We start from the raw sequence: 112,500 nt of genomic DNA on the forward strand, positions 1-112,500 counted from the left end.
CACACCACAGACAGACATACACACACCACAAAAACACCTCACACAAGACACACACAGACACACACACAGGGACACAGATGCACACACACACACACACACCCAAACACACACACAGAGATACACCTCACACACAAATTACGACACACATACAGACACACATAGACACATAACAGAGACACAGACACACAGACACATACCACACACACTCTGCAGATACACACGGACACTTAAGACATCATATTAAATCTTATTTTCTCTAAATTTCTGCAGACGATCAAACACGAGTTAAAAGTTGATGGTTTGATTCTTTATTAAACTGGTTCTGTTTTGGTTCCTTCTGGTTTTTAACGGTTCTTCTGTATTAAAACCTGTTTCTGTTTTTCTCCTCGCAGGCAGCTGGACTGTCTCCGTCAGCTGGTCGTTGTTCTGTGTGAACGCTCGCAGCTTCATGACTTAGTCCAGTTCTCCTACGTCAACCTGCACGATGAGGTAAAAACCGTCATGTGAAGAACAGCTTTATATTTACTTATATTTATTTTATTTGTAAACAGCTTTATATTTATATTTTTTTATATAATCCAGTTTTATATTCACCTCTTAATTATTTAAAGTGTAATAAAATCAACACAGTGATGAATATACTGAATATTATTAGTTTTCTATTCAATTCAACAATAAGTTAATTTATTAGTATTAATCTCTAATATTAGAAAAAAGTGTAATCATCATTAGCTGGACTCTGCTGTTTATTTTATATGTATTACTAGTACTTATTTATATTAAATACATTCAACCTATTGAGTCATTCCATTATTATATTATATTATTAACTGTAGTGTGTTTCAGTCTTTAGGAAAAGTGAGTTTAGAGAATTCAGTTTTATATTTTCTCTCGTTTTTTTTCAATTAGTAGTTTTTCCATTAGCAGCAGCTGTCACATGATCTGTTTAATTACATCAATTACATAATGTTAGATTATCAGCAATGCAAGCAGCTACTAAAATAGAGATAATAGGAGAGTGAAACGACTCATTATAGAGGTATTTTTCACCTAATTGTTACTCAACTCAACTTTATTTATAACGCACTTTAAAACAACCACAGCTGAAACAAGGTGCTGTACACAAATAAATAAAACAACACAGGAACATAAAACTATTAACAAGAAATAAATACTAAAATAATTGTTTATTGTTTTTAAAACTAAAACCAAACCATAAAACACTAAAACAGGAGCAAGAGTCTCATGCATGGTTGAAAGCCAAGGAATAAAAATGGGTTTTAAGACGAGTTTTAAAAATGGACAGTGAGGAGGCTCGTCTAATGTTTAAAGGAAGCTCGTTCCACAATTTAGGAGCGGCGACAGAAGTTACCGTCTCAGAGTGCGTCCACGTTCATGAAAAGCCTCAGATAAGAACACCAGAGTGTGAGGCTCCATTAAAGGGTTAATTACCTTTGATGTGTCTTTATCAGGTGGTGAATATCATCGAGTCTCGGGCCAGAGGTTTGGACCTGCTGGCTCACAACTACTACGAGCTGCTCTACGCTTTCCACATCAACAGACACAACTACAGGAAAGGTAATCTCACTCTATGTCTCCATAAAGTAGATTAAAACCAGCGTTGCTCTTTATTTAACCCTCCTGTTGTCCTCGAGTCAAGGAAGGAAGGGAGGAAGGAAGGAAAGAAGGGAGGAAGGGAGGGAGGGAGGGAGGGAGGAAGAAGGAAGGAATGGAGGGAGGAAGGAAGGAAAGGAGGGAGGAAGAAGGAACGAAGGAAAGGAGGGAGGAAGAAGGGAGGAAGGAAGGAAGGGAGGAAGAAGGAAGGAAGGAAGGAAGGGAGGGAGGGAGGGAGGAAGAAGGAAGGAAAGGAGGGAGGATGGAAGGGAGGAAGAAGGAAGGAAAGGAGGGAGGGAGGATGGAAGGGAGGAAGAAGGAAGGAAGGAAGGGAGGGAGGGAGGAAGGGAGGGAGGGAGGAAGGGAGGAAGGAAGGAAAGGAGGGAGGAAGGAAGGAAGGAAGGAAAGGAGGAAGGAAAGGAGGGAGGAAGAAGAAAGGAGGGAGGGAGGATGGAGGAAGGAAGGAAAGGAGGAAGGAAGGAAGGAAAGGAGGGAGGAAGAAGGAGGGAAAAAAGGAAGGGAGGGAGGGAGGAATAAGGAAGGAAGGAAGGGAGGAAGAAGGAGGGAAAGAAGGAAGGGAGGGAGGGAGGAATAAGGAAGGAAGGAAGGGAGGAAGAAGGAAGGAAAGAAGGAAGGGAGGGAGGAAGAAGGAAGGAAGGGAGGGAGGAAGGAAGGGAGGGAGGAAGAAGGAAGGAAAGGAGGGAGGAAGAAGGGAGGGAGGATGGAGGAAGGAAGGAAAGGAGGAAGGAAGGAAGGAAAGGAGGGAGGAAGAAGGAGGGAGGGAGGGAGGGAGGAAGGAAGGAAGGAAAGGAGGGAGGAAGGAAGGAAAGGAGGGAGGGAGGAAGGAAGGAAGGAAAGGAGGAAGAAGGAAGGAAAGGAGGGAGGGAGGAAGGAAGGAAAGGAGGAATAAGGAAGGAAGGAAAGGAGGGAGGAAGAAGGAAGGAAAGGAGGGAGGAAGAAGGGAGGGAGGATGGAAGGGAGGAAGAAGGAAGGAACGGAGGGAGGAAGGAAGGGAGGAAATAAGGAAGGAGAGAGGGAGGGAAAAGGAAAAGAGGAAAGAAGGAGAGAGGAAAGAAGGAAGGCAATGGCGAGGAAAGAGAGAGAAGGAGGGATGGAGGAACGAAGGAAGGAAGAGAGGGGGATGGAGGAAGGAAAGAAGGAGAGAAGGAGGGAGGGAGGAAGGACAGACGGAAGGAAGGAAGGGAGGAAAGAAGGAACAGTCAAAGCAGACGGGGTCAATTTGACCCGGGAGGACGACACGAAGGTTAAAGACCTGCATGACATCAGGAGGAATGCAACAAGTATATAAAGTTAAATCTGTCTAACTTATAAATATGTTAAATACACTTCCTGTGTGTGTTTGTGTAGCGGCGACGGTGATGTTTGAGTTCGGGATGCGTCTCGGTCGAGAGGTTCGGACTCTGCTCGGCCTCCAGAAGCAGGTGAACTGTTACCTGGCCTCCCTCAACTGTCTCCGTCTCATCAGACCAGAATACGCCTGGATCGTCCAGCCAACCTCAGGAGCTGTGGTACGCACACACACACACACACACACACACACACACACACACACACACACACACACACACACACACACACACACACACACACAGAGAAACACACAGAGACACACACACACACACACACACACACACACACACACACAGAGACACACACACATTTATATATTTATACACACACACATACACATACACATACACACACACACACACACACACACACACACACACATAGAGAAACAGACAAACGCCCACCAAAATACACACAGACAAACACACACACCAGATACACTCACCACAGACAAACACACACACACACACACACACACACACACACACACACAGAGAAACATAGACACACATGGACACACACACACACACCACAGACACACACACAGAGAAACATGGACACACACACACATCACAGATACATACACACACACACACACAGAAACATACACACATGGACACACACACACATCACAAATATACACACACACAGAGAAACATGGACACACACACACACACAGAGAGAAACATAGACACACATGGACACACACACACACATAGACACACACACACACACTCAGGACCTTTAAGTACAATTGAACTTTATTCTAAGTCTGGTTAAGGCTGGATGATGATGGACCAAACCTAATATCATGATATTTTTGACCAAATACTTGACGTGACTTTTCGTTTTGGTGCTTTCTTAAAATATTTACACATTGAGACTTTTTGATAAATAATCATCAGTAATATTATATATAATGAATAAGTGGATAAAAAAAAATAAAATAACAGCTTAAACAGTCTGATAAGTTCAGGAAGTTACATCACGTTACTGTAACTCAGCCTTTAAAATCAGGAAAATAAACACTTATGACATTGATATTACGATATCCAAATATCTATTCTCATATCATGATATCGATATAATATCAATATATTGCCCAGCTCTAAGTCTGATCATGTTTCTTGTGTTTTTGCTGCAGTACGAGCGTCCAGGAGTGTCTCCAAAGAGGAACGCTGAAGGAGATTTTGCTACTGAGCCAGGTGAGATCAGCAATCTTTATCGAAACTTTATCAGCAGCCGTCACTGCCGAGATGATACATATACATGCAAATGCACCAGCGCTTCAAGTAAATACATATAAATAAATAAATACCTAAGATACCACACATTACACATGTAAAAAGCATCAGCACTTTACCTTTTAAAAGCTGCTGTTTTTAGAAAGGTGTTAAATGTGTCTTTTGCTCGCATGTATGCTGAGTGTGTTTTATGGAAGTGACAATAAAACTGATTCTGATTCAGTTAATTGACATTGACAGTAATTATCAGGCAGGATGGAGACTTATTTCATCAGTGTGCTTCTTTTAATAAAGTTGTGAAGTGTCATTAAACCCATCGAGCAACTGTCCTCAGTCTCAATAGATCTTATGATTATTTAAATGTTAATTAAACTAAAACAATCCACAGTCAGCAGTTCTCCTGTTGTGGAGAGAGAGCTCCCTCTAGTGGGCGAGGATGTAATTGCACAGATTATCATACTATATATTATACAGCTTTAAAAAAAAAACTTTAAATACATAAAACATCTACAGCTGCAGGAATCAGTCTATTAATGAATCAATCAGCAGGAAAGATACTTAACCCTCCTGGAAGGGAAGGAGGGAAGGGAGGAAGGAAAGGGGGGAGGAAGAAAGCGAGGGAGGAAGGAAGGGAGGAAGGAAAGGAGGGAGGGAAAGGAAGGAAGGAAGGATGGAGCAAAGAAGGAAGGAAGGAAGGCAGGAGGGAGAAAAGAGGAAGGGAGGAAGGAAGAAAAGGATGACAGAGGAAAGAAGGAAGGGACGAAGGTAGGGAGGACGAAAGAAAGAGAGAGGGAGGAAGGAGGGAAGGAAAAGAGGGAGGGAGGAAGGAAGGGAGGAAAGGAAAGAAGGAAGGGGGGAAGGAAGGGAAGGAAAGGAAGGAGGGAAGGAAGGAAGGAAGGACACAGGAAAGAAGGAAGGAAGGAAGGCAGGAGGGAGAAAAGAAAAGAGGAAGGGAGGGAGGAAGGAAGAAAAGAAGGACAGAGGAAAGAAGGAAGGGACGAAGTTAGGGAGGAGGAAAGAAAGAGAGAAGGAAGGAGGAAGGAAGAAAGGAGTGAGGGAGGAAGGAAGGACAGAATGAATGAAGAAAGGGGGAAGGAGGAAGGAAAGAAGGAAGGGAGGAAAGAGAGAGGAAGGAAAGAAAGAGAGAAGGCGGGAGAGAGAGGGAGGAAAGACAGAAGGAATGAAGAAAGGGGGATGGAGGAATGAAAGAAGGAAGGGAGGAAGGAGAGAAGGAGGGAGGGAGGGAGGAAGGACAGACGGAAGGAAGGAAAGAGAGAAGGAAGGGAGGGAGGGAGGGAAGAAGGAACAGTCAAAACAGACGGGGTCAATTTGACCCGGGAGGACGACACAAAGGTTAAAGCTTTTTTCAAGGGTTGAGTTTATTTGTACGTTTGCTTTACAGAATATTAAACAAAAATAAAGACACATTTAAAACTAGAAACAATATAATATAAAAATTATCTCTAAGATCTTTAAACCAGGCCTGAAAGCAGCTGCCGTGTTTAACTCTGTTCGGTTTCCTCCTGCAGTGAAGCGTCAGGTCGACATCCTGGAGCTCAAAGACCTGGAGAAGGAGTACATGTTGGCCCGCAGCCGCCTCACGCTGGCTCAGCACCATCCTCCATCTGCTGCCATCGCTGGTACACACACGCCTCCTTTAACTGCAGTAACACCTCCTCCTTTAGCTTTTAATAACACCTCCTCCTTTAGCTTTAACACACACCTCCTTTAGCTTTAATAACACCTCCTCCTTTAGCTTTAATAACACCTCCTCCTTTACCTTTAACACACACCTCCTTTAGCTTTAACACACACCTCCTTTACCTTTAACACACGCCTCCTTTAGCTTTAATAACACACCTCCTTTAGCTTTAATAACACCTCCTCCTTTAGCTTTAACACACACCTCCTTTAGCTTTAATAACACCTCCTCCTTTAGCTTTAATAACACACCTCCTTTAGCTTTAATAACACCTCCTTTAGCTTTAATAACACCTCCTCCTTTACCTTTAACACACGCCTCCTTTATCTTTAATAACACCTCCTCCTTTAGCTTTAATAACACCTCCTCCTTTAACTTTAACACACGCCTCCTTTAGCTTTAATAACACCTCCTTTAGCTTTAATAACACTTCCTTTAGCTTTAATAACACCTCCTTTAACTTTAATAACACCGCCTCCTTTAGCTTTAATAACACCTCCTCCTTTAACTTTAACACACACCTCCTTTACCTTTAATAACACCTCCTCCTTTACCTTTAATAACACCTCCTCCTTTAGCTTTAATAACACCTCCTTTACCTTTAATAACACCTCCTTTAACCGTAGTAACACACACCTCCTTTAGCTTTAATAACACCTCCTTTACCTTTAATAACACCTCCTTTAACCGTAGTAACACACACCTCCTTTAGCTTTAATAACACCTCCTCCTTTAACTTTAACACACGCCTCCTTTAGCTTTAATAACACCTCCTTTAGCTTTAATAACACCTCCTTTAGCTTTAACACACGCCTCCTTTAGCTTTAATAACACCTCCTTTAGCTTTAACACACACCTCCTTTAGCTTTAATAACACTTCCTTTAGCTTTAACACACACCTCCTTTAGCTTTAACACACACCTCCTTTAACTTTAACACACGCCTCCTTTAGCTTTAACACACACCTCCTTTAGCTTTAATAACACCTCCTTTAGCTTTAATAACACCTCCTCCTTTAGCTTTAATAACACCTCCTTTAGCTTTAATAACACCTCCTTTAGCTTTAATAACACCACCTCCTTTAGCTTTAACACACGCCTCCTTTAGCTTTAACACACACGCCTCCTTTAGCTTTAACACACACCTCCTCCTTTAGCTTTAATAATAACACCTCCTTTAGCTTTAACACACACCTCCTTTAGCTTTAACACACACCTCCTTTAGCTTTAATAACACCTCCTTTAGCTTTAATAACACCTCCTTTAGCTTTAACACACACCTCCTTTAGCTTTAACACACACCTCCTTTAGCTTTAACACACACCTCCTTTAGCTTTAATAACACCTCCTTTAGCTTTAATAACACCTCCTTTAGCTTTAACACACACCTCCTTTAGCTTTAATAACACCTCCTCCTTTAGCTTTAACACACACCTCCTTTAGCTTTAATAACACCTCCTCCTTTAGCTTTAATAACACCTCCTCCTTTAGCTTTAACACACACCTCCTTTAGCTTTAACACACGCCTCCTTTAGCTTTAATAACACCTCCTCCTTTACCTTTAACACACTCCTCCTTTAGCTTTGATAAAACCACCTTCTTCACCTTTACCCTCTTTATCCCCTTTTCTTTACCCTCAGTAACATCTCATCATTTTATAATCAACTCTCCTCCTTTACCTTTAATAACTTTTACTTTCAACACCTCATTTACCTTCACTAACGCTACCTACTTCTACTTCAACACCTCTTTTATCTTAAATATCACCTCCTTTTAAATTAAACAAGCCTTCTGTACCTTCAACACCTCCTTTACCTTCAACACTACCTCCATTACCCTCAATAACACCTCCTCTTTTACCTTTAACAACTCTTTTACTTTCAATAACATCTTTCACCTTCAACTCTCCTCCTTTACCTTCAATATAATCTTCTCCTTTACCTTTAATAAGTCTTTTCCTTTCAACATCTCCTTTACTTTCAACACCGCCTCCTCCTTTACTTTCACCAACACCTCTTTCACCTTCGATAACTCCTCCTACTTCAACTTCAACACCCCCTTTTTCCTATCTTTAATAACACCCTTACTTTCCACACCTCCTTTACCTCGAACACCTCCTTTACCTTCAGTACCACTTTACCCTGTTAGCCGTAGCCGCTAACCCTCATGCTAACGGTCTATTTCCGTCCCTGCAGGCAGCGCCTCCGTGGTGGAGATGGTGGCCTTACTGGTCCAAACTGGACTGTTTGACTGCGCTCTGTCTCTCTGTCAGAGCTTCAAACTGTCGCTCACGTCCGTCTACGAGGGTTTGGCCTTCAAGTAAGTCGCTAATTACCGAAGTGTGAGACGTTTAAGGTTGTAAATGTTATGGTGAGGTATATTAACCTTCATGTCGTCCTCCCGGGTCAAATTGACCCCCTGTCTGTTTTGACTGTTCCTTCTTTCCTCCCTTCCTTCCTTCCTTCCTTCTGCCTGTCCTTCCTCCCTCCCTCCTTCTCTCTTTCTTTCCTCCCTTCCTCTCTCTTTCCTCCCTTCCTTCTTTCCTTCCTCCATCCCCCTTTCTTCCTTCCTTCCTCCCTCCCTCCTTCTCTCTTTCTTTCCTCCCCCCTACCTTCCTCCCTTCCTCTTTTCCTTCCTCCCTCCCTCCCTCCTTCCTTCCTTCCTTCTTTCCTCAGTCCTTCATTCCTTCCTTCTTTGCTTTCCTCCGTTCCTTCCTTCATTCCTTCCTTTCCTTCCTCCCTCCTGTCCTTCCTGTCCTTCCTTCTTTCCTTTCCTCCCTTCCTTCTTCCTTCCTTCCTCCCTTCCTTCCTTCCTTCCTTCCTTCTGTCTGTCCTTCCTCCCTCCCTCCTTCTCTCTTTCTTTCCTCCCTTCCTCTCTCTTTCCTCCCTTCCTTCTTTCCTTCCTCCATCCCCCTTTCTTCCTTCCTTCCTCCCTCCCTCCTTCTCTCTTTCTTTCCTCCCCCCTACCTTCCTCCCTTCCTCTTTTCCTTCCTCCCTCCCTCCTTCCTTCCTTCCTTCTTTCCTCAGTCCTTCATTCCTTCCTTCTTTGCTTTCTTCCGTTCCTTCCTTCATTCCTTCCTTTCCTTCCTCCCTCCTGTCCTTCCTGTCCTTCCTTCTTTCCTTTCCTCCCTTCCTTCTTCCTTCCTTCCTCCCTTCCTTCCTTCCTTCCTTCCTTCCTTCCTTCTGTCTGTCCTTCCTCCCTCCCTCCTTCTCTCTCTCTTTCCTCCCTTCCTTCTTTCCTTCCTCCATCCCCCTTTCTTCCTTCCTCCCTCCCTCCTTCTCTCTTTCTTCCCTCCCCCCTACCTTCCTCCCTTCCTCTTTTCCTTCTTCCCTCCCTCCCTCCTTCCTTCCTTCTTTCCTTCTTTCCTCAGTCCTTCATTCCTTACTTCTTTGCTTTCCTCCGTTCCTTCCTTCATTCCTTCCTTTCCTTCCTCCCTCCTGTCCTTCCTGTCCTTCCTTCTTTCCTTTCCTCCCTTCCTTCTTCCTTCTTTCCTCCTTTCCTTCCTTCTTCCTTCCTTCCTTCATTCCTTCCTTTCCTTCGTCCCTCCTGTCCTTCCTGTCCTTCCTTCTTTCCTTTCCTCCCTTCCTTCTTCCTTCCTTCCTCCTTTCCTTCCTCCTTCCTTCCTTCCTTCCTTGACTCGAGGACAACAGGAGGGTTAATGTAGTTTTATGGGTACGATATCCTATCATCTAACTGTCGTCTGTTGTTTCAGGTGCATTAAGCTTCAGTACGGAGGGGAGGAGTCTCAGAATGAAGCTTGGAGCTGGTTGGCTGCTAATCAGCTGTCGTCTGTCGTCAACACCAAAGAGTCCAGGTTAGATTCTCGTGATTTACTGGTTTTAGATTAATTGGACTCGTTATCTTGATAGCAGATAAGAATTTAGATGCTTGTGCCTAATAAGTAAACACATTCTTTAAAAATGACTTTTAGATATTGAACAAAAGTTAAATATAAAATCATAATCAGATCATAATTTTACTCAGATTTGCTCCATTAAACTAACCTGATAGTAGGACTGTGTAGAACGTTTCATATTTTGCTCTTTTATATCGTCTAATCACACTCTTAATGGCAGTATTTTCATCATTTAGAGTCTGTCCATCTTTCCTGTGGATCACATTGTTAAATTACTGAGTTAAGCTCCAGCGCTGTCTGTCTCGGCTGCACACACGGAGGACTCAGCTCCGCCCACGCTGAGACAGAGGAGAGAGGACAAGAGGAGCAGATAACGTTAGCCTCTGCTGCTGTTAGCTGTCTATTTCTGTATTAAAGAGCAGTATGGTTTACAGCAGGTGGAGCTAAGCCCTCAGTGTGTGCTACATTGTTATGTTACTGTAAGTGCAATAAAATCTACCAGAGGAAAAAACCAAGAAGAGTAATTTAATGGACAGACAACAGGTGAAATATTTATTCAATTAAAATGACCTATATCAGGATATGAGATTTTGGTCATATCGCCCAATCCTACCAGACAGGTGAAGATTAAACAGAGAGTTTGTCTTTGAGAGTCTCTGCTGTGTCACAACTTAATGTGTTCATGGTTAAAATAATTTGAATGAGGCAGAAGATCAATAAAAACACACAGATCAATAACAGTGATGAACCGTCCATGTTTAATCATCACAGACACAATTCTGAACATGAGTCTTCTTCTTCTTCTTCTTCTTCTTCTTCTTCTTCTTCTTCTTCTTCTTCTTCTTCTTCTTCTTCTTCTTCTTCTTCTTCTTCTTCTTCTTCTTCTTCTTCTTCTTCTTCTTCTTCTTCTTCTTCTTCTTCTTCTTCTTCTTCTTCTTCTTCTTCTTCTTCTTCTTCTTCTTCTTCTTCTTCTTCTTCTTCTTCTTCTTCTTCTTCTTCTTCTTCTTCTTCTTCTTCTTCTTCTTCTTCTTCTTCTTCTGTCCAGTGCGACAGACGAGGCGTGGCGTCTGCTGGCCTCCTACCTGGACAGGTATCCCTCCACCAACGGACAGCACCACCGCTGCGTCATCACCAAGCTGATGTCACACGGCGTCCCGCTGCCTGATTGGCTGATCACGTCTTACAAGGTGAGAGTTCGGCCAATAGGGTTCGATCGGGAGCAGAGGGGCAGGTTAACTGATTTATAACGTGTTGATTGATAAAATATTGATGTTTTAAATTGTTTTTAACATCACAGCAGTTTGTTTTTATTCAGATTATATGTTGTTTAAAAAAGAGAGAAACTGGCGCTAATGTTAAAGTGTATTTAAATCATTTTACAGAGAAATAAATAAATAAAGGGAGAATTTAAAGAATGAAAGTGAATCTAGTTTCTAGTCCATTAAAATATAAACACTTTATATAATACCTGTATAGATTGTTCTTCCCCTCTGAAGCATTAGTCAGTGTCTGGTTTATTTATTATTATTATTATTTAATGTATGAATGTAACAGGGAGTGGATGCGGCCGCTCTGCTGCGTCTCTACCTGAACTACGACCTGCTGGATGCAGCAGCTGAGCTGGTGATGGAGTACGTTGACGCTCTGCTGGGGAAAGGACACCAGTACTTTGGGATCGAGGTAAAAGATTCAATATACTGTGAATTACTTTTATCTGTAGTTTAAAAAAAAGTCTTAATTTAGGTTAAAAGGTTTTAGACGATGTTAAAAAGTGTTAAATTTCCAGTTTCCAGACGTTTCACATCTATGAACTATATAATCCTTTATAGTCTTTTTATTCTATTTATTTATGTTTGTTTTGATTATTTAAAATTCGGCTCTACTTAATGGTAATTTTATTATTATTATCATCCTTCTATAAGTTTTATCTTATTAGATTTTATTCATTTGTTTCTTTTGTCTTCGTAATCTCTTTTGTTTAGTTTAGCTTTTATTAAACTTTCCCTTTAATTTCATTTGTTTTGTCTTTTTAATTATTTTATTTTAACTTAACTTTTAATAAACTTTTTCTCTTATTCTTTTATTTTACTTTATTTAAAATGTTTATTCTATTTTTGTTATATTTGTTTTTATGTCCTACTTTATCATCTTCTGTCTTTTAATCTTTTTTTTAAACCTAGTTTTTAGTTTAGCTTTTTTATTTCATTTTACTTTTGTCTTTTTAATCTATTTTAACCTATTTTTTTTACTGTAACTTTTAAAACATGTTTTCTTATTTTCATCTATTTTTCTGATTTATTTTACTTTATTTAATTTATTTATTTGTTACATTTATATTTCATTTCCTATTGCGTGCATTTGTCTATATTTTTAGTTTTTTGCTTCATCATTTTTATTCCTTCTCTTCTCCTTATTCGTCCTTGGTCACCATTTTTATTCCTCCTTATTATCAGCTTGTCAACTGTGAAGCTCTTTAAACTACATTAACCTGAATGAAAGCTGCTGTATAAATAAATTAGATTAGATTTTAAACTGGTGTGACAGCAGACAGGAAGTAGTTTAATCCTGTATTTTAACCATGTGTGTATTTCTGTGTGTGTTTCTATCAGCGGCCTCTCTCTGCGACGTCAGCGTTGGTCTGGCTGCCGTACACGTCCATCGACCAGCTGCTGCAGGCGCTGAACGAGACGCAGACCAACACAGGCGTGAGTCATCATCCACACGTCCATCAATAAAGTCCAGAATCAATTAATCAATATATTTTTAGTCATTAGAAGAAAGCGACATGACGTACTTCTATATTTAATAAAGCCCAGTTACACTTTAACTGACTCCGCTCATTAAAAAAAGCCTCGTACATTTCACCTGGTTGATGAGTCAGTGTGCTGATTTATTGATCAGGCTGATATCAACTAATCACAGATCAATCAGTATCAGTGTTTCAGTCAGCTGACCAAAAACAGTGAATATTAAGTCTTATTTTTACTCTTTAAAATGTTCCAAACTGTTTTTAACTTGCTGATAAAAAAAGTCAGTGAAGAAGCTACTTCCTGTGTGGCTGCTTCACAATAAAAGCCAGTGCTGGTTTATCTACTTTAAGTATTTTATTGTGAAGCTGAAACAGGGGAATGATGGATTAGAGAAAAATTGGGATTTAAAAAACAGAAGTGAAGAAGCTACTTCCTGTGGCTGCTTCACAATAAAAGCCAGTGTTGGCATGTTCAGATGAGGTATTTTATTGTGAAGCCGAAGCAGGAAATGATGGATTAGAGAAGTATTAAGTAGGTAATTAAGTTGTATCATATTGTTCATGATGATTTTATACCAGTAAATTTATATTTTAAAGGGTTTAAAAAGCGTTCAGACGTCTGCTGTAACTTCCTGTTTTACACTTTTATTAACCATCCTGTTGTCCTCGAGTCAAGGAAGGAAGGGAGGAAAGAAAGAAGGAAGGAAGGAAAGGAGGGAGGAAGAAGAAAGGAAGGGAGGAAGGAAGAAGGAAGGAAGGAAAGGAGGGAGGAAGAAGGAAGAAAAGGAGGGAGGAAGGAAGGAAGGAAGGATGCAAGGGAGGAAGAAGGAAGGAAAGGAGGAAATAAGGAAGGAGAAAGGAAAAGAGGAAGGGAGGAAAGAAGGACAGAGGAAAGAAGGACAGAGGAAAGAAGGAAGGTAATAGCGAAGAAAGAAAGACAGAAGGAGGGAGGGAGGAAGGAAGGAAGAGAGGGGGATGGAGGAAGGGAAGAAGGAGAGAAGGAGGGAGGGAGGAAGGACAGACGGAAGGAAGGGAGGAAAGAAAGAGAAGGAGGAAAGAAGGAAGGAAGAGAGGGGGATGGAGGAAGGAAAGAAGGAGAGAAGGAGGGAGGAAGGAAAGAAAGAGAGAAGGATGAAAGAAGGAACAGTCAAAGCAGACGGGGTCAATTTGACCCGGGAGGACGACACAAAGACACAAAGGTTAATTAAAATTTTCTCTTTTCAGATTTACAACAAAGTTCGAGACAAACTGGACGATTATCACAAACTTGTGGATCAGACGAGCCGACGAAGACTTCAGACTCGTTAATAAGAAGAAGAAGAAAAAAAGAAACTGGACGTCCGGAGATCCACTTTTTTATTTTAAATGGAAGTTTTTGTCGTCAGGTGTAAAATCAATAAAGTGACTCATTATTAATGTAAATATTCAGCGATGTGCACGTGGTTAAAATATTAAAGAAAAAGGTGGATTTGTTTAGTTTTTATAAACATATTGTAATAAATCCTTTTTTGTACGGTTTTTCCAGCAAATTTGTTGTAAATTGTGATGAAATTAAACGTTTTTCCTTCATTTCTTTTGAGTCTGTCGTCACTTTAAAACATTTACTGAAACAATGTTTAATATTCACTGATTTCTACATGAGGAAGAAAATAACTGATATCTCAATTGTTTAATTATTGTTCTTAATTTAGTCATTTTATATAATTGATTTAATAATTAGGCCCTTCATTATTATCATTATTCCTGATTTAATCATTTGTGTTCTTTATTTGGTAATTTGGGCTCCTGATTTTAATTATTTTTGGTCTTAATTCAACCATTTGTATTTTTAATTTAATAATCAGCCCTTTTAATTTCGTTATTGTTCCAGATTTAATAATTCATGTTCTGTATTTAGTCATTTGTGCTTTCAATTTGATAATTTTTGCTCTTAATTTAGTCATTTTATATACTTGATTTAATAATTAGGCCCTTCATTTTCATCATTATTCCTGATTTAATCATTAATGTTCTTTATTTGGTCATTTTTGCTCCTGATTTAATTATTTTTGCTCTTAATTTAGTCATTTTATATACTTGATTTAATAATTAGGCCCTTCATTTTCATCATTATTCCTGATTTAATCATTAATGTTCTTTATTTGGTCATTTTTGCTCCTGATTTAATAATTTTTGCTCTTAATTTAACCAATTTCCATGTTTTTATTTAATAATCAGCCCTTTTAATTTCATCGTTATTGTTCCAGATTTAATAATTCATGTTCTGTATTTAGTCATTTGTGTTTTTGATTTAATTAGTCCTTCAATTTCATAGTTATTGTCCCTGATTTAAGTAATTTGCCACTTTTCCTCTTATAGAAGAGACCATATAATCATTTATTCAGATATTTCTCCTCTAATGTCAGATACTGATCCTAAGTGGATTCAAAGCTGCATGGATGAATTAAGAGAATATAAATGTAAATAATACATATATAACAGCAGGAGCATCATAGTGTTTGCATCCTTTATCCTATAAAATACCTTTAATGGATCTCTAATATAACAGTATTGTGTTTATAAGTATATCTACACATCTTCTTAGTCCAAGATCACAATAAAACTTGAGGACCAGAAACTACAGGAGGGTGAATTCAGCTAAATAAGGAGCACAAATCATTAATAAAGAGCATGAATTAGTTATTTTATTTCTCCGCAATCCCTCCTGGGCTCTGTTTTAAAAGTTTAATCTGTAGTATATTCACCTTCGAGACCTTTTTAAGTAGCTGTTGTGAAGCTTTTGAAACAGTTTAAACCTGTTTAGCCACAAATCTCACAATTAAGTCAACTGTGATGATTTCTACTTGGATTTGTTAAACAGTAACAGATGTAAAAGTCAGATCAACTTCCACTGAATTGAAATAATAATTAACACAAAGAGCTGAAGACTGAATGTAGATTGTGTCCTCCATCACTAACACTGATTTTGGCGATTTTTAAAGCTTCAAACACACAGAAGTGAGGAGTTTAATGCGTCTGAAAGTCTTAAATTAAGAGCTTTACGTCTATACATCTATTTGTCTTCTATTATCAACATTAAATCACTATGAGGCTGTTTTATACCTTTCAAACTGACTGGATCCACTCTCCTCCTTCTCTTCCTCCTCTTCACAGGTCAGGGTCTCTTCAGCAGGTGGATGCTTGTTGCCATGGAGACACACCGCCTCCTCCTCTGATCCAAACTGCTTCTCTTTCAAAAATGAAACCTGAAACATTTTCCTTTCAGTCTTTACAAATTACCTCTAAAAAAAATTAACTTTAAAAGGAAAAATTCAGCAGATTTTATGTTTGTTTGTAAAGAAATTCTCAACAATTAATCGATCTACTTAAAAATAACCCAAACCTTGATGATATATCTTATTCCTCTGTGCTGTAGACCTGCATCAGGGAACCACACTGCTGCTCTGGGCGACATATTCCTTCATTATGAGGAGTTTAGTTACTTTAGTTTGTTTAGAAACGGCTCCAAAAGCTAAAAAAACAATAACATTTTTACTCTCTATAAAGTATCTCTGTGTCAGGAAGAGGCCATTTAAACACTATATAAAAATAATGGACGTGGACTCGTTTTTTGAAGCCTTGAATTTTGACATTTTGACCGTCATCATGTTTTTTTTTTGGAGCCAGAATTGATGGGAAGTGTCCATATTTGGAGAGATGCTCGGAGGTGTGGAGCATCCAACTACAGCAGGTCACACACTGCTGTCAATCACAAGGTAGCAACGCCCTAAAGTATACGCTGCTTTATCGTCTATTTTACTTTAAATTGAACCATAATTTACTAAATGAACATCATATATTAAAAAAGACTTGAAACTAGAAATTGAAACCTCATTAGGAAACTGATGACTGAGGTAAATCAAGTTAGAAGTAGGCTAATTTTCTCATAAGACTTCAATACAAATATAATACAGAGGAGTTGCTGCCCCCTGCTGGCCATTAGAGAGAATGCAGGTTAAAGTCAACCTCCACATTCGCTTCACTTCTCAGACCAGGAGCAACCAGCTAAAGATCACCACACTAATACGAGGACGCTGTTCTCAATGATGATCATCAATTATGATACCAGCACCAATCCAAGTACCATTAAAGTGATTCTGACACCAACTGATTACTTCATTAGATTCCCATTAACACATTTAGGTCTCTGCCTTGTATCCGGTGTAACAGGTGTGTAGTGTAGACACACTTTAGAGCGTTTAGGTGGCATCTTGGCTGCTGAACTGTTAACTCAAATTCACCACGACTTCACCACCACAGACGGGTTGTAGCTGCTGTGGCAGTGGACCAATCACGTTGCATTAAATCCAAGAATACTTGTGTTGATTGGCTGTGAGCAAGTCCATAAGAATAGTCATATTTTCTAACTCTAGGTGCAAAAAGGATCGATTACTGATACCAAGACCTGATATTTTTTGCACAATGGAAAAACACCACGTACAAATCTCACAAGTGTTCCCCAAACTCTAGGATAACTGAGACAGACCTGCATCCTCACTCATGCTCGTTGGCCTCCGACTGACATAAAAATATTTTCCACAGAGTGAAAACTTGACGCTGTTATTAAGTCTTTGGATCCGTTTCTAAACAAACTGAAGTAACTGAACTCCTCGTGATGAAGGAACAACATGTCAGCCAGAGCAGCAGCAGCAGCGTGGCTCACTGATGGAGGTCTAAAGCACAGAGGGATAAGATATATCAGACTATGGATAAACACATAATACTTGGTAGTAGATCAGCTCGATGTTGGTTTGGATCTAAACATGAGATTTGTTGACAATTAGGGAAAAATATAGAAAATTGTCGGCAACATCCTTTAAACTCTGGTGTCCTGCAGGTATTTCTCACAAGACAAAAATCACCCCAAAAGCTTTTTACAAGTGCAAAAAAAAGAAGACTGCAGGCTGGATGAAAGAAGAGATTAGACGGGAGCTTGACGTCCTCATATTTAAAATGTTTCAGTCCAAACTTGAAGTAAAATAAACTAAAATGACTAAAAGGTCGCCTGTAGTCTGATTAATTGGTTTCCAGCACTCAACATTAAATGGTTTTGTTATATTCAGACACTTTCACACAGTGAGGAAGACCTCTGCTCTCTCTTTCTCTCTCACACACACCGACACACTCTAACACAATTAAAACCTGTGAGCAGTGCTTCCAAACTATAAAATTGGGGTTAATATGAGGTTAAATTTGTGTCATAATTGAACAAAATCTCCTAAAAAACTCAAACAAATAAATACATTTAAAAGTTAATAAAAACTAAACCAACTGTATCTACTAGCCCATTTCATTCCTATTTTTACTGATATACTGAATATACTGATATTGAGTATTTCACGTTGTAGTTATGTTTACAAGTATTGCCAAAAACAATAAAAAGTTACTATAAAATGATTTATTTATATTTAAATTTATACTTTTTTTTTTTTAATTAGTGGGAGATTTTTGTTCATAATGACACAAATTTAATCCAGTATCTTAATGAGGTAAATCTGATGCATGTGCACAGACTGAATCTGGTTTCACATGAATAACTTTCAGATTTTAAACCTTAATTAATTTAAACCTTAATTGTAAAAAAAAAAAATCCTGTTGACTCAATTATGTTTAGATATGAAAACTCAATTTAAAAGACTTTAAACTTGAAAATTCAGGTTACAAAAGATCAATCGATCAATCTTATCTTAAAGGAATCGATCAGATCTGTCCTGTCACCTGTTAAATAAATCATCATTTTAACTTTAACTTACATTTTGGACCTGAAATTGTGAAGAAAAAATTAATTTAAACTAGTTTTTCAACTTTTCTTTGCTTCCATACACTCAGTATTGATGTTGATCTATTAATTACATGAATAATCAATAATCTGCATAATTAAACAAAGCTTTATAAAGCAATTATATATATAAACTGTCCAGCTGGAGAAAAGCTTGTATTGATTGAAGCTAATCAAAGTTTATAATTATTTCTAATTAAAAGACCTGAAACCTTTGACAGATAGATGTCGATCAATACCGATTCTTCCGTCACACACACACACACACACACACACATACAGACGAAGAGTGAAGCGAGTCGTCTTCTCCACAGAGTACAAATAAAAACAGAACAGACATTTATTGTGCCAGAATCTACTGTACATAGTCAGAAACATAATGTAGTGTACCATGAACTTACAGCAGCATGTAGTGAATCATATAAAAAGAGCTAAATGGAATGCTTTGTTCAGTAATACTGATTTGTACCATATAAGGAGGAGAGGGAGGAATGCAGTCATCATCATCATCATCATCATCATAATCATCATCGTCATCATCATCATCTTCACCGCCACGCTCTGTGCGATGAAGAGGAGGTATCACGTCACCAGAGGAACAACAAACTGCTATACGTGTTCATCACCACAGAAGAAGAAGTCAGGTAACTCATTGTAAGACTTTTCTCGGGTTGAGTCTCTTCCTGTCGTCTCCGCTGTGGACAATTAAGTTCGGTACGTGAGAAAAAAAAAGCACGTGTGTGAGCAGGTGGGGGAGGGGCCGGGGGAGGAAGAGGAGGAGGAAGAGGAAGGGGGTCACACAGTGCTTTTGGTGGGCAGCTCCGTGCTGTTGTGCCGCGTCTTGCGTGACGTCCCGTCGTCTCGCGGCCGGGCCTTCTGCAGGTTGGACATGGCGGCGGTGCGCTCGATGTCGATGAGGGCGTAGAGCTCGGTGCGGCGGGTGGGGGTCGTGGGGGGCAGCGGGGATGTGGGGGTGCGCGGCGTGTGGGGGTTGCTGCCGTCCGACGCGCCTTTGTTGCCGCCGCTGTTGTCCATCTCCACCTCGATGTAGTTGAGCGTTTTGGGCGGCTCCGCGTGGCCCGGCAGAGCCGGCCGGCGGAAGTCAAAGTTGAAGATGGTGGGGCCCTCGGTGCGGCGGCGGGCCGTGTCGGGCCGGTGCGCGCTGAGCGGCGCCGTCGACACGTTCTCGGTGTTGACGTAGTTGTGCGAGCACTCGAGGGCGGCGGACAGCGGGTGGGAGTAGGAGTGGTGCAGCAGACTGTGCTGCTGGTGGTTGTAGCCGTTGAGCGACGGCGTTTTCAGGTTGCAGTTCTCCTCCTCCTCCGAGCTCGGCTTCCTCGCCTCCCACACCGGCGGCAGCGCCGGCAGGTTCTCGTAGTCCAGCAGGGCGGTGCGCCGCTGGGCCGAGTTGTTGACATTCTGCAGGTCGGGGGTGAGCGGGGGCGGGCGGTGGCGTCGAGGAGCCGTGGCCGGATTGGACGAGGAGCCGTTGGAGTGTAGGGGGGTCGGCTCGGCCTCGGCGGGGGCCTCCTCCGTGTGGCCGTTAGTCTCTCGGGGCTCCTCGACCTCGTGCGTCTCCAGCTGACGCTTTTCTTTCTCCTTCTCCATCAGCTGCCTCTGAACGGGGGTGGGGCCCAGCACGAAGCGCACGCCCTGCTGCTCCAGCAGCACCTGGGGCTCCGTCTGCGGGGGCAGGGCCGGCGGCTCGGTGCGGACCCTGGGAGGAGGCGGTGGGGTTGGCGGGCACTGACACTGGGGAGAGGTGGGACTCTCCAGCGGTGTGGTGACGGTCAGCGGGCTCGGCTGCTCCTCCAGGAGCCCCGTAGTGTTTACATAGGTGTGAACCTGAGGGGACAAAAACAGCATTAAATATATAATAATGGTACAATAACACTGTGATACTGTTACTACATGGAGATGAAAATACTACAATCAGTACTACAGTCAGAACTACTGTCTGTACTACATCTTACCGCTTCATCAGCCACCAGCAGAGGATGAGTGGACTCTTCTCCCACAGAGGGCAGACGGGTGCTCGCCACAGACGGGTGGCGGGTGGAGGGGTGAGACGGGGCCTCGCCCACAGAGGGGATCCGGGTCCCACCGTTTGGCACCGAGTACCCAAGAGCTACACACACACACACAAAGGGAGATACATGCGCTTTAATATCTGAAGTATTCATGTATAGATTGTGTGTATACCTGCAGGAACGTGTGTATACCTGCAGGAGTGTGTGTGAGGAGTGTGTGTGTGTATACCTGCAGGAGTGTGTATGAGGTGTGTGCATACTTGCAGGAGTGTGTGGGTGTATACCTGTGTGTGTGTATTTCTGCGGGAGTGTGTATGAAGTGTGTGTATACCTGTGTGTGTGTGTGTGGTGTGTATACCTGGAGGAGTGTGTGTGTGGTGTGTGTGTGTACCTGCAGCAGTGTGTGTAAGGTGTGTGTATATCTGCAGGAGTGTGTGTGAGGTGTGTATACCTGCAGGAGTGTGTATGAGGTGTGTGCATACTTGCAGGAGTGTGTGGGTGTATACCTGTGTGTGTGTATTTCTGCGGGAGTGTGTATGAAGTGTGTGTATACCTGTGTGTGTGTGTGTGGTGTGTATACCTGGAGGAGTGTGTGTGTGGTGTGTGTATACCTGGAGGAGTGTGTGTGTGGTGTGTGTGTGTACCTGCAGCAGTGTGTGTAAGGTGTGTGTATATCTGCAGGAGTGTGTGTGAGGTGTGTATACCTGCAGGAGTGTGTGTGAGGTGTGTATACCTGGAGGAGTGTGTGTGTGGTGTGTGTATACCTGGAGGAGTGTGTGGTGTGTGTGTGTACCTGCAGCAGTGTGTGTAAGGTGTGTGTATATCTGCAGGAGTGTGTGTGAGGTGTGTATACCTGCAGCAGTGTGTATGAGGTGTGTGTATACCTGCAGGAGTGTGGGTGAGGTGTGTGTATACCTGCAGGAGTGTGTATGAGGTGTGTGTATACCTGCAGGAGTGTATATGAGGTTTGTGTATACCTGAAGGAGTGTGTGTGAGGTGTGTGTATACCTGAAGGAGTGTGTGTGAGGTGTGTGTATACCTGAAGGAGTGTGTGTGTGTGTGTGTGAGGCGTGTAAGGTGTGTGTATACCTGCAGGAGTGTGTGTAAGGTGTGTGTGTACACCTGCAGGAGTGTGTGTGTGTGTGTGTGTGTGTGTATACCTGCAGGAGTGTGTGCGGCCTGGTGGTTGGGCTCCAGCACTGCTTCCTCCACCACGCTGATGCTGTGGCTGTGCATCACCTCCTGCAGCATGTTGAAAATCTCCTCGGCTCGGGAACATTTGAAGGCGAAGATACCTGAACACACCACAGACACAACAACACTCTTAACACTCTGCTCTATTACAATAACATGACAAACTTCTCTTAGATATACATCAATTACCAGAAACCATGAAGTTCACTCTGCAAACTAAAACCAGAGAAAACAGAGAACATGTTGAGGAGAAAGGAGGAGAGATACGAGCGTCTCTGAGAACTTTCTACACAATCAGTCAGAATGTGGCACAAAGCTGCTGAAAGGTGAGAGATGGAAACTCAACTACAGATTTATCGTCTAAAAAAAAAAACTCCACATGAACGTTTAATTACAGCACATAAAAATATAAAACTACAAATATATTTTAGTTGAAGTTATCTTTTAGACTCGGTTGTATTGCTGCTATAATGAAGAGTTAATAAACAGAAATCTAATGTATTTTAAACAGTTTAACAACTTTATTCTGTTTTTATATCAGATTAAATACATAATTCTGCATTTGTTGGCTTCTAAGGTTGCAAATAAAGTTGATTATTTTCGTTTTTAGTGCTAAAATGATGATTCGATAGAAAAAATCTCTACCAATTTTGATAATTAAATAGTTTTAAGTGTTCATAAAAGCAAAAAATTATGAAAGAAATGTGTCCAATATGATGATTTAATGCATTTCTGTTTTATATCATTATAAACAGATTTTTTGGTTCTGTTGGTGAAGATAAAAGATTTGAAGACAAAAACTCTGGACCTTAATACATTTTATGGCATTTAATACACTTTTTTTTTTTAAATTACAGATAAATTGATGATAATAATCATTAACCTCATCACTAATCTGTCAATTATTGTCTCAACTCATTTATAAAAAATTAAAAAATAGCGACGATGTCCTTTAACATTTTCTTAAACCCAACGTGACGCCTTCAAATTGATTTATTTGAGTTTTTTTTGTCAGAACAAAGCTCCAAAACTCAAAATATTCAGTCTAATTTTGTGTAAGACAAAAAAATACCCACAAATCTTCACATTTTTGACCGTTTTGCTTTAAGAATAAATTACTTAAATGTTTAATAACTTATTAAAATAGTTAATTTTCGACTGATCATTAAACTACATGGAAAAACACAGATCTTACCAATGTTAGATCTTCATTTTTAGCAATTTATAACCTTTAATTATAATAAATATTGAATTAAATTAAACCCTTTTCAACACTTAAAACACCAGAAATCATCATTACAGATCAAAACCATGCAGTGAATGATCAATAATGACGATAATAAGAAGCTATGTGAAGCTTCGGCTCCCCGTCAGACTGAGGGAAGAACTACCGAGGGGGAAAAAACTACAGTTACGGCAACACACGAGGGACAAACCAGGCGACTTCACACAAGGAGAAACAACACTAACTTTTACTTCCTGTCCCACCACACCAAATACACACACACACACCACTGTGATAATCAATACTGGACGTCTGATCACAGTATTGGCTGGTTGGGGGGAGGAAGGAGGGGGGACAGGAACACACGGAGACTTACCGAAGCCTCGGACCTACTGACCCCCTCCCAAACCCCCCACTGTCTGCACACCGTCCGTATGACAGCGTGGGATCAAAGCAGCAGAACCACAAACATGTCACATGACCTGCTCTCTAGCGCCACCAGCAGGTTTCAGCTCTGTATCTAATAACATCTCAACAGCTTTAAAAAAAAATGGTGATTAACTATTCCCCCCAAAGCCCAATGTGACACCTTCTTTAACCCTCACATACTGTTCAGGATCAAATTTGACCCTTAAAAAAAAATGTTTTAAAATTTGACAGCTGTAAAAACACCCTATACACATTTCTTTGTGCTAGACTTTTACCAATGTGACACACAGTGTAACAAAAATGGAAATAAAATGAATAATTTTTGTTCGGCGGATACACGTTTTTTTATGCAAACGTACAAATTTGACCTGTAAAAGTAAAAAATCTGCATTTAATTTTGTGCTTTCTGCTCGTCCAAACTCTCCATAAAAGACACAAAACCCTCATTTAAATACTGCTGTCTGCACCTGTTTTTATTAGTGCAGTTATTCTTAGTAGATCTCCTGCAAAACACACAATCTGTTGCCCTGCAGACACAATTTAGTACCTTTTATTTAGGATCTTAGTAAATCAGGCTCATAGTACACTGCATGCTTTCATACTACTATATTAAGTGTAAGTACAGAAGAAGAGATTTGAGACACAAGCTTCAGATTTTAGAGATATAAACGTCTGTCGATTTGTTGGAGTTGACGTATTAGTTTGAGGTGAACTAAGGTTTAACCCTCCTGTCGTCCTCTCGGGTCAAATTGACCCCATCTCTTTTGACTGTTCCTTCCTTCCTCCCTCCCTTCTTTAATTTTTTCCTTTGTTCTTCCCCTCCTTCCCTCTTTCTTTGCTCCATCCTCCTTCCATACTTCTATCCTCACTTCCTTCCATCCTTCCTTTCTTTCCTACCTTCCTTCCTCCTTTCCTTCTCTCCTTACTTCCTTCCTCTTTTCCTCCCTCCCACCCTCCGTACTCCTTTCCTTCCTCCCTCCCTCCCTCCTTACTCCTTTCCTTCCTTCCTTTCCTTCCTCCCTCCCTCCCTCCTTACTCCTTTCCTTCCTTCCTTCCTTCCTTTCATCCCTCCCTCCCTCCTTACTCCTTTCCTTCCTTCTTTCCTCCCTTCTTCATTGCTTCCTCCTGTCCTTCCTTGACCTGAGGACAACAGGAGGTTTAATATCTGTGTTCTCTAATATAAATATGTTAGTTTTGTATTTATCCAGAGTGAAACATCTCAACAACAGACGATGAATCCTACTGACTTTTCCTCTCGTAGTGGATGAAGCATTAACAACATGTTCTTATAGGATCGGATCTGCTACAAAGTGGAGCTCATAACCTCCAACATGTAGATGTAAATACACTAAAATGTGACAGTTTTGCATATTTATTAGATGAACTTGAGGTCAAGAACACCAGCGCAAGGTAAACTACCAAAAAAACCCATTTATTATATTATATTTGTCTATAATTGAGTCTTTACTAATAATAAAAATCTTTGAACCGTAAGCCCTTAGACTGTAAAATGAGTAATGCAAGTGCTTAATGATATTATATATTTAAAAAAATCAATCCACAACAACATTTATTCTTCTTCTTCATATTAATTTCAGGCCTGTTTATGTATAACTGTAACAACTATCCACTAAATGTTGACACTCTCGCTGACTTCCTGTTTTCTTTTGAATTTCGTTCTGCATGTTTCCAGCTGCCAAAACAGGCTGAGCAGAAGGATCATTTTGGATTACTTAACTTAACTTTGTGTATTTATATATTTTTTAAACACACAACAACAAAAACAACACCAAAGCAAATTCCTCTGATTCTGATTCAACAAACACATGAAACCAGAGCTGCTCAATCTGTGATAAAAACCACAGAACACGCTGCTGCTGCTCTGTGTAACATGTGAGTGAAAGCTACAGCCTTCATCATCATCATCATCATCTTCATCATCACCTCCCTCCTAACAGAATAAACTCGCAGGATAAAGCAGACAAGGACGTACCTTGGCCCGTCTGGCAGCGTCGGCCGCTCTCAAAGGAGAAGAGGTTGGAGTCGTAGCCATAGCGCCGTAGGCACAGGTAAGGCCACCTGACGTCGTCACGGCGATGGGTGTGGAGGACCAGCTCGGCATCGGTCAGCTCCATCACGCCAGAGCCCAGCTCGTTCCCATCGTCGTCCACGTTGATCACCTGGTTTAAAAAAAATAAATAAATCACAAAACGTTAAAACTGAAGCATTTACAATAAAATATTCTTAGTTTGAAACCCCAAACTTGACATTTCATCACCTTTTAAACTGATATGTTGGATTTATTTCCACATCCAGCAGTTTACTGATCAACATTATCATTCATTAGGAATCTTAAGTCCAATATTCACTCTCTTTTAGCTCTGTTTTTACTCTCTACCAACTCCTGAGGGAAATATCTGGAGCTCTTTAAGCTGCTAAATGCTCCACTATGTTCACCAGCTAGTCTACAGATAACTGCGTCTGTTTCAGCTGGTAGTGTACAGTGACTTTTATTCTGAAAACGATGCTATGAGAGCGCTGAGAATGAACCAAAACAGTAAAAGTTGCAGCCGGACAGCTAAACAATGAGCTGAAACTCAACTATAAAGCTCCGTAAAGCTGAGAGGAAGCTGCAGAGTCGCTGATAATTCTTTGTAGGTTCATCACTATGAGACACTAACACATTACACACTGATCATTATTATATCTGTTTATTTGTATGCATCATTTTTTAAAGGCCTATTATTTAGCTTGACTCGATGCTACAAACATTTAAACTAAACTAAACTTGAGCTGCAACTACTATTTTCATATATAATTAATTTGCTCTTTATTTTCTTTATTAATCATTTAGTCAATAAAATGCTTGGGGAAAAAATGGCATCCACAATTTTTCAGTATCCACATCGATGTCTTCAGTTTGATTGTTTTGTTCGACTAAATACTTATCAGAGAATTATCATCTCTGACAAATGAAAAAAACAGCAAATCAAAACCTCCAAGTAGCTGAAAACAGCAAATATTTGTTATTTCTGTGTAAAAAATTAAGAAAAAACTATTATTAGATAATAGTAGAATAGCAGTAGAATCACCAGGGGTTCAATAATAAGAATAAGAAATGTTCCTTTTAGGTCTTTTTTTAATGTAAAGGACTTTATTTATGTAATTTATTTTGTTGTAAAGCAGTATTATTATTATTCTATCCTTATTATTGTTATTCTATTAAAGTTTTTCAGCAGGCAGAATAGTAGAAGGATCACCAGCAACACAAGTAGTAACTGTATAATCGGTGTTAGACCTCCATTGGGCAGTCCAGCCCTTTTCATAATAGGCTCTCAAACTACAGACAGAAATAAAAATAACTCAAGATATTAAAAGGTTTTTAATAAAAGTGTCAAAGGCTTGCTGAAGCTAAATCTGAGCTGTAAGTTTTTTTGTAAACTTGTAAACAAAATTTTTTTTATTGTTACTAAAAGCCGAACTAGCAGCTGGAGTTGGAAACTAGCAATAGCGAGAGGACAACAAGGGTTAACTCAAAAATGAGGTATAATGTAAATTTAAATGAGGCCTATTGACCATCTTTTTTTCTTTTTAAATAAGCGGCAGAACTGAAATCAGCCCCAACTGTGAATATTTTTAAATCCAGGTTAAAAACACTTCTTTTCTCCTGTGCTTATGATTGAGCTCTTTATTTCAAAGCACTTTAACTTTTAATCTTTCATTTACACTCTATGTCCTTTTAATGATTTTAAATCAAATCATTATTTTATGCTGCAATCTTATTTTTAATGCTCTATTATAGTATTTTATTTCTCTCTCTTTCTATGTTTCTGTACTTTGTCTTTATTATTAGTGTGTGTGTGTGTGTGGGGGGGGGGGGGGGGGGTATGTATGTGTTGGATGATTGGGTTTTATTTTTATATCTCAAATTCCTTGTTTTTTCAATTTTTTCTGTTAAATGTTTGTTTTATGTAAAGCACATTGAGTTGCCACTGTGTATGAAATGCGCTATATAAATAAAACTGCCTTGCCTAAATAAGTGTAAAAGCTGTGGTAATAAGGCGGAGTGACGTTGGCTAAAAAGGTCTATCACAGAATTGGGTGATAATTTATATCTTATGTTTTATGAACAGTCAAACAAAAAGACGACAGGAGGGTTAACTTGTTTATAAGGAGTGGAAGTGATACTGTGTTCATTTACATTCTTCCTATTAAATAAAGTGAATAAAATAAATAAATACATAAGTTCAGTTCACAGATGAGTTATTGACAAGTTTAAAATCAGTCAATCGGATTAAATTATTACATATTTTCACCTTGTTTTTTGTAATTATTCAAGAAGACGACAACTTTTATTCTCTTGTGCTGTTTTTAATGTTTCTTTTGGCTTTGATTTGATTGGTAGAGTTTAAAAAAAGAAGAAGGTGTAAACAGTGGGACTAGAGGGACTTTACCAACACTGAATGGTTGTTATTTTGTTATTCATCTAAAATTTTGTTGTCATTTCTATTTTGTTATTTTTACCATGCTTGAATAAATAAACTAAACTATTCATTAAAATCTCTTTAAAAAAAAAAAAGGGAAAAAAAGAGGCAGAGACATGAACTCTTTCAACTCCTCTTTAACTGCGTGGGTGTTAAAAAAAAAAACAACAACCCACAGACATCGACTGAAGCAAAATGAGACAATAAGAAAACATTCATTCCTGTTGAGGTGAAGCGCCGTGAGACAAAAAAGAAAGAAAGAAAAAAAAAAAAACACTCGGGGGGGAGATTGAGAAAGAGTAACGAGCCGGGGTTTGTGAAACGCTCCCCGACCGCAGTCATTAGTGAATAATCCAGGGTGTGTGTTGACAGACTCCTCCTGACTCCGAGGTCGCTGTCGGGGCACGCTGAGGCACGAAACTCACCTTGAATTTACTTTGATGATTATCTGGAATTGACTCTTTCTCTGGACAGCTTAAACAGCTACCCATGGCTTCTTCAGAGCACCATCTGATGTCTGGGGGAGACAAACAAAGACAAACATGTAGAGAGCCCAGAGAAAACTTACACGACCGCTGATAGGGAAGCAAGTACGTGTGTGTGTGTGTGTGTGTGTGTGTGTGTGTGTGTGTGTGTGTGTGTGTGTACGTGTGTGTGTGTACGTGTGTGTGTGTGTGTGTGTGTACGTGTGTGTGTGTGTGTGTACGTGTGTGTGTGTGTGTGTGTGTGTGTGTGTGTGTACGTGTGTGTAGGTGTAGGTGTTTTTAGCTCACCTAGATCCTGCCTCCAGTAGCCCTGGTCCCATCCTCAGAGCCCGAGGGACACTCATGCTTTTGTTGCTCTGCACACATGAACTGCACTTCTAAAAACAAACAAACAAAATATTTTCATTATTGATTCATCTATTCATTCATTTCCTGATTGACAAATTCAATCATTCGAGGTGTAAAATGTCAGAAAATACTGAAAAATATGTGTAAAAGTGATGTATTTAACTCTTAAATATACTGTTCAGGGTGAAATTTGACCTATTTTTTACATGTAAGAACTTTAAAAACACCATATAAACATTTATTTTAACCAGACTTTTTCTAATGTGGACCACAGGATACAACTATGGAAATTAAAAGCTTCATTTTCTTATTTTTGTGCAGCTGATACACATTTTTATATATGCAAAAGTACAAATTTGACCTGTGTTATTTAAAAAAAAATCAAAAATCAGCATTAAAATATGTTGTATTCATCATATTCTATAAAATATTGATTGTGGATGTCTTTTTTCCCATAAAACTAATCAAACATGTAGTAATGACTGACGTGGAATTGGTGTAGAGACTATTTATGAGTCAGAATATGAACAGTATGTGAGGGTTAAATGTTTGTTTTCTCTAGAGAATATGAGTCAAACTGAGAGGACTTGTGAAATCTATAAACAGTTTGTATGTTCAGACAACATCCGGTACATTTACAAACACGTAAATATGTTTAGGAACGTATCAAATTATTATTTTAATTACTGATTAATCTAAAAGGTTATTTACTTGGTTAACTGATGAACCGTTTTGTCTTTAAAATGTCAGAAAATACTGAAAAATGTGCTTTTAAATATCTTTAAATGTCTTGTTTTGTCCGATCAAAAGACGAAACCCAAAACATTTTTTTATTATAATAAATGTATTGTCATATGACCAAAAACAGCTTCTTTCTTCACAGTAAAGAAGCTGGAAATAATGACTGTTTGGCTTTTTTTTTTTGCTAGAAATATGAGTCAAGCTCTAAACATGAGTGAGCAAGTGACTTGTGAAATCTACAGTTTGTATATTTGATGACATTTCAGCCTGCAGCAAACTTCATCAGTTACTGTCGGAGGTTGTTGGAGGGAAGCTGGTACATTTAGAAATGTACAAATGTGTGCGGGAACGCAACAACTTATTATTTTACTTATTGATTAATCTGAGGATCGTTTTCTTAATTTACTGATGGACTTTTTTGTCTATAAAATGTCAGAAAATACTGAAAAATATGAGTTATAATTTCAAAGGTTTGTTTAGTCCAATCAAAAGACTAAAACCCCCAAAATATTATATATTACAGTAAATTACATATGACAAATTATGATTTTAATTATTGATTAATCTGAGGAGTAAGGAACTGTTTTGTCTATAAAATGTCAGAAACAGTGAAAAATACTAACTAAACAAGTAATTTCCCAGAGTTAAAAACAGTGTTTTTGTTTGATCAACAGCTTTTAACACAAAGACATTCAATTTACTTTCATATTTGATAAAGAAAAGCATTAAATCATCAAATCTGATGAAGGTTTTTGGCGTATTTTCTTAAGAACTGAATACAATCATTATCGAAATAGTTGTTGATACATTTTCCATCAATCAAAAGGTGAAGTCTTCAATTTAGTTGTTTTTTCTAACCAGCAGTCAAAGTTAACGACATAAAAGACAAATAAATCTTCACATTTGAGAAACTCGGAACAGTTATTTTTAACTTTAAAAACGATCAAGACAATGAATCTATTATCAAAATAGTTGCAGAATAATTCTTAGTCGATTGGCCAATTGATGAATCATTGCAGCTCTAAATCTAATTAATGTAGTATAACATGTAATATAACTTGATAATTAACTCTTATGTCAATAACTGAGATAACGTTGAGAGACCTGCAGAAATGTTAAGATATAATAAGAGCAGAAGCTTCCTGACAATACGATGATACCCATTGGATAGTTAGAGATGTGTTTCTATGTGATGTTACGTCTGTCGGATGTCTTAAGTGTGGACGTACCTGCTTTAAACCAAACAATTTCCTACAAAGGATAAATAAAGTATCTATCTATGAACATGAGTGTGATAGATGATGACACTCTACCAGAAAGACTGTGTTTAAAAGGTATTTTAACCCGTGACTGATCAACTTGGCTTGATTAAACTTATAATGACCCCGGACCATCATTTATTTCAGACCCTGTAATGTGAACTTTATTTTCTCCTTTGGTTTACAAACTGAAGGAAAGTAGTGAAAATGTCAATAACAGCTTTGTTAAAGTCCAAGATAAAAGTCTTCAGACATCTTGTGAAGCAATACATAAGATACTATCATAGTTTACTACTACAACATAGTTCCTAGTTTCTAGCTTTGATACCAAGATAGAGCGACAGCAGGCAAATATTCACATCAGGAACCAGATCTGAAGCTCAGACCCGTCAATTTATGTTTCAATTTTCTACATTAAAAACATGACAATCCATTGTCAAAATAGTTGCCGATAAACCTTCTGTTGATCAACGGATTGTTTTAGGACTACAAATGTGGAAACTAAACAGCGTTAAAACTATGGATGGGCATCAAGAACCAGTAGTAAGTTGGTCCCAGTTCCTGACTGGTCAGTACTGGACTCACTGGTCAGACTGAAGACAATCTCTCATGTTTTGTTGTTAAAACTGGGTGGAAACCATTGGAGAGTTTTAAAAAACCTTGTATTAAAGAACCAATCCAAAGACTTTCATATTGAGGTGTAGGGGATAAGGAGAAGGTTAATTAGCAGCTGTTTCTAAATGCAACTACTGTGCATTTAGATCTCCGTTATCTGGTATCACAAGATTAGATTAGTACCGAAGTACTGAGAGCTTCCTAAACATAGCGTTAAAACTAAGGGATGGATATCAAGAACCTGACTGAACCGAACACTTTGCTCACAGAGGCTAAAGACAATCTCTCAGGTTTCATTGTTAAAACTTGGGGACTGTATAGCAGAACCAATCCAGGGTCTTTAGGGTGTTGAGATGGGGTGCAGGTTTATTAGCAGCTGTTTCTAAATGCATATACTACCATGCATTTAAAAATCCTCAGACTTTGGTAGGTGGAGATTTCTGATGTCTGGTATCGCAGGACTAGGTTAGTACCGAAACTGTACAAACACAGCGTTAAATTTAGGGATGGGTATCGAGTGCTGGTACTAAATTGGTACCAGTTCCTGACTGGCAGGATTTGACTAACAGGTCAGACTCTTAACACTTTGCTTATAGAGACTGAGAACAATCTCTCAGGAAACAACACGAGTTTTCACAAACCTGTATTGCAGAACCAGTCTAAAGTCTTTGTCTTTAGAGCAGCCCTTCATATTGGGACGATGACATGGGACGTAGGTGTGGTAGTGGTTGTATGTAAAAGCAACTACTACCGTGCATTTAAAAATCCCCAGACTTCAGTAGGCAGAGATTTACAAGGTCTGATATTACAAGGCTAGGTTAGTACTGGAAATACCAACAAGTTCTCGGACAAATACAGCGTTAAAACCAAGGATGAGAATCAAGAATCGGTGCTAAATTGGTCCTGACTGGTCAGTACTAGACTCACAGATCAATCTATAAACACTTCCTTCATAGAGAATGAGGACAATCTCTCAGGTTTTGTAGTTAAAACTGGGTAAAAACAATTACAACAAAGAGAGCTAAAAAACCCTGTATTGCAGAACCAATCCAAAGTCATTAGGGCGGCCCTTCATATTGGGGTGACGATACAGGGTCAAGGGTTGTAAGCGGCTATTTCTAAATGCAACTACCATGCATTTAAAAATCCTCTTACTTTGGTTGGCGGAGATTTACGATATCTGCTATTGCAAGGCTAGGCTAGTACTGAAAATACAAACAGGTTCCTGGACAAACACAGCGTTAAAACTCAAGATGGGTATCAAGAACCGGTGCTAAATTGGTACTGAGGGCACTAGGGGTCTAGGTTTGTCAGCGGCCGTTGTCGCCGCTATTTCTAAATGCTACAGTGCATTTAAAGATCTTCAAACTTCGGTAGACATAGATTTACAATGTTTGCTATCACGAGACTAGGTTAATACTGAAAATACTAACAGGTTCATGGGCAAACACAGCGTTAAAACTAGAGATGGGTATCAAGAACTGGTACTAAATTGGTACCGAGGGTCCTAGGGGTCTTAGTTTGAAAGAAAACAACAAAAAACAGACTTTGGTACATAGAGATTTTCGAGACTAGGTTAGTACCGAAAATACATTCACATTCCTGGAAAAACGGTGCTGCTATCGGCATTTATGTAACTTTAATTCATTCCAACATAGCTGGCTTAGGTGGTGGTAACGCACCTTAAAAAGCTGAAAAAATTCAAAGAAGATGATGACGACGCTACACTGCCGAGCCGACCAGGGTGAGTCATACATGGAGGCGGGAGAAGGAGATCAGCCCATAAGACCAGAGGCCTCGCCTGGGCTTGTCAGACCCTGAGATAACGTTATCTTCTACCTTCTGTTTAGAAATGATGAATTTACAGCTCACAGCAACTTACTGCGATACAGTCTCTGGTTTTGGTTTGATATCTAATGTCAGCAACACTAGGTATCAACCGCAAGTGACGTAGCATAGTTAGCATGTATTGGCTTGTTTCTAGTACGTGAATAACATCTATTTTTCTCCCAATTGGCTTTAATCGTAATAAAAACGTGTTGTTACTCACTCAGGACGAATTTACGTATGTTTGTAAATGAATAACTGTTAAATCAATCAATAAAAGGTTTGATAAGTATTGGTATCGAAAAAGCAGTTTCTGTATTGATAAAATCTTATTGATACTCATCCCTAGTTGTAGTTAAGTAGTTAATAGTTTAGTTTAAGAGTTGATTGAAGAGCTGCATATACCACTTATATCTCATTGTTAATAACTCTGTTCATTATTTTTCCTATTAATTGATTGGGTATTTAGCCAATAAAATGTTATATAACACTGAAAAATGTCTTCAGATGTTTTATTTTATTTGACCAACAGTCCGCATATTTAAGTAGGGTTGCAACTTATGATTATTTCCATTATTGATTTATTTATCGATGATGTTCTGCATCTCAATAAGTTGTTTGGTCCATAAAATGTCAGAAAACGGTGAACAATGTGGATCACGGTTTCCAAAAAACACAAAATGACATCCTCAAATGTTTATTGCCACAAAGGAATAAAGAAACCAGTAAATATTCACATTTGAGAAGCAAGGACCAAAGAATTTGGAAAAACAATAAATTGATTATTAAAATAGCTGGTGATTAATTTAACGGTTGGCAACAAATTGATTAATCGCTGCACCTCTAATGTTAAGATAATAATGTTAGACAACATATTAAACAACACAACATAACGGAGATATTAAATAAGCAGAGGATATTTGGAGGTTTTGATTGATAAACTATCAATTGTTGTCAAATCATTTTCTATTGATCAAAATTAATTAATATCAACCCCTGTTTGTATTGAAATACAACAAATCTGGAGCTGCAACGATGAGTCGATTTACAGAAAATTCATTCAGATCAGATTATTTTTCACAATTTAACATTTTATAAACAAAAAAATCATTGATTATGACAATAATTGTTAAGTGCAGAGACATTTCATTTTAATTGATGACTTGTATGAATTGTAGTATTATTAACTAATCTGTTGATTATAGAGCTGAAGTTATTAGTCAATTAATTGATGTGCAAATCTGAAAATTAATTGGTAATAAAACTAAACATTCACTGATTTCAGCTTCTAAAATTTGCTGTTTCTCTTTGTGTTAAGATTATTGTGAATGTAAAATCTGTGTTTTGGACTCAAAGAGACTTTAAAAAGAAGTAACTTTGGGTTCTGGGAAGTTGTTAAGGATGTTTTTTTCTCTATTTTCCAAAGCTTTGTAGACCAAAAAGCTTCATATAGAAAATAACTGTAATATTGATAATTAAAATAAGCATTAATTGCAGCACAAGTAGATTATTTAAATTAAACAACAACAGTCCAAAGACCAAAAAAGATACTCAGTGTATAAAACTGACATCAGAGGACACGTCATTTTCTCTTCAGTCACATATTGATTAATCAGCAGCAGTTTACTGACAGGCACAAACAATGAAAAAAACCTTCAGCTTTTTAAATATTTGAGATGTTTGTTTTTCTTTCAGCTCATGTGTCAGTTAAGTTTCAGGATTGTTGGACAGAATAAACAAACTATAAAGGGTGGTTTCACAATTTTTCCAAGTCTGTCTTAAAACAACAATCAGGAGCCAAAATGAACATGTTGTAATGATTCCTCCTGTTCATACTGACCATTAGAAGATCCCTTCATAATGCACTTATAATGTAAGTGATGGAAGACAAAATGAATCTGAAGCTAATATGAAGCTTCAGTCGTCCAAATAAGTCAAATCAAGTCTTCTATGTTTCAACGTTACAGTGTTTTTAGTACCAAAGTCCCTCTTTTTGTCCGGACTTGTAATCCGCAAATGTCTATGACTGGGTGATGAAGTTACACCATTGGTCAGCTGAGTGTTGCCACTTCCTGTATCTGCTTCAAATTAAAAGCCGTCATTTCAAATTAAAAGTCCATCTAACATGCTATTTTAGTGTACTAAAACAGTACGTTAGATTAAACTGTAGTATGAAACCAATAAATTGCAAACTATTTACGAAGATATATTACAGTATGCGTGTACTGGACACAACATCGACATTAACATCCCACAATGCAATGCAGTAGTGACGACAAAAACAACAAAACCATAACAGACAATGACGCACAGCGACGAAGGCTTAACATCAATAAAGCTTCAATTTAAGTGTAAGTTTATAGTTTTACTTCACTAGGCTCAATATATTCTTTTTAAATTAGTTCAGACATAATGGTTGGCACTGGTTACGTGCCTCTTAACTGGCAAGGAGGCTCTCAGGAAGTGACGAAAAGACACACAATACTGTTTATTTACACAAAACTATGTTGAACGATAGTACACATATTGAGTATATGTACTAACTAGTATAGTATGCAAATTTGGACAAAGTGATAGCATCTTTAGCTTCAGTGCTGTTATGTATTTCCCAATGGAGGACGAAGAGGAGAATGAATGAATTAAACCTCAAACTCCAAACACTGTTATGGAAAGTTTTTGCCCACTGATATCTAAACACACACACACACATACACACACACACACACACACACACACACACACATCTCTTCCCCATCTCTCTCTTTCCCCATACTGCTTCTTCTAGCTACTACGACCCACGAGCGGTCAAGTGTGGTTTTATATGACGGGTGAGGTTAGCTCGTCACCCCTAAAGTCACATTTGATTGGGCGATTATTTTTTTTTGTAAACACCCCTGAGTTCAAGATGAATCATCAAACTTTTGAAACCATTTTACAGGAAGAGGAAGGACAAGAATTCTGATGTAAAAAAAACACTTAAAAAATATATAAATATTTGACATATAATTGGCAAAAAAACAAGATAAGTAAACTGAAAAATGTGCATAGGGACACAGGATTAAGAAATAAGGAAGCGGGGCCATATAGTTTTCATTACAGTGGTTCTTTACAATCCCTCAAGTCCATCCACATACTAGGATTTGACTTGTTGTTTCTAAATTTCCACCACAGCTCAACAGGGAAACACAAAGAGGGAATCTGATGCTAAAAAGACTGTAAATGTGTCAGATATCCACTTGATATGACTAACTCACACTGATGAAGCTCAATAGAAGCTTCAGCATCTACTTTTAAATGTCCTCCATCACTTTACATTGAAAGCACATGTGAAGGAGGATCTTTTAATAGTCAGTATGAACAGGAGGAATAATTACAGCGAGGAAAAACATGTTTCACTGTTGATTTAAGACACTTGAAAAAAATTGTGAACTCATTCTTTAAAGTTTAAATAAGACTATGAGCTGTCAACAGTAAAAAAACAATGTGTTATTTTTCATATATTGCTTTTAGATTGTTTAAATTTGAGGAATAATGAGGTAAAACTATCCTCTATTGTACAAATACTGCACAAACACATAAGAAAAAAGTATTTTATGTATAAATTAAGTTTCTTTTTCAACCTTTTAGATGCATTTTTACACTAAATGACTATGTGGACATCACTTTACACTGAAAGCACATGTGAAGTAGGATCTTTAAATAGTCAGTATGAACAGGAGGAATGATTACAGCTTGGAGAAAAAAACATGTTTCACTGTTGATTTGAGCATCTGACTGTCGATTTAAGACACTTGGAAAATTGCGATCTCATCCTTTAAGATTTAAGTGACACTATAAGCTGTCAACAGTAAAAACTAACATGTTATTTAATTCATAAACTGCTTTGAGATTGTTTAAATTTGAGGAATGAGGTAAAACTATCCTCTATTGTACAAATACTGCACAAACACAGATAAGAGGAAGTATTTTGAGTATAAATACAGTTTCTTTTTCCACTTTTAGATGCATTTTTACACTAAAAACACAAGACTTTTAATAGTCAGTATGAACAGGAGGAATGATTACAGAGAGGAAAAACATGTTTCACTGTTGATTTGAGCATCTGACTGTTGATTTAAGACACTTGGAAAAAACTGTGAACTCATCCTTTAATATCTAGTAGCTCTAATAGTTGCCATACAGTTATGCCATATGATACACCAAATTATTACCTATTAGCTTAACCAGTTTTAATCACTAATATCATTTCAGGCTTGTTGAGCATGCCTTGTGATTGCAGGTTTAATTAAGTCTATGTGTGTGTGTGTGTGTGTGTGTGTGTGGGTGGACACACACACACACACACACACATTGGGGGCAGGGTAACTCTTTAGTTTTCACTATCACTTTCCAGTAACTAGTAAAAAGGTCCTTACACAGTGTGTGTGTGTGTGTGTGTGTGTGTGTGTGTGTGTGTGTGTGTGTGTGTGAGCAGTGTGTTTCCCCAGTTAACCATGTATGGGTGTTTACCAGGACGAGCTGCTCAGGGAGTCAAATAAACCCCCCCCCCACCCCCCCCCCAAAAAAAAGACACACACCAAAGGGAGCCGCTAACTAACTTATACAAGTTTGGACTAGTTAACTACAGCTGTGGCTTTAGTTTGGAGTAACTTTAACATTCATTCCTCTCTCTCTGTCCCTCTTTCAGTGTGGTGTGATAGTGTAATGGCAGCTAGTTAGCACAGAGAGCTAGCTGACCTCTCTCTCTCTCTATGTGTGTGTGTGTGTGTGTCTCTCTATGTGTGTGTCTCTGTGTCTCTATGTGTGTGTGTGTCTATGTGTGTCTCTCTCTCTCTCTCTCTGTGTGTGTCTCTATGTGTGTGTGTGTGTCTCTGTGTCTCTATGTGTGTGTGTCTATGTGTGTCTCTCTCTCTCTCTGTGTGTGTGTGTGTCTCTGTGTGTGTGTGTGTGTGTCTCTATGTGTGTGTCTCTGTGTCTCTATGTGTGTGTCTCTGTGTCTCTATGTGTGTGTGTCTATGTATGTCTCTCTCTCTCTTTCTATATGTGTGTGTCTCTGTCTCTCTTTCAGTGTGTCCCTCTCTCTCTATGAGTGTGTCTGTCTCTATGTGTGTGTGTGTGTGTGTGTGTCTGTCTCTGTGTGTGTGTCTGTCTTTCTCTCTCTTTCAGTGTGTCTATCTCTCTCTTTCAGTGTCTCTCTCGCTCTTTCAGTGTGGTGTGATAGTGTAATGGCAGCTAGTTAGCACAGAGAGCTAGCTGACCTCTCTCTCTCCCTAGCTACACTAATTAGCTCCTATGCTACCCCAGTTAGCACACACACACACACACACACACATATACACACACATACACACACTCACTCACTCTCCCTCTCTCTCTCTCTTTCTCACTTGTAATGTAAATAAACCACATATTTAAAGAAGCTATACTTACCGTTGGTGAATTAAAGCATCCAAACTTTTCCCGGACAGACGTTAAGTGAAGCGGCTCCTCTCTTTCTTTCTCTCTTTTTTCTTTCTCTCTCCTCCAAAAAAAAAAAGAAAAAAGAAAAGAAACGACGCTAGCTTTAGCTGCTACACCAGCAGATCCTCCATCTTTTCCTTTCCCCCTCTCTCTCTCACTCTCTCACTCTCTCTCTCTCTCTTTTTGCTGCTGCTGCTGCTGCTGCTACACAGAGCGCCAAAAAAAAACAATCACAACTTCTTTTCAAAGGTGTCTAACGCCGGTTTTAGCGTGAATTAAACGACAAAAAACGATTTAAATCCATCGGTAATCCTCCATGGTTTACTACTCGGTGTGCGATGTCGTCCTAACGCACTTTTTTCACCCTAAAATAAGCCTGTTTTGCTCGAGTCTCGCCGATGCTAAAATCTCTGCAACTTGGCTAAACTTCCGAGAGTTCAGCAGGCTCAATGTGGTGGCACGGCGCATGCGCAGCTGGTGTGGTTTTTTTTTTTTTTTTTTTTTGGGAGCAGCCAGCAGGGGCCTCTCCCTGCAGAGGGACACATAATGAATGACTAACACAGAAAACATAATTACTTGTTTTATTCAAACACCCACACACAAATGCGTCACGATATGTCACCATGCACACACACACACACACACACACACACACACACACACACACACACACACACACACACACACACAGCAGGGTTATTATTATAGTTTTGACATTTTTACATTATTTGTTTTTTTAGTTTTGCTCTTTTTTTAAATTTCAGTTTCGTTTTTAGTTAGTTTAACATGTGGTTAAGTAGTTTTAGTTTAGTTTTTATTTTGTGGAATTGACTAGTTTTGCTACACACACAATATAATATTCACATGAAGCCAAAAAAAGGCAAAAAAGAGTTAAACTGTTACAGAGAGGATGATTTTTCTTGTCTCTCACATTCCTTCACAGGGTTATTATAGCCTAGTTTTGAAATTTCCATTAGAAATGCTTCACGATATGTCACCATACACACACACACACAGCAGGATTATTATTATCGTTTTTGACATTATTTTTTTATTATCTAGTTTTGCTTTAAATTTGCTTTTTTTAATTTCAGTTAAGTTTTTAGTTAGTTTAAACATGTGATTAACCCATAAAGCATCAAATAATTGCCAGGAAATTAAAATTAATAAAAAAGACCTTCTGACAAGTAATTAAAAAAGATTAAATTAAATAATATTTTGCATCTATGAGTTTTGTTTTGTATCATATTTGATACACTGAGAATATTTTGCTATGTATTATTCATAGCATGATTTTTTTTAAACACACAAAAACACACCTTTTAAACTTTTTTATGCATGATAATAATATATAATGCATGAAATGAAATAAAATGAAAATATGATACACTTTAAGTAGTTTTAGTTTAGTTTTTATTCTGTGGAATTGACTAGTTTTGCTACACACACACAATATAATATTCACATGAAGCCAAAATAAAAAAGATTTAAAAAAAGACTAAAACTGTTACAGAGAGGAAGATTTTTCTTGTCTCTCACATTCCTTCACAGTGACTTTTACAGTCATGTTGCAGCAGGTATGCCTCCATTATGGATGAATAATCATAGAAATAACAGATTTCTACATCTTCTGCTGTGTTTCATCAACAATATGCTCCCCCCCCCCCTCTTTCAAAACATAATTGCACGGTTTAATGGATGAGTTCACAATTTTATTAAGTGTGTCTTAAAACTTTCCTCGCTGTAATAATTCCTCCTGTTCATACTGACTATTTAAATATGCCCTTTAAATGTGCTTTCAATCCAATTATTTAGTGCAAAAATGCATTTAAAAGTTGATTTGAAGCTTATATGAGGCTCCAGCAGTCTGAGTTATAGTCATAATACAGTGAAATCTGCCAAATTTGGACGACTGAAGCTTCATATTAGCTTCAGATAAACTTCACTATGCACTTATATTGTAAATTGCATTATTAAGGGATCTTAATATGGCCAGTTTGATCAGGAGGAAGAAATACATGTTCCTCTCTGCTGTTTTAAGCCATATTTGTAAAAGAAATTGTGAACACTTCCTTTAATTTTGTAGGAAAAAACCACATAATGCACACTTAAAATACACATTTATGATTTAATAAAATCCTTTTCTCTTTTGCTGATACAACAAATCTGTCACGGCTGCACAACGATACAACACTGAGGAGATTATTTAAAGGAAAAAATACAGTGGAGACCGTCAGGGTTTAAAACATCTGATGAAAGCTGTGTGGTTGTTAGTCTGATCCAACCACACAGTCACTATTACACTGTTAAACATTTAATAAATAATATCAAAGGGGTTTTTCTTTACAAATTTAGCTTTGCTTAAGTATTGAATGTTTAAAGGATGGGTTCATAATTGTTCAAGTCTGTCTTAAATTAACCCAAATGAACATTAAACCCTTTTTTTGCACCTTTTTTTTTGCTGTAATGATTCCTCCTGTTCATACTGAGGATTATAAGATCTCTTCATAATGCACTTATAATGTAAAGTGATGGAGGACTAAACCCACAGTCCTCCTTCTGTGCAAAAATACACTTCAGTGTTTTTATAAGCACCTGATTGTAGCTTGAAAACAGACTTGAAAAACTGTAAACCTGTCCTTTTTTTAAATCTACATAGTGAAATCATTAAGGCATGGATGGATTATGAGGGAGCAGGATGCATAAAACGTCTCTTTTTAGTGACATTTTGCAGGTGAAGCACACCTGTAAAGTGCTGCTGTTGGTTTAAAAAAACCTGCACCATGTTTTCCCACAGTGATACAAATATCATGCAAACCACTGCATAAACCTCAGATGAATATAAATCACAAGTCAGACTTATGATAATTCACCCTGAGGGGAACATGAACGTGTGAATAAAATTTTTATAACAAACCATTTGATAGTTGTTGAGATATTTCAAACATAGCTACAGGAGCATAAACTTTATGAGCTCTGGTATCTATAATATTAAATGATCTGTAGCTACACCTAATGAGTTGTTGCTTGCCCTCATGCAGGAGGAGGAGGAGGAGGTGGAGGAGGAGGAGGTGGAGGAGGAGGACAGGCAATAAAACTATTGTTGTGTCATATTACCTGAATGCTGAATACCGCAGAAATTAAATCTACGTTACATCACTTCCCAGCAACAACCTCCACAAAAAAAAACCAGTTTGAGCGAGGTGCAGCTTCTGCCTATCTGAGAGTGACTTTAACCATTAAAACATTCCTTTCTCTGTGCTAATACAAAACAAGGGCAGGCAGTAATTAACCCTTATAATGCAGCTTTTAATTGGTATAAAGTTTCTGCATGAATCCACAAGTTTGATACTAATTAGGCTTTTGGGGGCCCCTTATCCTGATCCTTATCCTGTGCCTTGGAGACCACCCCTCCCCCCCTTTTTTTTTAGAAATCCATCCATGCATTATGAATCACTTTCCAAAAAACGTTCACTACAGAATCTCATTTAATATTTTTTTTTTTATAATTTAACATAATTGCAGCGTGCACATACTGTATTAAAACTTCTAAACACAATGATCATACATAACTTAAAACAAGCAGCCGTTATATAGAAATATTAAAGCAAAATATATACAAAAACATACAGATATGATGTCAGTATATGTACACGTATGATGCATAAATAAATCATATAGTTTTTTTTCTCTATTTAGAAAATATCTGTAGATGAAAATATATAAACAGTGATAGAAAAATAAAGTTCCCTGTAGTGCTCAACATATCTTTCAGTAGTCAATACAATCTTTAACGTCTGGTGCACAGCGTCTCTGCGGGGCCCAAAACAACACAAACAAACACAGAGGATCAGTATGTTTGACGGGAAGATATTTAAAAAAAGCTAAATGTGTCTGAAAGTTAAAGGAGATAAAAGACAAGATTTAACCTTCCTGTCGTCCTCCCGGGTTAAATTGACCCCGTCTGTTTTGACTGTTCCTTCTTTCCTTCCTCCCTTCCTTCCTTCCGTCTGTCCTTCCTCCCTTCTTTCTTTCCTCTGTCCTTCTTTCCTCCCTTCCTTCCTTCCTTCCTTCCTCCTTTCCTTCCTTCTTCCTCCTTTCCTTCCTTCCTTCTTCTTTCTTTCCTTCCTCCCTCCTTTCCTTCCTTTCCTCCCTCCTTCCTCCCTCCTTTCCTTCCTCCCTCATTTCCTTCCTTCCCCCCTTCCATCCTCCCTCATTTCCTTCCTTCCTTCTTCCTCCCTTCCATCCTTACTCCCTCCTTCCCTTACTCCTCCCTCCTTTCCTTCCTCCCTCATTTCCTTCCTTCCCCCCTTCCATCCTCCCTCATTTCCTTCCTCCCTTCCATTCTTCCTCCCTCCCTTCCGTGAATCGAGGACAACAGGAGGGTTAAAAGAGATGTGGGTCTAAACTAGAGCAGGGAAACCTAATGATGAAGACGATGATGATGATGATGATGATGATGACGATGATGATGATGATGATGATGATGATGATGATGATGATGATGATGATGATGATGATGAAGAGAGTCGCTTACCTCTCTGGCCGGTGAAGTTCACATTTTCATAGATGGGGTAGAGGAGGTTCTCCTGCTCGCTGCGCAGCTTCCTCGCTCGCAGCACGTCGCGTACACACTGGTGAAGGTACGCATACTGACACTGAGAGGAAAGGATGAAGAAAAACAACATTACGACACATAAACAAACTATTTATTCTAGTTTATAAGACTACTTTACTACCTTTTAGAGGTAAATATTGTACTTCTTACTGCATTAAAGCTGCAACAATAAGTTAAGCTAATAAGATAGATAGATGTCTTTATTAATCCACAGAGACATTAAATTGTCATAGCAGTAATAAATAAAATACAATAAAAACAATAACAGAGATACATAAAGTGAAAAGTAGAGGTCCAGTTCATAGTTTCAATGTGTTAAAATGAGAGTTTGAATAAATAATAAATAGATAATGTGCAAAATAAGTCACACGAGTGTACAAACAGCACAGTGGTGATAATGATAAAATAACAATAACAGCAAAAATTCCTCGTATAAACGTAGTATGTATATAGTAATAGTGCCAGATGTGTATGTTTGTTTGTATAAGGTTTACAATATAATATATAAGACGTTTTTTATACATTAAGGTTCAATAATCTTCCTCCCAAAACGACTAAGAGATGACTTAGATTAGGGAAGAAAGAAGACAATAAAGTACCTTGTCTTTAATCTTTTATTTAATTTTTGCCTCTTTGGGCCTAAAACTGTGATTCATGTGAAACAATGTGAGTGGAAATGTTTCTTTGGTGGAACTGCAAACAACTCAGAGACGTCTGAATCATAATAAAGAGACATTAATACACACTGATTTTTTTTATAAGAGGACACAAGCCAAAGAGTCGGGAAGCAGTCGTTTGATTTTCTCAATGCAACATCATTTATAAGCTCATCATGATGCTGTTTTATGTTAAATTTTAATCTGAATTATAACCATTAATTTAAACTGTAAAAAAAAAAGTAGTGGAGTAGAAGTATAAAGTAGCATTTAATGAAAATACTGAAGTGCAAGTACCTTAAAATTGTACTTAAATACAGTTAATGTCCTTAGTTACTTTCTACCAGTGCTTGTAATATTGCTCCTGTATCACACACACACACACACACACACACACAAACACACACACACACACAAACACACACACACACGGCAAGTTTGTCTTTATATCTTTGTGAGGACATGATGCATCCCCCAGCTTTTTACCCTAAACTGAACCTAAACCCAATCTAACCTAACACTGGTTGTCAAATGATATCTGTCCTCTCAAAGGTAGAAAGACACACACACACACACACACACACACACACACACACACACACACACACAGTTGAGATATAACTGTGTAACTGTCAGCGTGGTCGGTCCTACCTCAGTCTGCACCATGTGCGATCGGTGGAGACGCAGGTCGAACACGGAGCCGTAGATGTCCAGCGAGTCCTTGGTGTCCATCTGCTGCAGCACACGATCCAGAACGATGAAGGTCCCTGTCCGACCCACACCGGCACTGAGACACACACGCACACACACACACACACACACACAGTTAAAAAACACTTCATTTAACACGTACAGATATTCAGCAGGAGTATGAAACTCTCCACCACTTTGCTCCAGACAGAAATATCTATTAGATGAACTCAGATTAAATTTAGTTCTGGCGTTAGTGTTTCTACCGAGGTTCAAAGGTCTCTCTCTCTCTCTCTCTCTCTCTCTCTCTCTCTCTCTCTCTCTCTCTCTCTCTCTCTTTCTCCCTCAACCCCACCTGGTCAAAGCAGATGGTCGCCCACCTAGAGTCCAATTCTGCTTGAGGTCTCTTCCTGTTAAAGGCGAGTTCAAATAATTGCTCATTGGGGAATGTTGAGGCTCTTTAAATTAAATTAAATTAAATTAAAATAAATTAACCCTCCTGTTGTCCTCGAGTCAAGGAAGGAAGCGAGGAAGAAGGAAGGAAGGGAGGAAGAAGGAAGGAAAGGAGGGAGGGAGGAAGGAGGGAAGGAAGGAAAGGAGGGAGGAAGGAAGAGAGGAAAGGAAGGGAGGAAGGAAAGGAAGGAAGGACTGAGGAAAGAAGGAAGGAAGGAAGGTAGGAGGGAGGGAGGGAGGGAGAAAGGAAAAGTTTGTCATGTTTCTACAGAGGTTCAAAGTTGTCCTGTGCAAACAAATTTCTTGAGAATTAAGAGGAAACAAGACACTGTGTAAAACTGCCATGTAAACTAACAAAGATGACATTTGCACTTTGTGTTTCTCACTGTTACAACACAGCTCGCTAAGGGAAAGGGAAGCAACATGAAACCAGATGTTACGGTTGAAATTAAAAATCATTTATTTCGACACATAATGGAGCAAGGCAAACTTAAAAAGAGGACTCTAAGCTAAACAAAGAAAACAACTCAAACTCATATGAGCAGTGTGTGTGTTTATTCCTCATTCCTCCTCCTTATTTCAAACGTTTCCTTATTAGAAACTCACAACATTCCTGGATAACGTAATAATCACATACTTTATGTTTATGTTCTGACCATCAGTTTTAATTATTTTGTGAATGGCTCTAAATACTACATTACCCATGATCCTCAGCTGCTGTTGTGATAGGGAAGTAGCCGATCACAGGTGTGTCTCAGAGCCGTTATGAATTCAAAATTCTTTGTTGTCGTGGTTGTAAACAAACTGCGTCACCATGGTTACCGGAATCACTGTGTACCTGCAGTGGACCACCGTGGGTCCGGATCCAGGAGTCCTGTTGACGTAGTCTCTGACGGTCCGGACGAACTGGATGAGGGACTGCGTGGTCTCCGGGACTCCGTGATCGGGCCACACGGTGTAGTGGAACTGACGGACCAGCCGGGTGAAGCTCAGCTGTTCTTCCTGATATACACACGCACACACACACACACACACACACACACACACACACACATGCACACACACACACACACACACAGAGTTTTTACTCTTCAATAACTAACTATAACACGACTATAATAACTTTTAAACTGTATTTAAATGTCCCTTTGTCCCTGTGTTTCTTTTGCGGTTTGTCTTTATGCTTTTAACGTGAGTCATAAAGCACTTTAAAATCGCCTTGTTGTTGAAATGCACTATACAAATAAACTTGCCTCGCCTCAATATAATGACGGCTTGTTCAGTGTGACTCATTGAAAACTGGATAATAAATGTTTGAACGATATAAAAACGAGTAAAAGATTTGGTTATTACGCTGCAGATCTTGAACTCTCTGATGGTCCACTCCGGCAGAACCGACTCCGACAGCATCTGGACGATCAGGTCTCCGTAGTACAGCGGGTCCTGGTCAAACGGCCAGTAGTGATCACACTTCACCTGAAGACAGAGAAGACATATATCTGAGTAACTACACTGGAAAAAGAGACATGAAACAATATTTACATAAAGTTTGGTACTTGAGAGAAAGAAAGAAGCAGAAATAATCATACTGACTGATCTGTTTTAAGTCAGGAAAGTTTTAGTACTGCAATACACTCATGTTTTAAAAGTTAAAATTTGGTGTCTTAACTTCACAAATACTCCAAAAACATGATGTGTTACATGTGGATTAAAATCTGCCAGTCTGCTAAAACACCAAAACTTTACAATTACTTGATTATTTGATGTTTTTTCTCCATTTAAGTCAAACTTAAACTGTCACTGTAAGTTATTTATATGGTATATATCAGATAATCTGCGTATGTCCAGTAATAAATACATTTAGCAGTTTAAAAGGGCAATATTATAAGCACATTTGCAGCTCTATATTCATATTCTGGGGCTCTACTGGAATATCTTTGCATTATGTCCAGTTAAAAACTCCTTATTTATCTTCTACTGGTCCTTTATGCAGCCCCTCAGTTCAGCCTCTGTCTATTAACAGGTTGTTTTAGCTCCTATCTCTTTAAGGCCCCGCCTCCCTGATGACCCACTCTGTTCTGATAGGTCCGTTTGTTTTGGGGACGACGTCAACAAACCATGCAACAAACTGTAGTAGCAGGATTTCACTACTTCTTCTTGTTCTTTACTCAAAAAAAACAACTTCTTAAATGCATCCATACAAGTTGGAGCCAAAATATGAGAGTTGATAATGTAAACAACACATGGAAGAACCTTAGCAACAACCTTAGCAACCAAGCCTACAGAACGGACAGCCATTTTTGGGTATGAACAATGAGCCCACGTCAGTTTTTTTGGCAACCTAGAAAAAACTGTTGCAAACGAAGCATCAGGGCAGGTGGAAACCCTGACTTCTGACTTGCAGGCAGCATTTCTTACTTTACATACGTTCACCTGACGTTTTGCAACCTTGACCATGTTTAGCACAGATATCCAACATCATAACAGCATATAAATAACAGTATATCATGAAAAAGCATCATATCTATGTCACTCTTTAAATACAATTTGGACAATTCAACATCATGTCTTTGTGCTCCATATATCTGAATTTCTTATTATGCATAAATATTGTAAATAATTTGAAGTGTCGTCTACATATTGATTGGCTCAACCTGAGATTTACTCCTAACAAATCACAAAAAGGCATAATTTGTCCTCTTTAAGGGTTTAAGTTGAAACTGCACAGTGTAAAGGGAGGAGAAGGAGAAGTATTACTCCTCTCATAATTTAATAACTAGTCAAAATGAGATGCTGCTCGTCCACCTACCCTGCCTTTCTCCACACACTGGGTCACCATGACGATGTTGTGGACGTTCTGCTCCCACACCATCTTCCAGAAGTCGTCTTTAGTTCCCGGCAGAGGACCCTGCGTGGCGATGTACTCCCGACGGAAGTTATTACCCTGAAAACACACAGAGACACATCGTTTTATTAGGCAAAAATGCCCAAAAATTGCCACTTCCAGTCTCTCAAATGTGAGGATTGAAAACGAGCATTTGTTCTCTTTCTTACATTTTATAGCTAACATGATTAACCAATTAATCAAAAAGTACAGTATTTCCCTCTGCAGTGGAGTAGAAGTGAGAAGTACCATGAAACTGAAATACTCAAGTTAAACACAAGTAACTCAAAACTGTATTTAAAGTCTGTGTAAAGTAAGAATAAATATGTGTTCTGAAAAAATCGCCAAATATATGAAATTAGGCTTCAAAGTTGTGTAAAAATCTGCCTCTGTCTCTGCTCCCAAACGCTGTGGGAGTGGCCGCCGAGTCAGCTGAAACCCCGCCCCCTACCAAGTGTCACCTGTCAATCAAAGTCACCACCTCTACCAGAAACATGGATGTCTGAGAGCTTTCTGCTGCTAACTCAGCTGCTAGCCCGGCGGATAGCTCAGCTGCTAGCTCAGCGGCTAGCTTGGCGGCTAACTCGGTGGCTAACTCGGCAGCTAGCTCGGCGGCTAACTCAGTGGCTAGCTTGGCAGCTAACTCGGTGGCTAACTCGGCGGCTAGCTCGGAGGCTAACTCAGCTAACTGGCTTAAAATATGCCATAAAATTGAAATACTCAAGTTAAGCACAAGTAACTCAAAACTGTTCTTAGGCTCAGTACTTGTACAGTAAATGTACTTCATTACATTTCAGATGTTTGGTCTGTGTGCAGATTGAGGATCTTACAGGAATGTAGCTGGCGTTGATGTAGTCGGAGCTCGGATCATCGTCCACGTATGACAGCTTCACCCGCGTCGAGTCATCTGAACAACAACAGAAACAGGCTGATGAACGACCACAGCTGTGTCCAAACATCTGCATTAAGAGGAAAATCTAAAGACTATAAAGATATGGATTTTTCAATACAATTATTTTACTTATAATTTACTTTAATGTAAAGTTGTGACTTCAGTAAGTTTGGACAAATTGTTACACCATCAGTAGTTCTCTTTCCTTCCTCTCCATTGTATTCACTTAACTGTTCATCTAGTAGTTCCTAATATTTTGTCAAGAGGGCAAAATACTAGGAACACTTTTCAAATTAATGAATAAATATATTATTCATTTCTTATTTTTCTTTATTTTGTTGCAGCCTTTCCATCTCTCATCATTCTTACTTCATGTATTTCTGTTTATTTACCTTTAATTTGATTTCATGCACAGCTGAAATAATGTTTGCATTTGCTTTAATGTGCAAAAACAAACAAATAAATAAATAGTAAGATAATGATAATAAAGAGAGCTCACTCACAGGGGAGGATGTTGTTGTATCGGTTCTTGCCGCGGTTCTCCGGCAGCAGAGCGGTGTCCAGCGGCTGGTTACGACCAACGTCCTTCAGATCCTGAGAGGAAAACAAGACGTCAGCATGCTGGAAATATCACGAGTCCTCACAATCAAAACTAAAGTCAAGGCTCTCTTTGATTTTTGTCATGTTTTATTCATTGATGTAGCTGTTTAATGATATATTCTGCACGTTTTATTAACATACAGGGACATTTTTACCAAAATCAACTTGAAAATGACCAAACTAGAGTTTCCACTTTAGTTTAGCACCAGATTATAGTAGTTCATTTCCTGCATGATCTAAAATAATACAAACATCTAAATTCGGTGAGTTTGAAAATACTGGAATCAGCCTAAAATGTTTAAATCTACAAAGCTCTGCCTCAGGGGTTAAATATCACATGCAAAGTTGTTTTCTTTAACATCACATGTTTAAAAGTTCACAAATCAAACCTCAGATTATCATTGATATATTAACCCTCCTGTTGTCCTCAAGTCAAGGAAGGAAGGAAGGAAGAAGGAAGGAAAGGAGGGAGGAAAGAAGGAGGGAAGGAAGGAAGGAAAGGAAAGAAGGAAGGGATGAAGGAAGGGAGGAAGGAAGAAGGAAGGGAAGGAGGTAGGAAAGAAGGAAGAAAGGAAGGAAGGTAGGTAGGTAGGAGGGAGGGAGGAAACAATGAAGGAGGAAGGGAGGGACAAAGGAAAAGAGGAAGGGAGGAAGGAAGGAGGGAGAAAGGAAAAGAGGAAGGGAGGAAGGAAAGAAAGAAGGACAGAGGAAAGACGGAAGGGAGGAAGGAAAGGAAGGAAGGAAGGAGGGAAGGAAAGACGGAGGGAGGGAGGAAGGAAGGAAGGAAAGAAGGAAGGGAGGAAGGAAAGGAAGGAAGGGAGGAAGGACAGCGGAAAGAAGGAAGGAAGGCAGGAGTGAGGGAGGAAAGAAGGAAGGAGGGAGGGAGGGAGGGAGGAAGGAAAGAAGGACAGAGGAAAGAAGGTAGGGGGGAGGAAAGAAAGAGAGAAGGAGGGAGGGAGGGAGGAAGGGAGGAAGGAAAAGAAGGAAGGAAAGAAGGAGGGAGGGAGGGAGGGAGGGAGAGAGGGAGGAAGGAAAAGAAAGGAAGGAAAGAAGGAGGGAGGGAGGGAAGGAGGGAGGGAGGAAGGACAGAAGGAAGGAAAAAAGGGGGATGGAGGAAGGAAAGAAGGAAGGGAGGAAAGAAGGAACAGTCAAAACAGACGGGGTCAATTTGACCCGGGAGGACGACACGAAGGTTAAAGTTGAATGTGAGTATGAACACTTTAACTATTATTTATCACAGCTGTTAAATGTTGTTCATCTTGTGTTTATCAGGCAGTAAATAAAACCTCCGGACTCACCTCGTACTCCTCTGACAGCAGGTAGTTGGAGTCGGCCTGCAGTTTGTTGTAATGAGACTCAAAGTTCGGGATTTTGACGGGACTGCAAAAAAAGAAACTGAATATTTACAACTTGTGCAAAACATTAAAAAAAAAGGAAGTGATGAAAAAAAAAAGATGTTTGGATTTGCTACCTTGAGATGCGACGGTTCCTGAGGAATAAACACAGAGATAAATATTAATAATCACTCATCAGTCAACAGATTGATTTATTGTGTTTTAAAGAAGCTGTTACATCAGATGATCTCCACCTGTACGACACGCACAGACACGCCTCGGCATGAGTCAGTGATTTGTTTCAAAGTTACAAAATCATTTAATGAGCTTTAAACTGCATCAGCCTGCAGGGAGAAAGGAGTGGTTAAAGGATGAGTTCACAGTTTTTTTCACAGTCTTAAAACAACAATCGGGAGCTTAAATTAATAATTGCATGTGTTTTTTCTTGCTGTAATCATTCCTCCTGTTCATACTGACTATTAAAAGATCTGCTTCATAATGCACGTCTCCTTCTGTGTAAACATGGATATAAAAGTTTGATGTGAAGCTAATATGAAGCTTCAGTCGTCCGAATGAGTGAAAGAAGGAAAGAGGAAGAAGAGGAGGAAGAAAGAACAAGAAGGAGGAAGATGAGGGAAGAAAGAATGAAAAAGAAAGAAGGAAAGAAAGAAAACCAAAGAAAGACAGAAGGTAAAAGAAAGAAAAAAACAAAGAAGGAAAAAAAAGAAAGAAATAGAAGGAAGAAGAGGAAGAAGAGGAAGAAAGAACAAGGAGGAAGATGAGGGAAGAAAGAATGACAAAGAAAGAGACAGAAGGAAGAAGAAAGAAAGAAAGAAAGAAAGAACAAGGAGTAAGATGAGGAAAGAAAGAAAACCAAAGAAAGACAGAAGGTAAAAGAAAGAAAAAAACAAAGAAGGAAAGAAAAAAGAAAGAAATAGGAGGAAGAAGAGGAAGAAAGAACAAGGAGGAAGATGAGGACAGAAAGAATGAAAAAGAAAGAAAGAAAGAAAGAAAGAAAGAAAGAAAGAAAGAAAGAATGAATGAAAAAGAAAGAAAGAAATAAAGACATACGGAGAAAGAAAGACAGAAAGAAAGAAAGAAAGATAGAAAAGAAAGAAAGAAAGAAAGAAAGAAAGACATACGGAGAAAGAAAGAAAGAAAGAAAGAAAGAAAGAATGAAAAAGAAAGAAAGAAATAAAGACATACGGAGAAAGAAAGAAAGAAAGAAAGAATGAAAAAGAAAGAAAGAAAGAAAGACATACGGAGAAATAAAAGAAAGAAAGAAGAGAAAGAAAGAACAAGGAGGAAGATGAGGACAGAAAGAATGAAAAAGAAAGAAAGAAATAAAGAAAGAATGAAAAAGAAAGAAAGAAAGAAAGACATACGGAGAAAGAAAGAAAGAAAGAAAGAAAGAAAGAAAGAAAGAAAGAAAGACATACATAGGTCATATGGACGCTTGACTGCTGTTAAAAAATTGTGAACTCATCCTTTAATAAACTGCCTGAACATTCAACACTGCTGCTGTGCTGGAAAATCAAACCAAACCGATCAATATATTAAACACTATATTGTTTTATATCATTCCTGTTTTACTTATTAATGATCGTACTGTTGAATAACTACTGTATTAATCTCAGTGTTACATTTACATCAGTGTTATTATTTATGTAACTGTAGAAATAAAGTATCAGCTTCAGTATTGAACTAATTATATGACAGTAAAAATGAAACCATAAAGCTCATTAATATGCTGTTGTAATATCAGCTATGAGGAGGTGCAATTTCATCCAAATGGCTCCATTAACCCTTGTGTTGTCCTCGAGTCAAGGAAGGAAGGGAGGAAGGAAGGATGGGAGGGAGGAAGAAGGAAGGAAAGGAGAGAGGGAGGAAGAAGAAAGGAAAGGAGGGAGGGAGGAAGGAAGGAAGAAGGAAGGAAAAGAGGAAGGAAGGGAGGGAGGAAGAAGGAAGGAAAGGAGGGAGGAAGGAGGAAGAAGGAAGGAATGGATGGAGGGAGGAAGGATGGAAGGGAGGAAGAAGGAAGGGAGGAAAGGAGGAAGAAGGAAGGAAATGAAGATGGAAGGAGGACAGGAGAGAGGATGGAAGGGAGGAAAGGAAAGAAGGAAGGGAGGAAGGAAAAGAAAAAATGAAGGATGGAGGAAAGAAGGACGGAGGCAAGGAAAGGAAGGAAGAAAGGGGGATGGAGAAAAGAGAGAAGGAGGGAGGGAGGAAGGACAGACGGAAGGAAGGAAGGAAGGGGGGAAAGAAGGAACAGTCAAAACAGACGGGGTCAATTTGACCCGGGAGGACGACAGGAGGGTTAAAAGTCTGCTTATTTAGCAATTAGCAGCTCCTGTTTGCAGTGTAGTCATGCATGTACAGACAACTATCTGCTGTTGACTGCTGAGTGTTGTGGATTGTTTGATTGATATTGATGTGGTGCTTTGCATTTAACTTGTACTGCCTGAGTCTGTATGTTTCCTCGCTGTATGTTGGCTGTTTTTGTGAGAAGGTGACATTCAATTTCCCCTCCAAGGGATTAATAAAGTACGTCTTATCTTATCGTATCTTATCTTATCACTGGATTACTGTGATACTAAATAAAACTTAACCCTTACATATTGTTCAGGGTCCAATTTGACCAATTCTTTACATTTGAGAGGTGTAAAATTCACCATAAAACATTTCTGTTTAGCCAGATGTGTCATAATGTGACTCACAGTATACAAAAATGGAAATAAAATGCATCATTTTTAAATTTTTTGTGCAGCTGATACACATTTTTATATATGTAAATGTACAAGTTTGATCTGTGTTTATTATAAAAAATTCTAACATGTTGTTTTATTCTTCATATTCTACAAAATGGACCATAAAATAGTGATTGTGAATGTCTTTTTTCCATAAGATTAATCAAACAGAAGGATTAATAAAACATTTATTAATGACTGATGGGGGAATTAATGAATGTGAATTGGTGGGGAGACTAATTATGAGTCAGAATTAAAAATGTGATAATTATCAGGCAAGTTTTGAAGCCTCTTATCAAATCACCACGCCTCCCCTACGGACACAAATACAGTCCACATGGAGCTTTAGTCTCATTATAAGTATCAGGATTAGTTTTATTATAAATAGTGGCAGTATTAGTCGTAGTAAAGTCATATTACGGTGTCAGTATTAGTGTAATTTTAGTGTTTTTCTCACCCTCTGACCCCCGCTTGAACTCCTGATGTGGGTCTCTCCCTCCTCAGACTCATCCTGACCGACGCTCTCTCCTGCACACTGATGAAAAAACACAGCAGCAGAGTTTTACACGCTTATTCACCAAGGACACACACACACACACACACACACACTAACACATATACACACACTCCACCCAGCAACACACACATGCTAACAAAGCACAGTTTACACTTTTCATTCATCCAGGATCTGTGGTGGAGTAGCAGGTTTTACAGCACCACCCTGCTGCACCTTCATATACTAACATACCGACATATACACTCAGTGAGCTCTTTATTAGGAACAGCTGTCCAATATAATACACATCAGCTCTGCTTTAAATTCTACTTTTATGAAGCTTTTTTTTGTTGTTGGCATCGTTAGAAAGGTGATAATTCTACTTTATGTTTATTATTTAGGTCACAGTAGATGTTAATGTACTGGAGTGTGTTATATTAAAAAGTGTTCCTAATATGTTGTTTTGTTGTAATACTCATTTCGGCCACTAGATGGCACAAGTGTACCACTATATCAGTTTGTTGTAAATAAGTAGGTAGATAGATAGATAGATAGATAGATAGATAGATAGATAGATAGATAGATAGATAGATAGATAGATAGATAGATAGATAGATAGATAGATAGATAGATAGATAGATAGATAGATAGATATACATTATAGAATATTTATATTTTATATTTAGTCATAGCCTCTTTTAAACATTAAAGTTAATGCTGATTTTGCTTTGTTTTAGGACAAAAAACTGAAGTATTAAATCATTAAAGAGCCAAAGAACCTGATTTAAATGAAGTTGGCCTTTTGATAAGGGAGCACATACAATAAATGCATAATATGTAATACTATTTAGATGTTCAGGTGATATTCAATGTGTAAATTGACACAAAAATGTGTCCATGCAATTTCAAAATGTTCTCAACTCCAGTAAAAAAAAACATTGCATTCGTCTCCTGGAGCTGAACAAAGAGGAAAAAGTGTAATTTTCTGATGTGATTGATGCTCAGTTCAAGTGTCATTTTTAGGAGAAAATCAACTGTAAATAATAATATAAATAAATAATTTTTTTAACAAGAAATTAAGCAAAATGGGATAGTTCAACAGTATAAAATATTCTCTTCTTCTCTTTCCTGCAGAGAGATGTTCATATTAAACATGAAGTTAAACCCTGACAGAGTTTACACAGAGTCAACAGACACTCTCTTATGTTTGTAGAAACTCACACTTTGCGTGATTTCTGCCTGCAGAGGAGCAGAACGCCGACTCCCACCACCACAGCGATCAGAAACAAGCCGGCACTGATTCCTTCGATCACACCGCTCAGAGGCTCTGCGGGAGAAAACACAAGAGAGAGTCAACGTTTATTCATTATTAACATTTTAATTATGTTTATTTATGTTTTTAGTAATTAGTTTGGGATGTTTCTTGTTCTCTGCTTTATGATAAATGAGGTTTTTTTTGTTCTCACCGGCCTCAGTGACCAGAGGAAGGGACAAGAATGTGTCGGTGTACAGAGGCGAGGAGACGACGAAGCTGTTTTTCTCTTCGTCAAACAGCTGAGTGAAAGCTCGGACGCTGATTCTGGAGGACAGAACAGAAAGAGACAGAAAGTGAGAGAGGGAGAGAGAGAGAGAGGTTAATGTTTTACATTCATTTCTGTCTCAAATGAAAGAAAAATGGACGAAATGTGAGGAAAGTTTGCTAAATATTCAAAATATATTAGCTATTAAACTGTAACCAAATTTTTTTCATTTGGAGCATATGTTTAATATACAGTGTTGGTTAGACTTAAACTACATGTAGTTGAATTACATAGCTTAACTACAATTTGCTGTAACTTGCTGGTAGTTAAACTACATTCATATTTTGTTCTGTGTCAAGTATTTCAACTACTTTTTGGGTCATTTTTTGTAGTTTAATTAATTACTCAATTTACAAACTACAATTTTGGCCAATAACATAAAATATTTTTATTAAAATAAGACCTATATAATATAAATGTTATTTTACCATTATTGTGCAGAACTCTCTTTGAATAAAGGCATGAATCATGTCATGACAACATTGTTGTTCAAGACACACCGATCTAGAATATATGTCTACCTCTTTGTATTTTTTATTACATTTTTTTTTGGACTGATTTACATTTCTGATGTGTGTATGTGTTTCTGTAGTGGGTATTGGGGTAGGATTTTCATTTTCTCTTTATATTACCCAACATGTCAATGGTGAACCTACAGTATGTTGACCAGCTTTTTTTCTTTAAAAAATAAAACTGACTTGAGAGGCATATTTCTGCTGGCGCAATTTGTTGTAGGCTATTATCCCATAAAGAATGATACATATGTCAACAGTTAAATACAATTTGGGCAATTTGGTCTTCATCAAGTGATTTTCAACATGTGACATTTGATTGTGTTCAATATCTCGTTGTCTACATATTGATTGGCTTCAACCAGGTAAAGTTTATACAGTAAATGGAGCATGCTGAATATCTAGATAAACAGAAAACAGACAAACATCTTCCTCCATCTTTTCTCCTTACCTGTAAGCAGTTTTCGGTTTGAGCGGTCCGTCACAGAACTGGTCCCTGCTCTCCGGGTCTTTGTGGTCACAGTTTCCTCCCAGCGAGTCCATGCCCGTCCCAACGCTGATGTCGAAGCTGTGAGGGCTGCTGTCGGTGCAGCGGCTCGGGAAGAAGCTGGTCTGGTAGGATTTTATGGAGCTGTTGGATTTATAGTCCAGGTAGGAGGGAAGAGGATGGTCCTGCTCCGGCTGCTCGTTCTCCACGTCTGCAGAGATCCAGAAATAAAACAGAATAAGAAGAAAGAAGAGAGAGATTACAGCAACTCTGAGGGTTTGTTACCACGTAGCTTGCTAAGGGGGAAAGGGAGGCAACATAAAACTAGATATTATGGGTTAAAGTTATTTATTAGCAGGTAGTTAGACGCAAATAATTATAATAATGATACACAATCGATGCTGCTTAAAGCAAAAATACAAATATAACCAAAAGAGGAACCCTAAACTGGAGCTAGAAAGCCATGAGTTTTATATAATGATCTCTTTTTTCTCACTTTATGTGATCTACTAAGAATAACTGTGTAAATGAAAACAGGTGCAACAGGTGCAGACAGTAGTATTTAAATGAGGGTTTTGTGTCTTTATGGAGAGTTTGGACGAGCAGAAAGCTGCAAGCTGCAAAATTAAATGTGATCAGGTTATAGTGGAAGAGGTTAACAGATATATTGAGTTATAACAAAAACTAATATTACCAGAAAAACCCACATATGGGAGAGTATTAGTGACAAAGTCAATGCTGTTAGTAAAACCACAAATATTCCACTTAAAACATATTAACACAGGTGGAAAAACTCTGTCCTGTGTGTATTCTGTCATTGCGCTTCCGTTTCCTCGTCTCCATAGTAACAGCCGGTTAATACCTGTCCTTCAAAGGTTTTATTTATAGACGCAGTTACCATCAGCAACATTACCTTCAGGTTTGGTAAATCATAATGCTTGTGCTAAATAACATATTTACATTTTCTCCTCCCTGTATTTTGCACACTGGGGTTAAAATGCCTCATATTGCATATTCATTAAGGCAAAGGTACTAAATGGACAGCACGTACTATCTTGCACATTTGAAAGATGCAAACCTCAGTGCGCTGCGTTAGTAGATCAGCTTACACATTTTCTTGCGGGTGAGGTCAAGTTTGCACACGTTTTTATAATGAGATGATCTTTACCCTCGGACTCGGTCATCACCACGGTGAAGAACCTGACGGCTCCGTTGCCGTCGCTGAACCAGCTGCAGTTGAAGCTGAAGGAGATGGAGGACTTGGTGACCACAGCGGACTTGTCATCGACACGAGTGCTGGGCCGGGGAGGTCCTGGTGGTGGAGTAACGGCAAAAACAGTTCAGACAATTTTACTATTTTAAGGAAAAGGAAATGACATAACGCCAGTAATTGAAACAGTCTACAGATAATATTATTGATGTTTTTTGTCCTTTAAAATTGACTTTGTGTCCCTAATCTGCACCGTGAGAACATTTCCTCTCATATTAATGTTTAGTTTTGTGAGTCAACATGTTTTTTAAACCTCTACAGATCTCATTCACACCTCATTTGTTCTGAACTTTTATTAAAAACATGTTAGAGACTCATTCTGTAAAGCTTCAAAAATGTCTCCAGCATGATCTCTGATGTCAGCAGTGATTTGTGTTGTTCTTCAGTTATACACTAAAGCACAACATGTATCTATAGCAACCATAGAACAACCTGTATCTATAGCAACCATAGAACAACCTGTATCAATAGCAACCATAGAACAACCTGTATCTATAGCAACCATAGAACAACCTGTATCTAAAGCAACCATAGAACAACCTGTATCTATAGCAACCATAGAACAACCTGTATCTATAGCAACCATAGAACAACCTGTATCTAAAGCAACAATAGAACAACCTGTATCTATAGCAACCATAGAACACTCTGATGGTCTGTCTGTGCATTACATACCTCATACAAGTGGTAAAGATTGACCTAAAAGTTAAATGGGTTCAATAGATTTAGTTTTTGACCAGAGGGTGGGTTAAGAAAGGGTTAAGAATGTTCATAATCTAATAATTGAACCATCATGTTGACCCTGGATCAGCTGCCTTCATGACTTACGGTCGATCATGGTGATCACGTTGTCTCGAGCCGCCTCGCTGGTGGTCGTGTCGGAGATGGCCTTCACGCAGACGGTGTAGTGCTTGTGTGGAACCAGGTTGGTGATGAGATAGGAGGTGGAGTGGCGGCCGGTGCTGCGCGAGTAGACCGGGGTGTCCTGGTGCAGACACTCGATGGAGTAGGAGTCGTAGTCGGCCTGCGGAGGCCCCCAGGAGCAGGAGATGGAGGTGGAGCTCTGAGGGCGGCAGTGGAGGTTGTGGACTCGCTCCGGCTCTACGGGAGGAGACGAGAATAGATACTGAGCTGTACTTTAAATCAGGATTAATGACAAACCGTCACAAACTGTTCATATTCTCCACCCTCGCAGTATGTTTTGGGTCATAAAAAACAGTCTATACCAAATGTTGAACCACAGATCTGTATAGAAAGCATCAATAGTCAATCTGACTTTTGGAGAAATAACAGCTACTATCACACAATATCATGTCCTATTTTACCTAAGACATGAAAATATAACATAGCAATAATGATTGAAATGTTATTTTATGTAAAGTGAAAATGAGCAGAACTTTATGGAACTGTGGGGTTTATTGTATAACCATTAGAGCCATCAGTCTTCACTGCTACATCATATGTCAATAGATACAGAGATAATTTGACCCAGAACCGCCTCAATGGACAACAAATTTCTAGTACCTTTACAAAAGTATAACATTTTAAGATATTTTCATTTTCATGCATTTTGAGCCACTTTAGGAAAAGTCATCAAATTTAAGAGAAAAGACATTTGTGGTGTTTTTACAATAATATATAAGACTATATAAGACTTTTTAATAATGTTTTATGTTTTCTGAATACAGGAGAAGAAATATAACCTTTGATATTTTACTTTATATGAATTACAGATCCTTCTGTCCTTCCTTCCTTCCTCCCTCCTTTCTTTCCTTCTTTCCTTCCTCCCTCCCTCCTACCTTCCTTCTTTCCTCTGTCCTTCTTTCCTCCCCCCTACCTACCTTCCTTCCTTCTTTCCTCCCTCCCTCCTACCTTCCTTCCTTCCTTCCTCCCTCCTTTCTTTCCTTCTTTCCTCCCTCCCTCCTACCTCCCTTCCTTACTTTCCTTTCCTCCCTCCCTTCCTCCCTCCTTTCCTTCCTTCTTCCTCCTTTCCTTCCTTCTTCCTCCTTTCCTTCCTTCTTCCTCCCTTACTTCCTTGACTCTAGGACAACAGGAGGGTTAAAAGGTCATAAGATACAACAATTGACAACTACTGGAAGATAATAAAGATAATATAATTTAAAGACACACTGGACACTGTTCTCGCTGCCACCTACTGGTTCGGATGCTGGTGTGGATGGGCAGACTGTAGGTTGGCGTGGCCCCGACGTCCGTGGCCCCGCTGACGGCTCGGAGGGTGAAGTTGTAGCGGCGTCCGGGGTACATCCCCTTCAGGATGCGGCTGCCGGAGGTGCGGCTGTGGTACGGGTTGATGACGGACAGCTGGTCCCGAGGAGTCCACTGCAGGTCGAAGTCGTCGTAGTCGGAGCCGACGGGGCCGCTCCAGGTGATCTCCAGCGAGGTGTTGGTCACGCCTCCGTACAAGAAGGAGGTCGGCGGTCTGGGAGCTGAAGAGAGAGAGAAAAGAGAGAGAGGAGAACATTTTAGCTGCTGATTTTCTACACAGATTTTTCTATTACACTATTATTCTCAATGTTGATTAATGAGTCAGTGTGCCTCTCTCTCCTCTCTCCTTCTCTCTCTCTCTCTCTCTCTCTCTCTCTCTCTCTCTCTCTCTCTCTCTCTCCCTCCTCTCTCTCTCTTTCTCTCCCAACCGGTCGACGTAGATGTCGCCCACCTAGAGTCTGGTTCTGCTGTGCTCATGTGGGAATGTCAGGTTTCTTTATATTAAATTAAATTAAAGAGTATAGTCCAGACCTGCTCTACGTGTAAAGTGCCTTGAGATGACTTCTGATGTGATTTGGCGCTTTATAAATAAAGACTGAAGATTAACTGATTGATTAAGATTACTAAATATTACATATAAATCCTATGAAACAAGATCAAAAAGTCTAACACCTGTCTAAAAAACAAAGTTATATTGAAGTTGAAGTCTTGATCCTTTAGATTTTCTTGAAATTTTTATTTTATTTATCAACATTTTCTCTGGACTTCTGCACTAACATTAATGATTCCATGTTGTGAAATAATAAAACACAAAACCTTATAAGGAGGGTGAATATTTTCCTCACTGTATATCTATATATATATAATATATATAATATAATAAATATAACACTGAGTGGGGTACTTTTACTTAATTAAGAGTTAAAATGCAGAATTTCTACTTTTAAATAGTATTTTTATAGAATGGTAATGATACTTTTACTTAAGTGCAACGTTTATGCATTAGGTTTATTTATTGTACATATTATTTGTTTATAGTATGTATTATTATTTTACATTTAATATATTATTTTAATTCCCGATTAATCTATCAAATATGGTACTGATTATTTGCTTGATCTATAAAATGTCAGAAAATTGTGAAAAAGTTCCCAAAGTCCAAAGTTTTGTCTTTAAATGTCTGATTTTGTCGAGCCAATAATCCCAAACCCCAAAATATTCAATTTACTGTGATGGAAGATTAAGACAACCAGCTGGAACTATTCAATTATCTGATTTAATTTCCTCCTGACTACTGGATTAATTACCAGTAATCAACAGAAACGTCTCTTCTGATTGGTTTCTAACTAACGAGCTGCTCATCATGTGTTAATCTTTTATTTCGGGGCCGTTTGTAAGCGACACTGATCCGTCCTGCAGCTGCGTCTCACCCGTCCTGCCCTGCGTGCTCGCTCTGTTGGCGAGCTCTCCGCTGAGAGTCAGCACCGCGGCTCGGTACAGACGCCCGGGTACGAGGTCGCGGAAGACGAACTCGGTGACCTCTGACCCCAGCTGCTCCTCGGCCTGCTGCGAGCCGTTGGGGTTGTAGAGAGACAACAGGTAGCCGCTCAGATCGCCGCCGGCTCGATCCCAGTTCACCCACAGAGCGTCAGACTGGTTTCCACTCTGAGCCTTCAGAAATAAAACGGCTGCTGGGACTGAAGAGGAAAACAATCAGATGGTTTTATTAGAGATTGTTTCTGTGGAAATACGACTATAAATACATAAACATGACAACACAATGTAAAAACACATTTCTTTAGTCTATATTATTATATTATATTATATTATATTATATTATATTATATTATATTATATTATATTATATTATATTATATTATATTATATTATATTATTTCTTTTGTACAGTATTAAATACAAAGTTTGACATTTGATGTATAATAATAATGATACTGAGAAAAAGAAGAAGAAGAAGAAGAAGGAGGAGGAGGAGGAGGAGGAGAAGGAGAAAAAAGAGAAGATGAAGAAGAAGGAGAAGGAGGAGAAGAAGTTAAAGGAGGAGAAGGAGGAGAAAGAGAAGATAAAGAAGAAGAAGAAGAAGAAGAAGAAGAAGGAGGAGGAGGAGAAGAAGTTAAAGGAGGAGAAGGAGAAGAAAGAGAAGTTAAGAAGAAGAAGAAGAAGAAGGAGGAGGAGGAGGAGAATAAGTTAAAGGAGGAGAAGGAGAAGAAAGAGAAGATAAAGAAGAAGAAGAAGGAGGAGAAGGAGAAGCAGAATGAGGAGGGGGAGGAGGAGAAGAAGTTAAAAGAGGAGAAGGAGAAGAAAGAGAAGATAAAGAAGAAGAAGAAGAAGGAGGAGAAGAAGAAGAAAGAGAAGATAAAGAAGAAGAAGGAGGAGAAGAAGGAGGAAAAGGAGAAACAGGAGGAGAAGGAGAAGAAGGAGTTAAAGAAGAAGTAGGAAAAGGAGAAGAAGGAGGAAAAGGAGAAACAGGAGGAGGAGAGGAAGAAGAAGAAGAAGAAGAAGAGTTTACATTTTTACACTACAGTGAATAAAATATATAAACAATTAAAGATTAAATAACTTGTACTTGTACTTTTAATTAAATTATTTGAATATGAGCAAATTAAGTGGCATTCTCCTTTAAACACCTCCAGATTATTGCAGTCATTATATATCCCCGCTCCTCACCTGTCCGAGCCCAGATGGAGGAGTCGTTGGTCTGCTCCCCGCTGCGGGTCAGTAGCACCACCTTATACGGAGCTCCGGGTCGGAGGCCCTGGAAGGAGCACTGCTGGCTGCTGGACGGGGCGCGGCGTCGGTCCTGCAGCGTGTCGTCGCTGTTGTATAGGACGATCTCGTAGGACTCGAACTCGCCCTCCGGTGGAGACCAGTGGAAGGACAGGCTGCTGGTGGTGTTGCTTTGAATGGACAGATCAGTGACGGCTGCAGGATCTGATGGAGACAGGAAGGAGAAGAAAGAGGAGTAAACATCTCTTTAATTTTTATTCATTCAGAGTTTCTCCTGTTAAAGTAGGGGCAACTAAATATTAAAGGGCAGGGTCACAATTTTTCAAGTCTGTCTTAAAGCAACAGTCAGGAGCCCAATTAAGATTGAAACCTGTTTTTCTTGATGGAGGACTAAACCCACAGTCCTCCTTCTGTGCTAAAAAAATGTATTTAAAAGTTGATCTGAAGCTAATATGAAGCTTCAGTCGTCCAAATGAGTCAAATCTTCATCTTCTATGTTTCAGCGTTACAGTGTTTTTAAAGAAAGAAAAAGAAAGAAAGAAAGAAAGAAAGAAAAAAGTAAGAAACAAACAAACAAACAAACAAACAAAGAAATAAAGACAGAAAGAAATGAGGAAGATTAGGAAACAAAGATAAAACAAACAAACAAACAAACAAAGAAGGAAAAAGAAAGAAAATGAAAGAAAATGAAAGAAATGAAGAAGGAAAGAAAGAACAACAAACAAAGGTAAAAAGAAAGAAAGAAAAAAGTAAGAAACAAACAAACAAACAAACAAAGACAGAAATAAAGGAGGAAGATGAGGAAAGAAAGAAAAAAGAAACAAAACAAAGGAGGAAAAAGAAAGAAGGAAAGAAAGAAAGAAAAAAGTAAGAAACAAACAAACAAACAAAAAACAAAGAGAAAGAAAGAAAGAAAGAAAGAAAGAAAGAAAGAAAGAAAGAAAGAAAGAAAGAAAGAAAGACTCTTGCCCTCTTTGTGTTACTATGGTTACACCACAGCTCAACAGGGAAACACTAAGAGGGAATCTGATGCTAAAAAGACTGTAAATGTGTCAGATATCACTTGATATGACTAACTCACAGTGATGAAGCTCAATAGAAGCTGATCATCTACTTTATAATGATTTAGTCCTCCATCACTTTACATTGAAAGCACATTAGAAGGTTTTAATAGTCAGTATGAACAGGAGGAATGATTACAGAGAGGAAAACCTCTTTCTGTACTGTGTTATATTTTACTTCTATGTTTAATAAGGTCTGAAGACGACTACAATGTCCTGATTATGGATCCATTAATGCTTTAAGAAGAATAACATGATTTACTTTAGTTTACTGCTTAATTCAGATTTGTTATATTTCCCTTGTATTATGACTTTTTCATGAATATAAATTAACCCATTGTGATATTTTCTCAACCTCATTCAGTTTCAGACTTGGCTAAACTTCGCACACTGTCCGTCTGACTAAGAAACAGGAAGTCTTACATGTGCGAGCCACAGCGCTGACCCCCTGACTGTGGACTCCTCCGCTGGTGGTCTGGACCAGGATGCGGTACTTCTTTCCAGGGGTGAGACCGTTGAATATGTGCTTGGTGCTCCCGGAGGGTTGGGAGGAGTTTGTCACCAGACTGCCTCTGTCGTCCAGAACCTGCAGGTCGTATCCGTCGGACACGCCCAGAGCTTCCTGCCAGCTCACCTGCAGGCTGCTGGTGGAGTGCATGTTCTCCACCTGCAGCGCCGTCACTGCTGAAGGGACTGAGCAGGAAATAAACAAGAGAAAAACAGTCAGGAGGAGAAAGAAGTTCTGATGCACAAACCTTTTCTCTAATCATTGATTTTTGATTGATACAGGAGATAAAACTACACACTAAGTTTATTTATAGCTCACAAGACTAAACGGTGGAAACACCTGATTTCATCTTTAATAGAGTTTGATTTGATAAACTTTTGTGTTTTAAAATATTAATAGATATATATTAGATTGCTTAGATAGATTAATGAGTATGGCCTAAACCTACTCTATGTGAAAAGTGCATTGAGATAACTTTGGTTGTGATTTGGTGCAAAATAAATAAAACTGAGTTGAACTGAATTAAATGTTTCAGTCTATATAATAATGCAAAATATTCCAGTTTCTCAGAGCTTCAAGTGACGTCTTCAAATATGGTTTTGTCTGACAGTCCAAATCAGTCCAAATCTCACAAAAATACAGTTTATAATGATAAAAAAAAAAAATTAGAAGAAAGAAAAGCAGTAAATCATCACATTGGAGAAACTGGAAATGCTGAAAATTACTAAAACAATTAATTGATGATCAGAACAGCTGCAGATAAATGTTCTCATAACTAATCACTGCAGCTCTAATGTGATGCATTTTCCTCAGTAAAACAAAGAAAAGTAGTCCAGTACTTGAGTAAATGTACTTTTTTAAACGTTTAGTAACTTTCCACCTGTGCAAGCATAACTATCAGCTGAATGTTGAAGTGCAATTCCTTTTACGGCCACTAGATGTCACTAAATCAGTGTTTCTTTGTATTTGACTGTTACAGTATTTCTTCTTCACTTTCAAGTTTCTTTTGAAAGACAAATAAAGTGAATAAAGTAAACTGATCTTTATCTTTAACAACTCAATTATTAATGAGTCTGTTTAGAAGGTTTCAGTTAACTGAGGGACAAAAAATCCTGCAGAGAGAAACACTGAACACTGGGGCTGAAATTAGTCAATAATCAATTAGTAAATAAAGAGAAAATGAATCAGAAACTGTTTTGATAATGGATTAAGCCTTAGATATTTAAGCAAGAATGCCAGATATATCCTTAGGTCATCTTCCTCAATGTTGAATATTTTCTGCTTTTCTGTTTCATTTCAATTTAAACTGAAAATGTCAGTTTGGGCATTTTTTCTCTCTTATAGGCAAAGTAACTGTATGTCAGAGATGGAAAGTAACCAAGTACATTTACTCAAGTACTGTCCCTAAGTACAATTTTAAGGCACTCAATTATTTCCATTCTCTGCTACTTTATACTTCTACTCGACTACATTTCAGAAGCAAATAATACACTTTATACTCCACTAGCTGCTCACACTCTTCTGAGTTTTAATCAGGGCACTAACATATAAGTTACACTCTTTAAAAATGTTCTTTAAGATACAAATATGTAGTTTGTTGTTGTTGTTTTTTTCTCTTGTAGACAAATTGACTATATGTCCAAGATGTAAAGTAACCAATACAATTTCGAGGTACTTGTATTCAGGTATTTGAGTATTTCCATACTACTCTACTAAATTTCAGAGGCAAAAAATGTACTTTATACTCCACTAGAAGCGTAAACTGCTTTAATTAGAGCACTTCAGTAAAAGTTACACTCTTAAAAAATGTTCTTTAACCTTTGTGTCGTCTTCCCGGGTCAAATTGATCCCGTCTGTTTAGACTGTTCCTTCTTTCCTCCCTTCCTTCCTTCCGTCTGTCCTTCCTCCCTCCCTCCTTCCTTCCTTCTGTCCTTCCTTCCTCCCTCCCTCCTTCTTTCCTTCCCTCATTCCTTTCCTTCCTTCCTCCCTCCCTCCTTCTCTCTTTCTTTCCTACCTCCTACCTTCCTCCCTCCCTTCTACCTTCCTTCCTTCCTTCTTTCCTCTGTCCTTCCTTCCTTCCTTTCCTTCCTCCCTTCCTCCCTTCCTTCTTTCCTCCCTCCTTTCTACCTTCCTTCCTTCCTTCCTTTCCTCCCTTCCTTCCTTCCTTTCCTTCCCTTCCTTCCTTCCTCCCGCCTTTCCTTCCTCCCTTCCTTCTTTCCTTTCCTCCATCCCTTCCTTCCTCCCTTCCTTCCTTGACTCGAGGACAACAGGAGGGTTAAGATATAAATATGTAGTTTGTTGGGATTTTTTACATTAATTTTTCTCTTATAGACAAATTGACTATATGTCCAAGATGGAAAGTAACCAATAAGTAAGTAGCCAAAACAATATTGAGGTACTTGTACTCAGGTATTTGAGTATTTGACCACTTTATACTCCACTAGCCATGTCCGCTCCTTTATGTGACACCTCAGTAAAAGTAAAAACATTCTTTAACATATAAATATGAAGTATGTTTGATGTTTTTCTGACCTGTGCGTGCGCTGGCCGTGCTGTTGTTAACCAGCTCTCCGCTGACCGACTGCACCGTGACGCTGTACAGTTGGCCGGGCTGCAGGGAGCCGAAGCTCACCTGGTTGACGTGTTTGAGGACGGCACGGACATCCAGCTGCCGGTTCTCTCTGAACAGGAACACAGAGTATTCGTCCACGTCGCCCTGACCCGGCGTCCAGCTCACCTTCAGACTGCCGCTGTCACCGCTGTTACTCACGTCGATGTTCTTCACTTTACTGGGAACTGAGGAGGGAAAAGACACATAACAGCAGCAGCATGTTTAGTGTTTTTAACCTACACTACTTTATTTTCTATTATCAAGATGTTGAAGCAGGAGGTTCTTCTTAACCCTCCTGTCGTCCTCCCGGGTCAAATTGACCCCATCTCTTTTGACTGTTCCTTCCTTCCTTCTTTCCTCCCTCCCTTCCTTCTCTCCTTACTTCCTTCCTCTTTTCCTCCCTCCCTCCCTCCTTTCCTTCCTTCCTTCCTTGCTCTTTCCTCCTTTCCTTCCTCCCTTCCTTCTCTCCTTACTTCCTTCCTCTTTTCCTCCCTCCCTCCCTCCCTCCCTCCTTTCCTTCCTTCCTTCCTTCCTTCCTTCCTCCCTTCTTCTTTTCCTCCCTCCCTCCCTCCTTACTCCTTTCCTTCCTTTCTTCCTTCCTTCCTTCCTTCCTTCCTTCCTTCCTTCCTTCCTTCCTTCCTTCCTCCCTCCCTCCCTCCCTCCCTCCCTCCTTACTCCTTTCCTTCCTTCCTTCCTCCTTACTCTTTTCCTTCCTTCCTTCCTCCCTCCCTCTTACTCCTTTCCTTCCTTCCTTCCTACCTTCCTTCCTTACTCCCTCCCTCCTTACTCCTTTCCTTCATCCCTTCCTTCCTTGACCCGAGGACAACAGGAGGGTTAAATATATCCTCCTTGATCCTCAACACTTCAACAGTTCAGGAAAAAGTAAAATGTTTTCCTCACAGTTTTCCCAATAAAAAGGTAGCATACATTTCAATTAATCAACACTACTGCAATGTATATCGCTGGGTCAAAATGTTCCAACAGTTAAAGGATGAGTTCTCAATGTTTCAAGTGTCTTAAAACAACAGTCAGGAGCCCAACTGAACATTAAAGCAGTTTTTTCTTGCTGTAATGATTCCTCCTGTTCATACTGACCATTAGAAGATCCCTTCATAATGTTTATAATGGAAGTGATGGAGGACTAAATCCACAGTCCTCCATCTGTGTAAATTTAAAAGTTGATCTGAAGCTAATATGAAGCTTCAGTTTTATCCAAATGAGTCAAATCTTCATCTTCTATGATTCAACGTTACAGTGTTTTTAGTACCAAAGTCTTTTTGTTACTATGGTTACATCACAGCTCAACAGGGAAACACTAAGGGAATCTGATGCTAAAAAGACTGTAAATGTGTCAGATATCACTTGATGTGACTAACTCACACTGATGAAGCTCAATAGAAGCTGATCATCTACTTTATAATGACTGTGTGGACACACTGTGGATTTAGTCCTCCATCATTTTATATTGAAAGCACATTTGAAGGGGATCTTTTAATAGTCAGTATGAACAGGAGGAATCATTACAGAGAAGAAAACAATCTCTTTCACTGTTCATATGGACGCCTGACTCCTGCTTTAAGATGCACAAAAAATAGTGAACACATCCTTTAATAAAGAATTAAGAAAACCTGGACACTTGAGATATGTGGAGCCCCCAAAATCCTGAAAGATGATGTTTTGAATCTCGTGTGCAGGAGATAAAAATGAAGATGATAAAAAATTATGATCTTTTTAGACTGTGGGAGCTCCTTAGAAACATCTGCTCCAACTTTCAGTATCTCCTGATCCCAGTTTGTCTGACCTGTGCGTCCCTCTATAAACTGGGCCTTCTGGTTGGGGCCACTGAAGGTTGACACAAGGATCTTGTAGAGGCGTCCGGGCGTGAGCGACGACAGGACGCACTCTCCCTCACTGCTGCCCAGCGTCATTGGGGGAAACACCTTCATGTCATTGAACAGCAGCTGAACCTCGTAGTGATCCACGTCACCCGGAGCCGCCAACCACGTCACCCGCAGGTCCTCGGTGCCCCGACTGGCAAGAGACAAGGATCGCACCACGGCCGGGACTGCAGGATGGACAACAGACGGTCTGAGTTAGTCAGGATATCTCTAAAAGTTACTGGTAATCATTTATTTATTTATCAGAACAGGAGACCAAGTTTGTGCTCTTTGTGACTGATGTGAGGAATGACCGACACATCTGGATGAAAGCTGACAAAAACTGTCAACTTTGCCACCAAGTTTAATTCTGAATTGGTTAAAAGGTCTTGAAAACTTTCTCAGGCCTGAAAATGTGAACTAACTGGAATAACTACCTTTTTTTTTTTGGTTAAATCCACTTAAAGCTGTAAGCAGTGTTGGGGAGTAACTAGTAACACTTAGAGGTGTTATATATAATTTAATTAGAAAATACTGTAAATGTAACTGACAGCACATCTTATTTCTCTATTTGCTTGTACTATGGATGCCTTAAACCAAATTCACCATTATGCTTTGCTCATTTGATGTTGATCTGCATTCAAGGAAAACTAACATGTCATTAATTTACAGTTACTGATGAAAATTTTGATGATTACAAAGGAGGTTACATCCGAAGTCAGACCTTTAAGATTTTATTCAGGAGGGTTTTTTCCTAATTTTTTAATATTTAACATGTTACTGAATACATATATTGATGTTTTTAATTCTTTAAAATCAATATTTTGTTATATTTAGTAAATAAATCATGAGGTGGGCTTATTTGGAGCCAGGCAGGGAGTTCTGGTCTTCTGAAATGAGGCCAACGCGGAAGTAACTTAAAACTGCATTCTATCAAAAGGCCACCAGGGGGCGACCCTTTTGGTGTCAAAAGGACTTCCGTCTCTATACAAGTCAATGGAGAATTCACCAACTTCTCACTTGATTTCTAACCTCAGTAAACGTTTTCAAAATGTGTTTATGGTCTCAATCGCTAGTTTAAAGCCTTCTTCAATGCAGTATGATGTTCATTTGGGACATTTTGGCCTCCCTGATTTTATATTTGACGATAAAGCAGGGTATGCATTAGGGCGTGGCTACGTCGTGATTGACAGGTTGATTGGTTCACAGGTTCAGGAGGGCGCCTCATGCTCCTCCTGATGCCCATATAAGTAGAATCCGTGTTTTTATTTTTCCCAGCATGCACCTGAAATTTTCAAGATGGCGCTGCTCAGATCCGATACTATTGGCCTCCGAGCAGCAGTCCACAAACCAATGGGTGACGTCACGGATGTTACGTCCATTTCTTATATACAGTCTATGTTTGGAGCACACATGGGCTTAAATGCCTCTTTATTCATCAAATATCTTTATTTTATATTCCAAAATCTACATGAACTAATGAATACATTTTCAAATGAGAGATAAATCTTGCTTTATAAAATATTAACATTTTAACACGGCAACTGTAAGAATGTTAAAACTGTTAAACAAGTGAAAGAAAAGGACTCAGTGATTGTTATAATTGGACATGGGTGAAAGCTGCTACACAAATGAACTTTATCGTCATTATTATAATTATTGAGCCTCAGGAGTGAAACAGGAAAGTTCTCATGCATCAGCCAGAGGTCAGAGGTCACTCACAGGTTTGTCCGTGCGTGGAGGCGCTGGTCTCGTACTTCCCGCTCCAGGTGCTCACCAGCACCGTGTAGAGTCTGCCGGGAACCAGGCCGGTGAACACGCACTCGTTCTGCGTCTTCAGAACCGTCTTGTTCTGCAGGAAGGTGTTGTTGTGTTTGATGAACACCTGGTACACGTCGAAGTCTCCGGCCGCGTGGCGCCAGTACACCTTCAGGTAGTCGTCACGAGCTGCGTGGGTTGCTGTGGGGTTCTGCACCTTCGACGGCTCTGAGGAAGGACAGATGAGGCTAGTGAATACTTCTGTTAAATCATGATATTCTTTAAAGTCCGTGTAAAGTAAGAATAAATATGTGTTCTGAGTTTGACATACCACAGAAAAGTGTGTTGCTAACCACCCTGCCAAATTTGAATGATTAAAAAAATCGCCAAATGAAATTAGGCTTCTGCTCCCAAACGCTGAAACCCCGCCCCCTACCGAGTGTCACCTGTCAATCAAAGTCACCACCTCTACCAGAAACATGGACGCTACGTCTGAGAGCTTTCTGCCGCTAGCTCGGCGACTAGCTCAGCTAACTGGCTAACTGTAGACTGTAGTAGTAGTAGCGTTAGATGTAGTAACAATAACTCGCCACTAGGCAGGTTAACCACTGAGGAGAGCGGACTCTCGGTCTTATATAGTAGGGGAGGGACCACAGTCACGCGGGTACGCCTCTGCGTCACGGGGTAGCCCTTTTTTGCAGGCTCAGAAAATCAGGAAAAATGAGAGGGTGAGAAACAGTTCAAGGCTCTATCTCCACAAATCAGTACTGCATAGTTATCAGCCTTTTCACATGTTTTCTGTAACCATTTTCCAACATGTATAATATGTTTAGAAGTAAATCAATGAATTGACTTTACACAGACTTTAAACATCTTCCCAGCTCAGCTCATGGAGGGATTCTTTTACTGACTGTATTTATCTTCCTTTTTATTTTTTTTAATTCTATATTTTATCGCAATTTCATGCTTGTGATTATTGTTGGTTTTACTGATTCATGTTTTGAGGTTTTATAATCTTAATTGCCTGTTGTAGTTTTATCAGAACTAATCAATTTAGCTCTTTTTATATTTTACTTGATTTTATGGAGAGCACTTAGTAGCATTATTTTGAAAAGTGGCATATAAATAAAAAGTATTACAACCTCTTGACTTTGTACTACATTGTAAATCTCTCTAAGAGAGAAGTCAAGAAGTTGTGATATTTAGCACAACACTCCAATATCATTTTTATTGGTAGTAGTAGTAGTAGTATTAGTATTAGCAGTAATAGTAGTAGTAGTAATAGTATTAGTAGTAGTATTGTTATTATTATTCTGTCACTGAGAATAATAATAACAATATTACTAACAAGCTAGAGCATGTTAGTGGCGTTTATGTCCATATTTGGAATAAAACATGAACTGATGACCAGGTTTATAGAAACTGTGTGAACTCTACTCTTCATGTGATGACTCTAGGTTTTAACAGTAACTGGGTTGGCCTTCCTCTACTTCCCTCTTCCCAGATTTCCTGGATCGTCTGTCACCTCCCACATCACTAAGGGGATTGCTGTCATCTGTTGGGAACCTTTATAAACTGGGTGACTCCAAGATGGCTTCCTCTCTCTCTCTCTCTCTCTCTCTCTCTCTCTCTCTCTCTCTCTCTCTCTCTCTCTCTCTCTCTCTCTCTCTCTCTCTCTCTCTCTCCTGCAAGGCTGGTGTCTTTCATGCACTCCATTTTGGGGGCTTTTTTTGGGAGCAAGTATCTGATGAACTCACGTGTTCTCTCCTGGATGAAGGTGTGGTTTTCATAGTTGCCGCTGCGTGAGGTGATGGAGATGTTGTAGAGACGTCCAGACACCAGAGAGTTAAAAACACACTCGGGGCTGGATTTAGAAACAGCCAGAGATTGAACCGTCTTCTCTTTGTCTCTCAGTGTCACCAAGTAACCGTCGATGTCACCTGGAGCCGGACGCCACGACACGCTGAGGAAGTCCATACGGCCGTTATTACTGACCGTTACCTCACCCACTGCAGCTGGGACTGAGAGAGAGGGGTGATAAAAAGACAAAGAGGGGAAGGTCAGACTTGTCTTAAAACATTACAGATTCATTATTATACAATAATGCAGAGTAACTCCTTCTTTGGGTAAATCAACCCAAAAAACAAGATTTTTTTCTTCAGATTACAGATTATTTTAATTTTCGTAGCTTCAAACTCACAAAAAAAGTGTTGTTTTTTTTCCTCCAACTGAAGATAAGATAAGATAAGATAAGATGAGATGAGATATTCTTTTATTAGTCCCACGGTGGGTAAGTTTACATTATTGCATCAGCGAAGTGGACAATAAAAAATAGAAGGGCATCAATAAAAATAATAAATTACAAAAAATAATAAATAAGTACAAGAGCAATAAAAACAATAGTAGTAAATAAATATAGTAAAAATAATAGTAACATTAGTAACATTACTGAATAACACATTTATAATGTTACAATAGTATTAATATTATAATGGTAGTAGTAATAGTTGTAATGTTATAATCATAGTATAATACTATAGTACTAAATTCACATTATTATCACATTATTCATCCCTCTTTGCAGTCAAACATACTGTCGACTATTCTCCGACATTATAAAGTCGCAAATTTACGAGAAAAAAAACGTGGGAAAAAAAAGGTGTTTTATTCTTCCGAGCGGTCACGTTGCCTCACTTTGCAACACTGGAGAGACGTCGCTTGTTGTGCATTATGCTGCCGTGGAAGAACTGATCAAATTGTACTTTTCAGTTGGGTTTAGCAATAAAGAGATACTTGTGTAACCGAGTGTTATAGACACCCATACTTACATAGGTTATAAAATACAAAACACGGAGGCTCTGCTGCTTGAACAGGACGCCCACACATTTATTACTCTTCACTTTACTTTACTCTGATCAATCGTCAATCGCTGTGCATCCACATACACTCACTTCCGATCTACTCCTTCACTGTGTGAATGCTTCATCGGAAGAAACATAAATTGACTCTAAGCCATTCGGATTTTGAGAAGACATTGTAAGAAGAAAAAAAACATACAATGTGAGAGAATATCTGAGTTTATTTCTCATAAATTTGAAGGAGTAGAATAAAAGTGAGTATGTGGATGTGCAGCAATTGAGTTCATGTTTTTAAGTTAGATAGGAAGCAGGCTTTAGCAGGGAACTTAATGTGGGTCTTTGTGTAGCAGGATGCAATCAGGCTCAGTGTGACCATCAAGAGCATCAAGTAAACAAGCTAACGAGGGTCCAAAGTGACATTTACAGGTGTGTTTATGTTCTGTTTATTGTGTTGCAGCTGAGCAACGAATTATCTCTCCTGTTAACACTTTCCCCCCTGAAAGGTTGAGATTCAGAACAAGACGTGTGTTCATGTTTTTAAGTCAGATAAGAAGCAGACGTTAGCACAGGGAACTTAATGCGGGTCGTTGTGTAGCAGGATGCGGTCAGGCTCAGTGTGACTGCGTGTTTCTGCTCATAATACAACAACGTGTTATCGCTTTATGCATGAATCTATTTCCTGTGTTGAAATAAGGACTCCAGCTACATAAGCAGATGATGTAATGGTATTTCACTCATATATTGTTAAGCATTTTTTAGAGACTAGAGACATTTTTTGGCTTGAAATCCAGCATTACATCATATTTTCTGTCACCTTTTTAAACATCCTCAGAGACTATACACACACACACACACACACACACACACACACACACACACACACACACACACACACACACATACACACACACACACACATATATATATATTTAGATATTGTTCCAAATGGTTTCCAACAGCAGTATTCTAGCTGGAATTCAACAATGACCCTCTTCCTCCTCTTCCTCCTCTTCCTCTCTCCTGACAGGAAGTCTTTATACACAGACCTTGACATGTTCTTTTGTCGTTGTTGTCTTGTGTTCGGCACTTCCTGAAAATTCCTGTCAAATTCCTGCCTCATCAGATAAGAGCGAGGTTTCAATAATATCCTGCTGTTACTTAGTTTGTCACACACACACACACACACACACACACACACACACACACACACACACACACACACACACACACACACACACACACTGATGGACTTTTGTCTCAGTCAGAAAAAACACAATGACATATTTTACTATTGTTTGTTGTTACTATGTGTGATTATGAAACTCTGCTGGCGATGTGACAAAAAAGCAATTGTCACCGTAATCACCGGCTCTGATAACACAAAAGGATATTTACTGATCCTGTCAAATATTAGCTTCAAAACACTTCAACACACAACTTTTTAAATAAATAAATAAATGTTATTGTCACTTCCAGCATATACTCGGCACCGAAGCAAAATGCGGTTCTCGACCGATTAGTTATTTTCCACATTTAAAAACAGACAACAAAGACATTTAGAATATAAAAATGTATGTAATCTGCACTCTAAGAATTCAAATGATATAAGCGTGAATTTTACCCCCCTTTATATATTCTGCACCTCTGAACAGGTACATCTTAAAATACATATGACACCAAACACACCGTTTTAAGTTTTTAGTGCTGCTTTTCTGTCATTTAACTGGCCAGAACCATCTATCTATCTATCTATCTATCTATCTATCTATCTATCTATCTATCTATCTATCTATCTATCTATCTATCTATCTATCTATCTATCTATCTATCTATCTATCTATCTATCTATCTATCTATCCATCTATCCATCTATGTATCTATCTATCTATCTATCTATCTATCTATCTATCTATCTATCTATCTATCTATCTATCTATCCATCTATCCATCTATGTATCTATCTATCTATCTATCTATCTATCTATCTATCTATCTATCTATCTATCTATCTATCTATCTATCTATCTATCTATCCATCAATCCATCTATCCATCTATCCATCTATCCATCCATCCATCCATCCATCCATCTATCGATCTATATTCTGCATTATTTATCCTCACACATAAGCTGAGGCTAATTTCGGGGCAATTTTGCTTAAAAAAATGCTTCAATTATTCAGTTATCAAGAGTTGCAGATCAGTTTTCTGTGGACTGACTAATTGATTAATTGCTGCAGCTCTTATATTGTACTATAGTTATGAGTGTAGTAGTTTTTACATTGAGGTTTACTGCCTTACTGTATGATTGATGCTCAATTTTATTGGAATATTACCAGATTTTACCCCAAAAAGTGCTGAATCTGTAATAAGACCGACTTGACAAACTTCCATCAGATTAAAATAAAGGCAAGCAGGTCAGACTGTATATAATAATAATAATAATGGATCCTCCTCCATCTTACCAGTGCGTCCCTCTGCGACGGTCTGCCTGGAGGAGCGTCCTGCTCTCACAGTGGTTAACACCACCCTGTAGAGGGCGCCGGGCCTCAGACTGTGGAAGCTGAGGCTGGTGGTGTTGGCCGCCACGCTCTCGTTCTTGATGACGCTGCTGTCGTGGACCAGCAGGACGCGGTACGAGTCCAGATCCCCCGAGGCTCGTTCCCACTGCGTGTGGAGGCTGTCGATGCTGCCGCCGTTAGAAACCTGCAGCTGGGTGACCTGAGCCGGAGCTGAGAGGACACACAGAAGAGACGAAGACGCTCACACACTGACTCCATATTTGTTTTGTAGTGTTTCTGCAATCAAACTACGTCTACAAGAGGGATAAAGCTGGGTGCTGTGTAGCTCCTGCTAAGTTAACCCTCACATACTGTTCATATTCTGACTCATAATTAGTCTCCACACCAATTCACATTCATAAATTCACCATCAGTCATTAATACATGTTTGATTAATCTTATAGAAAAAAAATCATCCACAATCTAGGAGACCATTTTTGTAAAATATGATGCATACATGTTTGAATGGTGTTTTTTTAATTCTGTACATTGAACATTACTTTTTATTGCATTGTTATATCCTGTCTGGGTCTGGTATCCTTCTGATTGTGTAATGTATTGTGCTGTGTGTGTTGTCTCTTCTATTTGTATTTTATCTATTTATTTATTTATTTATTAGGGACTACGGATGCAAATTAGCAGCTAATAATCCGGCATGTTTACAGAGATGTTTAGATATCGATGTTCATTAATGTGCACTGTCCCTATGCATTTATTATTATTTATTATTATTATTACATTTGCATATATAAAAATGTGTATAAGCTGCACAAAAAAAGATGTATTTTATTTCTATTTTTGTATATTGTGGGTCATATTATGAAAGAATCCAGCTAAAAGAAAATGTGTATAGGGCGTTTTTTATTTGTAAAAATTGAACCCTAATTTAACCCTAAACAGTCTGTAAGGGTTTAAGATCCCTCCAGACATGTACTAAAGGATTTAGCTGTCTATTTTCTATATTTTTCATATTAACAAAGTCATCTGCAGAGCCAAACCAACAATGAACTGATCCTACAAGTATTGTGTGTGTATCCAAAGCCTGATTCCTCTGTGCTGCATAGACCTGTGCAACATATCACAACCTCTTGGCTTTGCACTACGTTGTAAATCTCTCTAAGAGCCTCAATACAAAGTCAAGATGAAGCACAACAAGCTAATGCAGCTCTGTAATCAGAATGGTAAATGGACTGCATGTATTCTGAGTTTTTCTAGTCTTCCAACCAAGCCACATTGACCCATTCACACACGTTCATATGCTGTTGGCAGGGGCAACCACGCAGGATGCAAACCTGCTTATCAGGAGGAAACTAACATTCACACACCAATATGGAACAATATGGGGCCCAAGTATACTTAAACATGTGGACTGGAGACACCGATCTTCTAATTAGTGGACAAGCTTGACTTCCTGCCCTTTACACGTGTTCCTGCACATGCTCAGTGACGTCTGCCTTACACATAACTGCTCTCAAGAGACTGAATCGTGGTGGCTGTTATTAGTCTTTGGAGCCGTTTCTAAACAAACTAACATGACCAAAGTCTTCATAATGAAGGAACATGTCATCCAGTGCAGCGGTGTGGCTCATTAATGTGTTTTTAATAGTTTTTAGACAACAATGGTGGTTTATAACATAGGGGAATAAGATTTATCAGGGTTTGGATGCACACACAGAATACTTATTAATATATCAGTTCATTGCTGGTTTGACTCTGCACATTAGATTTGTTGACTATTTAAGAAATATAAAAATTACCAGTCTCGATATGTGAGAGTGATATTAGTATCCTTTATAATGGGAAATGTAATTTTACATGGTAATACTGACAAATACCATGATGTCGTACATTTTCTGGAAAATCAATTGAAAAGGTTGATGGAAAATAAACCTAAAAAAATATGTAAATGTAATATTAATTTAATATATTAAAGTGTAATTCAAAAAATAATTTAAGTCCTTATGGGTTTTAATTGGCTCCTCCTGCATATGTATTTTTTGTTATTAGTTATGGTTGTCTTTTTTTTTAATCTCAAAAACTTTTTTTTCCTCTTTATGTGCAAATAAACTAAACTAAACTTAATAAAAATGTGTATTGTATCATGTGCATGTATTCATGTCACCTAGTAATATAAAACACTAACAAACTGTGAAACAAACAAATAGTGAACACAGTAAATAAATAAATAAATCTTACTGGTCCATCCGTTCACGGAGGCAGAGCTGTTCAGGTTGCCGCTGTTGGTCACCACGGTAACGGTGTATCGGCGTCCCGAGGCGAGGATGTTGAAGGTGCACTCTCTGGCCTCCCAGGGGAGCATCCTCTGAGACAAGACGGAGGCCGAGTCCACCAGTCTGAGGACCACCGTGTAGCCGTCCCACTCGCCAGGCGGTCGGTTCCACAGGACGCTCAGCGTGGATTCATCAGAGTGACGGACGAGCAGCTGCTGGACGGGCCGAGGGGCTGCAGGCGGGCGGGGAGGGGGTAACAAGTACAGCTGTCAGGTACATTTTTATAAAACTTAATACTTCCACTAAACTACAATACATTAAGAGTATATAAAGTAGTTAAAATCAGCTGCTTATAATGCTGCCTATACTTTACTGCATCAGGTTTAATGATGCAGAATGAGTCCTTTCACTTTTGATACTTAAAGTACATTTTGCTGATAATATTTCACTACTTATACACAAAGGGAAACTGCAGGTATTTCCCACCTCGGCATGTGTGTTTCCAGCTGTTCTGTGTGAAAAAAGGTAGTATAAGTCATTTCCCCTCTCCAAAAGGAACTCTGTTAAATCTAATAAACTGACTCAAGTGATGTCACACGATTCCAGTGATGTCACATGACTCGAGTGATGTCACATGATTCCGTTTTGGTGTGAAATGTAAAGAAATATGGAGGTGTGGAGTTAGAAAGAAGTGAAGTTACCAGACCTGTGTAGCTCCTTATCGCTGCTGGAGGCTAAACGTTTCAGGCTACATTAGCTGCTACTAGCATAACACACCCCAATCTCCAGTTGCATTGTGGGTAATGTAGGCACCATGTTTTGCAATGGAGGAGAATGTGTGTAAATAAAAAATCTGCATCATTCTTTAAAAAAAAACTGTTCCTGACTCTTACAAAGTTATAGTTTGAGTATTTTGGGGAATATTTTAAATGCAGTATTTTGTGGTTTTGATATTTTTTCTGAAGTAAAGATCTGAATATTTCTTCCAGCATCGATAAGAGAGCAGAAAGAGGACACAAAAAAGGGTTATCAGGGTGCAAAGGCAAACTTATTTTTATCTGATATTATTTCCTGCCTTTAAAAAGATGCAAGTGAGGGTTAAAGGTCGGATTATCAGCAGTAATTTAAAGTGACCACCCTTCACTAAATCTCTTATTATCTCACTGCTGACATTACGAGGTGAAACCAAAGAACGTGTGTGAAGGTAAACTAACCCAGCCGTCCCTGGCAGTGCGCCGTGCTCCTCAGATCGCCGCTGTGAACGGTGACGTCGGCCCCGTAGAGGCGTCCAGGCACCAGGCCGAGGTCCAGGACGGAGAACGTGTACTGTGTGTTCAGTTTACTGATCGTATCGTTCATCACAACCACAGAGCCGTTCATCAGCAGCAAGCTGTAGGTGTCCCAGTCGCCTCTGGGATGTGACCAGGTGACCCTCAGCACTCTTCTGTCACCGGACATGGAGAGAGCCGCCGCCCGGTCCGGGACTGAAACAGAACAGGAGGGAGGAGAGGAGTGATGAGAACCACCAACGGAAAAATGTGTCAAAAAACTGGCATCAAATGCAGAACTATTATATAATAATCATTCTTTGTTCAGACAGTCACACAGATTTAAATAGTTATTCTACCAGTTTTAGATTTTATTTTATTAATATAAACGTATGTTTACAGCATCTAGCATTTGAGAAGAGAAGAAATAAAGTTTTGTAGAAACAGAAATGTTCATCATACTCAAAGAAAGGCATGAAAATAGGCTTTTTTTAAGGTAAACAGTGAAGAAGAACGAAACACAACTGTCACTTGGAAACGATTAAAACTCTCTACAGCAAAGAGAAAATCACAGTTAAGTTTCTTTATCAACCTGCTCTATTCTTTTAGCTCTATTTGTTTGCACTAACTAAACATTTAAAAATGTTTAAATGATGAGAAACAAACTAAACACTTGTAGCAGCCAACGTGCCTCCAAAACAAGACGTATCCATTATGAATATTCATGAAAACATGATGACTAATTTAACAATACACTGTACTCAATATCTTTAGTTATTTACAAATGATATATGGTTAAATATTTTCATATTAAATACATGAAGATATAGATATAGAGTGCAGATTGGTGACATTTAAGAGTGAAATCAAACATTTTAATCAACAGTTTCAGGCCAACTTTTAATACTAAATACTGGATAATTCAACAAAACTTGATGTTAATGCACCTGCTTAATTTTTCTGTCACTTTGGTTCATGGCTATAAATACTACATTACCCATAAACCTCAGCTGTAGTTGCTGAATTCATCTAATTGTTCATCCAATCCTGAAAGATTAGAAATAACTTCACGTCTATAAAACATCATGAAGACCTGCTCGTCCTCTGAGCTGCAGACACTAACCTGTCCTCCTGCTGGTCCTGGTCTCTGTGGTTTTCTCTCCAGCTGTGGTGCTGACAGACAGCTGGTATCTGCGACCGGGAGTCAGTCCCTGGAACAACACCTGGGTGATGTTGGGCGTCAGGCGGAGCTGCTGAGGAGCCGATCCCACAGCCGACAGGGTCACCAGGTAAACGTCGACGCCCCCTTCAGGTGGCAGCCAGGACGCCTGCAGAGTGTCTGAGCTGCCGTTGTTGTCCAGCTTCAAATCTGAGACCATCGCTGGGACTGAAGACGGAGCATAAAGACAGAGTTTATCTCTCATGAACAATGTAGACACAAGCCATGAAAGAATTATGTGTCTTTTAGCCTAAATTGAAGATATCAGTTTTACCTTAAATTTGCATGATTTATACAACATTAATTAAATCAGAGTTAAAATTAGGAACCTATTTCATTAAAGATCCTATACAGACGTTTAGAAACATCTGCTTTGAATAATCATTTGTGTCCAATTTGATGTGATGATAAGTTTCAAATCCTTAAAATTCGAAGTTTAAAATCTTCCTTCTCATTCATGTTAAAATATGTAAATATTGTTTAAGTTTAAAGTTTTTTCTGCTGCACACAACATGAATAAAGGGTATAAGTTGTAAACTGGAACCTTGCAGATACATTGGGATGTTAAATCAACCAGAATAAAAAACTGACATTGTACATTTCTGCAAACCATGGATGCATTGAATATCTGTGTTTCAATATTGGCCATCATCAGTTGAATAATGATGTTTTATGATGTGGCAAAGCTGTGGTTGATGTATGATGAGGTTTAGGCACAAAAATCACTTGGTTAGCGTTAGTGAAAGATCATAGATTGGATAAAAAAAATTAAAACAAATAGAAACGGCTGCAAAAGTCCCGCTATTTCTAAAAACAGCTCACTAAAAACACCAGATTTTGTCGGTCGAAACAGGAAAACATAAAGTAGTCTCATGGTGGTGTCGAACAGAGCTCTCTGCTGCTTTGATGTTTCTCCAACTGTCCCTCTAACTAAGATACTAGCCAACCATCCGACTCCTCCTCCTGCTAATAAGAAAGTCAGCTCATATAGATTTAATCTGAACGTCACTTTAAATGTTGATATGCTACGTATTAAAAGTATTGAAACATAGAGATTCAACATATACTTGAGATTGAAGGTGAACATCTTTCAGCAGATGAATGTATCAGGAATCAGCCTTTGACTCAGACTCTGAATTACTTTTATATTTGGGTCATAGCTAATAAAACAATATAATTTGATCTCAGTAGAACATTGTGGGAACTAAAGAGTCATTAGAGTAGAAGCTCGGCGCTCCAGAGGTATTAAACTGATAGTGCTCTTGGGTGGGAGAGTTTTTAGATGAGGCGACCAGCTGCTGGCAGAGGAAGGGTGGAGAAAATCCTAAAATATCCTGGAAAGAACAGCGGTGTGACTCTGCTGCTGCTGCTGCTGCTGCTGCGACAGAGCAGACAGCGAAACAAAGAACTGAAAAAAGAAACCATCAGCATGTTTCTCTTTTTAAAAAAGGACTTTAAAATGACTGATTTACCGAGTTAATTCACTTTAATGCTGTGCAGAACTACAGGTTCTTAACATTGCATATTGGAGATGTTCCACTTTCTTCACCACATAACCGACTGAACTTAATATTAACTTGATAATGTTACATTATTTTAGCTTTTTTATAAACGTGGCCGTGCTGTCTGCATGTTTTCACAGTTTCTCAGCTGTTTTTGTTGCTGCTTCTTGCCTTTTTCTCAGTGGATTGTATTTTAATTAAGTCCATAAATCTAGATAAAACTTTAATGAATGCAAGATGCTTCTTCTTATCTGTTGAGCAACAAGTCAAACAACTAAATCAATGTATGATGTGTGCCGTATATCTCACAATAGGAGAGCCCTTAAGGGTTTGACTGGTTCCTCCTGTACATTTCTCTTTTGTTAGTTATTGTTCTCTTTTCCTAATCTCAGTGTTCTGCATGCACTATGTATATTCCTTGTATTATGCATTTATTTGCTCTTATCTGCAATAAATTTGATTTAATATATAAAATATGATTGGCTGGTGGAGGAGATAGTTTTATTAATCAGGGTGTGATTCCGAAGATGCTCCTTAAACAAGACTTTGCATTAAAACTGTTGTTAGTTAATTAATCATGTCTGAAAGAGGCTAAAAAGCTCTGAAGCTGCAGGGTTGATCTACCTGTCACAGCCTGTTTGTATGTGGAGCTCTGCAGGCCGACCGCCTCTGTTACCACGGTGACGGTGTACAGGGTCCCGGGCTGCAGGCTGTCCAGCACAGCAGAGGTCACAGTGTTTTCTAGAGTGACGTTACTTATCAGAACCCCGCTCTGATCCGTCAGCAGAACCCTGATCCGCTCCGTCCTGCCTGGACCGACCTGCCAGGAGACTGTGAGGCTGTGTGGGGAGGAGGACGCCACCTGCAGGCCGCTGACAGAGGAGGGAGCTGCAGGGGGGGACACAGGAGAGAGACTTGAAACTACAGGTGTGAAAGAGACCTGAAACTAGAGACATCTAAAAACTACAGATATGAAAGAGGTCTGAAACTAGAGACGCCTAAAAGCTACAGGTGTGAAACAGACCTGCAACTACAGGTGTGAAAGATACCTGAAACTAGGGACACCTAAAAATTACAGGTGTTAAAGAGACCTGAATTTACAGATGTGAAATAGACATGGAAAGACATGTGAATGATACCTGCAACTACAGGTGTAAAAGACGCCTGAAACTAGATACACCTAAAAACTACAGATGTGAAAGAGACCTGAAACTACAGGTGTAAAAGAGGCCTGAAACTACAGGTGTGAAAGAGACCTGAAACTACAGGTGTGAAAGAGACCTGAAACTACAGATATCTAAAAACTACAGATGTGAAAGAGACCTGAAACTACAGGTGTAAAAGAGGCCTGAAACTACAGGTGTGAAAGAGACCTGAAACTAGAGATATCTAAAAACTACAGGTGTGAAAGAGACCTGGAACTACAGGTGTGAAATAGACCTGAAACTACAGGTGTAAAAGAGGCCTGAAACTACAGGTGTGAAAGAGACCTGAAACTACAGGTGTGAAAGACACCTGAAACTACAGGTGTGAAAGAGACCTGGAACTACAGATATGAAAAAGGCATGAAACTAGAAACACCTAAAAACTGCAGGTGTGAAAGATACCTGCAACTACAGGTCTCTATCACACTTGTAGTTTCAAGTGTGTGATAGACACCAGAAACTACAACTGTGACACAGACCTAGAAAGACATGTGAATGATACATCAAACTACAGGTGTAAAAGAGGCCTGAAACTACAGAGACATAAAAACTATATGTGTGACAAAGACCTGAAACAACAGGTATGAAAGAGACCTGAAACTACAGGAGAGGTACAGATTTGAAACCAAAGGTGTGAAAGAAGCCTGAAACTTAAGGTGTGAAAGATCCCTAAAAACTACCAGTGTGAAAGAGAGGTGAACAAGACTTGAAACAACAGGTGTGAAAGAGACCTGAAACTCTTATGAGTCTCTAACCAGCTCCTCACCTGTAGCTGCTGTGGTGAGGACAGGTGGAGCGCTCTTGTTCCCGGCAGTAGCCACCACACTTATAGTGTACAGAGTCCCGGGGACGAGGGAGGTGAAGCCCGTCTGAGGGGCTGCGCTGCCCATGATCCGAGTGCTGCGGCCGGATCCAGAACTGGTGTCCTTCAGAGTGACGTCATACCAGTCCACATGACCTGGCGAACGAGTCCAGGACATCCGCAGACCCGAGGAACCGGTCTGGACCACAGACAGCCTCTTTTGCTGAACCGGGTCCATCTGGATTTCCAGCTGAGTCGGACCAACAGGGTCTAAGAGAGGAGACAAGTGTTTAGAGTTCAGATGGACCTCCAGACTGTTTGACTAGGTCCGTTAATCTGCCAATAATATGAAGACTTTCATTTTTAAGAGTTTCTACCTTTTAAAAGTCTTTATGAGTTAATTTTGTGGTTCTGAATCATTGTAATTCTAGTTCTGAAATGATTAATTAACCCAATCACTGAATAATTGGAGTAATTTATCAAATATAAAACACCAAATTGCTACTGTTAACATCTTCCGAAATGTGAGAACTTGCAGCTTTTATCTTTTTAAATCATTGTTAGTCAAAAAAACAAACTGGTCTCTGAGAAAAAGTCACTTTCTCTTGACATTTCATCACCTAAACAATCAATTGGAACAAAATAACCACAAGATAACTACGTAGAAAACTTTCCTATTTAAGATGATGCAATCAGCTGCAGTGTTTAAATGTGGATTCTGCAGAGTTGTTGAACACCGCTTGCAGCAACGTCAACGGACAATAAAAACTTAACTTTACCGAATACAATAAACAATGAAAAATGTTCTTCTTGAACGAGTTTCAAGAATTTACAAGTTGGTTTTCAAACCGTACGGATATACGTGGAAAACAATGGAAGTCGAGAGGGATGTAAATCAATCTGCAAACTTCATACAGTCTTGTTAAAACAGGCGCAGTTTTTTTTCCCATCACCTGAACTAATGGACACCTTGTTCCATGTTTTACTCTCAGCACCTCCTTTGTTCCTCAACATGTTACAGGTCTGTGTGTGTGTGTGTGTGTGTGTGTGTGTGTGTGTGTGTGTGTGTGTGTGTGTGTGTGTGTATGTGTATCCTGTCTTTGTACCAACAGCAGCAGCAGCGGAGATGGAAAAGCTTGATAGGATTGTTTTAGCTGCATTTTCTTTGGTAGATCTGGACAGGAAAAAGTGCAAAAAAAAAAAAAAAGAGAAGGGGTGGGGCAGGACGAGGCTAACTGCCCCCCCCCCCCCCCCCCCCCCCCCACACTCAGTCCTGAACTCTGACTCTCTCATAATAATGGTTTCCTCTCTAAGGAGACTTCGTTGTTTCCTGAGAACACACACACACACACACACACACACACACACACACACACACACACACACACACACACACACACACACACACACACACACACACATTCAACTCACTAATGGAGACTTTCAATACAAACTAATTTGTTCCTTGATGAAAAACCAAAACTGTCACATCTACTCTGACCGCTGATAACAAAGTACAACGTAACTGTTTACATTTATTTAAATACAATGCTGAAGTACAGTTTTTTGTGGTAGTTGTACTTTACTTGAGCTTTTACACTTGTACATTTTGTCCTTTTACACTGGTACATTTATTGGACAGCTGTAGGTATTAGGTTACACTTGAACCAGAGGTATGTGGTTTTTTTTGGTCACTTTTGTCGAGTCTTTCATACTGTGTGTGCCATGTTGAAGACAAATTAAGCTTAGCGAAAGTTCAGTCAGAAGACTCTAAAACATACAGGCATAACTGGTAACTTCTGCCTCCTTCAAGCATGCTCATCTATTACCTAGATTTCTATGTCTAGGGCACTTCATCCTTAGCCTATCATCCTGTAGCGGTCCGTTTAAATATGCCTCTCTCCCTTTGCTTCAGTCCTGTCATACAGCTGTTCCTGCGCCCCACCACCTCCCCATCTCCGCCATTCTCTACAGGATCTGCAGTCTATTCCCATCTGCCATCTTCTCTTCAGTCTCATCAGCAATCACCACCACCAGTGTCTTCCTTCTCTCCTTCTTCCATCCCCCTTTCGTCCTTCCTTCTGTCCTTTCCTTCCTCCCTCCCTCTTTCTTTCCTTCCCTCCTTTCCTTCCTTCCTCCCTCCTTCTTTCCTTCTCTCCTTTCCTTCCTTCCTCCCTTCCTTCTTTCCTCCCTCCCTCCTTCTCTCTTTCTTTCCTCCCCCCTACCTTCCTCCGTTCCTTCTTTCCTCTGTCCTTCTTTCCTTCCTTCTTCCTTTCCTCTTTTCCTTTCTCCCTCCCTCCTTCCTTTTTTCCTCCCTCCCTCCTACCTTCCTTCCTTCTTTCCTCCGTCCTTCCTTCCTTTCCTTTCCTCCCTTCCTTCCCTCCTCCCTCCCTTCTTCCTTTCCTTCCTTCTTCTTCCCTCCATTCCTTCCTTCCCTTCCTTCCATCCTTCCCTCCTCCCTCTCTCCTTCCTTTCCTTCCTTCTTCTTCCCTCCATTCCTTCCTTCCCTTCCTTCCATCCTTCCTTCCTTCCTTCTTCCTCCCTTCCTTCCTTAACTCGAAGACAACATCTTTGCTTCAGTCCTGTCATACAGCTGTTCCTGCGCCCCACCACCTCCCCATCTCCGCCATTCTCTACAGGATCTGCAGTCTATTCCCATCTGCCATCTTCTCTTCAGTCTCATCAGCAATCACCACCACCAGTGTCTTCCTTCTCTCCTTCTTCCATCCCCCTTCCTCCCTTCCTTATTTCCTCCCTCCCTCCTTCTCTCTTTCTTTCCTCCCCCCTACCTTCCTCCCTTCCTTCTTTCCTCTGTCCTTCTTTCCTTCCTTCTTCCTTTCCTCTTTTCCTTTCTCCCTCCCTCCTTCCGTTTTTCCTCCCTCCCTCCTACCTTCCTTCCTTCTTTCCTCCGTCCTTCCTTCCTTTCCTTTCCTCCCTTCCTTCCCTCCTCCCTCCCTCCTTCCTTTCCTTCCTTCTTCTTCCCTCCATTCCTTCCTTCATCCCTTCCTTCCTTCTTCCTCCCTTCCTTCCTTAACTCGAAGACAACATCTTTGCTTCAGTCCTGTCATACGGCTGTTCCTGCGCCCCACCACCTCCCCATCTCCGCCATTCTCTACAGGATCTGCAGTCTATTCCCATCTGCCATCTTCTCTTCAGTCTCATCAGCAATCACCACCACCAGTGTCTGGACTTCATGGGGGATCTACATATATATGCAGCCGTTCAGAGATGATTCCTCATGGAGTTCAAGCACCAACGACTTTGTCATTTACTAAGATTTTGTTCATTACATATTTACAATAAATATCTTTCTATTCACTTGTCTCTCCTGATTGAACTACTTCCATATTGCACACAATCATTTTATGTCTCATGAAAATGTGATTTAAATTCTTGCTATTTCTATTTTCAAACATAGTAAGAAACCTACTGCACATATTATTTTTTTTCTATTTTTTTTTACCTGTTAAAGGTGTTTTTTGGAGGCATTAAGGAGGTGTTCTTCATTTGAATTGAGGGGCTATGGATCATAAAGTATTCAATAGTTCAATTTAGATCATTTAGATATTCAATTACTTCAAGATACAAGTATTTATAGCTATTATTTGTTTCCAACGCCTTCCCAGAAGGGTGGAGGAACATATGAGTGTGATGATGACGTGTCCTCATATATTTAGCCTCATAATGTAACTGACTAATATTTTCCATTATTATCAAATGTTGTCAACAGATTAAATTACTAAAAGGCATCTTAAGAAATTTGATGAAGTTTAACATTCAAATTCAGTTTAGATGTTAATGCATCAGTTCAAATAATCTAACAGTATCACATATATTTATATCAGACTCTAAAATGAGTACGATTGCTTTTAAATGCAGGACAGGGGGAAATGCCCCCCCGCCTTTGGAACTCTCTCCCACCAGACATTCACACTTCTGACTCTGTTTCCACCTTTAAATCCCGCCTGAAAACGCACCTATTCAGAGTGGCATACTCTGTCTCACACTAACTATGCAATCACGTTCTTGTTTATTTGTTGCACTGATGCACTTTATAGTCACATTCATATTTATTCCTTTATCTTTGCACTAAATGTTACCTGATTTATATTGTTTGATGTACTGTTGTCGTGTTTTATGTGCTTTGTAAGGTGTCCTTGAGTGCTTTGAAAGGCGCCTTTAAATAAAATGCATTATCATTATTATTATTTATTACTTGTAATGAAGAATTTTATTTATTTTACAATGTGAAAAGTTATTATTCTCATATTAGTTATTAATATCATCCTGATTTATTATCCACATTATAAGTTATTATTCTCATCTGACTCATTCTAACCACAATTTATTATTCTCATAAAAAGTTATTCTTCTCATCAGAGTCATTACTTATTATTTTTATCCTTCTGAACGCATCACTAATATGATGACCTGATAATGAACCAGGCGTTAGTAATAAAATCTGTCATTACTAGAGACAGTTATGATCTAAACTTTCTCCTCTTAAGAGTGGAATAATAATCTTCACCTCACCTTTTATGAGCGAAGACAATGTGAAATCTCAGAATCAGATTTTTTAATCTCTGAATCCTATAAAAACAAACGGTGTGTGAAAGGCCTCCTGCATCCGTCGCTACGGAGGAACAATGTGTAACGGGAAGTGGCTCAGAGGAGTCTGGAAACAAACACTTGAGATTAGATGAACGGCATTGTTAGTGAGCTCTGTGTTCAGGACGCTCTGACAAACCTGCGGCCACAAACATAAAACCTCTGCTGGCAGCGAGCAGACGACGCAGCAGCCTTGACTTTGTGCTTTGTTACAGAGAGAAGGAGGCAGGATGGAGAGGAAGTCCAGCGCTGCTCTCACTGAACCTTTTCAGGGTTTTATCATCAGATATGAAACAGCATCTTTAAATTAAGCTTTGGTGGCTTATTCTTATTCCTGCATTACTGTAAACTCCTGTCCACTTCCACTTATAGTTTCCTTCCTCATTCATTATGTGTCACTAAACTAAAACTAACTAAAGTTCATTTAACAACATACTGATAGAACATAGACAGGTTAATTACATAATACAATATAAAGGCAGTAATAATGATAATAATTCATGTGTGCTTGCCTCTGTTCTGCTTATATCCCGACATACAGCCACATATAAAGAGGAAGCTGTGTATGTAATTATTATCCCTATAAACACTATAATTACATATTATATGTGATGTGAAGCTGAATAACATTGTAAATGAAGTTTTACTTAGTCTGTGGCTCATATTAATGTTTCTATCACATGTTGTTCAGATTGTAAAACACTTGATTTAATGAGGCCGCTGTCATTTCTTATTCATGCTGCACAGTTTGTGATGACACACAATAGTTTAGATTAACTCCTATGCAATTTAAATTAAGCACCTTTTTCATATCAATGCATGAGAATATAGAGTATCACTTACTGTTATAACTATTTTTATTGTTGCTTAATCTGCTGATTACTTGTAACACCAGAAAACTGTGAAAAATATCTGTTAAAATTTTCTAGAGCTCAATGAGATGTCATCAAATGTCGTCATCAAAATGTCTTCACCACAAAATCTTCAGCTACTATCATGTAAGTCCAAGAAAAAGCTGCAAAAGATCCCATTTCAGCAGCTTGACCTAATAAATGTTTAGTATTTGCTTGAAAAATCACTTACATGATTATTCGACTATCAAAATGGTTGCCAATTAATTGTTGATTAATTAGTTTAGTCAGCTTGCAGCTCTAGTTGTTCAAGATGGGAACATGTGACATTTCCAACATACTGTGTCAAAGTCGTTGAGGGTGTGGATTTAAATGTCCAATTGTATTTATCACACGTGTGTTTTATATGTGTGATAAGACTGAAAGCTCTGGAACAGCTGCTAAATGGACCCTGTGGTGGACATTGTTTTGTTACATCAACAAGAATGATTTTTTGATCTCAACTTTTAATCCAACATAGACCAAAAATCTCAAAAATTTCAATTTGAACATCTGCACTTACATGACTGAGTCTACCTGCTGAGGAAGATCATGTGATTGAAAGCTCCAGACCTGCTACTAATGGACCTTACAGTGAAATCATTTTCTCAACTGCATCAAAGCTATTTTTTCATGTGCAGCTTCCTCAAATCAGAGGACATTTTGTGTTTTTTTGTTTAATCAGCTGAAACAATATAACCCATAATTCATAAAATTGGGCTTATAATGAGGTAATTGCATTAAATTTTATAATTAAAATATTATTAATAAAGCTTAAACTGTAAAAACTTAAATCTTCCAATACTGTAGATCAACTGCAGCTGTAAACTTTTACAGACTTTGGTAGATAATTAAGGATAATTAAACTATCATTAACACAAATTTGCTTCATTTCATGTCAGTTTTTAACTTTTCTTATTGTGTCATTTCAGCTTTTAATTTTAACTGTCAAAACTTTTCCAAAAATCTGCCAATAGATTCCCAATACTGTAGATCAATTGCAGCTGTAAACGGTGGCAGATAATTAAGGATAATTAAACTATCTTTAACTATCCTGATATTTGTTTCATTAAGTCAGTTTTTAATTTTCTTATTGTGTCATTTGAGCATTTTTAAAAGTCTCATAATCTCCTCATCACTGCAGATACATCAAATATCAAGTTTACAGAATAAATCAGCCATCAGGTAAAATAAATCCTGCAGGTTGGTTCTTACCTGTGCGCACTGAGGCGTTGCTCGTCTCTCCATCCTTCTTGGAAATCGCCACTAGACGGTACAAAGTCCCGGGTGCCAGATCCGTGATGTGACACGTGAAGGTGTGACTGAACTCTCCACGCGGCTCACAGTCGGCGCCATCAGCCTGGATCTTCTCCTCGGTGAACAAGGTGAAGTTACAGAGCAGAGCTGATGTGCTTAAAGTCACAACAGCTGAATCCGAGTCTGCGCTGATTCGTGTGAAGTTCGCAGAGCAGCGTGCAGCCTCGGTAGTCTGAACCTAAAAAGACGTAAAGACAATGAATCAGTGACAACCTGTATGAGCTAATCGATGTTTTTTTTAATTTTTTTTAATTTTTTTTTAAAGAGACTCAGACCCTTTAACTCACTTCCTTCACACTCCAAAATAAACCGAGTATGAAATAACTTGTGGCGCACGCTCATTTAAATCCGTCCATTCAGTTAGTAAGAAACACAAAGGTGAAGATATTCCAGGTTTAGTTGACATAACGAGGATGTAAAGTTGGGGGGAAAAAATGTGCCAGTATTAATGCACTAATGAGCCACACGGGAAGAGCGCGCGACAGTTTGGTCCGGTCCAGTCTCCATCCACATCCACAGCTACATCTTCATCCCTCCCAACCTGCAGCATCACCACGTTGGATTGATAGGTTTACATCCGCTCCGGTGACAGAATCAAACACAAATTTCATCAATTTTCATCAGCCTCACAGTCAGTTTGCGTCTCTTTTCTCTTTCACGGATAATCGATCTGTAAACTTTCACTGAACTGAAACAGAAGCAGGCGGGCTCTCTCTGCTCGCAGCACCCCGCCCTCCCTTCCTTCCTGCCTGCCTCAGACTTTCTCTGATGACCTTTAGCATCAAACTGGAGCTCCATGCATCAGAGCATAATGTACTGTTGTTATTAAAGTTGAATGAGAGTTATCCAACCAGGAAGAGGCTTCCGGTACAAAGGAAAAAGCTCTAACAATAGATTAGTGAACATTCATTTGGAGAAAGAATCTCATCAAAGAGCAAAGGACATGGACGCTCATTAAAAGGCTTGATTAGTATCAGTGTGTCAACATGAACTGAAGAAATCTAACCTTTAGTTTCTCCAGACTGTTTGTATAATCTCACACTGATAGAAGAGGTATTCAGATCTGTAAAAATACTCTTAAAGTCCTTTTAGCATTCAAGAAGCTCAGTGTCGATTCAGTTGTTTTACATATATGCTATATATATGCTATATAAGTATTTTTTAGAATTTCCAAACCTTTCTATTCCTTCTGTAACTGACTCTATTGTCTCCTTGAACCCAATTTCAAGAGTTTCATTTCAACTATTTACATAGAGATAGATTCTATCAATCCTGAATCTCTTAAAGTCCGTGTAAAGTAAAAATAAATATGTGTTCTGAGTTTGACAAACCACAGAAAAGTGTGTTGTTAACCACCCTGCCAAATTTGAATGATTAAAAAAATTGCCAAATATATTAAATTAGGCTTCAAAGTTGTGTAAAAGTCTGCCTATTTCTCTTCTCCTAAACGCTGTGGGAGTGGCCGCCGAGTCCGCTGAAGCCCCGCCCCCTACCAAGTGTCACCTGTCAATCAAAGTCACCACCTCTACCAGAAACATGGACGCTAGGCCTGAGAGCTTTCTGCTGCTAACTCAGCTGCTAACTCGGAAGCTAACTCAGCTAACTGGCTAACTGTAGACTGTAGTAGTAGTAGTGTGCGCTGAATGTACTTATACCTCTACAGCAGCATGGGCGGGTTTATGCTCCGGTGTGTAACCGTGCCATTGGTTTTCAGACCCGCCCATTAAATCCAGACACAGAAATCTTGAAACACAGTTTGTGAAGCCTAGCTCCATAATTCAAATCTAAATGGTTGAAACGCTTTTTACACCTTTTTTAGAAATTTACATTTATGACCTATTTAATGTGTTTAGAAGAAAATGTCTGAATTCACTTTACACAGTCTTTAACGATCTTAAGTTTGCTTGGGAGCAGGACCTGGGGGTGGAGCTGTCAGTTGGGACCTGGGAGACTGTATTGGGGCTACTGTAGTCCACACCTGCTCAATATGTGCCAGGCATAGCCTTATACAGTGCAAGATTTTACATCGTGTCCATTATACAAATACTAGATTGGCGAGGATATTTCCTGGTACAAGCGACGCATGTCATCCCTGTACACAATCACCCACTGATCTGCTCCACATGTTTTGGACCTGTCCTTGCTTATTTGAATTTTGGAGGGACATTTTTAAATCCTTTAGGGACATATCCGGGGTGGACATCCCTCCCGATCCAATTATAGCCCTGTTTGGTGCTCCCCCTAGGACTAACACTCCCTTGTATCTTAATCGAATTATGTCATTTACTTCTCTTTTAGCTAGACGTCTAATACTTCTAAAATGGAAAGACGTACTGCCACCCTCCCATAGTAGGTGGATCAGGGATGTGCTATATTATGTCAAGCTGGAGAAGATCAGGGTGTTGATTTACATGTTTGATCTGTTTATTTTTTTTCAAAGAAAAAAGAAAAAACTAGTTTACTCTGCAGATTTCACTTCTGCCATTCACTGCTGCAGCTGACAAGTCAGTGTTCCTGATTTTGGACAGTATTAAAAGGGGATATATGCACATTTCCATGTCTATTTTTATGTTCTGGGGCTCTACTGGAATATTTTTTTTTTGTTGTTGTTGCTTTTTCATAACATAGAGAACAAAATAGACAAAGTGACACAATAAAACAAAGCAAACTAAAATAATGAAAAACAAAACCAACACAGTAAAGATGCACATGCATGTCAATCCGTGCAATGACTGAAATCTCCAGAAGTGAATTGAGCACCAGGCATCAAGTCTAACTAAGACTAAGACAAGGAAGGTCAGGAGAGGAAATTAACCTGGTGGATTACAGCATGTTACAATGCGATGCAATACAGCATAATGCAGTATAGTCCAATTGAATTAGGTCCCAGTGAGACACTCCTCCAACTTGATTGCAGTTTGAGGTGTCCTATCAACAGTTTTACAGATGTCTCTTTTACAATGGAGGACTATGGGGAAAATGCATTTTTGCTGCAATACCACAAGTGACCACCGGGGGAAAACTGGCAGCTCTTATTGTACATCCATGCTGTTCGTAGGCATGCACACTCATTGGCATGGTATAAAAACATTAGACATTAAGTGTTCATAAGTTGAAACCTGTGTTTATGATTTCTACAAATGTTAACCTGAACTTTCACCGTGTTTAACAAAGATATCCAACATCATACCATTATATAAAGAACAAGAAATCACACAAAACGTAATATGGCCCCTTTAAGGAGTCTCAGCTGGCTCTCAATCATACATACAGTAAACCATGATGCTGCATTGTTATTTTTGTGTTCTCCGTTTAGCTTTGCTGCTGTTGCTTCTCATATTCAATATGTGAGGAGTTTGAATTATTGGTGGTTAAGGCTGCAACTCACAATTATCTTCATTATGTTGATTATTTTCTCGACTAATCATTTAGTTGTTCAGTCTGTAAAATGTCAGAAAATGGTGAAAAATGTCCATCATTGTTCCCCAAGTCCAATATGATGACCTCAAATGTCTTGTTTTGTCCCGTCTAACTATCCACAACCCAAAGATGATCAGGTTTACTGTTATAGAGGACTAAAGAAAACAGAAACTAACCACATTTAAGAAGCTGGAACTTCATAAACTGAATATATGTTTTCATATTTGAGCCATAATACCTTTGTGTTAGTCGGGGTGTGGGAACCTTGATTCTACAATAATAACTGGTGAATCATATCTTTTATCAGATGGTGAGAATGGAGAGATGACAGGAAAGGAGGGACTTGGCCTGGTGACGTTTGGGTTCATGGTCGGTATCTTAACCTCTGAGCCACAGTGACGCTTCGCAGTCTGGAAAACTGTGATCAACCTTCACAGATGGTTGATGTATTTCTGTCAGATTGTCTTTAAATGATTGATGATAATAGTTATTTTCTAAGTGCTTTATTTACATACATGGAGTTAAAATAAATTAATAAAAATAGAATTAATAAAAATAATCATTATATCATAATGACAATCATATGATCATCATCATAGTTGTAGTTCTCCTTCACTCCACCTGAACGCAGATCTGTTTATCACAGTTTCCTCTGATGATTCGTCATGTCTGTAATTTTCCACCAGGCATCGTCATATTTAAAGCATAATATCAAACTATTCAGACAGATGAAGATAACCACGTCCCTGTTTTTAATCTGACTGAGTCTCTGACTCTAAGTGTTTCCTGCCAGTCTCACTATTGTACACATCAAACAAAGGTAGACAAAAGCAAATACAAATTATTTAAAGAAAGAAACAAAGGGAAACATGTTAAATATTTAAATTTGTGCTGTTTAGGTGAGAAGAAAAGTTTTTGTCAAAGTTTAAACTGGACTAAAATATTTAATTCTGACAGGAAACAAAAAGCAAATCTGTTGGTTTAAAAGATAACTCTGCATTGATTTATGTTTCAGACACTGAGAGCAGCCACAACATTACATTCATTTAGTTTTTTGAATTCTTTCCCTCCTTTGTTCCTTCAGTCTGCACAGTATCACTGACAAACCTCTTCCACATATAAACACTGATTTCTTTAAACTGCTTGTACATTCTTGTAAAGCATCTTTGATGTTAGTCACAGGTTTCTGAAGCTTTGAAGTGTGCTTCCTGTTCACCGCTCGCTGCTATTTCTGTGATTTACCGAAACTATTCAATCATAATTTACCTACAGGAAGTCTGGGTGACTGATATCAGCCTGTTACAGTAATGAAGCTACAATGTGGACAGAGGTGGTGTAAAGGTTAGAGAAGTGAGCCTGTGACCGGATAAATGTGGGTGGGGAAAGTAAAAAAGCAGAGGTTAAACCTCAGTCATTAGCACCACCCTCGAGCCCTCGAGCAAGGCCCTGAACCCAAAACCACTTCCAGGTTTGAATGTGTGCAACTGTGTCAATGTGATCCTGAAAAAAGACGCTTCCTGCAAGATAAGGTTAAAAAAAAAAAAAAACTTCTCTTCAAACTTTTAATGGACCAACGATCCCAAAACTAAACACTGAGACACATCAGCAGAAGTGAAAATGCCTTACTGACATTATAATTGTGATGTGAGACAAATAAACAAGTGAAATATTAGTACTAATAGTATTAGTACTCTTTAATTAGGAAAATTTAAACCTTTTTATATTTTTGGAACATGCCTACATTATTTTGGGTTTAGCACTCCACTGAGAATCCCTTTGTTGAGGCACAACCTCCATCTCCAGTTCATTACCTATTGACACTCAGACACTCAACCTTCTTGAATAAATATATTAAATATTACTTTGACCAAACAGAGAAGTTAACACACACTCACAAATACACCAAATACACACACCCCCTCATCTATTTACATAACACCTTTCTAGTCTTCTGACCACTCAAAGTGCTCAAAGTGATACTGATACCAACTGAGTACTTCATTCAATACGGGTTATTACACATTTAGTGCTCTTGTTTTTATCTGGTGTAACAGGCGTGTAGTGTAGACACACTTTAGAGCGTTTAGGTGGCATCTTGGCTGCTGAACTGCTAAGCGCGCTAACTCAAATAGACCTTGACTTCACCACAACAGACGGGTTGTAGCTGCTGTGGCAGTGGGCCAATCACATGTCGCATTAAATTGAAGAATGCTTGCGTTGATTGTCTGTGAACAAGTCCACAAATAGTCATATTTTCTACTTCTGAGTGCAAAAAGGACAAATGTAAATGTAAAGTAACAGGTGTACTTACAGGTGTGGTGGTGGTTAATTCTGATGTTGTGGTCGACAGGGTAGTTGTTGTAGTTGGAGGCAGAGGTGTGGTGGTGGTTGCTGTTGTCGTCGTTGTTGTACTGGTTGTGGTGGTTGGAGTGGTAGCTTCTGTGGTTTGGATAGTAGTCGTGACATATTTGGTGGTAGTTGGGGTGGTTATGATTGGAGTTGGGGTGGTTATGGCTGGAGTTGGGGTTGTTATGGCTGGAGTTGGGGTGGTTATGGCTGGAGTTGGGGTTGTTATGGCTGGAGTTGGGGTGGTTATGGCTGGAGTTGGGGTGGTTATGGCTGGAGTTGGGGTGGTTATGGTTGGAGTTGTGGTTGTTATGGCTGGAGTTGGGGTGGTTATGGCTGGAGTTGGGGTTGTTATGGCTGGAGTTGGGGTGGTTATGGCTGGAGTTGGGATTGTTATGGCTGGAGTTGGGGTGGTTATGGTCTGCGTGGTTGTCATGGTTGGCGTTTCAGTGGTAGTTGGTGCAGTTGTGGTGGTGGTTACAGATGTGGTTACAGGTCTGGTTGTCGGTGCGTCTGTTGGCGTCGTGGTTGGGTCTGTTGGAGTTGTGTTGGGGGCTTTTGGCGTTGAGGTGGTGATCCTCTCTGAATCAGTCGAGGATGTTGGTAGAGCATTTTGAATCGTGGCGCTCTCTGAGATGCTTTGATGAACTGTAGAGATTGTCATAATGGTCGAAATACCCGCAGGTGAAGTTTGGGAAGTCGTAGTCAGCGGACGAGGGGTGGATGGCTGAGACGTCTCCATGGATGATGTAGATTCAACCGTGGAAGGTCCTGGAGCAGTTGTAGGGGGTGCAACAGTGGTGGATGCAGGTGGAAAGTCGGTCATAATGTGTTTCACCTTTTCATCAGTAGTTGAACGAGTTGTAGAAGTTGAGGTTTGGTCAGAAACAGCAGATACACCAACAGTGGCATCGGAGGACGTAGACGAGACCTCCGAAATAGACAGAACGTCTGTGTTGCTGCTTGTGTTCATGTGTGAGGAATCTGTGGAGGGAACCAGAGTCACAGCTGCAGTTTCTGTTTCAGGCTCAGGTCCAGCAGCAGAAGAAGAGGTGGAGGAGGAGGAGGAAGAATAAGAAGAGGAAGAGGATGACGAAGAGAAGGAGGTGGAGGTGGAAATGTCTTGTTGTCCTGATGGCGTCTTGGATTCAGTTCCGACCTGAGGGACATTTCTAGCTGACGCACTCTCCAATACGTCCGTGGATCCTGGATCAGTTGTGAACTCAGTCGTACTTGATGAGACAATATGGCTGCTGTTCAACCCTGAGTGCTCCGTGACTGAAGACGAACCGTCAGGGTTAAAATCTGCCGTTACGGACCTCCGGGTCCGAGGTTTGTTGATGTCATTTATATACGACGAAGTTCCATTAGTTATTGAGCTGTGGACCTTTGAGGTTGTGACTTGTCTGGTGGTCCTGTGTGTTTTTACTGTGTTTGATAAATGTTCGTTAATGACAGTTATGGTGGGACTTCTGATGGCGTACACGGTGCTGGTGACTCCCAGAGGTTTATGTGTGGATACGTGGAAACTGTCAGAGGCCAAAGTTGTTTCTGAAAAATAATCAGAAAGGAATCTGAGTGATGTGAAAAACAAAAGACAAAATATGGATTGTTTCACAAAAAAAATTGAACGAACGATTTAAAAAAGTACAATTTATGTGTTTTAAACTCTTTTCCATATAACAGAATATAACCGCTAGTCATTGAATTGCTGTTCATGTTCTACACTTTTGACATGTTTTATGATTGTGTTTTTACCATATATCAATCCCAGAAACAATAATAGCAGTTTCTCAAGTGGTATTTAAAGGATCAGTCAAGTGTTTTATATTTTTCTTTTTATTACACTCCAAAATATTCAGTTTAATTTCATATATGACAAAGAAAAGCATCAAATAGTCACATTTGACAGTGAAATGTTGGTATTTGTCCTAAAAAATTATAATTATTCAATGTTCAAGATAGCTGGCCATTAATTTTCTGACTATTAACTAATACATTTAATTATTAAAGCTCTACACACTATACTTTGTTCAGTTCTATGTTGGTTTGGGATCATTGATTTTAGATTAACTCTCAGCCTAGTGGGGAAGATCGAATGAATGATTGCAGATTCAAATAACTAAAGTGGAGAAAAAAAGGTTGATTCTAAGATCTTTGACCTTTTTTGGATCAATTAGGTGTTTTGGATGTCACCTTTTATCTTGCAGCAGTATCTCCGGAGGCCATCACATTGTACAAAAAATTTAGGACCTTCTGTGGTAATGTTGGCTGAGATGCTCTCGGCCTTGAGCGGCTTCAACAGGAAGAACACTGCTGATGTTTTTCCTGCTTTAGTGACTCAGTGAACTAACGGCTCCGACAATGTCAGAGGTCAGGATGAGGAGTGGAGGAGCTTGTAAGTCAACAGGACTTCTCTCTTTTCTCTCTCTCCCTCTTTTATTTTATTATTTCTTTTTAAATCTGCATAAATAAAACTATAAAACATGATATGAAAGGATTGTACTGGACAAAAACACAAATAGGTTTATGAAGGCATCTAACAACACAGAAGTCAAACAATTGCTTTTTTGTCCGAATTGTAAGCTAAATGAGTATTACATCATTAATACTGAGTTATTTATTTTAGGGTTATTTTTACAACCATTAAATAAATAAATAAGTACTGGAAACAGCACACAGTCACAGTCAGAGTGACTAGGAGAAGGTGGATGGGGGATTATGTTGATACAGGGTAATTACACACCTAAATCTGTTTTCTTACACTTTACACATAATCTCATAGGTCTACGTTGGCATATGATGGTAATACAGCTGATTTAACATGCACATTGGGTGTAAAAACTACATTTCTGCTCAAAATGACCTTATTTCTGTCTGATTGGTTTGGAAATTCAGTTCAGCCAATTTCTCTTATCGTGTCGTAAAAGACAAAACTCTGAGGTCTATTTCACATCAGCTGCTGTTAAGTATAAATACCACAACAATGACTAACTGTTAGGCTCAGTTTGTGCCCCTCACATACTGCTGATGGTTCGTTAAAAAGCCTGATAAGAGACAGCAAGAGAGGGAACGTTGAGCTACTCAGAAAATAGGTTAGACAAATAACCCAAAGATTTATTCCTTTTCTGTGGCAGTAAATGCAACACATGTGCTCACTGATAACAAACTGTGCTATATCCAGTGTTAACATGATAAACAGCAGGGCTATGGCTATGTACAGACACACTCACACCAGAGAGCCTCTCATAGCAGAGTCGCTAGCTCAGCTATAACACAGGTATATAACATAGGTATCAGAAACTTGATGGTCAAAGCTCCAGAGGCTCATCTGTGTTTCCAGCACAGACACAGAGGGTCTGATTTACTAAAGATTTGCATGTGTAAAAACGTGTGCAAACTTGACATCACCCGCAAGAAAATGTGCAAGCTGATCTACTAACAGGACACACTGAGGCTTACGTCTTTCAAATGTGCAACAAAATACGCACTGTCCATTTAGTACATTTGCCATAATGAATATGCAATATGGGCCATTGTAACCCCAGTGTGCAAAATATAAAGAGGAGAAAATCCATTATGTTATTTAGCACATGCATTGTGATTTACCAAACCTAAAGGTAATTTTGGTGGCGGCAAACTGCGTCTATAAATAATGCGTTTGAAGGGCAGGTATTAACCGGCTGTTACTGTGGAGTGGAAGAGACGGAGACACAATGACAGAATACAGAGAGAACAGGTTTTTTCCACCTGTGTAAATATTTTTGGAGTGGAATATTTTTGGTTTTACTTACAGCATTGATTTTGTCACAAATATTCTCCCATATGGAGGTTTTTCTGGTAATATTTTTTTAGCTATATCTCAATATGTTTGTTGCCCTCTTCCACTAGAACCTCTGATTCCATGGGATCACATTTCATTTTGCCCTTGCAGGATTTAAATACTGCTGTCTGCTCCTGTTGTCATTTGCACAGTTATTCTTAGTAGATCACACACAAAACGCACAGCACACACAATTTAGTACCCTTTATTTGGGATCTTAGTAAATCAGGCCCAGAGAGTCTAACAGCAGCTGCTCATGGCAGATTAGCTCTGACTATCAGCTCTTTATGTATTCATGCTAAACTCAGCGTCACACACTACATAACCACAAGGCCACGCCCTGTACAGTCGACCTATGCAAGTGAGAGGGAGGGAGCTAGCAGAGTGTGGCTGTGTAGTTACCCTATAAATGTATATAAAAGTTTAGAGTTATAAGTTTTGGTTTTCTTGGTCAACATCACACCTATAATGCTGCCGTAATCTCTCACCTGTCTCAGGACATAAAGACGATATCAGCTTGTTCCCTCCTGAGTCCACCTCATATCGGCTCCAGTCTGAAGAGTTCGGCTTTTCTCTCATCGCCACGCGGGCCCCCTGTTTCTTCAGGTACATCTGCGTCTCAGCCAATCCGAACGTTCGCGTCGTGCTGTTGCATTTCCATGCTGGAGCCACACTACAGGGCCTCAGGTTGACCAGGCGGGCGTGGACGGGTAAGCGGGGGCTCGGATCCGCCCAAAGACACAGAGAAGACTTAGTGTTGATCAATCTGGCTCCGTCCAACCACGTCCACTGCTGTGCGGGGTTAGTGATGTCACACTGACCCAGTATGACCATCTGTTTGTAGGTGAGCAGACATAACTTCTTCGGGTTCAGTACGACGAGGAAACTCGCTAAAGAGACAGAAGATCACATCAAAGTCAGTGACAAAACATTTAGAGGACTAGTGTGTAAGATTTTGAGGCACTTAGCATTCAAGTTAAACATGAGAGACCCTCGCTAGAGCCGTTATGTGGTTTATCCCCTCTGGGCTACTGTAGAAACATGGCAGTGCAAGATGGCAGACTCCATGGGAGAGGACCTGCTCCCAATATAGATATAAAGTGCTCATTTGGAGGTAGCAAAAACACAACAATTCTTATTATACACTAATTAAAACTTATTTATGAATATTATATTCCATTTCTGTCAAGTCCATTCTTTTTAGATGTCTATATACTTGTTCTGGTTTTGGAAAGACTTTGTCTTTTTTCCTTCTTTACCTTTTTTTGTTTTAAATTTAGACTCAGTATTATTGACATAACTTTATTTAGTCTGTCCGTTGAGATGATTGGGGGCGAATCCATAAAGTGAAAATGTCTAATAAATGAATCTGTATGTTTTTACCATTTGTGGTCATGTAGAAAATGTGTTTTTGTTTGTGTGAACTGAAGATATTGTGCCTTATTTCATTTTAAAGTCCTTTCTCTGTGTTGGTACATTGGCGGCTTCGAGTTTTCTACATAACAGTTGTGTAGCCTGCATACTGGACCACGATTGGCTCCGATTTTGTCGTAATGTCAAATGATATCACAAATCGTGCTCGTAAGTACACGCCGTTAACTCAGATTTAATGTTGGCGCACAGAAACTTTCCTCCTTCAGCAGATGGATGTGAAAAACAATCTGCACATTAATCATTCGGCACAAAGACGAAAACAATATTGAACTGAAGGAACAGGAAGAAAAACATGTTTTTAACTCAAGTTTTCTGGTGATAATTATGAAATTTGGTGTAAGAGGCCAAACTATATGCTCTACGCTATAGGCTATAAGTTATATGTTTGAGTTCAGTGGTTGTGTTGAGTTTAAAAGCAGTTGAAAAACAAAGCAGCTCCATATAAACTTAAGTCAATTTGAACGTATTGTATGCTTTCCTGTGATTTTCCACTAAAATAAACATCCTTTCTGGGAACCTTCCTAAGAGTTTACAGTCATGGTTGGTAAAGGAAACTGACAGAGCATTACCAGAAATACATTACAAATAAATAAACACATTTTAGTCACTGAGCAGCACACTCTCCATAATCATAGAGGTGAATATTGATGTTTTAATTTTAGTTGCTCACGGATAAAAAGTCGCAGGGCATTAATAATAAAGTGTAGTCAATAAGTTCATGTTTGTTTCCAACAGTTTTCACCAACGTTTTAACCAGTTTCCTCTTTTTACTCCTTTCATTGTCATCTTTTTTAAAAAATCACTTTAGTTTCAACTTTCATCTTATATTTAAATATTCTGCACTTCCTGTTTGAATACCATCACTTTCTGTTTGATTAAAACTCAGAATTCTTCATGTTTTTAACTTTCATTTTTCACATCACAGGACCAAAAGACAAACCTGTGGCTGCCTGCGTTATTCTGACGCTTATTTAAATTTAAACAGTCAAGACATTTTATAGTAGGTGCCACTTATAGTTTCAGCACATTTAGCTGTCCTGTACTCAGTGGAAGAAGAAGTACTCAGATATTTGAGTAAAAGCAGAATAAAGTATGTTTGAAGTAAGTTAGAAGTCCTGAATTCAAACTTTCATTTGAATAAATGTGCACAAGTTTTATGAGCAAGACTAAAGCAATAGAAGTGATCATTATTACTGGTATTTCAGTGTTGTATCTGGTCAAAGTGAAGCAATGTTAAAAATGTTTAATGATATTAAGAAGAACAATAATGATAAGAACACCCATCTGTTTTCTTATGCAGCATTTTCATAGTCTAACTCTGTTTTTATTAACTAAAAACAGAGTAATACTGTTGTGTTTTTATGATTTATATCCAAATATTGTTTGTTTTATCCCACAATTATTGAATTTTGTTTCTTTTTTTAATGTACTCTATATAAATTGACTTTATTCACACAGCACCATTTAAAAACAAGGTTTTACGATAAAAAAAACAGTGAATAAAGTCAAAAACATATCAGACAATCATATAATACATCATATATTATACATGAATCATTGAGTTTTGAAGTAAAATCTTAATCTGCAGAGTCCTCAGTAACCACACCTGCTAAATGACAGTACTTGAATACATGTACTCAGTTACTTTACAGCACATTTTGTATTATTTTTCAGATTTTAAACCAAATGAGTGTCTAATAACTGTTAATCTATTACATAATCCAATCATAATTCCTTCATTAAACCTTACATACTGTTCATATCATATCCTCAATGAAGCTGTTCTTATATATACAGACAGAGTGTATTCTATTCATTTAAGGAGTAAAGTCATTCACCATCACTATATTATGATCCAGTAGAGCATTTTATAGAATATCAAGAATACAGCATGTTTGATTGGTGATTTGTTTTGTTTTTTAAATAAATGCAGGTCAAATTGGTACAATAGTATATACAAAAATGTGTATTAGCTGCACAAAAATAGAAAATAATGCATTTTATTTACATTTTTGTGTATTTTTTGTTGCATTAGGAAAAGTCCAGCTAATGAAAATGTGTATACAGTGTTTTTACAGCTCAGGAATGTAGAAATAGGTCAAATTTGACCCTGAGCTGTATGTTGGAGTTTATAACAAACATCACCATATACGGCCTCTTCATTACACACATATGAATTATTACTTTAAATGTTTACAGTGGTTTTACTTAGTTACTGGTTTTACTTTGATGGTAATTCACACCACAGATGTAAGTTTGTTTCAGGATGATGACACACACACACACACATACACACGCACACACACACACACGAGTACACTGCTTCGTATACAGTCAATGTTAGAGCGAACTGTGTCTTTGTTTGTCTTCTTTCAGTCTGAATCTGTCCACGATAAACAACCAGCAGTACTTACATGCACAGCCGAGTCTCAAAAGTAGAAATAAAACCAAAATCAGGGCGTCCATGTTTCTCTGCTGCTGTTTGGTGCGTCTGCCAGTTTCAGATGAGCAGAGTAAGAGTGTGTGGAAGGGAAGTGCGTCTTTAGGGGGAGGAAAAAGTCAGCCAGCAGCGCTTCCTTCTATTCAATTGTTCTGCAGGTTTCATAGTGAAGGAGAGCGTGGTGACCAGCGTGGAAATCCTCTTCTCTCGGAAATACCACAGTACATCCCAGATGTTCAGTTTGTTCTGATTGAAGCTGCTGCAGAGAACATTCAGTAAGAAGAGACATAAACAGCACAGATGCTTTGAGGTTGAGGTGAAAATAGACAATTATCAGACTTATAGATAAAATAATACACAGAGAGCATATGATCATGGTCTCATGCCTTGTTTTATTAGCATTTAATCTCACATATGAAAATCAAAGCCAGTTTATTTACAGTTACATTGACAATTATAACATCAATCACAATCACAACATTTAATACAAGCTTTATAACTCAATATATTGTGGTTATAAGCAGATATAAGAACATTTTAAGTGTGTTTTATAATGTATAATATTTGTAAGAAAAGTATAACTTATCCTGTGAAGACAATGGGCATGCAACAGAACAACATTAAACACAACAAACTAATAATAAAACCAGATACATAAGAGAAAATAAAGAAATAAAAACACCCCCGCACATGTGTATATTTCTTGAATATATGTTAATACTTAAACGGCTATTTATTTGGATGCACTGAGTGTACGTGTGTGTATATGTATGTGCATGCACGTGTGTATGTATGTATGTGTATATGTAGGTAGATGTATGTGGGTATGTACATATTATTATTATTATGTTTATTTATTTTCTTTATTGCTGAGATTGTTGGGGGATGTTTCTTTGTTATGTTTGTTTTCATCTTGGAAAAATTAATAAACACCCCCAAAGTAAAAGATAAAAACAGTCAAAACAAACCTTAATGTGTGAAGAATGTACGAGTAGAAACTCACTCATTACATGCAAAAAAACCCCAAACAACAGAACATCACAATATTACTTATATTGCCTCTGAATGTACAACATTTTGATTAACGTTCACAAACAAAAAACTACTAACAGTTTAGATTAAAGCTCCAATGATTAGTCGATTAGTTGCTGACTATTAAAGGAGCAGTGTGTAATATTCAAGGGGATCTATTGGCAGAAATGTAATGTAATATTCATAAGTATAAAATCAACTGATAATTAGAATCATTGTGTTTTCGTCACCTTAGAATAAACCTTTATATCTACATTAAGGGCAGGTCCTCTTCCGCAGAGTCCACCATGTTTCTACAGTAGCCCAGAAAGGACAAAACAAACACCGACTCTAAAGAGGGTCTTTCGTGTTTTTTGTGTCTTTTCACGGCCATCATAGGTTCTCCTACACACTAGGAGGGGTGGGGTTCAATCTGCATACTCACCACTAGATGCCACTAAAACTTACACACTGGTTCTTTAAGTAAATCGCCAACTATTGTGATAATTAATTAATTGTTTGGAGTTATATCTCTTCTGAAATGTGAATATTTTAAGTTTTCTTTAATCTCCTATGACAAAAAACTCTGGGTTGAGGACTAATGGTCGGGAGAAAACAGCAATCCGAAGCGTTGGGAAACACTGATTGATATATTTCTCCATTTTCTGATATTTTATAGACAGAACAACTTATTGACTTATTGAGAAAAGAATCAACAGATTACACAACAATAAAAATAATGATTAGTTGCAGCATCTTTAAGCAACGTCTCATTATAAATCAAACATTTGAATACAATAACAAGTTATCATCGTTGGTTTTTACATAGAAGTCTGAAAGGGACGTGTTTCCTGCAGGCAGCTGCTTCTGTAGAAATGAAAAACACCCAAATGTTAACAAGATAACGAACTTAATCAACACAAAATATTTGAAGAATCCAGTTTTCCATTTGTTTTGTGCTCATTGTTCAAAGCTTCACATTCACTTTCTCTCTCATGGCTTCTGAGGATTTGAGAGTTGTTTGTTGGCTGCAAAGTTTGCGATCGAGGAAATGAAGCATCTGTTTTTGTATTTAGTATAAACTTTGCTCTTGAAAGGAAAAAGCAAGAAAATCATCAGTGTCAGCAGAGGCCTTTATATTCACACAATCTCAGTTTCCTGCTCTTATCTTCAGGCACTCTGCTCCTTGTGTGGCGTTAAATCAACCCTCAACTCTCCCCCTCCTCCTCCTCCTCCTCCTTGTCCTCACCCCCTGCTCTGCTCTGACATCCTGTCCTGGTCAGGAGGAAGACAAGGAAGAGGAGGAAGAACAGAGAAAGGAGAGCTCTCACATAGCGGAACATCTCCTCCACCCATCCACATCCTGACTGCAACCTTCACACAGCTCTGACACACACCGGCCGTCACCGCAGTTACTCTGCAGTTGGTATTACTCAGGTTGGTTTGTGTGTTTTCTGACCCAGAGTAAAGCATACACACTCAATAGGTTAACTCTGGTCCAGACCACATAACAATAACTGCTCTAAATGCTCCAAAAACCTGACCCTGTATTAACTGCAACAGCAATTTTGAGTGTAATATTAAGGGGAATCGTGCAATATTGATGGCAGCGAGTGGAATGTCTTGTGTGTGTTTGTGTGTGTGTGTGTGTGTTTGTGTGTGTGTGTGTGTGTGTGTGTGTGTGTGTGTGTGTGTGTATTATGTTTTTTTAGTTAGTTTTAGTACTAATTACTCATTTATTTCATCCTTTTATGAACACCTTTCTTTTTTACCTATGGTACCATGAGGATTCATTTCAATTTCGTTGTCATGACGATAAAGACTATTCCATTCTAAAATCTAACCTCCCAACGCTTTTGAGTGACACGTCGCTGAGCTGTCATCAACCACACTAGTCACCACAGTTTAAAGTATGTTGAGGAATGCAGCTGATGAGGTAAAATGTCTTGTTTAACACTTGCTGATAAAAAGTAATAAGGTTTGATAGTGAAATACATGCATTTAAGCACGAGTTGACAAGTTGAGAAATACTCGTTCAGTTTGCCTGGGTGAAGCACAAAGCCGTAATAAAGAGGGGGAATGTCACTAATGCCAAAAATGCACAAAATGTCTCAATACTCTGTCAGAATAATTGTAAAATCAAACATTGAAGAACTCACTAAACTAACAAACACTCTTATAACAGTGCTTTGACCTGATCAGTCGCACCTTTTTATATTCTCAAGTTTAGAGACGTGGTTTCACAGCAAAGGCGTCACATCTCCTGTTTATACAGAAACACTGTTTGTGTGCAGAGTTAAGGAGTTTTTGTTCTAGGTACATCAGGGGCACCGGATTGTGTGGCGGCCAAAAAAATGCCTGTGTATCTGTGTGTGTGTGTGTGTGTGAGTGTGTGTTTGGTTCTGTCATAAGCTATTTTGGGGACACATTTCAGACTTAGGACAGCTTGTCCAATTGGGGACAAAAGTCACGTCTTCAATTGGGAAAAAGCTGATCTTTGGGTCAGAGGTTAGAGTCAGGCCAAGTCTCCAGGACATGAAAGTCTATGTAATGTCCCCTGAAGTGACCATGAGTGTGTGTATGTATATGTGTGTGTGTGTGTTTGAGAGTAACTATAGCTGGCTTGCACCACAGGGTGGCGATATAAATCCAAACACAAAGCAGCTAAATCGTGCTTGTGAGATTAGATACCAATTGTTTTGTCTAATTGCCAAAAACTACGAGTTTAAAAGACAGTAACACTTCTGCAGCTCAGTAACAGCAAGCAGAAATGTTAACCGTGTCCTTGTGTTATAAGCATCTATGCCCCAAAAACATATTAACGATAAATCAGGGGGAAAAAATGATTTCCTTCTGCTTCACCTCCGCAAATTATCAACATGCCATACTGCTGTAAAAATGTCTTTCAAAGCCGACAATGTCTTAAATAGCTTTGGGAGTGCCTCAACTACCTTTACTCAAAAAGGAAGAGCTTTGGATATCATGAATTAATGTGTGTGATGATTGGCTGGTTGCCTGCATGTACTGACTAAGTTTTGCCTTTGGGCGCTACGGTCCAATTAAGAAACAGTCGTTCCACTGAGAAATAAAGCTGCAGCAGCACATCGGTTGGTTCCCTCTCATAAAGAAGACCATGAAGAAAAAGACTCAGGTAACGTATTTAACAATGAATTTAATCCTAACTGTGCTGGCAGGACCTCAACACTGAACTCACAGGGATTATGAATTGATTTATAGCCTATTACATTAGATAACTACACATTATTGAAAAGGAAAAGTAGCTTCATATCTTGAAGTGGACGAGAATGATTGAAATGTGTTTTTACCATAAGTATTGCAATATAGGGGCAAGGAAAAAATAACATAGGAGGAGCTTAAAATGGGGGGCCTATCAACCCTTTTTACCCTCTACTTCATCATGTAATGCACCCTTACTGGACCTTTGAACCGGCGGAAATTTAGTGGACATCTAAAAACTTATTTTTCTGGCACAGGTATTTAAAAGTCTCACTTAATACAATATGAACGTGTCAATATGATGCTTCGGCAGTCTCAGTTAGCGAAATCGAGCTCATATATTCCAAAGTTAACGCCACTTTAGAACCAAATTCACTAGTTTTGTTTTTGCAGACTGAAGTTTTTTGCAATCTGTGTTTTTGGACAGATCACTTATTAGCTTCAGCTGAACTTTGTAAATTTGGAACAAGGATTTCAGAGTCAGTATGGAGAATAGGAATAGTAAAGTAGTTAGCTAGCATTCAGTCCGATGTAATGGGGCATGTTGCCAGATTATAAAAGGAAAAACTCGTCACTCCTTATTTAAAAGGTCCTGGCTCCAAAAGGAAAAGATGACACCGACCATCAGCTTCAAACCGACTCCAATGCAAACCACACTTCGATACGTCCATTATTACATAAAGTCAGATATCGCCACCGACAAATCTATTTCAGTTTCTTTTTTAACTTTTAATGATATCCTTCATAAGATTAAAAAAAACTGCTCCACATGATGAACTTGATGCTCTAACATTTCCACATTGTGTCTGTCAACTGTGTGTGTGTGTCTCTCCTCTCTCTCTCCTCTCCTCTTTCCTGTCTGTCCTCTCTAGTGACTCTCTATGGTTTCCTCTTTGTGTCATCGATGCTGCACTTTTACAGCGTCTGCTGCCAAGATGATGAGACTAGCACGACCAACTCGACCTGATCCTCATTTTTTAAAATCTCTGACACTGATCACAACATCTGTAACTACCTTCATGCACTAAAAAATGTAACTCTGAAGTTCTCACCACAGTAGGTTCCTTCTCCTCCAGTATCTTCTCCTTAAAGAACGTCTCCCCTCACAGAGCCTGAATGTGTTTCCCAGAGTCCAGGTCCTCTCTCCTGCTGGTGGTTCTCTGTGTGAGACTGCAGCAGCAGCAGGTCCACATCCCCTCGGGACCACATATCTCAAGATGTGGAGGTGAGGAGGGGAGGTCAGTAGCGGTCCGAGCGGAGCCAGGGCGTTCCAACTGTGCTCCTTCCTCTACAACCCCTCCTCTCCATCCTCATCTTCCTCTCAATGCTTATATAACGCCACTTATCTCTTCCTCGAGCTGCAGCATTAAGCTCGACTGTAAGTCAGGCCTCAGTGTGGGACTGTTGAGGATAAGTCCACAGTTTATCCAAGTGTGTCTTAAAGCAACAGTCAGGTCTCCATATGAAGGTTTTCCTCTCTGTAATCATTCCTCCTGTTCATACTGACTATTAAAACCTTCAAATGTGCTTTCAGTGTAAAGTGATGGAGGACTAAATCATTATAAAGTAGATGATCAGCTTCTATTGAGCTTCATCAGTGTGAGTTAGTCATATCAAGTGATATCTGACACATTTACAGTCTTTTTAGCATCAGATTCCCTCTTAGTGTTTCCCTGTTGAGCTGTGGTGGAAGTATAGGAACAAAAAGACTTTGGTACTAAAAACACTGTAACGTTGAAACATAGAAGACTTGATTTGACTCATTCAGACGCTGAAGCTTCATATTAGCTTCACATCAACTTTTAAATACTTTTTTTTTGCACAGAAGGAGGACTGTGGGTTTTGTCCTCCATCACTTCCATTGTAAACATTATGAAGGGATCTTCTAATGGTCAGTATGAACAGGAGGAATGATTACAGCAAGAAAAACAGCTTTAATGTTCATTTGGGCTCCTGACTGTTGCTTTAAGACAGACTTGAAAAACTTATGAACTCAAGCTTTAATTATTGGAACATTTTGACTCAGTTATATACATTGGAGGAGGGTTGATTCATTGAAATGTAGGCTACATTTTATATTGGTAATACAAAATATACATAAAAACAGCCCAACTGCGATGAAAACATTTAAGTTTGTCCTAATGTTATCCTCTGTTTATGTGTTGAGGATCATGGAGGAGATATTTAAGAGGAATCAGTGGACTTCACATCTTGATAATAGAAAATAAAGTAGTGCAGATTAAAACACTTAACAACATGCTGTTATGTTCCTTTTCCCTTATTTGGGATCCTCACTGTTGTTTTAAGACAAACTTGAAAACTTATGATCCCATGAGTTTCATTTAAAAAAGATTTCTCCTCCCTTTTTATTGTTTTAATGCATCATATAAAGCTTCTTGAATTGCCTTCATTTATTTAAAAAAATGTGATTAAAACAAACTTGCCTTTACATTGCATTGTGTTTCTCTTATTAAAGCCTTTCATATTTAACATAAAGCATCTTGAATTGCCTTGCTGCTCCTGTACAAGTAATGTGTGTGTATCCAAATCCTGATATATCAACAACAGCAAAAAGATAAATGAAAGAATAATAAAGAGTATTTAAAAAAAGTTTATTTTCCCTAATTATACTGATAGATTTGGTTGTTTTTTTTACTGCTTTATTCAACATGTTCTCTGCAGCTGAAGTTGAGTCTGCAAGCTCGTAGCGTGCCTCGCCCGCCTGTGTGTTTAACCTCTGATGAAAAGTGTTCTGTTGCTGATTGGCAAGAAGGAAGTTCCACCCTCGGCGGGAAGTCATGCCGTGTAACCCCGTCTGCAGCGGACACGGACACGGACACGGACACACACACACACACACACACACACACACACACACACACACACACACACACACACACACACACACACACACACACACACACACACAGAGGAACATTCAGACGTTATGTCAGACTCAGGGATTAAAAACTCTACCTGAAGGAAAAAAATGTGCAGCTTCTTCTGTGTCCAAACATTAACTAATGAAAAGTTATTAAGAGACATGAAAAGTATTTATAGTTTGTTTATTTACATCAGCAGCACAGGTGAAGAGTCTCAGGTATCTTTATATAATTTAGTAACTCTTGGATTAACCTTTGCATACTGTTAATATTCTGACTAATAATTAGTTTTTACACCGATTCACATTCATAAATTCCTCCATCAGTTTGATCACAATCACTATTTTATGATCCAGGAGAACATTTTATAGAATATAATGAATATAACAACATATTTGAATGCTGTTTTTTGAATTTGTTTAATAAACACAGGTCAAATTTGTATATTTGCATATATAAAAATGTGTATCGGCTGCACAAAAATGTAAAAACATGATGCATTTCATTTCCATTTTGTATACTGTGCATCACATAAGGGAAAGTCTGGCTAAAAGAAATGTGTATATGGTGTTTTTACAGCTCTACAATGTAAAAAAATGGGTCAAATTTAACCCTGAACTATATGCAAGGGTTAATAACTTGTGCACACAATTAGGTCATTTCTACCCTGGAGTAACTTTTATTTGTACACATTAATTTAGTGCAAAGTCGACACTTTTTATTTTGTAAAAAACCACATTGAGCACATTGAATTTTAATATTGATAAATGCATATGATGTTTTAGACATTTTTGCTTGAGTGACAGTCAATCTTTGATTTTACACCTCGCTACGTCCATCTTTATATGCAGTGGAGGGTCAAATCTTTATATATCTACAGGATTAAACTGCTTGAATTAATAATTTTGATATAAAACAACAGTTACTTTTATTATTTAACATTTTTCTACTTGTTTTTGTGTCTCTATCCTCATTTGTTTTTCTTGTGTGTC

The 112,500-nt window shown here is 38.9% G+C and overlaps 4 protein-coding genes across 4 annotated transcripts in view; 1 reads left to right on the forward strand and 3 right to left on the reverse strand.

The window, feature by feature from the left end:
- LOC133981885 (nuclear pore complex protein Nup160-like) overlaps window positions 1-14,104 on the forward strand; it is a 20,172-nt gene extending 6,068 nt beyond the window's left edge. The window contains 11 exon segments of the mRNA XM_062420752.1: window positions 393-489; window positions 1,473-1,578; window positions 2,983-3,143; window positions 4,130-4,190; window positions 5,759-5,869; window positions 8,126-8,249; window positions 9,643-9,744; window positions 10,832-10,973; window positions 11,341-11,466; window positions 12,396-12,491; window positions 13,760-14,104. Of these exon segments, the coding sequence (XP_062276736.1) occupies window positions 393-489; window positions 1,473-1,578; window positions 2,983-3,143; window positions 4,130-4,190; window positions 5,759-5,869; window positions 8,126-8,249; window positions 9,643-9,744; window positions 10,832-10,973; window positions 11,341-11,466; window positions 12,396-12,491; window positions 13,760-13,843 (1,210 nt within the window). The 3' untranslated portion in view covers window positions 13,844-14,104.
- Window positions 14,105-18,679: 4,575 nt separating this feature from the next.
- Window positions 18,680-38,934, reverse strand: LOC133981657 (fibroblast growth factor receptor substrate 2-like). The gene is made up of 7 exons (XM_062420463.1): window positions 38,421-38,934; window positions 28,489-28,577; window positions 28,141-28,232; window positions 25,225-25,411; window positions 21,544-21,678; window positions 20,327-20,481; window positions 18,680-20,198 (listed from the first exon to the last, which is right to left on the reverse strand). Exons 3-7 carry the CDS (start codon window positions 28,204-28,206, stop codon window positions 19,149-19,151), a joined length of 1,593 nt encoding a protein of 530 aa, XP_062276447.1. The 5' UTR covers window positions 28,207-28,232; window positions 28,489-28,577; window positions 38,421-38,934; the 3' UTR covers window positions 18,680-19,148.
- A 932-nt stretch (window positions 38,935-39,866) lies between these two features.
- LOC133981886 (receptor-type tyrosine-protein phosphatase beta-like) lies at window positions 39,867-97,117 on the reverse strand. Its single transcript, XM_062420753.1, has 32 exons — window positions 96,647-97,117; window positions 90,814-91,093; window positions 84,065-84,370; window positions 82,718-82,981; window positions 80,496-80,759; window positions 79,319-79,588; window positions 78,070-78,336; window positions 75,778-76,044; window positions 72,213-72,476; window positions 70,420-70,683; window positions 68,622-68,885; window positions 66,742-67,005; window positions 64,125-64,394; window positions 62,581-62,844; window positions 61,326-61,592; window positions 59,826-60,116; window positions 58,498-58,770; window positions 57,568-57,711; window positions 56,364-56,610; window positions 55,287-55,399; window positions 55,042-55,147; window positions 53,782-53,859; window positions 50,715-50,732; window positions 50,542-50,623; window positions 49,147-49,237; window positions 48,582-48,658; window positions 47,677-47,811; window positions 46,221-46,343; window positions 45,706-45,869; window positions 44,376-44,511; window positions 42,988-43,108; window positions 39,867-42,263 (listed from the first exon to the last, which is right to left on the reverse strand). Exons 1-32 carry the CDS (start codon window positions 97,115-97,117, stop codon window positions 42,241-42,243), a joined length of 6,468 nt encoding a protein of 2,155 aa, XP_062276737.1. The 3' UTR covers window positions 39,867-42,240.
- Window positions 97,118-97,127: 10 nt separating this feature from the next.
- Window positions 97,128-104,438, reverse strand: LOC133981887 (mucin-2-like). Its single transcript, XM_062420754.1, has 5 exons — window positions 104,353-104,438; window positions 100,993-101,394; window positions 97,867-98,232; window positions 97,360-97,665; window positions 97,128-97,261 (listed from the first exon to the last, which is right to left on the reverse strand). The coding sequence occupies exons 1-5, from the start codon at window positions 104,402-104,404 to the stop codon at window positions 97,128-97,130; spliced, it is 1,260 nt and encodes a 419-aa protein (XP_062276738.1). The 5' UTR covers window positions 104,405-104,438.
- Between the last annotated feature and the right edge of the window lie 8,062 nt (window positions 104,439-112,500).

This window comes from Scomber scombrus, chromosome 6 (genome assembly GCF_963691925.1).
Source record: "Scomber scombrus chromosome 6, fScoSco1.1, whole genome shotgun sequence".
In the NCBI taxonomy this organism is placed as follows: Eukaryota; Metazoa; Chordata; class Actinopteri; order Scombriformes; family Scombridae; genus Scomber; species Scomber scombrus.

Excerpts from the sequence above, each read along its gene's own strand:
- LOC133981657 (XM_062420463.1), bottom strand. The coding sequence starts at position 28,206 with ATGGGTAGCTGTTTAAGCTGTCCAGAGAAAGAGTCAATTCCAGATAAT. Across the intron at positions 20,482-21,543 it reads GGCCGCACACACTCCTGCAG|CTCTTGGGTACTCGGTGCCA; the intron begins GTATACACACAC and ends GTGTGTGTGTAG. Across the intron at positions 20,199-20,326 it reads TGCTGGTGGCTGATGAAGCG|GTTCACACCTATGTAAACAC; the intron begins GTAAGATGTAGT and ends TTGTCCCCTCAG.
- LOC133981886 (XM_062420753.1), bottom strand. The coding sequence starts at position 97,117 with ATGACAACCACGCAGACCATAACCACCCCAACTCCAGCCATAACAATC. Across the intron at positions 78,337-79,318 it reads GCACTGCCAGGGACGGCTGG|CCCCTCGGCCCGTCCAGCAG; the intron begins GTTAGTTTACCT and ends GCCCGCCTGCAG. Across the intron at positions 42,264-42,987 it reads GAACTTCACCGGCCAGAGAG|AGACGCTGTGCACCAGACGT; the intron begins GTAAGCGACTCT and ends TGGGCCCCGCAG.
- LOC133981887 (XM_062420754.1), bottom strand. The coding sequence starts at position 104,404 with ATGGACGCCCTGATTTTGGTTTTATTTCTACTTTTGAGACTCGGCTGT. Across the intron at positions 97,666-97,866 it reads ATCCACGGACGTATTGGAGA|ATTCCTCACACATGAACACA; the intron begins GTGCGTCAGCTA and ends TTCCCTCCACAG. Across the intron at positions 97,262-97,359 it reads TTCCCAAACTTCACCTGCGG|AGGATCACCACCTCAACGCC; the intron begins GTATTTCGACCA and ends ACTGATTCAGAG.